Source organism: Haliaeetus leucocephalus, unplaced genomic scaffold (assembly GCF_000737465.1).
Source record: "Haliaeetus leucocephalus isolate CR32 unplaced genomic scaffold, Haliaeetus_leucocephalus-4.0 Scaffold944, whole genome shotgun sequence".
NCBI lineage: Eukaryota > Metazoa > Chordata > Aves > Accipitriformes > Accipitridae > Haliaeetus > Haliaeetus leucocephalus.
Window position 1 is genome coordinate 2,611,953 of NW_010973380.1, and position 144,179 is coordinate 2,756,131.

Consider the following 144,179-nt stretch of genomic DNA (forward strand, 5'->3'; position numbering starts at 1 on the left):
TCTGTTGTTACCTTTTACCCTAGAGTTTTGGTTTGCTCCATTTAAGTAGTCAGTAGAGACGTGAAAGCTATTCTCACCTTTAAATATGTTAATCAAAAGTAGTTTCACTGAAATCAAAGAATTTACATTATCATACTTGCAAGAGCAGAATTGGTTGCAGAAGTGCTGGTAAGAGAAGACACTTTTATTTCATGTTTGATTTCACTTGAAACTAATAGATTCCTTTCTTTTTTCTTTTTAAATGTTTCACAGGGCTATTGTGGCTTTAGTCTACAATGTGTTGAAGGCATTTATGGAAATGAACAGCACCATGTTTGATGAGCTGACAGCCACTTACAAGTCAGATCGTCAGCGGTAACTTTTTAAAGCTTTTTTTGTCAGCGTGTATAAGGCCTGCTGTTTAGTTTTTCCCTTACACTCAGGTGCAATTGTGTAGTCTCACACATAATAGATATAATGCCTTATTTTCCCCCCTGCAAGATGTAAGCTAGTATCATGTACAGGTTGTTCTTTACTCCTTATGAAATACAGTATCCATTGCATTGCTTGGGAATCTGCATTCCTCATGGAATTCCTTTTGATGCCATATTCCAAAAGACTTAAATGTATCAAGATATTTAATAATAAAAGAAAAACAAGGGTTTAAAGATAACACTTTGCTTACAGACTTCAAAAAAGTCTCACTGAAGTTTGGGAAGAGACGTGAGGGAAAACCCTAAGATTTGATTTTCTAAACTACTGTTCTTAGGTTAGATGTGGTCTTAAAGCAAAGAGGCATCTCTCAATCCTTTTATTTCTTATTCAGTAGCTGAGTGTTTTAGCATGCAGGATCCTTAGATACACCGTTCATACAATCATTCGTTCCACCCTAGTAAAATGCTTTTTGTCTTTTCTCCTATTTTCCTTAATCTTTGTTTTCCAATTATAGTGCAGCATCTTTTCTCAAAAGTTTCAGCTTATCCAAAGCATCAGGTGAAAAAAATGAGGAAACTTCAGGAACTCTGAACAGTTTGAAACTTCGTTTAAGTTATACCTTTTCTGTGACTCAGGGTTCCCCCCAAGCAAACCAAAGGGTACTGTATGACATCAGACCTTGTTAGGTTAGTATAGTCTCTAAAGGCTCCTGGGGACCATACTTTTTGAATTGTGTGACTGGAGCCACACTGTCCTTTTGTTCCACTTCACTGTTGTAAAAATACAAAGTTTTATACACAAAAAATCTGCAACTGAAAGGTTAGTTCATTAATACAGCATTTTACTTTTAAAGACTTAGATCTATAATTGAGCTAAGATTTTAGATGAATTCTGGGTAGGTGTTGATAAATAAGGCTCAATCTGCTAGGGCAGCTGAGACAACACTGCCTGGTTTTCTAGCAGGAAAGGCAGAGAATCTTAGGGCTGGTCATCTAATCCATTTACTAAGGGACCTCAAGTGACTTAAATCAATTTGCAATTGCACTTTGCCCCTTAAGATGAGGCACTCTGCTCTTAACAGGACCACACAGTGTAGTAGTATGTCCCGTGTCTGGATCATGTGTAAGGTTTATTGACTGAACTGCACAAATAATTTTTCTTAAACCTACTAGACGTTGTATCTCCTGTCAAGGCTGGTGCTAACCATTTCACCATTTTTATTTACTACTTATCATTTTAAAACATTTAAATACCTGAATGTATAAACTGGGATATTTACCTTAATGTTTACAGAAAATCTTTAGTATCTTAATAGAACCTCTTTTCAAAAGGGTAGCTTTGATATCACTTAAAGCTTGAGGAGAAATATGCTCAATATTAATGACTACGATAGGTCAAATAGGTAAGTTGGATGAGGTGATCATCCACTAACAGTCTTTTAGGTAGGCAGGCATATATTTCAAAATGATTAGAAGAGAAATACCTGGTAAGTAGCCTGAAAATATTAGGCTATTTCACTTATTCTTATATTTAATTTTAAATCTTTCAAGTGACAGTAAGGTCCTTTTTTTAAACCTGTTCTTCAAGGGTTTATGTGAAAGTTGTTTGTATTCTTTTGTATGTTTAAAATACTCTTGGGAAATTAAAATTTCAAATAAGTGAGCCAGATGTTGGTACTTTGACCAAATCAAGATGTGTAGGAATGTTTCTAATCTGCTGAAATATTTTTCAAGAATTCTCTATTGTGACTGGCAGGGAATCTGTATCTCTATAACTGTTAGATTTCCATCTCATCTGAACCTACAAGGTGATGTAATAGAAATTGAAAGCATTGTGTACTTTGCAGTATCAAGGAGATTTATTCAAAGTAAGCTATGGCAGAGGCAGGAAATTTAGAAAGCAAATAATGCAGGTAAAGTAAATGTTAGGTTAGCTTTTAATTTTATCAAATCAGCTGTTAAAGTCTGTTGTTAAAGCAAATGCTACATAGCTTTTGTAGGAATTTGGTAAGGAAAAAGAGTGAATCACTGAACAAAAGGCATGTCTTGTAGCTTGTACTTTCTCTTGGCTAGTACCTAAGCCATATTAAAGCCACCAGTCAATCTAAGTAAGAACAGTGATTCTAAAAGAATAAAGGAATGCTTGTTCTAGAAAGTGGCTGTTATTTATAAGATTAAAAAATACCTTGCTTAAATAAATAAACTTGAAAATAATTAAATGCAAGTTATTCCTGCAATGTTAATTTTTATCATCATTGTATATTTGTTCCATAATAAGTCCCCTGCATTTTTTTTCTGCTGCATTACAAATTAGTGTCTATGAACACTGTCGCTTTGTTCAGCTTATGTTTTATGTTCTTTTCATACTGCTTTGTTTAGTGATACTTATGTAGGTAAGGAAAAGCAAAAAAAAAAAGAAATTATTTTTAAAAATGAGATATATGTTAGGAAAATGGCAGTTGTGTTCAACAAAATTAGTCCTGGTAATTAATGTCAACTATATATATTTATTTAACATAAATATTCTACAGTCTTCTCTCCTGCTAACTCTTTGTTTTATTTCATCTGTCAGTGAGAAGAAGAAAGAGAAAGAGCGTGAAGAACTGTGGAAAAAACTGGAGGATTTGGAATTAAAGAGAGGTCTTAGACGTGATGGAATAATTCCAACTTAACAAAAAAACAAAACAGCATTATTAACCTGTGGAGTCACACATTTATGTAGTAGAAGATGGAGCAACAGTTTTCTGTATTGTGCAACTTTACAGTAGATTTCACATTTGTTTCATTATTACAACAGCACTGTATATACCTGTCTCTAAGTAAAGGAAAAAAATAAGGACTTTAATCCAAAGTTTGGACAGCAGATGGACTTCTCAGAACTTTGCAAACATAATCATTGTTTTAACCCTTCTTTAAAACCAGTCTTCAAAGATCTGTTGATGAAAATTGCGATGTCAAATTCCATTGTCAAGACCTGTTCCTTATTTATCGTTAGCAGAGAGTATAATACAACTTTCAAATGTGAACAATCTTAAAATTTAGCTTGTCTTTCTGCTAAACTGTTAAGTGTATTTATAGTAAAAGAGAAAAAAGACTGTCATTTCCTTATGAGTTTGTGTAACATCCTCCTTCTCTGGATAACTTTACTGTAATTTGACTTTTTTTCCTTTTGCACATCTTCATAAGTTGAATGTCCATTCAGATCAGGGCCATGAAAAACATAGGTCCTGAATAAAAGTTTTGTTTACTGGTGTGAGCATTTTTTTAGTACCAGGCTGTCTCTGGTGCTTCCTTAATTTGAACATTAGGAGTTAAAAAACAAGTAGGTGATAAACATAGTAGGAAAGGGAGCTGTGGATTCATGCACCTATTTATTGCAAATCCAAATTAGTGTCCGCAATCCTTTAAAAATGGGCAGTGGTAACACCCTGGACTTCAGTACCTAACCAGTATTAGTGATATGACATTGGACACACATACTGGAGTGGTTTTAGAAATACTAATTGCTAAATTATTACAGTATGTTTTTATTGGACCATTTTGAAAGAATAAAGACAAACGCTAAACAGTGCAAGCATAAAATTGCTCTCCAGTGGTCATGGATCTAATTGGAAATTGAGTTGAGATAGCAGTTTGGACTGTTTGGAGTTGTTGCCTTACTTTTTAATATGTATTTATAAAGTGTTCCAGCAAAAGAGGATGTAGCCTCTAAGAAACATACTATAGTGTTTTTGTGGTTCTAGTACTATTACTCATCACAGTACCAGCCCTATGGTCTTAGCTGGAAAGGATTCTGGATAATATACTTCTGCATTCTCATCTGGATGCTCATTCCTAACTACTGTATTTGTTACCAAAAGTGGTTCTACAAATGCTACTGAAAAAATTCTGGAAATCCTAATGTTCTGAGTATTAATAATAAAGTTTAAAATGCTTTTATATCAAAGGTGCATTGTGACCAAATTGTTTAAAACAAAAGAAAAAAAATATACAAAAACAAAGGAGAGGGCTGTATTATAAGTATACATTATTGGCTATCTGCTTTGTATTTGAAAGTGGAATCTTACATCTTTGGTAGGTAAAATGCTGATAAGACTTATGTACAGTATATATTTAGCTAATGCAGTTGCATTATTATATACCGAAAGGTATGTGTTTCAGGATTTTTCTCCAGGATGCTTTTGAACTGTTATAGACATATGACAACAGTGAATTGATAATCCTAAACCATCAATCCAGCAGTATTTACAGTATAAAACTGAATTGGTGTTCATGAGTCTTTGTGATAGTTGCAAACATGAATTTATGACCTGTTGCCATTGATAGAAATAACAGTATAAATACAAGCTTGTATATTTTTCTTCCTACCATTTAAATATGCAGTAGGATTTGAAGTTTTCTTGTTTTCAGGCATGGAAAAGAGGTAAAAAGGAATTCCCTCCTAGACTACTGACTGTTTCAGGATTATCAGGTCACAGTTTGTACTCCTGCATCTGCGCACACAAATGTTGTAAACTCAACGATTTTGTAAAAACTTGACACTGTTAATTCTGGAAAAAAAAGTGGAACTAGTCATATGCAACACCAAACACAACATGGTTTAGTGGGGTTAATATGAGCTTCTTTTAAGAACACTGACTGGGACGCAATGTAAATTAGGCAGTTACTGTCATAGTTGAAACATTTTATTTTAAAGTGCTGAAGCAAAGGTGCAAGCTGAAATACTGAAGATTAAATAAATTTATAACAAATCATGTCCCTTAGCCCATTGATTTTGACAGTCTTTTATTTCTGTTACCAAAAAAATACTTGCTAGTGTGATTTCTGTGTGAAATGATCATGCTTTACAAGAGGGTGGACTTAAACTCATGCTCAAAGACTATGTTCAATTGTGAAAAACTGAGATAGAATGGAGGAAAAAAGATTAATGTTTTCCACCTGGTGGAGTAAAACACAACAATGTGAAATTAGAAAAAGCACCTTGTCCTGTACTTAGAGTTTAGGTGAGTGTTGTTTGTTCATAACTATTTTTGGTTTTGACATGACATTCTGGTATTGATCATACAAAACTGATGAGAACCTGATGGGTTGCAATATTTTGTTACCTCTGATGTTACCTCTGATGTGGGGATAGTGGGGAGTATCTAAAGTTTATAGATGATTTATCACTTCCAAGAAGGAATGTTTCTTTAAGGTGAATGAGACGGTGTGATATTAGTCACTTGACTCTAAAAGGCTGATACGACACTAGGTTGCACTGTGCGATGTACGTGAAGAAGCACTTGCCACAATGATACGACCGTACCCCCGGGATCCACTGTTTGCCGCAATCCAAATGTGATGTCCTGCCACCCTGCAGATCTCCCATTGGTATCAATTGGAGTTGTAGGCAAAGAAGAAGGCAGCGTATGGGCCCAAGTGTGATCAGTGCGTCTATTTAATTATGCTTTCGTTTGCTTCTTGAGTTCCAGAAACTACCTTTATTTGTGTAAATGTTTTTATTAACTGCTCGTACAGCAGTTGTTGGGTGGCCGCTCGTGTCCTGTACCATATTGGTTTCAGGAGAAAGGATTGAATGGTCTCTGCTAAAAGGAAAGAGCTGCATTTTCAGTACTAGGGCATTGCATCAGGTCATGGGGATATAACAACTGTAAAAGTAAAGTTCCACTCACATACTTTAAATTGAGCACACATTGCTTTCTTCATCTTGCAAGTCTCCCTTACTGTTTTCCTTTCATTGCTTTTGAGTGTTTTTTGTCTCTCTTCCAAAGGTTGGAATGCTTTAAATAAAAGTATTCTAATGCCATTGGAGCATTCACTAGCAGGGTTACAGTAAATTTAATCTTGGTTTTGTTAGCATAAATAAAAGGATTTAATTTATTTTTTTATCTCCTATATATGGAAAAATCGAGGGTGTTAGAGCCAAGAATTGCTTGAGTAAGAAATGCAGCAGCTGTACTTACATTATATGTGTGTAAGTACAGCCTCAGGCTCTCTCACTCTATGGAAAGGAAAATATATTAGGAGCTTTAAAAAACTTCATTGTTTTGTGAGGAGGGGGAAAGACTAGGTTTTTCTCCCCCACAATAAAACTGAAATAATTTGCTTTTACTTCTGTCCTGGGGAACAAAGATGGCCTTTTCTCTTAATTGTGTAACAATATCATCCCAAAGCAGTTGCCCTAAAACAAGACAAAGGTGACAGTGCGCAAGATTGAAGAATGTTTTTATTTACACGTGGCTTTTTTATTTTGGCTCACCTGCTACCCTTAGCAGCTCTGTAGTGAGCCACGAATTAGTTTTTGTAGTTGATATGTGCAGCAGATTTTGTATAGCCCAGTTTTCCGTTTTGAAGTCTATGAAATAGTATCTTGAAACAGAATGGAACTAATTTTGATTGAAAACTTATCCAAGTGTTGCTTCCCATCCACAGAAGCATACACTTTTTATCATGACCTCTCTGAATACAAGTTTTTGTTATTTGGATCACTTACTGTAAATATGTTGTATTCATAACCTCATGCAATGATGAGGAGTTTTCAAATATAAATAGTACCGATACATTTCTTGTTGTTGTCCTATTTTTGATTGTAGTATAGCAAATGACCTGTCATGCTTTTTGTTTCAAGGTTAGCATTAGATTCATAGATCTTAATATTTTAGCATTTCATTGTTTAAGCAGGAGAGGGCAGCAAAAGTTCATTTTTCCCCATAGGAATGCTCTGGTCCATTACTGTTTTTAAACTTAGATGCATTTAACTATCTGTGGGTAGGGGGGAAAATGAAACGTTTTTTATATATATTAAAAGGTGCATATGAAAATATATAGACTGGTCCAACCAGACTGTGAAAATGTCTTCTACTTTACATCAAAATAATAATAAAAGAAAAATACCTTCCACCTCTGGATATAAAGTACAAGCAGTTCTTAAGCTCTTGGATTCAAATGTCATTCTTTGGAAATAGTTTACTTTCTTAAAAATGGTATCAAAGCAACTCAAACTCAATGGTGCTCCCAGCTATAAATGTGTAATCCTCCTCTTTTGCACATGCTCAAGAGGCTCTGTACTGTGGGTGCATCTAAATAAAGAAGCAATGAAGTGTTTTCCAGGTGCTTGCCTTTTTTTTCCACCTCGTCCCATCTAAACTTCATGTACCTTTTCAATAGTGAACTTCCCGCAATCAGATATCCATTTGCATCAATTAAATGTAAGGATACGTGTCTAAGAAAATAACACCCAAACAGTGAGGTGGCAATTTAAGTTTCTGCCAGAATTACTGTAGTAAACGCTTAGTTTTCATTAAGGTTTTTTTTTTTTTTTTAAAGGTCCTCTCATGATGATGAGCATCCTCGTACTGCACACAAGCACGCCTGTGAGGGAGGTAAAGAGCAGTGGATGCAGAAAACGGACGTTAGAGGCACACAGTGTTCTTTATAAACCCTTTGAGCCTTACACCTTGCAGCTGGTGAAGGAGCTTGTTCTTTTATAGCATCGTTCTACTGTTTCAGTCCTTGTACTACTCTGCCTTGCAGTTTGGAAGTGAGGGCAAGGCTTAAGAAGGTTACGTACGTGGGAAGCACCCTCTGGAGAGAGCCATGGATAGAGCCTGGTAAGGGGTAGTGCTGGTGAACGGCTTTAGCAGAAGCGCAGTAGATACGGATGCTGCAATAAAACTGGAGGCAAGATGTATCAAACATCTACTTCTGATGTTAAAGTGTCAGTTTCCTACGTGAATTATTCTAGTAGTCTAATTCTTAAAAATTCTTTCCATTTCGATTTTTTCCAAATGAAATTTTCAACACTTGGATCTTGCATGCCTCTGTTAGAAGAGCTCATTATCTCAAATCTCTCTAAATACTTGTAAGACAATATTCAGATCACTTAACAGCCTCATGTCCCTTTACTTTCTTATTGCAAGGCAAGTATGTTCCAAAGAAGTTAGAAAAAATGAGAACACGCAGGAAGTCAGCCTTCAGGGTAGGATTTGTCTTCAGTGCTTGCAAGTTAGAAAACAACCTTTAAAGGATTGGAATTAAAAACTGAAATTAGTTTCCTAGTTTTGGTAATGATAGTTGCTTTGCTAATTTTCAGTCTTTGTCTTTCCTTCTTGGGAATGTTTTGGTTTCTCATATAATAGCAGAGTGCCTAGTTTATCTCAAGTTTGGACCCCACATCACAAGTCCGTGACCTACAAAAGTAGGTTTGTGTGCAGGTAAAGGCCGTTCCCAAGTCTGTATTCAATTATTGCTTCAATGTGCAGTAAAGTAATAGCTTGGGTATTAAACTAGAAACTGATACAAGGTCTTGCATTATGAGTTCAGATCTCTCTATAGTTTTAGAGATTAATTGCTGAAGCCAAAGCAAATATCCTGAATTTGTTGATAAACACCTTGAAAGAAAGTGTACTAATCCACTGTGAGCAGTGACTGCAGGCTTTTCTGGAAGTCTCCATCACATGAAAAATTGTCATACTGAAACTTTCTTTTACTATTTTTCTGTTTGGTTCCACCCCTGCCGATTCATTTTGTGTATTCAGTACTTTCCCCTCCCTGAAATTACTGAAGGTGTGAGAAGTTAGGGATCTCTCAGGAAGGATGGAAAGCTTGCGATACATTTGAAGAAAAGCATATTTTGTATTGCTGGACAGTGGCTCATGCCTTTGATACACACTTGAAAAACGTCTGGGAACTTGTCTTGCGTTATCCCTGAATCTGGGAAGGCCTTCCAAAAAGAGAATGAGAGGGGTATTCTATACAGCTTCTGAATCTTGTCTCTGAAATTCTTACTTTGTCACTGCCTGGGACAAGTTTTTGCTTGTGTACAGAGCCTCTGTGCTTCACCGACAGAGCAAGCAGCAACCCAAGAGACAGTATTTGTAGAGCATCTGGTGGGTGCGGAGCGGTGCGCTGGGGGTGTGCGTGCCCACCTGCCAGCCAAAGCAGGAGGAAGCTCGAGCATAATTTCCCTGACAGCGAGGAAGGAAAGACATGGTGTTTGTGCAAAGGTGTGTGCAGACCTCCAGCAGCAAAAGGCAGAGGTTACCTGCAAACCTTTTTTGAATTGAGCAGGCTTGGGTCAATTTTGAATCTTCACCTTCCAGTGAAGCAGACGTCATGGTCTAGTTGTGTAAGCAAACTGGTCAAACAATCCAGCTCAATTTTCGGTATCTTTCAATATTAATTCTGCAAAATGTACTGAGTAGGACTACAGCATATGCTCATCTGTCGTCCCTAAGACTATGCGATGACTCCCATGCTTTTCTAGATATTACTTTGGCTACGTAGATAACGTGCATAAGTGGAAAATCGCTGTATACTTCACTATCTCAAACCAAGAGGGGCATCTGCATTATATAGTCTTCCATTTCAGGCATCTTGGAGGCAGCAGGCTAAAGTCTGCAGTTGACAGATGTCAGAGTAAACTGAAACTTGGCAAAACACACTCTTGATTTCTGGAGCAAGGAAATGTGGAATTCAGACCGTGGTAATTAGTTTATTAGTCCACAGACTATTTCACAAACACAAAGGGATATTATCGCTATTTGCTGTCCATGACGCTCGTCAAACAGTAAGAGTCATGGTTAGTGATTATGCACTGGATGTCAAACATCAATTCTGGCCAGACAAAAATTACTCTCAGGGATACAAAGGAAAGAGTATTTCCTACCGTAGTGCGGTGCCCCATCCACCCCCCCTTCTCACGCTGCTGAGTGATGCCAGCCTCATGCAACGAGGCTCTGCAAACACAAGCGTGAAGACTTGCAATGGACTGAATTTAAGCAAAATTTGTTGTTCTATTCAAAATTGTCATAAGGGGGACAGGATTGATGACGATGGACCAGTGGGTATTTTAGCCTTATCCATGCAAATGGCTTTCCGTGTGGTTAGCTAAAGAACTGGGGGTTTTTGAGAGGTCCTTTGGAGCCTTGTTCTCACCAGACCTCGCAATGTAACTCTACTTTAGCAGAAACTGCGTTGAAGCTTTTTTCAGATGCAATTCTGTTTCTATAATGACATTCAATCTGTTAAATCCCTCTAAAATTTCCAATGTGAATCATTAAAAGACCCCACTCCTGTTTCAAATCCCATTGCTATCTATTTGATTATTCAGAGTTTGTTGGTAAAGTACTTAGAAAATATTGAAATCTATGTATTTGCTCCAATATTTAAAAATGCTTCTGCAATAAATGCAACAGAACAGCTAAAGATATAGGAGATAAAGGCTTTGATTTGACACCCTAATGTAGGATCACCCAGGGAATAGTTTTTTTTCCTCCCCTTTTTCTTCCCCCAGCCGACCTATTTCTGTTTTCTCTTGCTGTAGAGCTCTTTCTGCTGATGGTAAATTCGAATATGTGCAATGCAGAAACTAATGAGAGAAAAAAGGAACTGCTTTCAAGAGCTGTGCTTCTGGAGAAAGTCCATGTATATCCCCCTTACAGCACAACCTTCAGCGCTCCTCCCTCAAGCCCTCCTCTATGCATGGAAATCAATGTCCAGTTATACTCCAAAGCTCCTAGAGATGTAATGCCTTAATTTAGGGGTCTCTCTGCTCAGTATCTGCAAAGTATTCTCACAGGCTGTGTTAAGCCCTTTTGATTCTTCTGCTAATAGTTTAGACAGGCCAAGCACATGCAAGAATTCTTGCTGGTTTGCAGTTGTTTGTCAGAATTTGGGAGACCAGAGGTGGCTGCTTGTCCCATGGCATTTTAGTCCATCAACTTTTTCTTCTTCTTTTTTCTTTGAATTTTCATCCTTTTTTTGTCACCATGTGAGTATTAGTAACTTTCTATGCAGTCCAAATGCACTTTAGTAACAAAAGATCAAACAGTTCCAGGAGCGGCAGGAGAACCGACGCCTGGCTTCCCGTGTCTCTCCTGCGCGGCTTCGTCGGTACGGCTCGCAGGAGCCAAGTCTGCGGCACTGACTCCTCTGACACATGGTTGAACTTAACTGGGACAGAAGCTGCGGAGGGGAGAGGAGAGAACAGCCAGCAGTCAGGTGCACGTGGCATGATAACGCAGAATTTATTTCTTTAGGAAACTGTACCGTAAAGGGATAGTAGGCTCCTTGTGTGGATTATGAGAAGTGCTATTCCAACAGCAGCCCTCTGGTTTATATCAAGTGCTTCAGACTTGACCAAACCTAGAAGGGGCCGTAGCATTCAAATGCAGAAGCACACTATCTTGCAGCAGGTATCAGGTATGTACAGAGTCTACCATTTAGTTTATGAATTCAGTGCCTAGGAAAAGAGATTAACTAAATTAGACTGTGAAGAACCCCCCCTGCCCTTTTTTTCCCCTCCCCTTTTAATCAAGCATAATTTATGTCCCTGCTAAATCCACCATCATTAAACTGCTTTGTCTTTTCCTATTCTAAATTACCAAACCAGTTTCAAATCATTGGCAATGAAACCTATGCAGTATATAACTTAGTGGAACAATAGCCAACCTATTATTGGGATTTGAAATCTAATAATTAAAAGTAAATGCTTGGATTAATTGTCTAGGAAAACAGAACCTATAAATAAGCCATTTAATGTCATACTGCTATTTTCTTTCAATCGGGCTTCAATCAGTCACTGATGCACGGTATTCTGTTTTGATTGCATCATTATTGCACCAGGGAGTGTTAGCATGAAATCCAGATCCTGCAGTAACAAATAACAACTCAATTTCCAATGCTTAAGCTGTCATTTCTGCATAAGCTTGATTTTGAGATGACTGTTTGACCGACCTTCATTCATTATGGTAAGAGAGTTGCAAGGCAGAACTGGGGTAATTGTTATATCTCAGTGCTTTATTGAACAGAACAGAAACAGAGAAATCAGATGAAACAGAAGTATTGCCCTTACGACAATCTTTTTCAGTAGCCAGGATGTGCAAAATATAGGTCAGGCTTAGAAGCAGTGATTTCAAGCTTGCAATGGAAATATTAGCAGTCAGTTAAAATCGTGTGAACTTACTTCCATACTGGCTTGTCTCCGTCTGTGCTGCCTGGCTTGGCAGTTGAAGTCCCCAAAACACAGCCTTGAAATGTATTTTCCTGCACTGTAACCTTGAATTGTTTTCCGCGTGTTCGCATTCTGTCGTTCCCATCCATTATCCTCATCAGTTTGTTCATGCTAATGCATTTTCCAAGTAACGTCTTACTGTCTGGAAACGTCTCTTTGCAGAGTTGGGGTGGTTATCTTTTTCCCTGCAAAAAGAGGACTGGGCAGGTGAGAGGAGGAGAAGGGTTTCTGGCATCCCCGTGCCAGTGGGATGGATGTGTGAGCGATGCAGGGAGGACGTACCTGCTCTGTGTGGGTATGGTTCCTCCTGCCCTGGGTCCAGGGGAGAGAGGGCCCTGGGGTAACCCTCACCCACTCCCGCAGGCTCCCTAGTCCTTAGGTTTTCCAGCCCACAGCACGCTTCCCGGAGTGCTGCGGTGACTGGACACCTCCTGATCCCTCCTTGCCCCAACCTGGCATGTACACCCTCTTGTTCAGTTTTCTTTTTCTTCCTCGTATCGGAGACCATCTTTCATTCATCTTTTCCACTCCCTCAAAAGGCAACCGTTACTCCGTATTGCCAAATCCACTGCAGCCCCAAACTAAATGCCTCTGACCTGGAGCTCATGTAGGTTCCAGTTGTTTTGTCCGAACCTGCTCCTGCCTTCCAGACCTCATAACCCCATTAGCTGCCCTTCTCTGGGATCCCCTGGCAGGTCAAGTCGGGCCTCTTACCTGGCTCTTCTAGAATACAGACATCCTCTCCTCTGCTAACGCGAGGATGTGAAAGACCTGGATGTAGCAAGTCAGTAATGACCCCAAATCAATCAGATGCTTAGAGAGGAGAACATGTAGAAAAAATGTGTTAATCTGGAAGAGAATTTGGCCCTGTGCAGTAGGGGATTCTGTTTTAATCTCAAAAAGAAAACCCCTGTTTTTCTATCCATGGCTAACTTTAAAAAAACCCCAACTTATTTTTACCTTGGGTGCACTTATACTTGCTTGGATGATGGAGCTCTTCCCTCTTCTGATTACAGAAAAATGATGAGATAGATGAAGTACAGCTCTTCTATAAACTACAGAACTTAATTCTCTTCCTGCTAGAGTCAGTGATGGAAGTCCTGTTGCTGTCACCAAAAGTAAAATAAATATCTGTGAGGAGATTGGACAAATCTGCTGTGTCCATATGGGAAACTGGTCAGTACTAAGAAGGGTGATGTGGACTCATTTCCTCTTCCTGCAGTAAATTTATCCTATTAATATCATCTACTATTGTGTGTATATTAGCTGGGTGACCTCTAGAAAGCTTTTATGGATATAAGCTTCAGAGAGAATGTGTGATCCTGGTTTGCTTCCTGCATGTCTTACAATGATGCACCCATCAGCTCCAGAGAAAAATTGAATAAATTTATACTGCGTTACTTGTGAACAGTACGTGAGATACAGTTAAACACTTAAGCACATACAATAAAACCCAACCCCTTGATGTTAAGTAGAGACAGTTTTTCTAAGGCTGTCTAGACACAATGTCTGCATACAAAAGAATTTGGTTATGAACAGGGTGGCATTGTTCAAAAGATGATATTCTGCTACTGGGGGAATGGAAAGGAATTTTTTTGCTTTCAAGAGCAGGGAACTATCCTTTCCTGGTGCAGTTGTCATTTCATGACCAGTGTTACTTAGATACTGTCTTTTCTCCTCTGAGACTCTCGTTATTATTACTTACCCAAAACATGCTGTCTTGAGAAAAAACTGCTTACCTAGTCTCTGATGTGAGAAAAAAATGGAAATAAAACAGTGTAATTTCACTTTCTTTGTCTGGAGAATACCAAATGCATACAGGAGAGGTATTTTGTAGAGGTTGCAGTGAATATCCATATGATGCTGAGAAGCAAGGTGCATACTGTCTGTTTTGGCACCCTGTAATGGAAGTGGACTGACATTTTGTAGACCATGGAAGAAGGTAGCTTGCGTGAAGTGCACTGCTCCGACCCACACCTGCAGAGGAGAAGGGGCACTGGGGAAAAATGTGGGTTTGGAATGATGTTTTGTAATTGGGAATGCTACAATGAGGTGAAAACAAAGAAAAAAAATTCCAACATTTATCTTCCTTCAGGGATGATCAGATGTCTGAGGAATTAGGGAAAAAAGTCATTTTTGAACATGTCAATTCTGTTTATGTCCAGGAAAATGCTTTACTCCTATTGTCCCAGTGTATCAGGATAGGGCTGTCATAGCCATGTCAGTTAAAGGCTGTGTCTGGATCTCTTGCTCTGCCTGCCTGTGCTGTTCTCGTGGTTGGACACTATAGTTTTGTCCCACAGGCTAGCAATTTCTTGGGTATGGATGAGCACATCGCTGATGCAAGGTTAGTGCATCTGACATCTCCCCAGCAGTAGCCCTAATGAAATGTCATGCCATATGATAGGAATTTGGAGGGAAGGGCACCCTGAGAAGTTACCTGTCCTTGTACGCAACTCCTTTAAGCTGGCCTCTGTGTGGGGTTTAGAGAGGTTGGGGTCCTTCTCTTCAGTGCTGAAGACAGGGTAACAGAAGGAGCAGGGAGCTGCATTTAGTGCCTCCAGTCATTTCCTACTTCCATGTGCCGAACAGGTTTGGCGAAGGAGAGATTCTGCATAAAACCATCTCGGGATGAAATGCCATGAGGCTTCCTTAGGCACCTATGAAGATTCAGTGCCCAATGGCTTCAGTGGTAAAAACACCTTGATGATGGTGATAACAAGACCAAATCCCAAAACAGCATTACTTGGACATTGGTTTGGAGTTCCCACATTCCTGTGACATGAAGAACCCTTCTCATTCCAGAGTTGCCCTTGGGTCAGGCAGGGAGATGCAGTAAGCAAAATCTTTGCTGCTCAGCCTAGAGTCACTGCCTGTCTCTTATGTACCAGAAGGAGGTTTGGGAAACCTGTGTCTCAAACAGAAACCCTGCATAGACACAGACCTGCACATGTAATCAAACAACCAAAATGGGGGAAAAGAACAGATTAGCCAGTTTTAACAATCTGTCAACACTGTGGCTCCTTGGATTAAAAAAAAAAAAAAAGAGGTGCTTTCTCAGTTGGAAAAATTGTGAAACTGTGATGTACAGAAGCTGTCATTGTCACCAAGACACATTGCTAGTTCCACCACAGTTCTCCATGCTGTGCAGAGAATATCACCCAAAGCAGGAAAGTTGGTAACTGTTGGACTGTGGCCCTCGGGGTTGTACTAGTACCTATGTCTTTTCAGCACCCTGGGGCCAAACTCTGTGGGGAGGGTTTTCTGAAAGGAGTATAGGCCAGCACAGTTTTCCTCTTTCAGTGTCAGTGTAGGTTTGGCCATTCCTATATCTTGGAAATTTAACCTATAGTCTGTGTTGCTCTTGGGTGATGTTAAAGGGCCATGGGTTTAGAAATTCAGTTCTGTACAAGTGGAGCCTGCAGGACACCTGATCCCTTCATACAGTCATCGCTGATGCTAATTAAAGAGGCAAACCTTAGCTTTAATTTTCTAGCCTTACGATTAAGGTCAAACCCAACATTTTATTATCTTTCCAGCTTAATCTGTGAGTGATTTGTAATGCATGTTCCTTATAAAGCAACATCTGTATGTTGTATTCTTTACATATTGAAGGGGTTCAGAGCCTTTTAGTATTTCAAGTTGAGTGTATCCCTGGGGTACAGTTTGGCACACTACTCTGAAAACATACCTTTTAGTTGTTTCACTGCTGAGTTTCAACTTAAATGGCTGATCAAGGATTTAAACAGCTGGATTTCACCATCTGTTTGCCACATGCCAGCTGCCGGCAAAGCAAGAAATTATTATACTGGGCCATGATTTACATATTTGACCTTTGAGCATACAAGGATATAGCAGGCATTGTGAGAATCAAATACAGTATGAAGCCCTGTGAAGTATGAAACTTGTCTTGTTAGACTGGTGGATCTTTATAAATTAATGTCTGGTTCGAAAGTTTCTTTAAATGACAAAAGCATTTTGTTTTTATCAGGATTTATCTGTCTAATCTAATTAAAGTAGACCTAGCTTACAAAGACTGCTGAACATAAAGCATGCTTGAAGAAAAGCAGAGAGAGGTGTGTAGCAATAGCACCATGAAATTGAATTTATGGTACTCTTTCAGTTAATCTGTATTGATTAATCTGTATGCAGAAGACTACAAGCTCTGACCTGAACTTTCAGCTCGAGTATGAAATTGTTACTACTGTGATATTAGAATTTGTAAAGAAGTTATAAATTATAATGAGTGATGTCTTCCCAGTGGCAGAGAGCTGTTCCCCTCTGGGGCAGAGCTGTGTTTTAGAAAGCCCTGTAGGTCTCAACATACTTCCATGGTCAGGGCATTTGTTCATCCTGTGCTGGAGTTGGCATTTCGCAGGTCACGGCATTTATGACAGCACGAATGATTTGCTGTGCAATAGTGTGCCTGCTGTTTGCTTGGTTTGTAGGAGTGGTTTTGAGATGGATTGTGACTAAGAGATGATATTCAGGATTGTTTTATGATAGTTGTAAAAAAGGGGGATCTATATGTGCTCTCAGCATGGCCTCCACGTTCTTTCACAAAGAACATGCTTGGCTCTCTCCAGCTGTCTTATAGCAGAGTTAAAACGGAGACCCCTGCAGAAAGGACACGGGCATGATTGCAGTGAGACAGTTACAGACTGATGTGTCCTTGGCAGTGCTGCTCATAGGTGAAAGGAAGAGGTTCGTCATCTCTCACTCTTCTTGTCTTCCTCCCCTGGTAATTCTAAAGTTGATGGCAAGTTGGTGACCCAAGATAGACAACAGCAAACTGGCAACCCTATGGTCACCTAAGCTGTCTCTGTAGGGTTGTAGAGTTTGTTTTTGTTTCTCAGAGACCCGCTGGAACCTATTTTTCCATCTGACCTTATGTCTCTGAAAGCCCAGCTGGTCCCGTGACATGGGATGACCCTGCACCCATAAGGAGCTTGTTAAAAGCAGTGGGACCAGGGTGATGAACTTAAACTGGAAATAGTCTGAGGACTTAAAGTGTTGACTGAGATCCACATTTCCCCAGAGGGTAAAAAGAGTTCAGGCTGGAAGATTTGGTTCTGTCTGCTGCTGAAACTTCTCGCCTGTTACTCTCTGGGTCTACGCTGTGCCAAGGTTTAGTTTGGCCAAGTGCCTCTCTGGGGTTTGGGACTCTCATCACATTCGTTTCCTGGCTGGATTTTGATTAGTTCAATAGTTCTGTGAGTTTATTCCAACAGGATTCACAGGAAGAGACGGTAGCTTTGTTTCAGGGGACTTCATTTCCAGCTTTGTCTAATTTGTAAACTTCGCTCATCACCAAGGCAATGTTGGAAACGGAGCATTAGCACTGATGGCGATGCATGTCGAAACGAGGTGTCTTTTTTCTAGTGCACTGGACATGAACAATAGGGAAATTAATGAATTAAGATAATGTATCTTTGAACTTCTGTAGTTTTGATTAAGAAGCTTCATCTTCAAATTCTGAGCCCAGAGGAGAGGATTAATGGAGCTATGTCATTGCCCACTAGTCTGTCATAAAAGCCTAAAATGTTCTTTCAAAAGACCATTAGAGGAAAGCTATGGAATGCAAAAGTGATTTGAGTTAAATTGGTTATTGTAAGTCACATATAGTTTACATAGCATCTATATTTACAGGAGAATCTTTTTCACATTGCAGTGAACTCAGAGCAGATCTCCAGGTCATTACCTGGTGTGCCATTAGAAAGCCCAGTTCTCACCCACATCAATGTTTAGCCAACTCCATTAGATTTGAATTCTTGAATTTCACTGGGCTGAATATGATCAGCATCATCACCATAAACAAACAATCTCACAGGCAAGAAAATGTGGCCATGGTTGAGGACGGTGTGAACGTATACACACTTTCAAAAGTGGCTATGAGAAGCACATTACTGATAGTGTGCAATATCCACTGTCAGTTATTTAGTACAGGTTTGATAAAGGCAAAAATAAAGGGCAAGAGTAAAGTGCTGCAGCTTTTAAAGCTTGTGTTCCAGATCCTTAAAAATATGGAGTGAAACACAGTGCTTTCATCTCGGAGTAAATGTCTAATGTTCTGTCTCTTACAGCATTTCTGTTCAGGTTGTCTAAAAAAAAGTATATTGTGTATCAGTCTAACAGTCTATTCACTTTAATTCTTTTTATTTCTGTCAACCTCCTTTGCTGTTTATAGCAAATATGACAGAATGGTAGTGCTTAGTATTTTTCAGGTATTATGAGTGTTGTGGATACATGTCCATGTTACTGCCCTCCCGAGCAAGAGCTTCAGTACTGTTGCATCCCCTACCAGACATCAGGGAACCCATGTGTTGGTTTTGATACACATGTCCACAGGAGCACAGATGTCATGTCTCAGTGATCATAGAGAAACCCATTTTTGTTAAAAACGGTTTAAGATCAGTTAATGTTCTCCCCCCCTGCATTGTAACAACATGTTAATGGTTGTTTATATCAACGGTTGCTTTGCCCGTTTGGGTAGCTTCCCTTGGCACTAGTTCTGCAGGTGCTGCTCAGGTTTCTTGGTTTGCAGTTTTCTTGGTTGAGTTTCTCCTGAGACAGGGTGAAGTGTTAAACAGAGAGGAATGCTAATTTTGGAAGCTGTCATATAGAAGGTGCCATTTATTTTCACACTCAACCAAGTATTGCCTTGCCTTGTAGATGTCAGAAGGGCTCAAAACTTGGCAGGAACCATGGAGTTACTTAAGGACTTCATGCCAAGTGAAAGTCTGCATTCTCTTGGAAAGTTTGCACATCTCTGTATTGAGGATGAATTTTGCGTTAATTAGACCCATTTAAATATTATTTCAGGGCATGCTAGTCAACCATGGCCAATTGTAAGTTTAGGTGGTGGCTGTTATTTTCACACCCTGGTTTTGCCCCTCTCCCCCTTTTTTTTGTGTCTTAAATTGACACTTTTTCCCCCAAATATTTTTTTCTCCAAGCTCTTATCATATAATGTATTTGGCATTGGCAAACCAAGGAAAGCAATCCACTTTCCCCCTAATTTGTGGTGTTTTGTTCCTTATTGCTAGGAGCTGTGCTTGATAAAGACACCTTTCCAAAGCAAAGATATGGTAGCCTTAAGAAAGGAGTCTCCTTAGTTTCCTAAGGACCATGACTAAGTTGTTCCACAGCCTGGGCTTGGGGTTGTACCTTTACTCTCCTCCTCATCCACTCCGGATACGTGGTTTTCTTTTTTCCTAACATCACTGTATATACGACTTCTAAATCTTCGGGGAACTCCCCAAGAATGTCCCTGTTCCAGGTAAATTCTTGCTGGCAGTCAGTTTTTGGGACATGTGTCTTAAGCCATTCTTAAGCTTTGCAACGTGCAACTTACTGACAATGTGGAGTATGACTCCTGAATCAATATTGGCACTACTTAGACTGGGAGAGGTATCAGGCAAACTGGTCTGCTGTATCACTTCTTTTATTTTAAATTGTGGTTATCCTTGCACCATTGGGTCAGGTTGTATTTTACTGAAAGCTGTCCTTTTCTTAACCATGGACATTCTTAACCTCCTATTTTCCTTTACATTTTTCTTTCTGAGTTTTTAACCCAAAACATTTTGCTCAGAATTTACATGTTGAGAAATTCATTTTTCTGAGGTACCACGTATATAATAAACACATAAAACAGGAATTTTAGTAAATGTATACAAACTATAATACAGACTGTGCATATTGTATAAAATCAGGTTATGATCAAGAGCCTGAACTGAACCTTCAATTCTGCTATGGATTTATCTTTATTGAAATTACTTTGGTTTGGGTGCAATACCTGTATGTTAGAGATTCTCACTACCAATTTTTAGAAGCTCCAGCACTTCTAGTGGCTGTAGGGCCTTCAGTACCTCTCTCCTGGATTGAATCTATCATAGCTACAGGCCTTTTTCAGCAGAATAGTTTTATCTCACCGGGTTTGATGTGCCTCAAGCAAACTGTGGATTAGTATTTTTTTCTTACTGTTAAGCCTCACCCTTGGACTTCATTTTCCAGGACTGGATGGAAAAGGAGGAGATGAATAGTGTTTGACAGTTCCTTTGCAACAGTAATGCTAGTAAGGCAGTGTCTGTGCTGGAGCAGCTATGATATTGCTGGAGTCAATGCAGTGCTATTTCACAGCAATTTACATCTCCGGGGCTAGATTTTGCATGTCTGTTCGTTGGGCTGTTCTGCCGTTCGCAATACAGGTACCCCCACAAACAGCAAGAAGTAATTATCTCTTCTGTAAGATGGGTCATTCCCCTAAGTGTGGCGTGATTTATTTCCACAGCAGGCTCGACAAATCCTCCTTTCTGACTTCATTCTTGCCCCAATGCTCGTTCAGCTGGTGCCAGTTTGTGTGGTGTTAAGCTCCAGAAGTGAAATGAGCAGAAAGTCTTTTAAAGCAGGAGGAGTGGCTTTGCCTGCCTGAGACCTTCAGCAAGGACTGGTGTCCCATTGTAAGTAGGGAGAGTCAACGTTTAACTAATTACCATCTGAGAATACATTTCCTGATTGCTGCATTGAGCTTTCTGTACTTACATTTGGCAGTATTTCTGTCAGAGTGTCTCCATGAGCTTTACTCGCTTCCTGTGATTTTAATTTACAGATCGGCCGTGCCCTCTCAAGGTTAAACCTACTTCTGTCTGTCCCTTTGCAAACCAATTCTTCACATTCTTTAGAAATTTAGCAAGTGACAGACAGTCCCACTCCAAGACAAATACACAGCAGCTGTGGGGACAGATTAAAGAATCTTAATGTACTTGTTTGTAATGCTGTTTTCAGGACACAAAGGTTATCTTTCTTTCAGAACTACCAGCAAAGAGAAAACAACCTATTGAAAAAAAGTCTAATGATAGCTTGTATAGGGAAAAGTGATTCTGGTGCTAATTTTTTCAGTGAGTTCATCAAATTACATCTAACATACATAGCTTCATCTCCAAACCTGGATTTACAACTCACTCTGTTCTAACCTGAATCCCAGCCTCTCTTGGATGCCTGCTCCTGTGAACTTGGCCAGCAAACCCATACCACCTTGTTTCCTCATCCATTTCTCCTTCTCTGTTACTTTTGATCGAACAGCCACCCTTCGCGACGTTGGTGAGAGCCACCTTTAACTCTTGCTTATTTCATCCACTTTGACTGACTACAGATTTTACTGCCTCTTTCTCTGTGTGATCTCTCTTGCGTGCAGTGCATTAAATATCTCCTGTCCAGCCACTGGCTTGGCTTGCCTGAATGGCTACCACTTTCTTCTTGGCCTGCCAGCTGCCTGCGTGGTTCTCTGCAGTACTCACTACGTGCAACTACTCAACATTGTTGCTTCTCTTGGTCTGTCTCATTAGATGGCCCATCTCAGCTCCTTTCCCATGACTGATCCAGTTCAAACTTCTAGTCCATTAACTCCCCGTTCCTTACTGTACCTCCTTGCCTACTTCTACAGTCTTCCTCCTCCAACCTCTGTTTGCACAGTAATGTTACCTCAGCTGCCCGAGGTCCTGTCCCCTCCACACCCCCATCCGTTGCTTTACTTGCAGGACATCTCAAGAAGAGTGTTTTTAATACCTCCACAAACGCTGTTTTTCAGTTCCTCCTCCAAACTCAACAATGTTGTTGTCCGCTAGAAGTGGGTGAACTGAGCTGACATGAAAAGGTTTTTAACATTTTATTCATCCCACCACAAAATTTTGTGAGAAGTTTTACTTCTGCTAGAAAGACCTAGAAATCTGGAGCACAGCCAGTAATGTTAGGTTGAAAAAAAAAAATTGATGTTTTCAGTCTGAAACCAGAAGTTTGGCACCTAATATGAAAACCAGTAATTTTTCATTGGAAAACCTGGTGGATTTTTTTTGTTAAAATAGTGCTTATAATTTTTTTTAACCTACTTCAAATGCTGCACAAAATACTGACACAATCATTGTCACTATTGCTTCACTTATGTATGAGCTCTCACCTTCCCCCCCACTATTTGTTTCTCTTTCTTTCTGAGTTGTGAATTAATCAGGATACAGACAGGTTGCTCATAGTACCTGGAATATCTTGAGACATATTGAAATATAAATAGTCCTTGTATACGGTTAATACTAGGAAAAATACATAAGGGCATGTTGGAAGTTGAGGCTCATCACTGAAGGACAGAAATGGAAATAAAAGTTCCCTGCATGGCTGAGAATTTGGGTGCTCATGTTAATTCATCTTTTTGGATAATTTTAATTTGGGAGTTTTATGTGGTGTTGAAGTGAACAGCACCTGGAATTGCTCTGTTTTCTGTGCATAGGAGAGGAGATAGGGAAAGACAGCATGAAGCCACATCCAGAAGGCAGTGAAGAGCCTATGCATGTCCAAGCTCTCTTGCAGCTATGGAGTCCCCCATGTCTTAGACTGAGAGCCCAGAGGTCTTTTGAACATGAGGCTGTTTTTCGGAAGGCCTCTTGGCGTGCATGGGCTGTATATTGGGAGCTCTGCCAACGACAGGTCAGTAAGGGGCCAGTTCAGGAGCAAAGCATCTTCCCTGCTGGCAGAACCTCCCAGGAATGCAACTGGGAATGGTGCTGTCCTGCCAAGAGCAACTGGAGCCACTGGGAGTCCAATATGGGCTCTCAGCATTTGCTGAGAAGTCCAAAGCCCCCTCAGGATTTGCTGGGAATTGGTTGGATTAAGCCCGCAAGTACTTTATAACCACTGACGTTACACATGCTGGAGGGCTGCAGCAGGCTCCTGTGGCAGCTCTAGGGCAAAGCCTATGAGATTCACCTGAGCTTGGCTGAGGAGCAGCCGAGACCATAAGTTACCAGTACTTAGAACCCTGTGTCGTGGTTTAACCCCAGCCAGCAACTAAGCACCACGCAGCCGCTCACTCACTCCCCCCCATCCAGTGGGATGGGGGAGAAAATCAGGAAAAGAAGTAAAACTCCTGGGTTGAGATAAGAACGATTTAATAGAACAGAAAAGAAGAGACTAATAATGATAACACTAATAAAATGACAACAGTAGTAATAAAAGGATTGAAATGTACAAATGATGCGCAGGGCAATTGCTCACCACCCGCCGACCGACCCCCAGCCAGTCCCCGAGCGGCGAATCCCTCCCCCCACTCCCCAGTTCCTAAACTAGATGGGACGTCACATGGTATGGAATACACTGTTGGCCAGTTTGGGTCAGGTGCCCTGGCTGGGCATGAGAAGCTGAAAAATCCTTGACTATAGTCTAAACACTACTGAGCAACAACTGAAAACATCAGTGTTATCAACATTCTCCACATACTGAACTCAAAACATAGCACTGTACCAGCTACTAGGAAGACAGTTAACTACATCCCAGCTGAAACCAGGACACCCTGACACCTTGAATGTCACGCTTGATGTCTGTGTTCTGCCCGTCCAGAATTCAGAGGAAAAGCCACACAAGCCTGCATGGATGAGTGGATGCACAATCCTCATGAGATGTACTCCCCTCGTCAATCTGTTTCTGTCTCCGTCTGTGTGTCTCAAAAACGGAACAGGCAGGTAAATGGTGGACTTATTCTTCTTTAGAAGTTTTATCTATATGTCACCTTTTATTTCAAATAAATGTAAAGGATCCAGGGAAAGAAAAAATATGCAGCTTTTAAATTTCTGATGTACACTGAAGCCAAGTGTACATGTAGGTGGTATATTTATTAATTAGCTTAAACACACCCCCCCCTCCCCCCAAAACCCCAATAAGCCAACAAAACTCTGGCTGGGAAAAAGCCAACACTCATGCTTTTCATGAGACATGATGCAAATCCTTCAGAAATCAGTGTCTGTCGCATGAATAGACAGGATTTTCAAAAGAGAAGATAAGTTAGGGTCTGCAATTTGTCTTTTGTTTTACTTTATGAGGTTATTCAGTACAAATGGAGACAAGAGAACAGAATCTTGGTTAGCTGAAGTCAGTGAATTCAAACTGAATTACACAAACCGAAAGTCCAGCACCTGTTTTTCTAATCCATAGAAGAAGAGGTATCTGTCAAAGCTGGTTGGTCTGCCATCTGGTATGTATTTCCTGTATCTGTCTCTAATCTTGGGCTGATTTTTGCTGGCACATTTCCAGAATCAAATGAAGGAAACTTAGGACCAATATTTTCACTTTTACCTGCTTTTTCTGCAAGTCAGGAACTTTTAAACTGTACCTTTTAAAAAAGCCTTTAAAGTTTTCTTTTCTAGCTTTATTTTTGATGAGCAAAAATTGCAGCAAAAAAGTTTTAGTTTTTTTTTTTTTTGTGGAAAGTTGCTGGTATTTTTAGATCAGGGGCAAGACTTTGTCTGTTCCTCCTGACCTCCCCGTGACCTGATCTGGCTTTGAATCTGCTGCTTTTCCCTATTGCTTTCAATGGGAGGAAAAGGTGTTCAGGACTTGTCTGGTGATCATGTCTATGGAGACAATTCCAATATCTCCATTCACTATTCCTTCTCCAACGTCCCACCTGATAGGTCTTCACTTGAAGCTGGAGTCTGCTTTACTGCTAGCAAGACTATGAATAATAGTGAGCGAGAATACTGGGAATGATCTTAAACATCCCCTCCTTCCCAACTTCAGGACAGTTTTCAATTTTTTTGTAAAAATTCTGTTCCTTTCTTCTTTTTTTTCCCCTTCCTCTTGCAAAAGTCTCTTTTTTGTTTGTTTGTTTTGAGTTTTTTGGTTTGGTTTGGTTTTCTGTTAAGTGAATTAATTTTCTGAAGCAGTTGTTTCCCATGTCATGACGGCAATATGGCAATAGCACTTAATGCCTGCTGCTTCTCTGTGTTTCAGGAGGTGTTTGCGAAGGCCTGGAGGCTGAGGTTGGAAGGAGGGACTCGTGTCACACCTGGAGACTCATGGCTCGAGAATGCCCCACACTTGGGTGCCTCCCTGTCTTGATGTGCAAAGCTTAGCCCTCTGACTGCAGGCTCTAGGGCAGAGTCTTTGTATGGTTGATAAAGCCCGTGTCCTGATAGGGACCTCCTGTGCTGCTGCATTAGAAGTACGGGATTAAGAGGAGTAACTTTGGGGAGGGAAAAGGTGAAAGGAGCAGAAAAGTTAGGATGATGGTCTGATTCAGCTGCGTTGGTGCAGACACCAGCACTTCCCGCAAGCTGAGGTAAAGCTCTGCTGCCACGTGTCATCTCTAAAGAGGGGACAGTGGCTCTTGGTTACGCAAAATGTCCCGAGGTGTCAGTGCAAGTCTTGCTTGTCTATGGACAAAAGGATCGCTGCCCTCTTTCCCTTCTTCCAATCACCGTTTCCTAATTTAGACAGAAAAGGCAAAGCCTTTTACGTGCCAGCTTGTGTACATGTGACCAGTGTAATTTACTGATCAGGGAAAGAGCCGGGCCACATAGTAGCAGGAAAAACAGCCAAGCAGTGGCTGCTCCAAGCTGAAATGGAAAGTGCAGCAAGTGCTCTGGGGGTTGCCAGGAGCTGTTAGCATGAATACGAGTCCTGCTGCTGCACCAAATGTAGGCTATTGACCTAGGAAGCAAAACAAGGACCCCGAGCCATGGGTTATTCACCCTGAAAAAGGGAGAGCACCTATGTAATATATCTCTTTTGGTCTTGAATGCTTCAATATCACATTTCCTCAATGTCCATTTGCTGGTTTCCATAGCTCATACTGCAGAAGGCCTGAATACAACCCACCAGAAGTATACATTTGCTACTTGTAAGGTAAATTAACAAACTTGCAGTAATCACTGTTTCATATTTGTTAAGAGATGCATTTTCTGGACATCAACAGATGCTGTTTTGGTTTGGTTTTTTTTGTTTTTCTTTAAAACACTGCACGATGGAGTTTATTTAAATCAAGGTTTCCTCTGTGTTTTCTGTTCTCAGGGTCCAGTTGTATTGCTGTGGCCACCTTTAACAGCATCACACCAAGGGGTCCGTAATCACTGACACTTGCCTTGCCTTTTCCAGATGTTCCTGGGTATTGGAGCAGTCAGCGCTGGGAATTCACTGTCCAGCTGAAATTTGTGTTTGTGTGCTGAAGGCAATGGATGTGATTTCCAAATTTCCTTTGCACAGTGGTGCTTACCTGTGTGATAGCTGCCTGGCTCATCAAGAGAAGATTTACTTTACACCTCCTCCCCCCATCCCTTGCCCTTACTTGTACAGAGCAATTGAGTAAAAAAAGGTCTTATGCAGTTGACAAAAACTGGGGTTTGTTTGCACAAATACTTGAGAAGTGTCCCTTCAGGGTGTTTATCCTGGGCTTGTTAATTAGGGGGGTAATGATGATTTCAGAGCCAGCCTCCAATCTCCTCACAAAGGTGTTGTAATTCCACTATGGAAAAGAAGATCCATTTTGCCCCAGTGCATGCTCATTATTTCACTCACCAAGATACTCCTTTTGTTTCGGGGCTGATGTTAAGAAACAATACCCTTTAAGCTAATCGCTCTTGGAAAGGAGAGGCTTGCTTTACAGTCAATGACTTTGATGCCTTGGGTAGTTCAAGTAAGGATCTGCCTCTGTCTTGCCTTGATTGACAAGACCCTTTCTATAAATTTGAGCAATTAAGCAACCCAGTAGCAGCTGCTAGGGAGATCTACTGAGCACAAAGCTGACAAAGATTGCTGTGCAGGTCTCCTGCTGCTCACTCTAACGTCTTGAAACACCATCTGCAATTTAAAACCGAAAAAGGAGATCTGACTCCAACAAGTTAGGTGAGTGTGCTTCTGTGTTTGCTCCATGTCATGGTTCCGGCTCGTGAATAAAGCAGCAGGTTTTGCTAAACTGGCAAAGAATAAATGTTCGATTTGTTCTAAAGTTTGTCTCTTTTGCTCTCAAATATCTGCTTTAAAAAATAAGGAATTTTAGCATTTTTTTACCCTGTTGAAGCTTATATATAAGCATACACTCATTTAATCACATGTAAGACTATAGTGTATGCATGGTGACATATATGAAGTAAACTTCATGTGCTGATCTAAAACTCTGATGTAGCAAATTGAAAACATTTGGTTTAACAGGAGCCTAGAAGCTCAAGCACCAGTCAGGCAAAAGGCAAGCCAAGCTCATTTCACTTAAGTCTATCCAGCTGAGGACACAGGCCAAGGCACCCAAATCTGTATGCCCCATGTAGGAGCCAACTTTCTCAAAATTAAGTGTAAAGTCTGGGGTTTCTAGGTGGACATTTTTAAATGCAATGCAAGTATATGAAGTATAAAATGGATCTTGTGGTTTAGAGCTACTTTCCAACTCTCTTTTTTTTGACAGAGAAAGTTTTTCCATAGAGGCTCTTCACTGAGACAGAAAGGCAGCAAGGATCAGAGGGACTTGGCTGATGCTGGGCTGCTCAGAAGGTGTGAGGAGTTCAAGCCTCCTCTGCTCACCTTGGCCACGTCCCCCCTTGCCTAACCAGCTCTGTTCACTGGCTTAGCAGCCGTGGTTGGGTCTGAGCTGGCTGGTAGGGCAGTGTGAGCCAGAGGAACAACCAGCCTCTCCGGCTGCAGCCGGTCCAGTGCTCGGGGTATTGGTAACGGCAATCCCAATAACAGTTTTGGGAGGTGCTGGGATAATAGCACAAATTCAGGGATGCTTGGCTCCTAACAGGCTAAAAGGGAAGTGGGGTAAATCCAGAATTAAGTGCCTGGGTCAAAATGCTGGGGTTATATGCAGACCTAACCTTGCTGAATATGTGGAGCTGCAGCTGTGCTGCCTTCCCCCCCCATGCAGCAAAGCAGGGAACCTGCCACCTCCCATAGATGTGCCCGACAGAGAGACAGAGTCCTTCCAGACTGACCCTGCCGGGGCCAGGACTGTCAGGGACTTCAGCCAGCAACGTGTGTGTGCACTGAGAGAACAACCCAAGGCCTATGTGGCATTGGCCTGGTGCAAGCTTAGGGCAACCCACATGGGATGGTAGGAAAGCACATGCTGCAAAATAAACTTGCAATAAGGAGATTTCAGTGGGTCTGAGGTACTGGCTGGTGGCTTTATCTATTCCAGGCAAACCGCACTGCTCTGCAGGGAAAATCTGCACGCTGCTGCTTTCTTTTTACTGAGACTTTCCAATTCTGGGAGCGGGTGACCCCTCATTTGTGCATCTCCCCGTCTTCTCTTGGGCTGAGTGAGGATGAGGAACAGTGTGTCTGAGGGGAGGAAGGGCTGTCCCAGCTCGACCCGAGCCTGTGCGCTTGCACTTCTTGCCTCCTGGACCGTGCTGGCTCTCCTAGCCCTCTGCTTCTCTCCCTTCTGCCTCAGCATGAAGCTCCACGGCGCGATCCTGGGCTCTCTGCTTCTCCTGCTGCTGGCCAGCTGTGTCTGCACGCTCAAGACCTCCGCCATCGACCTGCGGACCTTCGTCGGCTGTGCCGTGCGTGAGTTCACCTTCCTGGCCAAGAAACCCGGTTGCAGGGGGCTGCGGGTGACGACGGACGCGTGCTGGGGACGCTGCGAGACCTGGGAGGTGAGGCTGCGCCTGGGGCTGGCACCCACATCCCGGGGTGCTGCTTCCCCCCCGCCTCAAGAAAAGCCCTCGAAGGAAACCCACCAACCATTAAATAGCTTGCAGCTAGCTACTAAACAGGCAAGGGCTGGGACCAGCCCCACGACCCCCTCGCTACCGCTGCCAGCAGCGTTTGCTGTCGGTTGTTCCCTCCCTCCACCCGCTGCCTCAAAGGGGGATGCACATCATGTGCTGATATTAATGAAGCACTTATGTAATACTCATTATGCAATTTGAAAGCCTCTTACAGCCTGAACACTTAAGGAGAGGAGGCCTTTATTACTTTACTGGAGAAAATTCCTTTGAGATTAAGATGGAGCTCCCAATTGATGGGTAATATATTTTGTTCCAAAAAGCAAATCCCAAAGATGATTTCTGTTTCTAATTTGGTCCTGTTTTAAGTCACAGCCCTGTATAAATATGAAGTAGTTATGTTTTGGGGGTGTACAGGGGGAGAAAGAAAGAGCATAAGTACATCTACACACACTTCAGAGAACAAGTTTCTGGCTCTCTTTGCCTTTCTGCCACTGGAAGTCTCAAGGGGCCAATCCCAGTTTAATTTATTCAGGGAAGCCTCGAGTGACTCCAGGGGGATTTTGTCCAAATGAAAACAAGGGCTCTGTGTAAGTGACCAGAGGAGGAGCCAGGGGCTGTGTGCCAGCTCTGACTGCCCTCTTTCGCTGCTGGGTGGGATGAGGGGAATGGCCGCTGGTGGCCAGATTTACCCGTTGGGATAATGTTCCTTCGAGGGACCACTTGTCACCCAGTTCCCTCCACCCCCGAGCTCCTCTGACAGCACACACATTGCAGAATCTCTCACTGTACTGCAATACCACTGGGATGTAGTTAAGCTGAATGCATCTGTTTGTAGGCTCAACAGCTTCTAGAAAGCACCGTGATATACTTGGATGGGGGGGGGTTAGTAAGAGGGAGGGAGTCTGGATATCTTCTTGCTGAAACGTTGCATCTGTTCTTTTCCATGCCATCATTCTCGGTTCCCAGAGCAGGCTTTACACAGCACAGAGGGAAAGAAAGAAAGAAAGAATTAAAATGTCTCCTGGCTGTGTTACCTTACGCTGTTTCCTATCTGTGGAAGGGAGAGGATGACAGTGGGCTCCCATTCCTGATTGCACTGCCCCTTCTTGGAGTCTTTGGAAAATGGGTGTCCCTGTTGAGGAAAAGCTCCATTTTCAGAGAAAGCAATGCCACTGCGATACCACATGGGAGTGTGGGTTTCAGGGCCTTCAGGCTCCCATTGTCTCCTGATGGCTGAGGTCTCTGGCCAAGCTGTTTTTCCCATGAGGAACTGCAGAATTCTATACTGGCCGCTGTGTCGAGTGCATCTCCCATGGTGTGTATCCTTTGGGCTTTGTAGAACATGCAGCCTAACTGGGAAGACTGGTCTGGCTGAGAAAAAAACCCAGCCGTTTGGCACCTGGATGCACCTCTGCTCCTAGGCAGCTCGTGCACATGGAAGGGTTTCCAGCAGAATCCATTTTCTTTGATGGAAAATCAATCCTTTTGGAAGAAAGCAGCTGCTTTTGGCAAACATGTGTTTGGTCGAAACACTAGTGTTCTGCTGAAAACCAGCTTTTTGGATGGGCTTTTGTCTTCCGTCAAGCAGCTTTAATTGGAGCTTTATGCTTTAAACAAACAGAAACACGCACATACACCCACCCCCTTCCATGGCAGGGCTCCAAGAGGCAGGTGTTGAAGGATGTAACCTAAAAATTATTTCCATGGCCCCTTCCACCTGATCCAGTGGCTCCCCTATTTACACTAAATGCCCTTGTGGAAACTGGGACTCCAGATGTTTGTCTTGCTTCTTGCCTGAGGCCAGCATTTCTCTCCCCCTCCAGAAACCGGTGCTGGAACCGCCTTACATCGAGTCTTACCACCGTGTTTGCACCTACAATGAGACCAAGATGATGACGGTGAAGCTGCCCAAGTGTGCCCCTGACGTGGATCCCTTCTACACCTACCCGATGGCCATCCGCTGCGACTGCGACATCTGCTCCACTGCCACGACCGAATGCGAGACTGCCTGAGCTCTCCTTTCCCAGGTCAGCTGAGGAGGGGCCAAATTCTTCCCTGGCTTCACACCCCTGGTACCTCCAGCATTACAGAGGGTGTAAGTCAGTCCAGAATTTGATCTCATCCTGTATTGCTCCTAATCATTGACTTTTCCGGGCAGATGAGGCTTAATCCCCTCTCCTCATACTGTTCAAAGCATTAGTGCTGTAGAAAAGTAGTACACAGCCTTACAATAGTAAATCCTGTGGTAGAAAAAAATGATGCAGTTTCCCTTCCTTACAGGCTTTGCACACTGTGTGACCTTTCTTCATGCACAAAGTGCACATGGGCTCAACAAGTCACTGAGGGGTGGAAACAGGCCACAGAGGCATTACTGCCTCTGTAACAGTCTCTTTGTTCATGTCGGGTTTTAGTTCCTTCCCAGTAATGTAAATGCAATTGCCAACATTTCTGCCACCTCACCCCCACCATAGTTCTTACCCTGAGGTCTATCAGGAATAACAGTCAAAGAAAAGGCCTAAGGCCAGTGAAATGGAAATGGGTATCCAAATTGCTACCTTGAAATTAGGGTGAATGCATACTCAGCCCTGACTCAGCAAAGTACATAAGCTCATGATTAAGTGTTTTGCTTAATATCAGTGGACTTTTACAGTTAAGCACGTAGTTCAGCACGTAGTTCAGTGATTTGCTTAACTGGAGCTATTTTGTTGAAAAAAAAATCTTGCCTCACAAGAGACAGTTCCTTGAAAAAAAGAGAGAAACGCATTAAATCTGTAAAACCAAAAGTGCGTATCTTCCCATCTGCTTTTGTCCAGGGATAGGAGGGGAACTGACTTCACGTAGAAACAGCGAGACTCTGCAGAGCCCAAGGAGTCTCTCCTGACAATTTCCAGAGTTAGAGGGACGAGGCCAAAACACGAGGATCGTGGTTTGGTTTCAGCGAGCCCCTGGCTGAGGTGGTGGGAAAGAGGAGGCCACAAAGGGTGTTCCCACACTTCCCTGCACTGCTGGGCTCTGCGGAGACCTGCTCCTCCGAGGATGCGCACAGAGCTGGGGGGCAGCCAGCTGTGCTCGCAGGAAAGCTGTGGGGTGGCCAGTAATGTGGCCAACGTGGGTGAGACAAGCCCAGGACGGGGAAGAGAGCAGACATGCCAAAGGATGGTTCACACCTCCTCAGACTCATTATGTACAAACTAGGGGACATCTGGGAGCTGCTGCAACACCTCCCCGGTGACCACGGCCACAGAAGTGCCTTTGTCCTCTGATTCCCACCTGCAGGAGGACAGATCCACGTTCGTCCCTTATTTCTCCCCTGAACAAAATGGGAAATTATGTGAAAGTAGGAAGATTTGCCAAGTGGGAGAGGCTCACAGGAGCTTACAAAACAAAGACACCTTCTCGGATAGCCATTAGGAGAGAATTGCTGCCGAGAGTAATATCTGCACCTGCCTTCCCCCCAGTTAAGTGTCTTGTCTTCTGGATGCAGTCGCCTTCATTTCCTGGGATGCATGGTTGGAACTTCCCCAAGTGTCCTGCCCTCACTGAGACAGATTTAATTTAACTTGTAATTTATTAGTTGCTGTCATTTTTTTTTTTTTCCGTCTGTGGAATTGTAAAAGCTGCACTGTGGTTGAGTAGGAAGGAGGCGATTTTATCACTCTGCCTTCTGTAATTCTGAATAAAGACTGCTGTGTCAAACAGCAGCAGGAGCAGGTTTCTGCTGATGGAGAGTTTAACTGCCCTTTAAAAAGACCTTGTGTTTTGTTTCAGATTGCATCTCACAGTCCCTCTGATCTTGTTATTGTTCTAAGTGGTATCACAACTATTATGGGAAACCTGCAAATTATTTTGTGTCCTTAATAAACCTCAAAATTGTAGTATGAAAGCAATTTAAAGCAATGTGTCCCTCTTTATTGATGTGTAGAGATTTCCCAACGTAGAATATGTATAAGCTCCTACAAGCTCTTTGCCAGAGCTGTGAACACCTGCAAAACATCTCCTTGATGCTGATGTGAAGTCATTTCCTTCGCTGGATTTCTCTCACGGAATCCGGCTGTGCTATAGTCTCAGGGTTAGAAGTAGGGTTAGAAAGTGGCAAACTTCCTTCCTTTGCAGCCAACGGGAAATACGGGCTGTACCCGGATACGGTGAGACAGGAGAAACCTCAGCAAGTGTTCAGAAGAAAACACTGCAGGGTGTGAAAGAGGGTTTTGACTAATGCAGTAGCAGCCAGACTGGGGGGCGGAAAAGGAAGAGTGGGAAGGATGTATTGACTGAAACCAAGCTAACGCTTCTAGATGGTCTTTTAAGGAGGTGAGTAAAAGTGAATGGAGGTGCTGTGGATTTGCTGTGGGTGACAAAAGTACAGTCAGCAGCAGAGCCCACCAACCCATTTGACTGATGCACATCCCTCTTCGTCCAGCTCTGCTGGGATCCCACGAGTGGTCACACAACAGTGACTTTTGAGGAGCCAGCTTCATTCCTGCTGCTGGTAATTGCAAATCTGGGGCTTTTTTCCCAGAAGTTATTACACTACGTGGTCTTCGTTCTGTTAAATTCCCACCAATTTTGATACTTGTGACCAGATCTTTTGGCTTTCACATCCTTTATGCTGCAGCTCAGATGATATGACCTGCTCAGAATTTGCAGGCAGTCAATACAGCCCACAATTTTCAGAACATGAGAAGCCCCTTCCCAGGCCACCTTCATCACCTTGGGGGCATTTCAATGCTCTCTAAAGCTACAGATTTAAATCTCACCACCACACTTGTCCAAAGCAGTTAAACAGCCCTTCTGTCTTCAGTGCATAAGTTTGCAAGGACTGTTTGTCACAGATGCTGTCACATCTCACATATTATCTCTCCCATGAAAACCCCTACTGGTTTTTTGTAGCACATCAGCTGTCCCCTTTACCTGGACACCGACCACCAGCACCAGACAAAAATCCTCACAGACTGCAACGTGGACTTCTTAAAAGTGTCATTTGCCACTGCACATTTAATCTGGCATGACTTTCACTGCCAAAAAGCAAGGGAAAGAAATTTTGCTCTATGTGTATAAGGGGAACTTGATTTCCCTGGGAGAATTGTACTTGCAAAGCAGGGAGCAAGAGAGAAGCTCCTTTGCAAAACCTCGCTGTTGAACCATTCACAGTTCTGCAGCCCCAGCTTGAAATACCTGCTGCAGTGAAAGGCTTTCTGCAAGAAGGGAAATGGCTGCATCTGCCTGCTCAGGAAGGGGAATGTGCAGATACGGAGAAGACATGACCGTGCAACTTGGGGGCCGTACTTGGCTCTTGGCTCCATTACAAACATGCCAGGTGAGGAGAGGCAAATCAGCGGATTTCTTTGTGCCTCAGTTTCCCTTCTGGACTCTAGGAGTGATGATATAGCTTATTTTTCCCCCGCCGGTGTGTTTTGGAGCGTATAGGCTGTAAGGTCCCTTGTGATGAGTCGTATCTGTATCCTGCACAGCACTCAGCTTCTCAGGTTTGCTGTCGGGCTTGTAACCTGAACAGCAATAGCCACAGTCATGCAGTGCTTTGATTTTTCACAATACTTTCTTATTATATGAAGGTTACAAAAGCCCACTGGGTCTTGAAGTTCAGCTCCCCTCATTCCCGTGCTGCAGTTGGTGTGCCCAGCCAAACCGACCATGTCAGAAATCAGTATATTTTACCCCAGCTTCAAACCTGAGTTTCAGCAAGAGGGAGGGCAGGAAGCCTCCCCGGATGCGTGTTTCCTGCACTGACTGGATTTCTCTTTGGGGGACGGGACAGGCAGCTCCCTCCTGCTCTCATTGTACTCACATGAAAACATAGGAACCCCCGCCCTGGGTCGGAGCAAGGGGCTGTCTCGCCCGATATCCTGCTGCTGACAGTAGCCAGCAGTGGATCCTCAGGGAAATATGAAAGCATCACGGCTCTACAGAGGTATCTTTCCCTGGCTATATCCACCCAGCTTTAGTGGGCAGCAGTTTAGGAAGTTTCTGCTCTGGAGGATGCATTTGGCACCTTGTTATTATCCTCCACGCTGCTTGTTCCCAGACAGTCTGGCTGTGGAAAGTCTGGGGACTAATACCAGCTTCCTCCAGGGGCAGGTAAATGAAATATATTCCAGGCTGCATGCTGTGCCCTCTTGAATTGTCCTGGCTTCTCTGGGGATGTATCCGTTTAGAGCAGCCAGGGATTTGGGCTGCAGTGCCTTTTTGTTAGGAATAGACCTTGCCACCCTTTGTCTTTGCTCTGTGAGTGGGTGCCCCAGGCAAGAGCTGGTTAAGCCTGCTGAGGTTCACAAGCTGCAGGAGCATGATAAGAGCCTTTCTCTGGCAAAAGTTGCTTTGGCCCAATCAGTGTTAAGGATGTTGTTCAGGAATGGTGGGATTTATAGTCTTAATTTGAAGACCAGACTAGCTGGCCAATGGGATTGCTTCTGGTCTTCAAACCAGTGGTAATGAAAAGCTGGGTAACAAAGGCACTATCTTATTTTTTTCCCATTTCAGTTTTTACTTTTTTTAAAAAAAAGACTCACATCTCCACATTGAATCCCTGGAAGACTGGACCCAGTCATATTCTTGATTTCAGTCCAGCATTTAAGGGCTGTCTTTCCTCATGTAACTTCTTCAGCCCCTTCAGCATTTAATTTTCTCTCCTGACTTTCCCTGCCCTGTCTGCTGGGCTGAAGGTTACACAGCTCATCATCTTCTTTGCCATCAGTAAGGGTTTGTTGGAGGGTTTTGCTGTCCATGTGTTAGGTTTATCAGGGAGTAACAAACTCCCCTCAAAACTCTTAGTGCTCGGGCTAACGCTTTTCCTAGCTGCTTCACCAAGAGAGCTCCAGTGCCTGCAAGGCTGCTGCATGCTGCCTTCTCTCCAAAACACTTTGAATATTCACTTCAGGGAGGAAAAACCGTCCTCTTATGATGCTATGATATCACAGTGGAGACCACAGACAGTGGTGCCAAGAACACCTTATTAAAATAAAAAAAAAAAGAAAAGAAGTTCTATCTAAAAGAGCATTCAACCAACCACCTTAATATTGGTGGAAGATGGGAGACTAAATATCTCCAAGCCAGTCACTAAGGGATACCCTGGGACCGGAGTGAGCTGAAAGCTGAGTGCCAGCACGAAGCCAGACCTACAGGTCCCACATCTCCACCTTCCCATGTTTCCAAGCTGCAGAGAATTTGGTAAAGCAGCAGTTTCCCAAGAGGAACATGCCTGAGATGAGCAAATCTCTGTGGGAATCACCTCCTGTTTGACTTTCTGCAGGTGGCACTGGAAGGTGCAGGCAGTTCCAGGACCATCCAAAAGCAGCCCTATGTGTTAGTATGTGTTTTTCCTCCCTGTAATGTCCCACAATGTATATGGGATTAGCATCTAGGAAAAGAAACACAGCACCACACCTTCTCAAAATGATGCTATCAAAATACTTAGTAACACATTTATTTTGTTAAAATAAACTATGTACAATAGACGATATTAATGTGCAGTTACAATATACAATAATTACATGTTTAAAAGAGGATAAGCAAAAAAGTACAGAATCATGTGCTGTAAATAGGAAACTAATACTGCTTACATGATTTTTAAACTATGCAAAACATAATTGCTGGAAAACTGAATTTCCTTGGTTTGAAATTTTATTGCTTTGACATGAATTCTGAAGGTTAATCTTTGAAAAAAGATATACCACTCACAAGTAAGTCAGACATAATGTTTTAATACTTATCCTTTGGTTTTACCAGCCCCATGCTCCAGCGATATTGCACACAGCAACTTTTAAGAGAGAAAAATTCAGCTGCTCGCATCAAATAAAGTAAATGACTTTTTCTTAACTTGCTAAGAACTGACTGATGATGTGTTAGGTCCTGATCTGTGCTGAGGTCATTACATCTGCTTCACAAACTCAGTTAGAATAACTTGTTGCACTGCTACTTTGAAGTATTGCTGAAGCACTACGCAAAAAGAAAGGAAAGAAATTTTCTGGTCTTTGTGTTCTCAGAGGAGCAGAGAATCTCTTTGCAGTGAAATGCTTGTGTTTGACAAGTGCATCAACATCATAACAGGTTAAACTGGATTCAGTTGTCCTTGCACTAGAGGACAGTTCACGTCCATCTCCCTGCTCCTCTCCGCAGCCTTCTTTGAAGCCCTGCCAGTCTCAAGGTGCTGCTGAGCCCCAGGTATCCTGGTGTGACTCCAGGGAGGGACCTCCGAGCTCTTGCGCCATAACTTGCTGGGACAGCACGGACACCGTGCCATGCCTTGCTCTGTAGCGTTTCCCATCTGGCAACCTGGGCTCACCACCTTGGATCACTTCTGCTCATGGGGGAAGAAGACCTTGCCAGTGTCTTTCCCCTCTCACGCAGCTTTATGTTATTGCTTATTAATGAATTACTATTTACAAGTTTGGGGAAAGTTTCAGCTCATTTACTCCATACTGACAAGGCAGTTCAGTGCCTGCCAGTTCTGTAATGCAGTTAGAGCAGCTGCCTATTTTGGGGAAAAGTGTTGGGAGACACGATATGACAGTCATACTATGGATATAGCTTACACCCAAACTACTTTGACAGACATTAGACAAAAATTTCTACATGTTATCAGTACAAATAACTGCTCTGTTGGAAGATCTGGAAACTGTAGACTGGTGACAACTGTTTACTCGGAATTCATTAACCTCCAATCAAAGTCAAAATTCACCAGAGTTGGCAGGAGCGAGAGCTCAAACTGATCTTTGGCAAAGCCAAATGCAAAATTAAATCTGGCATCCTGAATTGGATGAGATGAAATTAAGTGACAGCAATGAGTGCAGTGTCAAACTCAGCAAAGATACCCATTTGTCTTGAATATTACACTGTTAATGTAATCATTTTCATCCTCAGCCTCAGTAGTGATTGAAACGAGGAGTTACAAATCCGTCTCCAAAGCTCAAGCTAAAGATCAGATCAGCAAAGTCTCCAGATGCCTAACTTCTTTCGGGAGTCCACAACCAGCAGCCAAAAGGTATAAAAGATTCTTGGACCTGGCTCAGCGTATCTGTGTGCTCAAAGCTTGGTCAGCCACAATAAAGGGCAGAAAAGGAGGAAACGTAAAGACTTTCAAATGCTTTCCACATTAGTCATGTGTGGACCCCATTGAAATTTTCCATTGTCTTCATGAGAATTGAAATGAAGCCAACATACAGCACCTTTGAAAATCCCACCCTAAAATTAAAGTTAGAAGCAGCAGCCAAACACTGCATTACGGTCTGCACATTCTGGAAGGGGGTGGGGAGCATGCTCAAAGCTATTTTTATTAACGTGTTTTCAAAGTTAAAGTTATTTTTCACCATTGACAGCAATTCATATGTTTTTTGCTTGTTGCTCTGTGGTATATGGGTTTGTGAGCTTATTTTCCTCTTACAATGAGGTTCTGACTCTTTTTGCTATTCTGGTGGGCTTCCTCGAACTGCCCAGGAAAAATAGATTGTTGTTTATATGTTTCTGAAAGTTTTAACTGAAACAAAGAAAAGAATATAAAGTTTTTTTTTTCATCCTAGTTATGGGCATCCCCTTAACATCTTAAAATTAAATTTAAGTTTTAGGATCAAACAGACTAATTGTGGCTCTGGGCCCTGATTTTGCAGCTCTCCCCCAAAGCAGAAGTGTAGATGCTATTCTATTGCATTCATTACTTCCAATCAGTGTTTTTGTCCCAATTTTTCAATGCAAAATTATTTCTATTCGTGTTTTGTTTTGATACGTGAAGACAGCTGAGATCACAAGCCACTACCGAAATCAGTGGGAGGCTTTTTCCTGCTTTCAGAGGGTCTTTATTCACTAAGAGGAAAATAAACATTTATAGTAGTGATTTGTCTTCATTTTTACACAGAGCTCAAATGTGTCTAGAAGTTATCTGACGTAGGTCACTCCATGCTCACCTCCTGTCGCAGCAGATGCTCCTCCAGTCCTATAGAGTTGTGAACCAAGAAAATGCTGTTATTTCCAGATTTTTTTTTTTTTTTATATAGGATAAAACACATTACAAATCCTTTTCAGGGAAAAGGAAAATACAGGGAGAAAGGCATGTACAGCCAGATTCCTGCATTCTACCAGTTTATTGAACAAATGGTTCCTGGGCCAACATGAGCATATGCTGATTGCTTTGCTGGAGAAGACAAATGTGCTTTTAAACAAGCCTGGCTTGAGACAGATTGATGCCATTGCAATTTATTTTTAATTCAGATGAAGTTTCAGTATGGTGAATCAAGAAGTATTTGCTGTGCCACTTGGGAAAAAAAGCTACAGAAAAGGTCACGGACTGTAAGCAAGCTATGTTAGCAAATGTGCATCTTTCATGTCTGAATTAGAGGGACATTTTTCTGAGGACATGGCAGCTTGCATGGTGAAAATACATCTGCTAGACACATATCATTTGTGTAATTAGCTACTGCATCACTTGCTGTGTATGAAGCTGGGTGTGATGAGGGGAGGCAGCAACAGAAATTGTTTGCAAGAACTTCTGCAACCTTTTCCAAGCTCCCGTAAAGGGTTCTCAAATTGGGTCTCTGGAGTCTTGGGACAATATCTTGGATGGGATCTTGACAGCTTGCTGTCAATGGGAAGTGAAGCCCATGCATCCTTGTCAACAGACAGTCACCGGTAGGGAAATGTTTGTTCCCTGTTGCTCTCTGTTTGCTACAGTGATTTTCCCACCCTTGGGGTGGGTTTTTAGCCACTTGCCTAGAGTTGCGTTGCAGCCATTGTTCCTGGGGGAGTCCTGCTTGGTTTGTGTAGCAGCATGCCCAAGGCTTGTCTCCTTTCCCAACTCATTTCTTGGTTCCTTAGAGATGGCAGATACCAAAGAGAGTGTGGTGCTGAGCATGACAGAATACCAGGTGATTTGTACAGTGTGTGGGGAATGGGAAATCACTGCTTTTTGGGGAACACAGGCCACTAGAGCACTAGAGCTGCTAGAAGAGGTTTTCTTCTACATTAACTACCAGGGCAGGTCACCAATGGCCATAAATCAGCCTCCCTTATTTACAGGAACGGTATCATTGGGATTGAATGAGACATGAAGAGGTTAGAGACAATTTCTTGTGAAGTAAGATGCTCTTCAGTATGAGGAAGACTGCAAAAATCTGGCCCCTTAATAAAAGAATTTGGAATAACTTTATTGCATACTAAGATGCAGCGCTATATTTAATTCTATGTTTATTTTGAACTGAAGCAGTGCTTTGAAAGAGAAAAAAGGTGAGAAAGATTAATGACAGCTGCTGAAATGATTGTTTTGATTGTCATGCTGGACTCGGAGTGAATTCTGCAGTTCCCACCAGCAAGAAGAAGATTTGCATCAGGACCAGCATGTGTGGAAATCGAGGGAAAGATTCACATCATGCTGAATTCAAGGCAATGCGAGGCAAGAGCTTGTAGTTGTTTGCTCTTCATAAGCTACATACTACTGTAACAGTAGATATTTACAGGGCAGAGAGAGAAGGTCTGGGAGCATTTGGTATGTAGGACAACCAGGGGGAGGTCATCTTGAGAACTTCTCCCCACCGCTCCTGGAGGATATATGTACCTGGGACTTCTTATACTCGGTTGAACAAATGCTCCTGGATGGACCCGTGTGGTGTTAGAGCCTTGTTTCTGCATTCTCCTCAACTTTTCTGAGCTCTCGGAGGCACAGGACAAACTGTGGGAGTCTTTGTGGGACCTCCTTCAGGTCCTGCTGGAAGTGGTGATATAGCACAGGATTGCCCCAGTTCCACTGGCCTGGTGTTTTAGCAGCACTCTGAAGGGCAGAGGCATCTGTGGGTTGTTTTAATGTGATAACAACTCTGTAATGTCTTGAGATATCTCTCTAATACCTAATATCTCTAATGTGTCCTTGCAGGAGTTTGCATGAAAACCCTTTGGGAACTCTGAAACTACAACTGCAGGTTAACAACTCCTCGTAGAACATTAAGGTTTCAGAAGAGGCCAAAGGAGATGGGTTTTACAGGATCTAGCAGATTTCTTGTAAGCTGTGAGAGCTTTTGAAATGATAGCAGAATATTAGCAAAAGCAGCTCTGTCAGGAAAGGTTTTGACGTCAGTTGCATTAAGAGGACATTGTCAAATAGGTTCCTGGGATGGTCTATAGCCTTTACGACTCTCCTAACCGCGTTCCTTTGAAGGTGAAATTGGGGTCTGATTTCTAGCTCATCTTACAGTGAGAAACCCCATCTCCTTTCACCCGGCAATCCTTTATTGATTTTCCTCTCTTGTTACTAATGGTCCTCGAAAATAACTCGAAGTTTGTATCTGTTGCCTTATGCCTGTGCTTGCGCTGTGTCTGGTGTTTTGATATTTCTGAAAATAAGCTTTGCTGCCTGTTCACACACCATCTGCTGGCTTTTAGAAAAGGTATTAGGTATGACTTGCCAGATAATCAATGACTCTCCTTACATCTGCCTACAATCCCTTTTTAAAGCCTATTGGCCTGTGCTATTCCTGCCTCCCCAAAATAATACTGTAACAGGGCAGATCCTTGAGTAAGTGCCACATTGCATGGATAAGTGTGTGTACATAACCTAACACAGGAATAATGTTTATGGGACCTGCATTAACCATGGCTATTTTTAAAACATTTATTTTTGTTGGAAGAGAAATTAAAAACAAATGGAGTGCAGAGGCCATTTCTCAGTGGATTGTGACCACCCTCCCTTGCAGCTCCCAGTTGTCAAATTTTGGACACAATCAGCTTGAAAAACTTGAAATTTTACTGCCTCACAAATGTGATGTCCTTGGTTTTGTAAGTGCAGATAAAACCCTGGTTAGTCTTAACATTTTTTGTATGCATATGAATAATTTTCTATCTGCTTTTGCTGCTATGCAATGATTTGTGCAAGGTGCTGCAGTTGAATACATTAGGACAGTAGCATTTTAGCTTCTACATCACCATATATTTTTTAGTTAATTTTCCTCAAACCACTGCATTTATGTTAATGCCACAACTTCCTATTTGATTTATGATTTTATATGCCTATCCTATGCCATCCCATTAGTATTAATAGACACCCCTGATACGTGGTGGCACACAAAAATATCATTTTATTATTTGTGGCTTTCTCTGAGGCATGCCGGGAATGCTATACTGCACTTTTCCAGTGTGCTCATTATTTTATGATAAGCTCAGCTGTCAGTCTGGTTTTCTATTTCCTGTGTATTTTGTGAAGCTCTAAGAATATCTGGCAGCTCCAACCTGAGTGTTTGCACTGCGCTTCAGCTAAAACAGACTTCACTTACTTTAACCAGAGACTTGTATATAGGCTAGCGCTCTACAGCAACCTACGTGAGCTAAAACTAAGTAATCATCCGATTTTATTTCCACTGAAGTAAATGGCAGCACAGTGAAGGTCTAATTTTCTCTGAAATCTGTTGAAAGCTTTTTGTTCGTTTGTTTCAGTGGCCTTCCAGTCATGTTGTAAGCCAACAAACATTACCTAAATATTTCTTTATTTAATCCGCTCCTAGTTTTCCTCGTACTCCCCTAATACTCTTTACACATTATAGTTCAGCTGATTGCCGGTGTCCCAGATGTGCGAATACTCACTGCTCGCCCGGGGACAGCAGCACAGCCTCTGCGGCACGACATGAACTCCTTCACCGGGCTTCAGCACTGTCCTCCCTCTGAGCTGTGCTTTATCGGCCAGTCCATGTGAAGCAAATGTCTGGGACATAATAAAACCAAATATAAAATATGAGCAAAGAATGCCAGCAGTGAAGAAATCTTCCTTTTGTCTGTCTTTGATTTAGCACAACTTCGTTTTCATCCATGCTTGTGTGCAGCGGGAAAGAGGTGGTGGGTGAAAGCCGGCTGGGTAACAGCAACAGGGCGTTCGCCTCGAATTTGATTGCTTTTATCAGAGAGAACTGTTGATTTCTACCTGGAAACTTTTTGGGATGTCAGAGCTGGTTTCTGTAGGCGTCCATGGTAAACTGAATTTATGCTAAAGGAGGAGCTCGGATCCATAAGCCTCCGTGACTGCAGGACTGGGCACTGCATCATGCTTGTTCCCTTCTCTGCCCAAGGGTGCAGTTCCTAGAGTCCTGCTGAAGTCCCTAATGGCTCTGAGTAACACCAGGCCTATAATTCACCACTAATCATGAGTTTTTCTGGTTGCATGTGTGTACTCAGCCATGCTGCTGTGCTTCTGAAGAGGAGCGGGCTGGCAGTCCCCTGGAGTGGGGTACGGGGGGGTGCAGGGCACGTGTCCCTGGGCTGCGAGGGTGCACTGCTGTTACTTGCTTATGCCTAGCACTTCTGGAAACACTGACTGCAGACACTGCTTTTGTGAGGAGTTACAGCAGAGGTCTTCAAATCTATATTTGCTGGCACTGTGATTTTCTGCTTGGGGAATGAAATCCGTTACAAGACAGTCTCGTGGCATTGCCAGGGTACCCGAAGGCAGATGCAAGTAACAAGACGCCCTTTGAGTTCACCTCTGAGCATCTGTGTTGCTGTGATATGCAAAAGTACAGGCTCCCTGGAGAGGCTTTAGTGAAAAGGCACGCTTTCTTCAACAGCAAGGAGAGCTAACAGGCAGCTTCCCTTCCCTTAAGGTCTGGAATTCCCATCTCTGTGCTGTCTGCTGTAGCCCATCATCTGCGACTCGTGTGAAAGTTCACTCCCCAGGACTGCAGCCACGCTGCAACTTAAAACAGCACTCACAGCAATGAAGATGGAAAAATGGGAGCAAAGAAAGTAGTGAATGGGAGGAGGGAGGCTACAATAAATCAACATGTTTCCAACTCCACTTTGGTGAGTGTTTTTACATGAGATACCCCATGAAAAAAATAATCTTAAGGCAATTGGACCACCTTAAAGCACTTGAAGTGAGTATGACCTTTGGCTTTTTGGTTTTTGCTATTTTTGGCTGCTGGGTGAGATGTAGAAATCCAGCTGATCTATAAGGTAAATTTTCAGTTGCCATGGCAATGTCTCTCTCTCTTCATGTTCTCAGTTTGGAAGGGAGATTTTTCCGTGCTGCTATTTCATGTCTAGGGCAATATTCTTTGGTGGCAGAATTTCTTTGTTTCAGTACATTAATGCTACAACTCTGTTCTTCCTTTCTCAGCTTATGGAAACATGGCTCAGCCTGAACATTCCCCTGTAAAAATACAGTTATTTGCATTTTTTTGTTGTAAGAACATTCCTTAAGTCTGGAGGTAAATGTTGATCCATTTTGATAGCATGGGTGCAGCAACATCCTGACGCTGTGAAGTTTCACCATTAAGTGAAAAACTGGAATCACTCCACCTTTGCTTCCACGTGGTCTGAACAAACTAAAGTATATCCTGAACTAGCGAGTCTTAGAAAAGAAAAGTAATTTAAAAGTATATCCTACCTATAGTATATATCTTACATGTTAGATTTCTACAGATCTCCATGTGCTTTCAGTCAGTTCAGATTCAATTCCTAAGTACTGCAAATTCCTAATTTTGATCAATTCTTGCTTAAGGCCACAAATGGAGTTTCACTTGTTTCTTTTACCACCTTTAGTTCTTTGTTTTTCCACACGGCACCTTCACCTTATTCCTAAGGTGAGGAGTCAAGCAGGAGCAGGCATCCTGGTTTCTGTTGGTTCAGTGCAGTCTGCAGTAGTAGGAACAGGCTGCCTACAGCTCTGGAGGGTTAGGAAAGCACATAGACATGAGTTGGCCTAGTGTGATACAGCTTGGAGGTTTCACAGAACGGAGGGCTCCTATATTTGGGTAAGAAGGACCCCTTTCTGGTCATGTTCCCCATTTCAGTTGCATGTGACCTTCATTGCCTTTCTAACCTGCTTGGTTTCATTGAACTCATCTCGTTTTTCTTTCCAAGTGACTTCACACAAGGGTGCAGCAGCTGTGGCACTTTGCACAACGCTTCTTCTTCTTCTTGGGGTGGAAAATGGTCAGGATTGCTTCATCGAAGACGGTCTTAAGGCCTTTCTGCGTGAGGGCTGAGCACTCCAGATAGCACTGTGCTCCGATCTGAAAGAGAAGAGAGAAAACGTGAGTACTCTCTGCTGGGAGAGACAGAGCGACCCTGTTCCAGCATCATTTTATGTGCATACGTGTCCTGCCACAGAGGGAAGCCCAGACCTTTAGAAAGGGGGTCAGGTCTTTGCTCTGCTTTGTATCTGGCTGCCTATGTTATTAAGGGGCAAGCCCAGGTGGTCATCCTGAGCGAGGGAGCAGGGATGGGCATCACCACCAGTACCTCACCGTGAGGGATTAATGGGGAGCAGGAATTCCCTGCACCACCCTCCAGAGAGGGAGGGGGGCTGCACCCATGTTTGAGTGCTGGACCAGGAGCTTGGGCTCCTGTCTGTGCAGCTGGGGAGGGTTTCAAAAAGACGCTGGGTTGTTAGCTGAACCCCTTCATATACTTGGCTCTTCTCCCCTGACCTGTCACTCTTGTGTCCTGCCTCCTGCAACACCAGGGAGCTGCTACCTGGGGGAACTGGGAAGCATCATCTTGAGATGGGAGTCTCCTCGGGGTGCTGATATGACACAAACACACAAAGTAGCCTAGGAAAGCAGCCTCAGCTTATTCAGTGACCTTGTTGCTTATTCAGTGTATTCTGCTAATGGATGCTTTCATTGGCTTTTGAGGGCCAGAGCCTGTAGCAACACCTGCAGCATGTGAAGTGGAAATGGCTGGGGTCTAGCTGCCTGCATTTCACAGCTTGGGGAGCGCTTTTATCCCCCCGCCTTCCTAGGAGAAAGGTGCAATAGCACAGAAACCTTGAGAGCTCCTTCTCTCCTGCTTGAAGTACAATGGCAAAGTGAGAATCAAGTTGTCTGTGCTTTTGTAAGGGGTAGGGATGAGTTTGGAAGGAGATGCTGTAGAGAAGGATTTGCTACACGCACCTTCTGGCAGAAGCCTGAACAAGAAACTCTTGGCTGAGGTAAAGTAGGCAGTAAAACCTGGTTTGCTGTCTGTTTGCCACCTGCTGCCCTCTGTACCTTGCGGCTTTGCTTAGAGCTTAATTGGGTATTGCAGAAGAACAGCAGGCTCAGGAGCCACAACCTGTGTCTGGGTCCAGCCTGTTTGAACAGAAGCTTTAATCTCTGGATGGGACCAACCGAAGCGCCCTGGAGGAGTTCACCCTGAATGAAACAAACCCAGTGGAAAGCTGTGATCAATCGATTTCCTCGAACCTCAGAAAAAGCTATTACCTCCTTTGCTAGCTTCACTCCGTGCTCGTAGGTGAGTGGTTTCTCCTTCATGTAAAGCAGCCGAGCCAAAGTTTTGGGATCATCCCGGAGATCAATCTAACAGAAAACACACAAACCCGGTGCTCAGTACCACCTTGTGTAATTCTTGAGATAGATATTCACAGCTTTACAAACCCACAGTCATGTCCTCACATAAGGGCATCTGTCCTCCCAGCCTCAGCTGATTCTTCAGAGATGAATTGCACATGTATTTTCCTTTTCTCTCCTTGTTTTTTCTTTCTGTTTAACATGAATCAGTCCTCACTGGTGGGTTATTGGGTCACAGCTCGGATAGCTGCGGTACAGTAAAGTACAATGGCTCTCACAACGGGTCTTGGAAGGTGTCAGTGGAAGCCTGAGCCACTTTGGAAGGGGAGGCTGCTGCAACCCTGCGCTGCATCACCCGTAAAACACCCCGACAGGCCAGACAGATGCAGCTCAGTCTGACTGACTTGAAACAAAATCCTTTATTTCCATGGAAAACATCAAAGTGAAGCATTCTGGCATTTCAAACTCATCCATTTTCAGCGTGTATGCTCCAAAGGGTAATACTTTTATTTTAAAATGAGTGTTTTAGATTATTCCAGTGTGGAAAACAAAGCCAGTGTTTGAATGATTGGACTTTCCTGTGGCATGAAGATTTTGGTTTTGACCAGAATTTGATCTGTTTTTCTAACTTGGCTTAGGTTACTGTCCAGTGTTCGGACATTTTCCAGACTCATATCCTTACTTCTCACAGTCTCTAGCCACTCTGTCTTGGAAACAAACCGATGTTTAAGGCATTTTTATTTGATTGATAGATTCATACATTTTAAGGCCAAAATACAGTGGTTTGATCGTTTAGTCTAACATCCACTATAACACAAGCAGGACGGTGAATCACTAATTGCAATGTTGATGTAAAGCATGGGGGAGGCTATTTCCTTCCCATGTCTCTAAGTCATTTGGTTAATTATTCCCATTTTTAAAATTTAGTTTGAAATTTAGCTTCTGCTTCTAACAGCAGACTTTGATGAATTTTTTCCCCCTCACTAAAGGCCTGTCAGAAACCTTTTCTCCCTATAGATATTTATGCCTCATCACCACATTAACATACATTTGAATAAAAAGATGGGATGAGTTTTGCCAGTCCTGACTAGCGTGATAGGACATCTGCATGTTGGTTTCCATTCCCAGTCCCTGAGCTTTCCTCTAACTTTCCAGAAAAGTCTGGCTGCATTTCACATAAGAAGTTCAATAGGAAACCTTTCCACAGAGCTCATCCTCCAGCCCCCCTTGAGGTGGAGTAGGAGCCCCCTCACACTGAAGACCCCCGCGATGGCTGGAGAAGCATTACCTGTGTTCCTATGAGGACGTAAGGCACGTTGGGCATGCAGACTTTGAGCTCGGGCACCCACTCCTCCTGGACGTTGTGGTACGAGGCGGGGTTCACCACTGAGAAGCAGATCAAGAACACGTCCGTGTTGGGGTAGGACAGGGGTCTCAGCTGGTTGTAGTCCTCCTGCCAGGGGGAAAACAGCAAGTGTGTTACGGGGTGGGGGATAACTGCAGATGGGGGCATCACGTTGGCTCTTGATGAACTACTCAACACTGTCCCTCCGTGCTCATGAACGGTTATAACCTCTGGGGAGCTGCTGAGGGGGAAATCACCCCCCGTGGGCCAGGGGTGCTGTTTTGTCAGCGTCTTTACCCAAAAGAGCTAACACATTTTGTTTGTGTGTGTATTATCTGTGGTGATGCTGGTGTAGAGGGTAATGCTAAACAGCGGCCATCGCTGGTGGTGTAATAAAAATTGATCTTGAGGCTGCGTGTACCAGCCTCAGCCCTCCAACAATGTGATACCATCCTGGGAAGTATTATTTGACTGTCACCATTAGCTAATATTTGCTGATGACACACATCTCTATGGGCTTTTCTGTTAATATTATGGGCTTTCTATTCCCTGGTAGGCATTATAGACATGACCATATACAATAAATAGGGTCTCCAGGCTATTTGGTGCCATCACAGTTATGTATGGTACGCAGCAATGTGTCAGTCAGCAGAAGACACTCATCTTGAAAGCACAAAGCAGATCAAATCCAGCCTGCAGTGGCTGGGTAAATCACTGGGGGTGATTTGGTGTTTCCACAGGCCCTGGATGGGGGAAGGAAAGATGTTTTTTCTATGGGCTAGTTGTGAAGAAGGTGAATTTTCAAACAGCTCAAAGCGCAGCTGTGTTATGTCATGAGCTGGCTGTGATAGTTGAGTTTCAAGGAATAATTTAGGTCTGTTTTCAGGCTTGAGATGTTGAGAGTGAGCAGAGGTTTTTTAAGCCACGTGAAAAGGATAGACTTGCTCTCCCTGATAGTGAGAGCATATGTAGCTGTGCCTGGTGGGTACTTTTCAATGAAACCTGTTAGAAAATTTCAGTGCAATGGAACAGATCCTTTTAGAGAGGATACACCTGTTCTAAAGGCTTTTTTGAGGGGTCCAGAGTTAAAAAAGGGGAAAGGAACACATATCTGGAGTGTAGGAAATAATAATACATGTTGCTGTCAAGTCTGACTGAGACGTAGGTCTTCAGTTTATAGTTTATGCATTCTGGGCAAGCCTCAAATGTCTGCAGTATGGTTGCTTTTGGTTATAACTGTATGAAAACTCAACTGGTGCAATTTTGCTTTGCAGCTACTGAAATAGTTAATAACTCAATGAAAAGGCGTGGTGGTGGTGGGGGGTTAAGATGTCCATGCACTGTTGCTTAGACTTGAGAACATTTATCTGAGGTAGGGAAAACCCACATTAGGGGCAGGAGCGATGCAAGTTGCTATCTGTCCTGCAGGAGAAACTGATGCAGGACTATATCACTGCGGGCCCAGATTAGATGGTGTCTTAATTCAGCCTTGCTTCTGTCTTGCTTTGGTTGGGTCAACAAAAGAGAGGGCTTAGTTATGAGTTGAGACTGGTAAATCTTCTTTCTGAAGTCTTTTGTTCACTGAGTATGCAGTGATAAGATGACACAGACTATTTCTGAATTGACACTAGTTTCTGAAAAATACTAATGGATTATGTAAAACCAGTCTGCTCCAACCTTTTCTAAACAAAAAAACTTAATTATTTATTCTGAAAGGAAGTATGAGGCCAAATTTAGCTCTGTCTCATTAAAAAGAAGTTTAAAGAAACATCCTAAACAACAAACAAAATGTTTGGTTTTGTCTAACTGAATGTTCATTGTCCCAAACCCACTTAACAGGAAGCGTAAATTCCCAGTTACCACCTCCAGCCCCACAGCCACAGTATTTGGGGTAAAGCCAGAGTATTTGTCAACTGACCTATGTCTTTCCAGTATCATAAAAAGTATCGAGCTGAAGGAGGATTTACAAGACTAAAGGAGGTGTTTGGACATGTCAGCCCCCAAGAAAGAGTGGATTCTCCACGGTTGGGGAATGACAGGAAAAAAACCTCAGAGGTTTTGTGGGAACTTCAGCGATACAGGCAATGAAGAGGCAAAGTTGGTGGGAGGAGATTTATATGAGGCTCTGGAGATGATGCCCAGCTCCCAGCAGATGAGTTAATAGAGGCAAAGTGGATGCCAAGATGATGGGAGCAATGGTGTTATAGAGACAGATGAATTTTATGTGGATGCTGTGGGATAGGAAGGCCTGACCTGATTATGGGACATTATTTTAACCCAGAAAAATCAAATCTGAGATTGTGTTTATGTCACAGTCAACATGGGCTGATACTAGGTGCTTGGCAAAGGCCTCTTCTGTGTTTTCGGTTTAATTGCTGCAAATCAGCCTCCTAAAACAGCCACGCGGTGGCAGCAAGCCCTCGAGGAATCGTCATTTAGGCTTTTTGGAAAGAGATTGGCTAAATATAACCACTTTCAATATTCTAGACATGCATATTTAGAGGGGCTGGAACTTACTGTACCATTAAAATTACAAACTAAAAGCCACGAGTGCTCTGCCTGGTGGTGACAGCTACAGGAGTGTGCATTTAATTTTGTTTTGCGTGTTCCTTCGGAGCCCCTAGAAAATCCTTTTTCAGGAGGAGCGTTCCAGATTTGTGTTAGCAGCACAGAGCATTATATAAATTGTAAGGAGGGACAGCCACACATCACGTAGCAGAGGTCTCGTCTCCCATCAGGGCACGTGGAAGCTTGCATGGACGTGTTAAAGCACAAGCACTAATGTCATGGGTAAGAGTTGGTCTGGGCTCCTGTACATGCCTGTGTCTATGGGCTGGCAAAAGCCTCCAAACCACATCAGACAAGGACCCTATCTCTGTTCGTACCTGCTCTCCAGAAGAAGGCTATAAAACCTTGCAATGGACCATTATGAGATCTTTTCTCATTCAGAGATGGTTGAAGTCAAGCAAATAAATAGTGTAAAAAAGGGACTGGACATTTACATGGGTATGGGGCATATCCAGAGGTGCTGCTAGTGACAGTGGCATTTGGGAAGGAACACGAGTCCCCACGGGCTTGGGCTGTAGGTGATCATTAATTTGTTTTCCTAGCTTGTGCTCGCATTTTGCTGCCTGTTGTTTAGGGAGCGCAAGGCTTCCCAGTTACACTGCCTGGCCACCGGTTTAGCATTGAAATGCCAGAGCCAGACCTGGCCTTGCTGAGTTACCTGCCTGTGATTTGCCAGGGCTGAGATACATTGACTGGTGTTACTCCCTCCCCGCTCTATTGCTGCCATTACCCTTGCAGTGTTCAGGCCCAGAAAATACAGCAAAACTTCCTTTTTTATGTTGCTGCCATGCTGACCTCACGTACGCTCCCTGCCATGTCAGCTTGTTAAAGCACTCCACACCTGAGTCCAGCCTGGGGAAAAAAAGACCACTGTTTTTTTTTTCCTCCTAGGACTGTTTGTGCCAGGGATGCAGAAAACCAGATACCCCAGATCTGGGGTCTCTGCCAGCTCTCCCTTCAGGCTGACAGAGGGTCCTGCTGCAGAAGTACATTTTCCAATTGTTATTTCATTAGCATATGTTTTATAGCATCGTAATGTCAAGTGCTATTTTTGGCTATGACTTCACACCGATGCCTTTGGAAAGCCACACAACACAAGGAGAAGGAGGGAGGAAACAACCCAGATGATCTGTCCTTATAGCTTGAGCATGTGGGAAGCATCATCATTTCAACCTCTATGGATATACAATCTAGTCATCAAGAAGTGATTCATGGTCTGAGTTTTGACTAGATGGCCACGTCCTCTGGACCAAGGGCTGAAAGGGAACTGAGCCTGATGAGTTAGAAATGGTGCTTGGAGGCAGGTGGTGCTCTGGCTAGTTTGAAGCAGGAGATGGCAAAATGACTGCAGAGGAGGGGACGGAGGGGTGAAGTTTGTAAAAGAGACAGATTAGTGTTTCTTCTGGCTCAGGAGGACAAATAAAAGGATGTCTTGCTGAGGAAATGGGTGGTAGGTGGAACTGTCAGCCCTACAAAACAAGTAGAAATATTAAGGCACTGGATAAAAATCTGAGAATGGAATGTAACTCCAGTCTCATTTGCAAAGGCTTGCAGTGCTGCCAGAGAGTGACAGACATGCTCCAAGCTCTGTGTTTGTGAGTGCAGAGTGGAAAATTGAACATGCATTGAAGCTGGGACAAGGACTTGGGTCGTATTTTGGTACTGGCTTTTGGAGCATCTGTTTGCACCAAGTGAATAGAAAGGATGGGTGGACTGTAAGTGACACCAAGCTAGCTGTGAAGTGACCACTGCTGCCTACAGACCTGTGATAGAAATAAAATAAAAAAAGTGAAACTCAAAGCATAAAAGCCCCAGTCCTGCTGAGTGCAGGTGTTTTTGGAAGTGACAGTCTGTCCTGATGCAGTTTTTGACCTCTCTGCATACTGCTGCAAAGTATATTCTAGTATAAGTGGCCTTCTGCAGACAGGAGGGTCTCCTTCTGCGTTGTTTATGCATTTCATAGCAGTCAGTCATGGCCAAAAAAGCACAGCCAGTAAGTGCTTCTGAAAGCAAAGCCCTGCATCCAGGGCTGCTGGGTCCCAGAGAGCAAAGCAGGCTCCCAAATCTGCTTTCCTCTCCTGCTGCCTCCAATGCCGGCTCTGACCAGAGGACCTGGGGGACGTGGGTTCCAACCTTCCCAGGCTGGGAGGGACCTGGGACCTTCTGCCTCCACTCTCAGCAGGTGATTTTCTGTAAGGTTTTTTTGTGCAGATTGCGTTCCTTTCTTTATTCTGCCAGTTGCTGGCATTTGGAGGTAGGAGAGGGAAATTTCACCATGAAAATGTGTTGCTCCCTGTACCCTCTTCTGCCCTTCTACTGGCAGAGTGAGGCAGTGAGAAATATTCTCCCTGCCTCTCCAGGGGGTGAAATCAGCCCACAGACCAGAATTCTTCTGCAAACTTTTTGTGCAAGCACACTGTATCAGACTGTGGACAGTGGAAACAGTAAAAGCATTATATGTGTGAGTAAGCATGGGGTACAGACTCTCCTGTAATGGACACCTGTGGTCTGGGAGAATGATGTTGGGAAGGATGCCAGTCTGGCTGGGTTACCATTTAAAAAGTCAATAGCTGGTGACTGATAGGCTGGTGATGTATTATATCAGTTTTCTGATCTTGGAAATGGGAATTCTTCCCTGTATATTCAATGCCACCATGTGGTAAATGTAAGAAAACACTGACTTTATATGAAATGTCATATTTGCAGTAGGAGATGGATATATGGGAGGCTGAACAGCCTAATCAGGCTTCAGTTTTTTGCTTAGACAAAATTCAGTCTTAGGGATGAGTGTATTTGTGTGTGTTTTATTGCTGAACCAAAATGAAAGCTCTATGTAGAAAACAAAAAGGAGAAAGTCAGCAGTTCAAGCATTACAACTCACAACTGATTGTTAATATTTGTAAAACCCCACAAACAGCACGAACAACAAAGCCCAGTATATGGTAGTAACAAACAAACCATGGGAAAGGAAAACATAAATGTTTTGCAGTAATTTACCTGCCCTGCAGTGTCATAAAGTCCCAGCAAGTGTTGTTGTCCTCCCACAGTCACAGTTACTGGAAAAGAGAAACAAGAGATGCTGCTTATGCACAAGCCAGTGGCCTCATTTTTATGTGTTTTAATCCTAAAATGCCAATAGACCTTTGTACTAGACACATTAGCACATCTTACACTGTGCATCCTGAACCAAGCACATCTATTCAACCCAAATCGAATGCAACCTAAAGTTGCCACAACAGCAAATCCTTTATGCCAAGCTCTTATGTCTTTACAGATGGCCAAGACTGATGAGCCGCACACACCGCTACTATCAGGGACCCAGAGACAGGAGGACATTTGCTTCTGTTTCTGCAGCCACCAGCTGACCCCCATGAGGTGGTAGGACTTGAAAGCACAGAATTCCTGTCTCCCCACCATGAACATTGGGGTAGGTTTGTCATGGATCACTGAGAGGGATTTTTTTATTATTTTATTTCTTCCAGGCTGTGAAATGATGAAGCGTTCAGCAGTGGTTGATGTTTGCTGGGTCTCAGTGGAGGTGTGCTGCCTCCTGGGCAACCTGTCCCGTCCTGCGTCACGCAATCACAAGTCAAGCGGCAGTGCTTAATGTGTGGGGCTCTGTGGTGGATGCTTCAGAGGACAGGGAGGAAGAGGAGCACTAGTATTTGCAGGGATGTCGAATAGATTCTGCTGCAAGTGAAGGAAAGCGTGGCTTAGTTTATTGATCACACTCAGCATGTTTACTCCTTTGGTAGAATTCACTTTGAACTTCATTTTGAGCCCATTAACACTGATGAAAATGTTTTCTCATTGCCTTTGGATGAACCCCATTATTAGCTGATCTCTGTAATCAGTTTTATTTTGTATAAAGGATGTGATCTGCGTTAATGGTATTTAGTTAACCAGTTAATCTGCTTAAATCATTACTACTCAACTGGAAAGAAAGGGGGGGGAATCCAGTTCCACCCATTAGTCAACAGGAAGACTTTAAACATTCATCAGGAAAGTTGCTCAAAATAATGGTATTCTCACAGCCCATAGACTATTACTTTTTTTAAACATGAGGGCAAATGGCTAGAATGAACATAGAGCTATGGCTGGGGCAGGAGTCTAAGACTGGTGCCCAGTGGCTGATCACAACTTGTAGTTAATGAGGGCTGGGAAAGATTAAGAATTACTTTTGGCAAAGAGAAGGCTTGAGACCATCACACAAGTGATTTTCTTTAAAGTGATAAGACTTTAAGACTCTTCTCTAGGAGAAAAGCACCTACCAGTTTATAGAAGTTAATAGCTCCTGCACTGGGGAACAATGTCCTATCTGAAATCACCTAGACTTGAAGTCTCTGTCACTGTGGCTGGACAGACTGATTATTCAGCAGCTTTACTTGCTTGCAAAGCAACATAGTAATTTTGCTAGCATATAAACAGAACAGAACTGACATCCTGAGAGTACAAAGGCTCAGCGAGGACCAGACTTGCTGATGAGAGCAGGATGGGCCGCGCTCACCTGCTGCTGGGGCTGCCTTCTGATGTGCAGGGGAAAGAGGAGACGGGAAGGGGGCCAAGAGCCCTCCTCCCACTCCTCAGTTCAGGAGGTAGCTCCTACACAGGGAACTTAAAAATGGGGCTTGATTTTGAGCATGGAAATCTGTGGGTGGAAGAGCCCAGGGAAGAGGTACCAGGGTGGGGAGATGGGTACCAACGCAGACAGGAGACAGTCCAGATGCCCCATCCCCTTCCTTCAACCTGGCTTGAATAAAAAAATTTGAACTAAACGTCCCCAGAGCCCTGGTTTTCAACTTTTTGTGGTGTAGGGAGTCTCAAAATGTCCCAGTAGAGGTGTGAACTGTATAAGTCTACTGACAATATGCTTGCTTTCTCAGCTCCCTTCTCAGAAGCAGTGGGGACCACAGGTGGTCCTGCAGAGCTTACTGGAGGCAGCCGGGAGGTGTGTGGTTTTTTTCCAGTTGCAACCTTGGCCAGCCTTCAATCTGCCCTTGTGCCAAGGAGTGCAGGAGCCAGACCTGTTCTGCTGATTTATTCTGCTTAAGGACCAGCTGTGGGAAGATGTACCCTTCAGCTGAAGGCAATTTTCCAGCTGCGGTGCATTAGCTGTGCAGCGCTCAGCTGGTCGAGGTGGCATTTAGGACTGCCTGTGGTGTTTTGGACTGCATGTGAACATCAGTCACACTGTCGGTCCTTAGTTGAACTTGTACGGAGCCTGCAGAACACCTCCAAAGCAGGAGGTTCATAGGACAGCTGTGTGGCCATGGGGTGCATGGAGATGCAGGCGATCTAATGTGTCTGATGAATACGAAGAGACATTTGCCATACGTCAGTGCTGACATAGTCATCCAGCTCTACCTCTTATGCTGGCTAACCCTGAGTACAGGCAAACTGAGCTGGCCCCTGCTTACAAAGGGGTCTTCAGTGTTTTAAAAACTCAAAAGTCACACTGAAATTTACTCTGTTTAGGCTTGGGCTGCTGTGAAGCTTTGCTGGCCCATCTCCTGGTGGCATCTGACTGACAGAGCTACGGTGGCAAAAAACCCTGGTGCAGATACAAATTGCTGCCTTGTTCCAGTAGTTAATATGGTTTGGAGACAAGCTGTTTGGCTAGAGGTCCAGTCTGTCTCCGGTGCACTACGCTTTGCCAGAAGGATATGCTGCAACAGTTCCTGAACTATTAGCTGTGCTCTGTGGCCCATGAAGTCACGGTGGATATTTTGCAACAGGTCTGTGGAGCCACACACTGAACAGTTATTTATAGTTTGTACAGTTCAGTTTGGCTTTTGGTGACCTCTGGGAAATTCTGAGGGGGAATAAAGAGGTTGGTGGTGTCCCACCATTACTCTTCACATACACAAGGGCTAAGAAATGCAAGGGCTTTTGGAAAAATACACTCTGAGCCTACCCAGCTTGCACATCACATTTTAATTCTCCTTATAGCACCCTGCCTCTTATGGGTCCTTCTGTGAATTTCTGCATGGTACCAGTCATATCTTTTTTCTTTTTCTCTCTTTCTTTTTCTCTTTTTACTTTTTTCTTTCACTTTCTCTTTTTCTTTTCCCATCAACCTTTCTATTTTCCTTCTTCTTGTCGATTGTTCTGATCCGTCTCATCATCAGAGGATATCCTTCCTGTCCACATCACCTCTCTAAGTTCACAGCTACCACCCCAGCAAAACTGTCTTGTTGGCTAAACTTCAGCAACAGACAAACTGCTGTCTTTGGATTCCTGGCTCTGAATGCAGTGGGGACCAAATGGCTCACACTGACAATTCAAATAATCACTGGCTCTTGAAACAGTGATGTCTAGATTAATGTCTTGGTGCTGAAATTTACACCACACTTCCATGCAGGCAAAACAGATGTCAAAATAGATGGCTTTTGCCTGTGAAAAGATCATGGTATTTTTATACTAAGAGTTTATCAGTCCACCTCTGTCAGGCAAAAGGCTGTTCAGCATGTCCACTACATAGGTTGTATTTATGAGCTGCGATTGCTTTGCTAGATTTGTAGGCCTTAGTTTTGGCTTTATCTTAGTTTATTTTTACTTACCCTGTTAACTATCTTTTCCTGTTCTCTCAGTGGCCAAGCCTATGGGAAGCCAACATGGAATTCCTTCCCAGTCATTGGGGTAATGCAGGCTCCTTTATGGGCTTGTGAACTCAGCTTTATGAGCAGTCTTGGAGTAACCAGATAAATATGAACTCTCCTTGCCATTTACCGGCTATATTGATATATTGATGAAGCACTGAAACGGCATGGCCTTTAACACCAAGTGCAGTGGGGACTGCAATAAAATGTGGCTGAATACTTGCACAGTCCTGGTTCTCATTTGGCTCCAGTCTGGGTTGCATCAGACGATGCGACATGCAGATGTTTTCCTCCTTTTACTGGCTGGTTTTCACCAAGTGCACGATGTGTAAAACACTGCTTTAAAAATGTTAGTTAGATCATAAATTAGCTGGGTATTGCTTACTAGAATTTGAGTAGCTATTTTGGGTCACCTCCAGGGCTTTGTCGCAGGTCTATGTGCCTGGGGGTTTTGCTAAAGAGCTTCAACACAGAGCTCTGAAACACGCTGTCCCACTTGAAGGCCACAGCAGAAAGGCAAGGTGCTAGATGGAGTTATTGTGTGGCTGGATCTGGTGCGTGGACCATGAAATGGTCTGAGCTGGGAGCTCTGTTTTTAAATAAGTGGTTAGTTTGTGTTCCCAGGGACAATATGAAAATTTTTGTTGATGTTCTTGTTGCCCGGGTTGCCCCAGATCCACCTGTCAATGGTCACTCTTTGCCAAACTCTTCCCCTGTTGTGTTTCATTTACTTGCAGCAAAGCCCTGGCAACTGTACCCATGGAAGAGCCCTTTAGCCTCACAACAGCAAAGTTCAGGGTCTGCACTGACAGAAAGGGGACATAAATTGTCTACTGCCCTCCCAGAATCTCTTATATTGGGTTAATAGTGCCAAGCAACACATAAATCTCTGGTATGACACCAAACTAGGATGAAATAGCTCAGACACACTTAGCTGTGGTACAGGAGAGTGGAGGTGCACAACACTGGGAGTTTTTCCATGCTTGCGAAGAAGTGCTTGCAGAACCAAATGACTGTGAAACCACTAGCCAGAATATACACAATAGCTTAGGCAATGTCTAATGTGATACCACATGGGAGAAGTCATCTATTCTAGTGCCTTCCCGCCAACAAATTAATGTTGAACTGCTTTGGAGAGAGGTGCCAGGAGTCTGACAGCAAGCAGAGATGGTAACACCTGCCTGGATGGAAAGGCTTTCTCATTTTGGGGGGCAAATTAGTCTGTGTCAAATCTCAAACTTTCACAAGGGCCATCTTCTGCCCTTGTGAGCAAGCTCTGACTATTAAGTCTGGGCATTTGTTTGTTCACTATGATTATATGTACCAGGTGCATGTTACTTAACACAGGCTAGTGGCCACCAGTACAAGAACAACTGCAATTCTGGTTGACCTGCTGGCGGTAGAAATGCCCAAGTCTGTTTCTTTCCCAGCTGGAAAAGAGCGTAAAATCAGAAGATGGACAAAAGAGCACGTTTTAGACTTTAGATGGAAGTTTTGGTTCTTGCTGCTCTAAGTGATGGGTAAACAGTTGACCACATTTTTCATTTCTAGATAGAAAGCTCTTTACATGCGTGCCTTATAGATTTGCTTTCACTTCTGAAGGTGCTTGTTCATACAGGCCTCACTCAAGAGGGAGCAGTACTATTTTAAACTCTTGGCTTCAGCTTGTGCCCAGTTTCACAATGCTACTTCAAACCAAACTTCTTTGCTCCTACATGTATTTGTCTGGTGAAGCTCTCCATGAAGCTGTAACTGGATCTGATCAATGTGTTAAATGCAGATCAGATACTAAGGAGGGAGAATAATAATGAGAAATAAACCGAGCAATATTTTTGTCTTTAAAATACATAGACACATGTGTTTTATATATAAAATACACAAATATATGTATTTTTTCCAGTTTATAGTTGAACAAAATTTTCAGTTGTAGAGCGAAATATTTTGCTTTGACTTGGGGCACCCTAATCATGCCCAGGACATTTGGAAAGGGGAAGGATTCAAATTCACAAAGGAACATAGACCTTATTGGCAAAATAATGGGTGAACCGCTCCATACTCAGTGTCAGGGACTGGAAACACAGTGTCACCTCAGAGGACAAGAGCAGCTCCTGGGGAGGTGAGAACTGAATCTCCTTCTCCTCAGTTCTCACAGTAAATGAAGAAGCTGATAAGCCTTCTTCCTTGTGAATATGCCCTAAATCTGCTGCAATGTGAACCGAACCTATAAAATCAGAACATTTACAGCAATGCCAGCACTATTCGTTCCCCGTTTCCTCCGTGTTCTTTACCAGAACTGTTGTCAAGCCATTCATAAAAAGAATAGAGTCCACCTGCAATTATGAGGGTTTTTTTGTGGTTTTTTTTTTTGTACTTTCCTCAGCATAGATTTGAGGTTTAAGTTGAACTAACTCCTCAGGAGGGGGCATCAGTCAATGATTTCCTCAGGAGGTTTTACTCCTTCTGATAATCATCTTTGCAAGGCATGACTCAAATCCGGACTGTCTCTTCAAGAGCAAATGCATTGTCTGTGGACCGCAGTAGATGCCAGGGTGTCTCAGGGACCTCAAGTTCCCTCCCCTGTCACCTTTCAGAGCGATTTCTGTGAAGTGAAGTTATCAATACACTGAATGTGGTGTGTTCTCCAGCAGCTGATATCCCTGGGGATACTGCCAATATGTTTGCTTGCTTGGTTAACATTTTCCTTCCTTCCTGAATGTAGTTTTGTGAAAGCTTTTGTAAGGAACTGGGAATCCCCCTCCTCTTCACGGATGTCTTCTGCTCTCTGGGCCTTACCCCAGGCAGGACAGGAGTGTTTTTGTAGGAGTTTGTTTGATGGAGAGTGATTTTAAAAATCTTGTTTATAAATTGTCACCTTTTAGTACCAGATAGCTCCTAAATAAGGGTCTCTATGGCTGAAATGTGAGGATCCCTGTTACGTTCCAACTAGGGACTGAAACTCAAACATGTCTCAAAGACATTTAGGTCTCTAATTCCCTTTGGTTCCCATAACAGTCAGGCATCCAAATAACTGAACTGAAACTACACATCCCAGGCTTTAAGAAATAGCAGCTTTGAATATTCTACAGGAAAACAAAGTAAATGTGGGCAGTGCGTTTTTGTAGCACCTTCAGAGTGCTTCAGGTGCATTTAATGAAACCTATTTTGGGTCATATTTGTGTTCAGAAATACCTTCCTTTGGCCAGCCTAGGTGAAGAAAATAGGGGTAGGGCTGCCAGGGATTAAACTCTCACATGGTGCTTTGATTTTGGTTGGGTCAGTGTATGGGCAACTTCATCTTAGCTGCTGTGGACCAATCTTCACGAGATGCTACACTGCTGCAGCTGAAGCTGGGAACGCTCAGGAAATCTGCAAATGAAAGCCCTGGGGACACTATAATCTGGCAGCCAGCAAAGGAAGCCAGTCAAAAAAAGAGTAAGAAAGACCTTAACGACATGTCTCCATCATTCAGGCCAGGAATGACAATCAGCTCAGCTGAGCTCTAATGACTGTTTGCCACTTTAGCTAGAAGGCTATCCGTGCAGCATTCTTCCTTGGCAATACTGCCTTTGATTTGACTGAATGTGATGCTACAACCCTGTGTGGCCAGCACACCCAGGGCAGAGAAGAGCTGGTGTGACAGGACCCTTGGCTCGCACAGGGTCTGCCAGCACCCCGTGACGCAAGCCTGGGCCGTTCTTCACTTCCACACGTGAGGGTCATCTCCAGGAAATTGAGTCATACATTGCTCACGGCATGTTCCCCCGTTTCCTCCTCCATGACAAACAAGATTTGATTACAGACAAATTGATTTTCTACGTCAGACTTATCCTGCAGCTTAACTATATTCTTTCTGAAAGGAAAATCAAAAGCATGCTATTTTGCCCTGTAATTGGCCTAAATACCGCACTTTAGATGTAAATTGTACTAAATGCCATTCTTTAATTGCTCCTGTAATCATCTACCACTAGCTTGTACAGGCCTCTGAGAACGAGCATTTTTCAAAAGAAGGGCTCTGAGTAAACCTCACCATTTTCTGTCACCTCATCAATGGATGAGATCTATGTTCTGCTAAGCAAATACTTTTGCCCATCTGATATTTACAATATCTGAAAAACATTTTCAGCCTGCTCCCTGCAGTGGGAACACAGAGAGGCCTCCGGGGCTGGGATTCAGCTGATTTCACTCAGTGTAGCTCTTGGCCTAATGAGGTGGTGAGGAACTCACTGCTTTGTCTTTAGGCCACAGACATTTAGTGATTTTAAAGCCAGATAGGATTCATAGCATCATTTATTCTGCTCTAAATAGCTTATCTAGTGTCTTCCTACAAGGCATATTTTCTTGTTCTTGCATCATTCTTGTAGCTCTTTTCCAAATTCTTTTTCAAGCAGTCTCTATGACTAAACAGTGTGGTCTAGCAATGGTTTCATTAAAGATCTAGCCAGAGGTAACATGACTTTTCTATTTCTACCTGTCATCCCTCAATAGCTGATCTAAAGCTCACATTGGTTGATTATTCTCGTTATTTAATGAGTCTTGCAGTACTTTATGCTTTTCTTAAGGCCAAAGTCAAGTCATCCTTGGCTTTTGTATTTGTAAGCCTTTTTATTACATTCTTTTTAACTCTGTGGTTGTATGGAAAATCTGAAGACTGTAACTCAAATGCCCACTGAAGGCATCTCACAAAAGGGGAGGCAAACAGTCACGCTCCTGCAACACTCTCATGGTATGGAAGTCAATGTTAAAGACATTTGGAAGTCTGGGACTGTACTTCAGAGAAGCAATATCTAAACACTTTTCAGTGTTTCCTTTCCAAACATCTCCCCACTGCCTCTAGGGATTGCTCTTCACCTTGGACTCCTATTTCTCACATGCAGCAAGAGGCACCTCCTCCCCTCTGTCTCATCCATACGGGTTTGAGGATTCCAGTGGAATTGGTGGGAAAATGCCCAACCCCGACTCATGTTGCAGCCGCGTTGGGGAAGCAGGCTGACACCAAGTGACAGCTCGATTGTCCCATTCTGCAACAGGAATAGATTCATCTAGACAGTGTCATCCTATGGGAAGATTCATGAGTTGTACTATATGGTTTTTTAGCATCTTGAGAAGAAAAAGGCTTCAACTCTTCACAGCTGGGTATTTGCTATGCATAGACAGCAAACAGAAAAGATGTACCAGTCTACCAATCATTTTTATTCAAGCAGCTGATATGAAACACTGTAAATCTTTCAAAATGCATTGAGAAGTCAAACTTCAGCGTTGGCCAGCTTACATGACAAAGAACACAAAAGCAGTGGAGGTCTATTAGGAAGATCAAGCAGAATGAATCTGGTCCAGAAATGGATGAAAGAGAATGGAAATTCCCAAAGCTTTCAGAACAAGCACAACACTAAAACATGAGCCAGCTTCTTCCCAGTCTGGTACATTACTTATTTATAGACAGCATGAATGAAGTTGATTTATCGGAATCATTGACCTCATTGTTTGTAAAATCAGCACTGGAGGATTTCCCCTGCATCCTAGTGAGTTATTACTGTGCTAATCAATCCTTGAACAAATTCAGCTTTGCTGATAGCAGAGTCCAAGGAACCTTGGGGTCTCTGTTTGCAAGAAAAGCTGTGCCCAGTTTCTCCAGTAATACAGTCCTGAGGGAGCTCTTGGGACCTCAACGTTGTGCAAAGCTGTTCTAGATGGAAAAGGCTAACATGATTATAGTGCTTGGGGAATTGAAGAACAATTGGCATTGTGTCTAAGAGAGTGTTTTGTTAGATTTCGTTCTTAAATAGAGGGCTGTGCACTGCAGCAGACTGGGAGGTGCTTCCTGAGTATTTCAGCTCACTGCACCATCAGCTGTCCCCATGGAAGGCAGTTCTGCTCCTGAGTTAGAAACTAATAATTACTGCCTAGGTAAATGCACTAAATTTGTAGGCAAGTAGACTCTGATGTGCATATTTCAATGATACTGTAATTGAGGGTTTTTTTACTGAAAGTAATAGCACTAAATACAACCAAATGCTAGACTGAGAAACAAATGTAGCAATATAAATAGATAGAAATTGAATATATTATTAAAAATACTAAGATTGTTCCTAAACAATGAAGAATACTAGATATCTTCTTAACCAGATGGAAGTGCCCTTCTTGAGACGACGTGATTGTCTGTGACACTGAGATGAATGAAAGAACAAAATTTCGGCTATGAATGTAGTGTAAGCCTATCCAAAAAGTGAAAGGCAGCATGTAGATTATTTTCTATATTTTTAGCTCTACTAAATATTTTTGAAGTTTCCATCACCATAGCACAGTGTCTAGGAATATCTGTTTTTCTGGAGCTGGGTTTATGATTCAAGTCAGTAGCAAAGGCAGAAGAGCTCTGAGATCATTAAAGAGTAACTGATAATTGGAGTAATCTTATTAGTATTTTAACCAGCTATTCTGACCTGACCTGCAAAGGACCAGAGACTATGGCATTTTCAGTTTATTTTAACACAGATAATGTCAGTCAAGACTCTTTAAATCAACTGTTTACTGAAACCTAATTGTGAAGGATGTATTTGGAGTCTCCTAACAGTGATGCTGAGATCATGGTAAGCAGAGCAAAGAGTGTGAATTTTACTCCAGGGAGAAAAAGTGGGAATAAAGGGAGCCCTTGACCACTTCCCTAGCTCCTCTCTTCTGTCCATGTAAGGCAACAAGTCATTCCTCTAACTCAACTGAGTGCTGGGGAAAAGACTATCTCCAAAGTTATGTCAAGCATCTGGTTATCAAGGGAACATGAGGCTTGGTAAATAGCATCAGAATAAATGGAAGATTAGTAGCAAAATGAGACAACTTTTGCTGAAATGTATCTAGGCAATACACAGGGTGTTTCCCAGAGCATAGGAGGACAAGACTCTCTGGTTGGGGGAAATCAAGGCAGCTCTCCACTACTCTTCTTGCACTCCTCAAGGATCAGAGCTAGGGGTTTTTTTTGCCTGGAAAGGAGAGGAAAGCATTCTGGAGAGGCAGTGCTGCCTAACAGCACTGGCTCTTTGCTGTAATAGTGTCTTCTTAAAAACTGTGGTGATCTGCCTTGGTCTGGGTTCGATGGCAGTGGGAGCGGATAATGCTGATGGAAGGGCACAAAATCTCTGCTCTGCAGTGGACGAGTTGTCCTCACTTTGGGCTGGATCTTCAGATGATGGAGTAGCTATATCACAGTGACCTATACTGGTAGAAGACCCTATGCTCTGAACTTGACAGACGTCCCGGGTTCTTGGTGAGAAAGACACTTCAGCAAAAGCATTTTAATCTTCAGTGGCTACAACTTTAGTGGATTTAATTCTCTGAGGACTTTGAGGCTGACAAATTGGGGAGCTTTCATGTCTCATGTTCCTCAAGAGTTCCTGGCTAGGGGTGGCCAAGGGCAGGTAGTCTACACTGGCCATGCTGGTTCTCAGTATCACCCGACATTAATCAGTGTTGGTAATTGTGGTAGAACAGCCAAGGAATGAGGGGTGTGGAACTAAGATGTACCTGTCCTGGATGCTGTGTCAGGGTGTGGGAGAGATGTTTCCCCTTCAGCGTCATTAGTACTACAGCTTGTGGCACACTACGGTACAGCCTGCTGCTGCCGGACGTCTTTGAGGGGAAAAATAGCTTCTCTGTTTACCACTGTCTTCAACAAAAAGTACAGATGCCAAAGCTACGAAGGAAGAAAAATTTATCTATGATATACACAGAAGGGGACAGGACTGTGGCTTCCATAAGAACCTGCTATTAGGGGAAATAGGATTGATGGGCAGGAATAGAAACCAAGAAGCAGGCACTAGCCTGGCTGCTGGCTGTGCTAAGAGCCTGAGCCTCCTGTTCCTTACATTCAGGTGCCAGGCAAAATGACCAAATGTGCCCCGAGCTAGCTGCTGTACCTAAGGCAAAGATGTGGCTAGTGATGGGCCAAGGTGTTTTGGGTGCTGCATTTGGGCACAGACCTGCAGGTTATGTGTGTGTCCCAGGCACTGCTATGTGCATTTAAGCAAGACACCTGCAGTCGGACCCGCTTTCCAGCTCAGAGAGCAGAGCGGTGCCTCAGCCATCGTTCCAGAGTTACAGTAACATAACCTAAAATAGCATCTGATCCTCTGAGCTGTGAACCGCTGGGGCAGGGGCACATTTGGCACACTGAACTGAATCTAGCCGTCTCCAGTGTAATGCATTGCATGGCATGCTAAGGTAAGTGCGAGAGTTCAGGAGCAATTAGGTTTGCCCAAACTCCAGCGCTTCTGTAGCTGACATTTTACATACCGCCAGTCCTGTTTAGGGGAGGGGAAAGATTAAATGACGTTTTGAGGCCCCTTCCAACACCAGCCTCTCTGATGCTTTGTCTCCATTTTGTTTAAGTTTGACCTTAATGCTGGCTTTTCCCGGGCATGTTTCCCCATGAGGCATTGCTTGAAAGGGCTTGCAAACAAAGTACCCGTTCCTGAACCCAAGGAAGACCACAACAGAAACTCTGCTTTGCATTTCCCAGAAACAGAATTGGGCCCGTTATACTTAGCATCAGGACCAAACTTCAGCTGCTATTTACCCTGCAGCTTGCAGAGATTAGCCAACCATTTGTGCAGCAGCTCTAAACCTGTATGACTGAGGAAGCAGAAATATTAAACACCATAAACAAAAATCTTGGAAGTATTTAAACCTTCTGATAAGAAAATCTGAAGTTAGGAGGTTTTTTTTTTCTTGGCTACCACAAAGGTTTTAAATGCTGTTAATGCTTTCTCTATGTCCTGCTGAGAAACCTTCCCCTTTCCTCTCCAGCGTGGCAGCCGCTGCAGACAATGAAGTGATTGTAATGTTGGAAAAGCAACAGATGCAGATGGATGAAATGCCTCGTCTTAACCCTCTGCATGTTTGCGTGTGCGCACGTGGAAGGGAGAGGTGAGTGCAAGCCTGAGCATAGGACACCCTTATCCTTTATTCAAGCATAATTGCATTCATGCGAGGCAGAGCGTGATCCAGCTCCCATGATCTAAGAAGGGTACTTCCTACCACCAAGGATGATTTGGTGGCCTTTTTGGCACAGACTGGGTCTTGCAGGAGAGCAAGAGGCTGCACGTTGGCTACAGCCCAGCCCTGGAGTACAGAAGAGGTGCTGAAGTGCCTGGTTGAGCTTAGGCCAGAGGATTTTTTCCTTTGGACAGAAAAAAAGAAATCCAAATTCCTGTATAGAGCTGAACAGGAATTTTCTGCTGGAAAATGTGATTTCTACAAAATCAGAAATTTCCATGGGAAGCTGTCGCTTTCAGTGGAAGAGTTCAGATATTTCCACTGGGAGAAATGAAGTGAAATGATGTGAAATAACTGACCCTGATCTGAACTGTTCCCTTTGTTGAAAAGACCTGAACCGGTTTATGCGAAGCTGTGTCCCTGCCGTAATGGTAGTGCGTGCTGTGAGCGGTGACTCCTGCGCCGGGAGGAGTGACCCCCGGGGGGAACCCAGCCACGCAGACCCAGGGCGCCACGGAGATGCCATCGGCATCGTGGCAGCCGGTGGCTTGCTGGGCGATGGGCAATGCAGCCTGGACCGGGAGCAAAACACAAGGACCCAGATCTGGGCTGTCAGCTCCCATGGAGTGCTTTTCACGATGGTGAAAAGGAGCTTTAATATAGAATCCAAAATTTTCAGGTTGTTGCAAATGTATTAAACCTAAGTCTGGCATGGATAGGTGTGATGGCCACATTGATTTCAAAGTTTTGAAACTGTTGAGTTTTTCCAGCAGATCCATTTATTTACTTTTTTATTTGCAGAAAGTTTGCTCTTATGAAAATTTTAGAATTTTTAACCTTTCATTCTCATGTACAATGAAAATTAATTCTGAAATATGTAGCTTTTCCAAGCGATAGGAATTTTTGATGGGTTTCTGCCCTAACTAAAGCTCTTTAAACTTCTAACTCTTAGGTTAAGATTAATTAATTTAACTTCTCTGTTAATCATTCCATGCTTGAATAGAATTTTTGAATCGAATCAAATGTTCTAATTCGGCTGAATTTCCAGGAGTGTCTTGCACTCCCTGTTAGCTATAACTCCATTTAGACTGTATTTACTCTTGAAAAAATGTACTAGGTTTCATTCACCTTTTCTTCCACCTTGTGAACATCAGAGGCAGCTCTGCTGAGCTCAGAGGAATTACTTTTGGTTGGGAGAAACATCAATCATACTGTCTTGCAGCAGCAAAAAAAGTGAACGAATTTTGAAACAAGCAGTGTATATTTTTATGTAAATTGATGTTAAAATGTTTTGATCTTAAAAAGCAGTGGTCACTAGTTGCAGAAGAGCAGAAATTTATGATGAAATGATTATTTTTATAACATTTCCTTTCTTCCCTTAAGTGAGAAGTGAACATAGTCAGCAAAACACAGGATAGCAGCAGCAATCTCAATTAAAAATTTAAAATATTAGCCAATATGAAACTGGGCATCTCTGTAAATTATTCTTTCATCTGGCAGAAATATTATTTATTTTCCACCTAGCTTTATTTAAGGCTGTATTTGCTTAATGATTGACTGAAATATGCAGGTCTTAAAAAAAGCATTCTGAGAGACTGTTTTAAACATTGTGCTTGGTAATTTTTTCTATTTCACACTGCTCTCCTGAGAGCTGAGTAGTTCATTCCCCCTTGTTTTCTGGAGCTTTAAGCTGTATTAGAAAATGTTGACACACTTCAGCTACAAGAAAATGCCACTGATGGGGATCACATATGACTTCAGAGGAAGGACACTTTGAAGAAAAATCACAGAATACTGCAAATCAAGGTGAAATGAATTGAGGTAGAAAATCTAAAGCTACTTCCCGCAAATTATTACCAAGTATGATGTGAATTGTGCCTTTGATTTGAGTTACTGGTTAGCACAGCGAACGGGTTTTAAGCGGCATATTTTACACGACCAGATACATGAAAAGCCTTGTTTTTAAGGAAGACATTGTTCTCGGTTTCTATTTTTACGACGGCAACACCTCGGATTATGACTCCATTGTATTAGGCCGGTGCAAACAGGCGGACAGAGGCCAGCCTGGCTCTGCAGAGCAAACACGCCAACAATGAAGGTGGAGAAAGAAAATTTCCTGTTTCGTGGCAAGGGAAACAAAGTGCATAGAGGGGACGCGGCATTTCGGGGCCACACCGGGCAGCCAGGGGCTGCTGGGGCACAAAACCCCGAGCCTTAGTCTGTGGCTTCATCTCAAAACAGAGGAGTCTTTGGGTTTGGCCATCGCTGCAGGCAGCAGATCCCCCTGGTGATGCTCAGAGCCTGGCCATCGTGTCCTGCTCATCCCTGTGGGACAGTCCCGCGTCCTTTGCTCTTGCAGGTGCACGGTGCAGCGGAGAGCAGGGCATGTTGCCCACCTGTGCCTTCAGAAAGCAAGAGTGCCTGCAGTATATTATTTGAGCTGATTTCCCTGACAACAAGATTAGAGTGGCTAAACATCGCTGCCGCTGGAAATTGATTTTGAACATGAGCAGGGCAAGCGCTCGCCTTGGCCGCAGCTGCCTGGCAGGGATTGTTTCTCTTTAGTGGCTGGGAAATTGCTGAGTTTTCAGGCATGCTGTAATTTTCCATTGATTTTTAATGAAACAGTGCTGATGCTTGTATAAAAAGGCACCTCGGGGTCTTGTGCTGACTTTGTCCCGAGCCGAACTCATGAGATGATAATTTTTTTTTCCTGGTTCCTGCCCTGCCAGAGTAACGTGCCTGACACATGCCCAGAAATTCATTCAGAAAGTACATCCACAAAGAAATCAGGCTGCCAGATTAAGTAAAACAGATATTAACTCAGACACCTCTAAGCTCAGCTGAAATGGACTCTTCCACATGGAGAAAAGCCGAGTCGTGGAAAACATTTTTTTCTTGTACATTTTTGGCAGTTTGAGCATTTTTGTGCATTCTCATAGTGACAAATTTAGAAAACACTGAGAAGCCCTCAACCCTCTGCTTTGGTGCCGCAAAAATGGAGTGAAAAAATGGCATGCAGCGTTTCAAACCAAGTCCAACCAAAGAACCAGTGGTTGTTTGAAGGGCAGCAGCAAACCAGGCTGGCTTGTGGCTGTGCACGTGCAAATCCACATGGTCGTTTCTCTACAGCAGCAGACGAGCACTGTATTACCTGATCCTAAATGTCCTCATGGTAAAAGCAGGTAAAAAAAAAAAGGCAGGTAAAAGCAAACCGTGAGATTCTTGGGTGGGTTTAGCCATTTTGCGCTGCACCTCTCGCTCACGCCGGTGGGTGTGAGCAGGCTCTGGGGCTGACCTCTGGATCAGCAGAGCTGCAAGTGAGGGAGCTCATGACCGCATGAGTTATAGAGGTGCCAGGGCTCTCCTCTACCAACCCTGGGCTTGACTTCTGTGGGCTTTGCTGCCGCCACAGATTGGCGTTATTAAGGATATCTCTTTGGCTGCTTTCAAACCCATCCATATAAGGAAAGAGACGTGCAAGGGAGAGGTCGATGCTGGTTTTAAACCCTCTCTGACACTGCCTTTTACGAGGCGAAGGGAGCACCCTGTACATCTGGGATGTGTCAATCTGTCTGCCCAGCTGCCTGCTAATGCTCTGATGCAATGGGGCACTCTGCTTTGCAATTAGTGACCGCATCATGTGCTCAATTACAGCTTGTGGCAAAACAAAGTGGAAGGAAAGAGGAAGCAAGCGTGGACCACAGAGCTCTGTCCAAAATCCCAAAGACATTGCGAAAAGAAAAAAAAAAAAGCATAATTTTTGTTTTAATTGCTGATATTTTTAGTGCTCTTAGCAAAGCACCTTTTCTCTTTCCCTTCTGTCTATGTTTTTCTGTTTTTGTTTCAACGCGATGTTTGTCGCAGGGAGATGGAGTAAAAGATTTTCACTCTACAAAACGCCAAAAGTAGAATAAATATAGCTGCTTTCACCTAGTGCACTTTGTCTGTCTGTGTGTCTTTTTCTCTGATCTCAGTGTTATCCAGAGCTCCTGCAATCAAAGTAGAAGCAGGACAAAACCAGTGCATAAAATGATGTCTACACGTTGGCTGTAGATTTTACGCAACCAGGCAGGGAGCAGATGCAAGGGAAGGGTTGTGCAATCTTGACCACATGGGAACTGGGAGCCAGAGGGTGAGGAAGGTGCTGCTTGGTGTATTTATTCCAGGCTCAGCATCGCAGCCCCTCCACTCCGTGTGCCACTGCCCCTCCAGCAGCTCCCACGGCAGCCCCGCACCTGGGCTCTCCATCAGCCAGAGCCCCTCTGCAAGTCAAGTAAACGAGCTCTGACCATACCTGAACTGACCCAGCACTGACTGCTGGATGATGAACACTTGACATAGCCCTTTCACAAGGCCACTGTGCAGTGTAGACCGGAGAGGACCCTCTCCTAGCGTAGCTTGCCAGCAGCAAGCTCTGTGTGCGCGCACGCAGCATTTGCTTTTGTGTGACGTGCTCCTTTGCCAAGTGACATTTCCCACAGATGCTGGCTGAGATCAGTCCACACCTGCACATGTGTGTGTAACTGAGGCTGCGATTAGCCCCTTTGTTTGAACAACTGTGGCTTCAGCCCTAAGCTCTTTTTTGTCCCTGCTCCCTACCCCCCCATGCTTACAACTCCAGTTTCTAACAATATGATCTCCTGCATACACCAAATCTGTGATGCAATAGATGCACCGCAACTACTGTCCTCTCCTACTGTACAAACCAAATTTGATGTTCATCTCTTTCCCCTCTGGTGTACAGCCACTTTGTCTGTTTGTTTTTGAAGCATTGATCATCACAGCCAAAAAGTAAGTGGTAATATCTGGGAGCTATACCTACATCATTAAATAACACTGAGAATACTCATGGAGAGCAGGGCTTTCTCTGGCTTGACACACATACTTACACATACTGAAAAATCATCAGAGTGACAGCGCTGAATTTCATTTTGCTATGGTTCTTAGAGGGATGCTAGAGCAAATGGGCAGCTCTTTCAAATTGAAATGCTTCCTGATCTTCCCGGAGAATGACCATTTGGAGACAGAGGTCTGGGAGCGACTTCCTGGGTTGTTTCATCCTTGGAGTCAACTTAGATTGGACATAGAGGTGGCCATGTAAAGTAATTGATTAAGTGACTGTTGAAATATGTAAGGATTAGGGATCCTTTGTAAATCAGAACCAGGATTTGGAGGAGGATGGAAAAGAGAAAGCACGGGTAGGATTGCAGCCTTCTCGCATTGCAGAATTTCCCCCTGCCATCTGGCGTAACGGCACCGCATGGCATCGCTTTAAAACCAGCACAAGAAGCATGAATCACAAGCAGCGGTGGAAATCCCTCTGCCCAAACCCAACGGAGGCAGCAACTATGTGGCAGAGGTATGTGACCCAGCAGTCTGGCAATGGGAGTGGGATGGATGGAGCTGTCTCGCTAGCTGAGATGCACAGCACTATTTTTGGCAATTTAACTGCATGGTCAGTGATGAGTCTGGTCTGATGCAAGCTGGCATGCTTCACTGCTGAGGCTCATATGGCAAACACTGCTGCTTGGTGTGTATTCTTGAATCATTTCCCTCTTCACTTGCCATAATTCTGTTTTTGTTAGCTGTTTTTAAACCTGTCTCTAGCCCACATCCAGTGAGATGTCTGCAAGGCAGTGCTGCCTGTACTGCCGGGAAGGAACAACACCTTGCCCTAGATATTGAAATATCGGTACACCTCCTGCCATCTTAAAGAGTTATGCAGCAGTTCAGCCTGGAGAGCAGGAGCCTGCTGCTACTCTGTGTGTCTGGACAGGCTGGTAACGTATTCTGGTCCTGGTTTCTGCACGATCTATTTTTAGGAAACTCCCACTGTGGTGTCTTTCCCCCTGCCTAATGTAAAAAGGTAACACACCTCTAATCTGGTTTTTAGAAGATCATCCAGCTCCACAGGTCAATGAAAAGTCAAAAGCATCATTTAATACTTGAACTTTGCTGCTGGCCCCTGACCGTGGCCGGTGCTTGCAGGGAATCCAAAGCAGCTGTGTGGAGAAGAGCTGCGATGTCTGCGCGAAAGGCAGCTGAGGGCCAGAGGCCAATTGTTTCTCTGAGTCGGTGGCATTTTTTTCTTCCAGGAATTTCGCTGCGTTGTGACTTAAAGGTCATCTTTCTCTTGGCCAGAGAAAGAGGCTGACCCTGATCCCACCACTGCGCTGGGGTCCTTGCTCAAAGGGACTGATCTTATGATGTGAGTACAGAGGAGGAGGGGGACGACACTTCCACCGGGTTTATTCCCAGTTCAAAACATTGCCAGGAAAGGCCTGATAAATCCCTTCTGAGGAGGTTTCTCCTCAAACGCTGGTGTGTCATTTCCCCCCATCAAATTCCCCACGGGGTCGTCATCAGCATTCATCTTCCTCTGGTGGTTCACGCCGTCCTGGCCTGCACCCCTCCCCGCTGGGGAGAGGCTTCCCGCATCTGAGTCAGCCTGGCGATGACCAGAGCAAGCAGATGGAGACAGAAACGGGCTCTGTTCGTGCATCGCATCCTCCCCGACATCCTCACCGACACGGAGCGAAGCTCTGCCCTGCTCCGCCACGCCACACTCTTCTACGTGCTGAACATTCACGCCACGGCAACCCAGCCTTTTTCAAACACCACTGCGCCGTGCTGGCTTGCAGCGCTGAGGCTTGTGTTTAGGGAACGGCGGGCTAACTTCCAGCACGGGGATCTGTAGGGCTCATATTACAGTGCTTAGGAAATACCCATAAAATATCAGCTCATTAGATACACTCGGTAATGGAGGTACATCAACAATGAGTCAGATTTGCTGTTTGTCATTGCAGCTCACAGTTGAAGCTCTCTGAATAACTGCGTGGCTTCCTCGGCTGCGTTGTGTACAATGGGGAGAGGAAAACAGGGAGGTGGTTAATGTACTTATGGCTCAGTCTAATGGGGTCTACTTCAAGCAACGTATCTTCTGAAGTGCCTCTGACCAACAAGTTGCACAGAGCGCCAAAACTAACGCAGTGAATGAATGCCGAAAAAATCTTTCCCTGTGTCTTATGCTGGCTTTTTATAACATGTTCTTTTAAAAGAATGGCCATTTCCTAAGAAATTTCCTTTTAAATGAAAGTCTATAAAAAGGAGTGTTGTATTTGAAAGGTAAAACTGGTTATTTTTCTCTAAAGATAGACAAAGGAGGAGTTTTAGGTGTTTCTTTGGAAAATACTGAATTGAATAAAATCATAGGGGAAAAAAAAAGAAGCCTGTTTTTAATCAGTTCTGTTGAGAGTTGCAGCTAGCGCAATTTCTTTTATCCACTCCGAAGGAAGGAAGAACATCTTTTGGTCCCAGATGGAAGACGTACGACATTTTCCTCCTCCTGTGACACAGGCTGCGGGTGCAGTCCAAAACCAGTTCATCGGCAAAATGCCTCTATGGGCATAAACGTTCATAGGAAGTTTATTACACAGGGGAACTTGCAAACAGCTGATGCTTATGCTGATAGGAGAGTTAAAAGGCAGCAAAACGTATCTGACAGGCACGTGCTTTCCTTGCACAAGGCTGTAGAGATGATAGCATTTATCCAAGTGGATAGGGTGCTTGTGTCTCTGGATTTATGTGGTTACGCTACAGTCTTTACAGCTGCATGACTGGCCATGTTGCACTGTCTGTAAAAAGATCTTTTGTCCCTTTAAATGTCACTTACTGTCAAATCGCAGCAAAGCTTAGAAGCCAGTGTTGACATTAACGCAAACAGATCTAAAATAATTTCTGGTAAGGTTCCACTGATAAACACTTTGGCCCTAATCTTACGGTTGGATGTGTGTGGGCAGATGCTTGTGTTCCTGCAGAGCCTCTCTGACTGCCAGGAGAGGACACGTGTTTTTAAGTCAGCTATTTGCCTTGAGTTTTTTGCTGGACAGGGTCTTAGTGAGGGGTTTCTAAAAGCAGACGAAAGACTGAAGAGCACAAAGCCACTGATTCGCACTGGGATCTGTACTTCATAAGTGGCTTGGGCTCTTTTGAAACTCTAACATTGCTTTATTATTTGAGAAATATTGCCTAAATCTTTCTAATTTTCCATTTTTTCCCCCCAAACATTTACACTCTTCCATCCCACTAAATCCTACATTGTTATCAATCATGGGCATCTGAATTTTGCCCTCAGATATTCATGTAAACACCTCATCTTCAACCAACTAGACACCAACCAGATGAAGGATTAGCCTTGCATGGAAATACACAGGGATCCATGGGATTTGCATAGGCCTGTTGCATATGCAGTGAATTTTGGAGGATGCAAAATTGAATAAATTGTCTAAAAATAAAATTATGCTTAACTGAATCTTGATTTTCACTCAAATTTTTTTTAATGGTAAACCAGGCATTAACATAACAGTTGAACACTTAGTTCCAGATATTAGGACCTGTGGTGTATGTGTGCACCCAAGTTTTTTCTTGACAGTAATGAGAACCGAGTGAGCACAGGTCCTGTAAGGTTTGTGACAGTGAATTTTAAGTGGGAACACACCACTTCTGTCTTTCTTAAAGACGCTGCTGCTAGAAAATGCCCTAGAACTTTGTCCTGCTAAGAAGGAGGCTGTTTGTCCATCTGTCAGTGATACAGGTAGGAACTGTGCTCTCATGCGACGCCTGTTCCTAAAAGATCTCTTCCCTTCCAGGCATTCCGAGGTCATGCTTCAACACAAGACTTGAAAATCTTAAATGTCAGCAAACAGTGGGACAATCTGTTAAGCACACTCCGTTAAGTAACTCATCTGTTAAGTAAATTGTCTTTTTGCCATTGCTGTGTAAGCTTAAAAACATAGAGTAATTCCATCAACTTTGCTACCAAATTTAGTGGTATCCAGCCTGCTCTTCTCCTATTGTAGTGACTTTTGCATATATGCTCAGAGCACCAGCCTATCATTCTGGTTATGTTTTCTGTTTTTTGGTGTTTCAGCATTTCTGAAGTATCTCTTGGGTTGAATCACAGTGAGTCAATGGAAAAGTCCTGTTGACCATACTGGAAGCAGCAACTGGCTTGTAAGACTCTCTTCCTAGCCTGAACTTGACACCGACTGTGATTCACAACACATGCAACTAGGAGGATAATAACAGCCCAGTAATGAGGGTTAACTGTCACCCTTAAAACTGAAATCAGTTTGCAAAGTGGGTAGGTGTGTACACCCCCTCTGTACTCCGTTACGCTCTGGTTTCAGAGATCCTTCTTTAGGATAGCAGTGATACTTTGCCCAGAAGGTTTAAGAGCTGCCACTTTGAATATGAAAAAAAATCATGAGCCTTGTCAGATGGTTTAAACCGGTGTTTGAGATCAGCCAAACCAGAAGAAAATGCTCATTTGGAGTTCAGTCCAATTAATAAATTATGGCAGCTTCACAGTTATTAGGTACCAGCCTGATATGGGCTGGTGCCCCTTCTGTGACTATCTAGAAATCACTTTTCAAGTAGCACATGGCTAGTATGATCCAACACCAAATGACAGCTGAAGTTTAGGGCACTGCTTTGAACTCTTGGATCACCAGGGCAAAGTTTGCCCTTGCTCTGAAGGCAAGCTCACGGGCTGCATGTAACGATGAATAAAGATGATTGCAGCTAATCTTGCTGGCTGGGATACTCTCCTGGCTTTAGCCCAGGCACAAGAGATGGTGCTCATCTCATATATATGGCTGAAGAAAGTAGGGGAAAGGAAAAAAAGATATGCTTCAGGAAGAAGCTTTCAGAAGTACTAAGTGCTGGAGAAAGTGACAACTCATTTTCACTTCAGAAAAGAGGTGAATCTGGACCGTACACTGTACACAGATGTGTGCGTACTGCATCTGGAATATAACGGGGGTTCCGTCTGCTGAGAGTAGCGAGGCTGAACTTTGCACGACATGAAAACCAACCAATGCCTCCACTGTATACAACATGCTCAGGAAAATGGCTCGGTTGTACCCAGCTTTCCATATTTAATAAAAAAGACTGCATTGTCCTTTCCAGGCACAGCCTGAATGCAGATTCATAAATATGGTTAATATGGCTGTCTTGCTTCCACAAGTTTTTTCTTACAGTCCCTACTCACTGAAATGTTAAGTCCTTAATTGAAATTCCACCTCCAGTGGAACAGCCTTCCATCAGCTGTCCCCGGGAAAACAGAGTGAACGATGACAGCAAAAGCATTGTGATGAGCTTTTCTATGCTCTCCTGGTGTTTTTTTTTAAATTTTCCATTATTTTGGCAAAGAGGTCAGTGCTGCTCTGGAAACTCAGTTGTGCTTTTGATTCTCAATTATCAAGCAAAACATAACATCATTTAAAACAACTACCAAAATCAGAAACCATCCTTGGATAGCTTGGGAAGGGCCTGCTTTAATAATATTTTTTTTTTTCAATGATTCTGTGACTCAAGCAGCAATGAGTTACCATACCCATCTGGCCATATATATTTATATATAAATTGTTTTTCACAGAAGAGAAGATTTGCACATAATTTTACAAGAACGGGTGGAAGCTGTCGTAGTTTACTTATCCTCCTCTTTCTGTCCTCCCTGTCTCTGTGAATTTAATTATTATCTTTTGTCCTTGATGTGAGGCTGCAAGATAACTTCAGGCATGTCCATGAGAAGGGGTAGGGTAGAAATCCCACTGACTGCATCTTTACCTGTCAACTCAGGGCAAGCCATTGGAAACAGGCAAATGGCAGATGGCAGGAAAAAGGCAGATGGCCGATATCGCCCAGATGTGTTGACAGGTAATTCAGGGTCTAATATTTTGTACACATATAACATCTTGTGAAGATATGAATGCCTGTTGCATTTCCTCCTAAATATGGCAAAACAGAATTTGCCACAGGATCTACTATGGATCCGATTATCCTTGTATTTTGTTAGTGTCCTTAGGGGACTCATCTACACCAATAATTAGTATTCTAAAATTCCTGTTTTTTTAATAGGCACATATTTACAGACACACACAGACACTCACACTCACATACACGTATAGAAAGACTTTCAGACAGACTTTGCAGATTTACAGCACTCTCTTCTTATGTTCACCAGCGTTGTTAACAACGCTTTGCCATGCTCCCTGCCGTTACTGGCCTTAGCCACCAAGATGCTTGCCATAAGCTGGCTTTGACCCCTTGTCTGACCATAAGACTCCCCCACCGGTTGAAGAGATCCACCTCCCCCAGGTTTGACTTCGGTGGAGTTGCTCCCGGTTTCTACAGTTTGAGGCAGGCGGTGATATTTTATAGTTCTGAAACTGACTGGGAGGAGGAGGAGAGAGGAAGAAAACACAAAAGCAGAGGGGGAGGAGGTAGGCAATACAGCAGACAATGTGGACTGTTTCCTAGCATCATTGAACGGCTGCTTTGAATGGCTGAGAAATGACACCAGAAATTTTACAAAGGCAGAATATGTGTTTCAATGTATAATTATATGGTTACAATGCAGTGATATGGATAATTATCACAATTTTAAAAAACCCTTTAATCCTCTAATCCTCCCTCTCTCTCTTTTTTGTTTTTGTATTAAAGCTATTTCATGGATCATAAAGTATTATCTACTACAGGATTTGGAAATTACTCATTTTGTTTTGTTGTGGGGTTTTTTTTTATTATTATTTTTCATTTTGCATCAATCTCTACAGGTTGTCACTGTATATTTGCTGAGAACAACTCACTGGCAAATAATACAGCTGAAGACCAAAATAGCTCTACACCAAATCCTGATGCACGTACCAAGCTGAATGCAACTGCAGTCCCGGGATAGGCAAATGCTGGCCCACATGACTAAGGCTGTCACGATCTGGCCCGGTGCACATCATCTCTTTCAATGAGCGACATTCTCTCATCTGGTCCATGTGGACATTTTGTGAAGCAAAGTCCTAAATTTCAAGCCTTGTAACTTGCACATATGTTCCTGCCACCCACCAGGGACTCGTAAGATTCCAGTTCGAACAGGCACTCTTGATTTTACTTGCCTTGTACTGGGAGATATATGAGCGTGCTTGTTTATGTGAGATTTGGGAGAACAAAGGCTAATTAAATCCCACCCTTCCAATAGGATATATATTTTTTCAACCCTGAAGCAAATTTTCTATGTCTGTGTGTTTTGGCTTTTAAACTCAATAACCTGCAGGCATCAACCACGTCAGCAAAGAAATGGAAAGCTCATTATTACACTATTAGAAGGTTTAAAACTTAAAACCAGAGGCTGTAACAACAGCAAATGGGATATCAAAGACATGCCCTTCTACTTGAGCCTTTCACTGAATTCAGGCTGGAGGGATGCTGTGAAGGTTGTTTTACTGTGCCTCTACACTCTCCAACCATCACAGTATGTTGAGGATATAATGGCTTTTTTTGGATATTATTGTAGATTCTTATTCAACCAGATAAACAGAACAAAAGCAGATAATATGACTTTTGGAGGTAAAGATGTGCTGTTGGGCCATGTGAAAGAGCATTCACTGCCTGCCCAGTCTTGTTCTGAACAGTGTATCTGCAACGACTGTGCCACATGAATTTCACAAGATAGTTTATTCAGTTTTTCAGCTGGGCCACAGATTACAGTATGCATTTTACGAAAAAACTGTATTCTAAGTTTGGGGCCGTTGGAGGTCATTTAGGCTATCCTGTATGTATGAACTCCTTAAAAAAAAAAGTTCTTTTCTGCCCTGAGCTTCCCATTCTCTGTTCCTCACTGCTCCCTCTGGACTGTTACCTTGCTGCACTGTATTATTTTTTCCACGCAGTCCCCAGCCTTGATATTTGCAATGCTGGAAGCTTTTTCCTACAGACCTTATTTTCTAAACCTTCTATTATTTTTGTGACCTTCTGGGGTACTTCCCATTTCAAGAGCACTCTTTGGAAGACTGATTCAATACAGAGCAAAATAATTCCAACCTGGTCTTACAGGACATGTGTTTCCACCCTGATACCCTGTCTTTTTAATCCTGCAGTATCCTTTCCCATGCTCACGCAGGTGCTGTGTGCAGCCCCGTTTGCACCCACGTGAGCGTGATGCTTTGCAGAGGTGTGTAGGTTGCAGAGTCAGACGGGGAACGCTGTTTCTGGACTAGCGAGGATGCTGCCACCAAAAGAAAAATACCTCTGTCTGCCATCCAACTGTTTCTACATAAGCAAGAGTTTTAAGGCTTTATGGGCATGTATATCCTCTGAGGGAAGTCTCCTGTATCGTGCACTGTTCTTTTCCTAAGAGGAAAAAAAATCTGCTTGGAGCAGATCCTTTGGGGGATTCAAAGTTCCCTCGAGGAATGCGGCCCGGAGCCAAAAGCGTCAGGTGCAGCTGATCCCAGTAAAGCCTGGGGCTTACGAGGGGCTGAGTCGGTCGAGGAAGGTGGAAGGATTTCTGGCCAGAAGCCAAGCCAAGGCAGGCTGGAGGCTTCCCGCACTGTCCTATCTACACTGATTTCTTTGATGTGTAACAGTCCCCGAGGTGCGTGGAGGGTGGTGGGGGGGCTTCGGTGGTTAGACACAAACCGCAGGTATAAGGTCTGAATTGCAGAAGGGAAACTTTTTCAGCTGCTGGGCCTGCATGTATGGGAACCTCCGACATTTTACATGATTTCTGTGTGCTCCAGACAAGTATACTGATGCTGTCCTTTAAAAGGCAAACCCTAGAAAGCCCGGCTGGCCAGCGTGGCTCACAAAGCCCTGCCACATGGCCTTTGCTTGTCACAAGTAAAACACATGGTCGGTGCTTAGGATACTTCTAGAGTAAACATCAGCAAAAGTCCATGCACCTTTGATTTTGAGACATGGCAGTGGTATTTAAAAGTGGTTTGGTCCTAGTGAGAGAAGCTGTTGGTCAAGGTACTGCTTCCCAGGGTTTGTCTCTAACCCTGTTGAAGTTTTTTAGGAATTGCTGTGTGGCCTCTTGAAGTTTCCAGTTTAGGTCTGATGAGGCCAGTGATGCTAGCTGGTGTCTGAGCCTACGCAGAGGGTACAATGCTGGATTGTTACAAATTAAACTCGCTGGTACCAAACACCATAGGGATTTTGCATCATCTGTTAAGTACCAGGAATTAATTTGCTTTTCACTTCCACCCCACCACCGAAAGAAACGTATATCTAAAACTCCAGCCCACAGTAGTCTTGGTAGGCAAACCCTGTATAGTTTGTGCAAAACCAAAGGAGGAGGACGGTCGTTTCCACTCCCTGTAGGCTGACAAACAAAAAGGTTTGGATTGCTTTAATGGGCCCTGATGAAACACAAGAACAGCATCATTTCATCCGTGCCTGAGTGCTTCAGCACAGACACAACATTGAATTGATGGCAAAAGTGTGTGGCAGCAATTACTGCCATGAGAGTTGCTCTGGAAAGACACACAAAAAATTCATTTAAATCCCTCATTCACCACTGTAAGTTAATTTGGACATGCTATATTCCCAGCACAGTTATAAATTTAAAAATAAGCACAGCCAGGGCTGTAGCTGAAGAGGGACTGGATGGTGCAACTGATCAAAATGTGCTCCAGAATATACTGGAGTATGGTTTACAAAAAGATGCCTTTTAAATCTTATGCCTTCAATCTATTTCTTTCTGGAACAAAATATGGTACTTCCAGCCTACAATGTGAAGTGAGTCATAGTATTGCCATTCTGCTCCCAGCACAATTGGAGCATACCTATGGTATGAAGTGGAAGAAATATTTGGCCAAGAAGAAAGCTCCAGAATTTTTTTATGTACTGTCAAGACATGCTTAATAAACGGAGAGTATTATTTTCATATTGCGTAATTCAGACTTTCCTCATTCTGGGGTTGTTTCAGCAAAACACGCAAGTGTGTGCTTATCTTCAATTAGTGTTTAAGCCCAGATGTCTGTTAACATACTTATGGGAAGGACTTTTCAAATGGCTGGTCTTCCTGACATACGTGGAGGCAAACATATGCTTACACCTGCATGGGGGCTGACTGAAATCTTGCAGGTAGCTCTGGAGGGTGGGTGTTAGTGGCAGAAAGCACACGAGCTTGCAGTGGTCTGCGGTCCTTCCTCCTGTATTTCTGCTGTTCCCCTCAGGACAGATTTCAGTGGTCTCCAGCATCGCTTGTGTGGCCACGGACTCAGCCAGGCTGTGAGAAACAGCCTGAAGAGGAGTAAATGGAAAGCCTGGCTGCCCAGCTGGAAAGGCTTTGGGGCAGAGGATGAAATCCCCATGCCGGCCATGACAACAGTCATGTTTGCTTTCAGCAGACCGGATTTCAATCCATGTGTGTGAACAGATGCCGAAACAAAGAAAGAAGCAATCACGATGTATATGGCTGGCTGGGAAGTGTTTTGGCAAAGAAAGCAAGGCTTAAACCTTGAACTCTTCCAGGTGAAAAATAAAGGCAGGAGCAACTCGTGTGTACACGGGATGGCAGGCGGGGCTGCTTGTGGGTAAAGCTTTGGTCCATCACACAGATGATTTGGCCTTGATTCCTGCTCTGCAGCTGTGTGACCCTCCCAATGCCAGTGTTTCCCTCCAAATAAAATGTGAATATTGACACAAACCTGCTTTTATATAAAACCTGTGAGCTGTCACGTATTACTGTGCGTATACTAGAGACTGTTTATGGGTTGAACTTAATGTTTACTTGATATACCCTACTCCTTGATATTAAATACTGTTACTATTAACTGCAGGTGATGCCTGCTGCCCAGAGGGCTTTAATGATCAAGATCATCTAAAATAACAGTGGTTCATTTTATTTTTAAGCATTCAATAGTGTGCAATGAATTGTTTAACATTATGCAGTGTATGCATTATTATGCTGTGCTCATATATGAAGTGTGGTTTTTGACCAAACAGCCCAGAAATCTCTCTTGCTCTTGGTAATGAGAGCTCACAGAATCGGAGAGCTGATGAACATTTGAACCCTCCGGAGTGTGAAATAATAATGGCCAGCTGGTGCCATTTCAGTGGGGAAAGCAGTGAGCAAATGGCAAAGATATGAGAATTAAATCTGGTTTATACCACACTACTGAGGACCACTAAGAAACTGGTTTGGATTGGTTTTAAGGAGATTTCAGAACAAAGAGGTTTCTCAAAATCTCTGTCCTTTCAGAACAGGAGTATTCGGACTTTGAATTTGGGAGCAGATTCTGGAAAATGGATGGATCGACCACTGCTGAGACCCTCTGGAGAAATTAAGATGAGAAAACCATCAGGAAATGTATGCCTATATATCTCTTCAAACTCCTTTCCTTCAGTTAAAATGTTAAATTGTTACTGCTATGTTCATTAGGCACCTTGGGGTGTCTGAGCAGACTCCCTGTTGTTTAACAAGGAGATTGATGAAGTCAGACACTTTGCAGGATATACCTGGTGAATGATGGATTGGTATCCAGAAAGCCAGTGCTAAAGTAATCTGGGGGCTGGTTATGGAAAAAATATATGTCTTCTTGTAATCACAGGAAAACGCTGGGGACAAGTTAATTTGATCCTATGTATCATTTCATCTTCATAAACTTACTATTTCCTTTGTAAATCTTTAACAAGGTGAAACAATATTTTCAAGAATAGTCTCAGGGCCGTATCCTTTTGAACAGTTCTTCAGCCTCTGTTGCCATGTACGCCTATGTTCACTCACTTCAAAAAAGCTCTTTCTTTACCTGAGGCTATGTGGATGATGGCAAACTGCAAAGTTTTTTCTAGCAAATTTGCGTTGCTTCATAAACATTTTTCTCTGGACTTTTTCCCACCCTTGTTCCTTCAGACATATTGATCTCTGTAGGCTTACTTCCTCCTAGTTTAAGATCTGTTTTCTTTTAAGCCAGCTACATGTCTGGGAAATATACACTCTGGTGTTCCAAGAGGGCAGAGGGAGATATTTCTAGAAATAGCAAGATGACAAACAAATAGAGAGAAATTCTAGTCTTGGCTACCTTACTATAAACTCAGCCCATAGATCTTTTTTTTTCACAACTGAGGTTTCCCATCTGTCAATGGGTGGATATAAATCCTAGTGGACATTGAAGAGACATCTGGAGTGTATCTATTGCACTCCCAGTGTCAGTGATCATCACCCAGTTACCATATATTTTGGCTGAGCTAAGGAAATTTGTGGTCTTCCCTCCAAATGGGTGACTGCAAAAATTGTGATATGTCTGACATCCTCTTCTACAGCTACTAAGAGTCTCTGATACCAAGACTCCTGCTTAGCTCTTGTGTTTCCATAGCCAAAGGTTTAATGAGCATCTAAATGAGCCATTTTATAAACTAATGGGGTGGGTGCTGAGGGATGGGCTTGCTACCACGCTGCAGAGAAGACCCTGATGTCTGTGACAGGACTATTGGCCATGGAGGAACTGGGGAACTTCAGCAGCTCAGGAAGCTGAACGAGGGGATTTGAACCTCTTGGGAATCAAAATGACGGGAGGGGATTTTCCAAGGAACCCCAAATTCCTATTTTCAAACTGAATTTGAATGGGGTCCCCACCTCTACAAGGTGGCTGCAAAAACTCTGACCTAAGTTTTCTTAAGAGAGAGAGATTTTCCACCCTCTCACATATGGCCACAGCCCAAGGTGCCCAGACAAGAGAAGAGTCTTCTGTCCAGCTACATTTTTTCTACCCCAGGAATGACTCTATTGTACAGCGTGAATGCTAGGATCCAGGTTCCTTCTGGGCTTTGCACATTTTTGGAGTTGGTTTTTATCTTGCCTGATCTGCCCTGACTTTCTGGTTCCCGTTACTGTTCTCTCCTATTGCTGCTGGTGAACTCTGGCCCTTACTGGGATTTTGGTGGACATGCTTTTTATAGGAGGTATATGGGAGGTTTTCCAATACTGGAGTGCCAGGAGAAAAGCAGGGGCAGTGCTTTTTTGCTCTTCCATCCCATTCTACCTCTTTTGTCTCCCGCTCCCTCTGCTCTGGGCTGTTTCACTGGCAGCTGTCCTCGCGCTTGCGGTTGCTCTTTGCCCATTATTTCATGTTGAGACATGGAGCAGCCAGGCCCCTGCCTCATGCTGAGATGGCATATGTATTCCTCTGCTGATCAATGCCTTTTTCTTCTGTACCTACTATTAAAAACATGGAGAGAAATAAAGCTCATTTACTAGCCCCTGTAATTAACAGGGGTTGTATCTGTGAAATGGAGAGTGGCATTAGGACTGTTGCCTTTGCTTAGCAAAAGGTATCCGTGTAAATGATTTGGAGGAAAATTCCTGAAAGTGGAAACTATAGGCACTTCTCTAACTGTTTATATAAATTAATGCAGCAAATAAAGTAATTTGGGGAAAAAAATCCCCAAATATATGGCTTCTTTGTAATCTAGTAAGTCTTTTTTTGACAAAAATAAATCACGCAGTAATTAATAGATGAGCATTTCCTTGCATCTCCTGCAAATATATAAGGTGAAAATTGATATTTCCTTCTTGAGAAATTATCTGTTGTGTGTTGTAAATACCTTCATTCTGACTCCCTGGGAGCTTAGCAGTTTGCATAGAAATGCATTACAGAAATTATCTGCTTCTTTCACATATTTTATTCACCTGTTCCTTGGCCTTTTATTATAAGCCATGCATTCCTTCACTTCAAGGGTTTCCTGACTTAGATTTGCTTGACCCCAGCTCTGTGAGTCTTCCAAAACCAGATGAACCTAGCAGTTTGTATGAGCATAGCTAACCTTCAAAAGGATTGCCTAGAAAGCTATTATTTCCTCCATTTTCAATATCAAAATGTATTTACCACCATTTCCTCATACTGAAGATCATCAGACTAAAAGCTATGTATTATGGCAGTAGGCATAAATATTTACAATAGAGACTATATCTAATTTAGTTACCCACACCCACTACACTCACTGGGAAATGAAACCACTCTCTTTCAGGCTACGCTTTCAGCTCTTCTAAGGAAGAAAATCCATTAGGCCCCGTCGGTAGTGCCTTCTCATTACCTCTGATGGCTCTGTTTTTATTCTTGCCTGACAGCTCACAGCAGGACCACATTAAAAAAGGCTGCCCATATAGGAAATCTGAAATTCAGTGGTCCTTGGACACCCCAAATGAACTTCCTTCGGTCAGATGTAATCCATACTAAGACAGGATTTTGAGCCCTCTGTTGAGAAGTTCCTGGGAAAGACAGACCGTTTTAGCTTCTGGCTTATGGAATGAATCCTTTCTATCAAATAGCAGCATCTTGGTTTCTTAGTGTGACAGATAATAGAAATGCAGCTATATGGGTGGGATCCTGAAAGTGACCCAACAGTAAATGATGTCAGAAGCTGGAATATAGGTTGCATTTCAAGTTCAAACTAATTGCACACAACCTAATTGCCCTAACCACGATGGTGTTCCTCCTAACTTAATAAGGCATGAACTCCCAGTCAGGTCCTTTACTGTATATTTCCTCCATAATCTACAAGCAGCATCACTAGAATGTGGCCACAGACACTGCCCTCCACATCCACTGGGCATCACGGCTGAAGTCCTCGTCCCAGTGTCACTGACTTTGGGGACCACTCACAAGATTGTGTCTGGCGGAGGGAAGATGTACTTTGAAAACCTTTGAGAGCGCTTGGGCTAACTTCCTCCTTCTGGAAATCAAACCTATGTGGGCTTATTAATTAGAAATGTAGATTTATTAGACAGTAATGTGATGACAAAAGTCATCAAAGGAGAAGAGGAGAAAAAAAACACTCTGCAGGTAGGTTGTACAAAAGTGATTAAAGACACAATGAGCAACACTCAGTTCAAAGACTGCTTTCTCCTCTCCTAAGGACTTGCCTGGTTCTGCCATTAGGTTTGCCAAAGCTTGTAAGGATTACCAACCTCTCCCTGCAACCACTGCAGCTCTTCGTATTGAGAAAGCCTAAAACCACACCTGAGCTCATGCTATTTGAGGCATTTTCCTTGGAAATTTTTGTCTTTGTTGCACAAACATTTCTTTTAGAGGAAGTGGGAGTAAGTCTGCCTTTGAATAATAATGATTACAATAACTGTAAAATGGATAATAACAGTAACCAACTAGAACTGGCCAGGGGGATGATAATTCAGCTTTGTGACAACTTCTGAGGTTTTACAATTTATTTTCATTTTACAATGGAATGAAAACAAAACCTTCAGATATTTTGTTTTCAATTTAGGTCTTTCTTGCTGCACTGTCAGAAATAACCAGAGGGCCCTGGACCTCAAGAATTTGTCCTTCCAAGTATTTAAAAAATGCTTCAACTTTCATGAGTCAGCATTTTCTCTTGGTGGGATAGTTCATCAGAAATGCTCTGGCCAGAACTTTTGCTAACCCCAAAAGTTCAAAATCATGAGTCATATCCCCCAAAACATTGTTGTTACAAATCACTTGTTTGGGGTTTATGGATTGCTTCTGGAGTGTCTTCTCCTAAACATACCTTTCGCCTCCATCCTCTGAGGAGTACGTTTGTTTCCCACCCTCCTCAAATTCTTCTCTCCTATTTTCTTCTGCTTTTTTTGATTCTCATGCAGCTGCTTGGCTTTTTTTGACCTTCCTTAGCTTGCGCACAAGAAGCAACACTGAGATCATGCTTTTATGGTATGCTGTGGCAGGGGTTTGCCAGGAAAGAGATGGCTGCTGGATGATCTCTGCAATGGATAGTGGTCACTGCAGGGTGGTCCCACTACCGTCCTGCAAAGCCCTGTCTGGCTGCTTGTTGGTTTTCCCTCATCTTGGATGGCATTTTCCATCGGGCAGAGCTGACATCTGTCAGAAGGCAAGAACATCTGCTCTCATGCCCTGGCCGGCTGCAGTCCTCACCAGCTCGGCAGCGCTTGAGGAAATCAGAGGAGACACACGGTAATAATTATCACTCGGTGCTTGTGGGGCAGCTGCTATGTGTGCAATGTCTGTGGTTTGGTTTTGGACCCAGCTGGCTCAGAGATGGGTCTGCAGGACCCATATCTAGTTCTGGCCAGCTCCATGTCCCATGCTGCACCCAGGCATGCTTTGGAGAGACAAACCGTCTTTCTTTTTCTCTAACATTTCAGGTGGGAAGACCCTATTCTTTGAGGAAAAAAAAGCAATGTGGAAAATAAATACTGAGAAAAGGAAATGCGGCTATTCATTCTGAAAGGTGGAGGCAACTGCAGAAAGGGGATCAAGACCTGGAAGGACTTAATGTGATGGAAGGTACAAGGTGCTCTCTAGTCAAGTGGTCTTTGTATGAATTGTCTCAGGCACCTCACCATGACATGCTGTGAATGCACTCAGCCAGGGACATGGTTCCCTTGTGTCCTCAGGATTTTCCACCCTGTTGGGCATAGCCTCAAATAATGTTTTCCTTGCAAAATTGTTACAAGACTTGTTTTTAATCTCTCACGTTCATGCATTTAAATAGGGAACAGGGGGAAAGAAACCCAGTTGGGGGCACCATATGGAGACAACACAAGTTATTCCCGTTCCACCATTTTCTTGGCATAGATTTCCTCTGTCAAGCATTAATTCAGATTGGGGACCTCATTCTGCATTCCCACTCCCCGTTGCTTCTTTCTTCCTTGGAAGCATCAGGAGAGACTTATGGTATTGCTACAAGCAGCTTTTTACAGGAAAAGAAATAAATTGGGTAATATGAATGAATTATTTCACCATTTCAGCAGTTTCCCAGGAGGGAGACTAGAGGGAGAAAATGCACTTAACACTCTAAAATATTAAAATAACAAGAACCACAGCAACCTCACCCCTGTGGACTTGAACCAAACTGAATGGTTTAGGTAAATCCCAGCTGATCTCCAAGTGGCACACTCCATCAGAGAATATTACTATGCATGGCAAGGGAAATTCTCCATATTAATGATATCATGAACTGGCTCAGCTAATTTGGAGTTCTTCCGTAAGGCCTAGTTTCTGGCAGATTAGCTGAATATTTTTTGGAATATGAACTCCTCTTTTAATGTTGAGTTTGATCCTGTTTTCATGGATGGTATTCCTGGAAAATTACTTTCTTAAAGCTGTATTTCACATATATTTTTTAATGGGAGATGTTACTCCCTTGTATTCCTGGAACAGGCTTAGGTATTCTGAGCAGTAACTAGAAGGCAATGAGATGAAGGGAATTGTACTTGATTTTTGAGATTTACTGGTTGCATACACAGAACAAAGCAAAGCAGCACTGTTCAGTTAAAGGGTCTTTCTAAGAGCTTAAATAAGAGCGTACTAATGCCCTCCTGGCTTTTGTTCATACTTTTGCTGAAAATTTTAATGACAAGTTTTCAGAGAGCAAAAATGGCATTAAACTAGAAAGAAATTGCAAGCAATTCTGTAGTATCCTTTGTGTTTTCATATAGCTGAAAAGGTCTATGTGTAGTTATAACGAAACAAAAATAAACGTGCAAAATACCTCTCCAGAGGTATTTTGTAATCTATATGTAGATAGACCCTGAGCCCTCAGTGAAGTTTGTGTGCCTTTATGGAGCCATTTGGGAATGGGCTCATACAACCCAACCTTTCAATAGCAGCACTCTCGTCCAAGCTTGAATGGACAACATGAAGTCCTGGGCATTACTTCCACAAGCCATTGCTTGATATATATGTAGCATAAAATAGATGGTCTCAGGAGACATCTTCAGTGTGAAACTCACTGAGATTCCCTGGTGGAAACGCCTCACCTTTTAAATGAAAAATCAGGTCTCTGCACTTCTGCTGCTCATGGACAGGATCTCAAGCAACTGGGCCCCCCAAATTAGAAAAAGTCTTTGACCCTACGCCTAGTTATTGGAGGAAAACCCAGTGAGGTAAGCTAACCACTTCTGAAATGGAGCTGGGGAGATTGCTCAGAAACGGAGAGTGTCTGAGACGGGGAGGGTCTGGCCTTCGAGGACAGAGCTGCTCACAGCAGCTGGACAGCTGCCCGCTCTGGAGCTGGAGCATGAGACAGTTTGTGAACTTAAAACACATTTTCCAACCTTATGAGATTTTCCTTATGGTCTGTTCTCAGCAAAGCAGCATTATTATTGTAAATAGATGCTCTTTTTGTCCCATCTCCCAGGGGATGAAAACTGTTATGTTTGAACATGTATGTTTTCCCACTCATTGCTGAAGCTGTTCTTTTCCTTAAAGTCTGCAGAAAGCTGAGCATTAGCAGATACTGTTAATATCATTACTTCAAAGTTATAGCTAGATGTCTGTGCCAGAAAGTCTTTAATAAGAGACGTGGCCTCCATCCCCTCAGAATTGCAGGGGTTGGAAAGTAGTTTTAGTGAGTCATCTCAGGCGTCCTCCTGCACTGTGGCAGGACCTTTTTGTCCAGCCCCTCTGCACGGTCCTCTTTAACTCTTTCAGATGCCGAAGTGCTGGCTCCTGTGCTCATCACTGGGACTGCTGTTTCCATGATACACTTGCATACTGTCCTGAACCAGGAGTGAGGATCCTGGTACAGCGCCGTGCTGCTTTTCCCCTCCTGCTCCCAAGCCATCACCCTCCTGACTGTGCCCCCTGTGCCACTGTGCTTGGGAATATTTTTACAGCTGTCCACCTCCCTCCTTTGGGAGGATTTTTTAAAATTTTTTTCCCAGTGCTTCTCCTGTCAGTGAATGGTTTTTCCAGCCTTCTCTTCCCCTGAGGCCGGTTGGGGCATTTCATATTTATGGATACATTGCTGTGCCAGTCCCTGAGGCAGAAAGGCAACCCTGGGGCAACCCCACTGCTGGATTTGCTGGTGCACTGGACCCACGCTAAGTCTGGGGAACTGTGCTAGCTGAAATACCAAGCTTTCATGGTCTTTCACACCTTCCTCTTCCTTGGGATCCCAAATACACCACTTTTGCTATGGGGACTATCTGGGGACACCACTTACCAGCAAGTGCCACAGGGTGCAGATGGCACTGCATCCCCCAGGACCCTTCCAAGCCATCTTGCCTACTCTCATATGATGACTTTCCATGCCCACAGTGATATCTGTTTAAGAAGAGGGTTTTGCTCTTGGTCATAAATCTATGAATATGTATGCTACATAACAAATACTAAGGAAAAGCTGTCACTGCATAATGGGATCTGCATCTGTTTCAGCGAAAGGTGGCACCAACCACACGGTTGGATTGTATCATTGGATCCTCCCTCATGCTATGCTCACCTGGCTGTGTCCTCACTGCTGAGACATGATGGACGGTGCTTAGGAGTGCAGTGAGGTGTAATGATTAATTCTCAGATCTGGGAGACCTTTCCTGTCCACCTGGGTACATGAGAAAGTTGTTGGCTGATGAACGGCACTTGAGCATTTTCACACATGTAGAAGTTGCATGTAAGGTCTAGTCCCTGCATTCAGCCAAGGCTGCTGGTAGCATGGCTTGTCTTGGGTAAGAGACTTCTGAGTTTGAATGCAAATAATGCTTGATAATGAATAAGGTAAATCAACTTCTTTTCTTTTTAGCTTTTAATTATTAGATGTTATTTTAAAATGCATTTTCCCTGATCTTATTTGGGGAAAAAAGAGATATGGATGCCAGTTCATAAATCCAGTCTAGAATTCATTCATTCAGTGCCTCTTGGGATAAAACTTGGGGTGACAATTCATAAAGCTTTTATTCTTCAGTAACTTATTCCCTGACTTAGCAAGAAGACCCATCACTTGGGATACAAGAACAATATATCTGACAGGAGACTGGTGAGTGATCACTCTTAAAAGCAGGCTAGAAATATAATAACTTGGATTTTTTTCATTGCAAAGATAAATAATAATTTGACAGGAGATGTCATTACTGTTTAATGACTTTGTCTGAACAGAACAATTGAAGGAAATATGTTTGCTCTTCCTCATCCCTTGCCATTTCCATGATGTCATTAGGTCTGGCCATAACAACTGGAAAGTTAGAACATAGGAAAGGCACTGCCTGCAGGGCAAAAAATACACAGTGATGCACAGTAGCAACGATGTGTATCACTAGGATAGACATCAAGGTATCAAGGTTTATCAAGAGAACAGAAAATGAGAAGGAAGTTTCAGTGGAGGTATTTTGCATTGACTTAATCAGTAACTAAGCCATTGTAACGGTGACTTAGTAAAAACACTGTCACATCCCGCAGAAATGAAGAAGTTTGTACATGTCTAGGAATTTTGGCTGCTTGGACTTCTTTGCTAAGTTGTTTTTATTTCCTACATGTGGAGCATCTGCTATTGAAAAGCATCTGCCTGGCTGTCAACACGTACCTGGTCTGGCACCACTGTAAGTGGTTTCGTCCCCTGGGGTGGATGGCTGGCCACATATACTGAGTCAATTATTGATTTTAAGATAATTGATATGATTGTTAGTTCAAACTGTAGAGATTGTCCTTCAAGAGCCAGAGGCCACAGTTTCAGTTTTGGTTTCCTCAGCTGATGTCACCTCCTGCAATGTTACGCTGATTAGAAGGGGAGGGAAAGACTAAGACTGGCTGTCTTGGAGTAGTGGAGAAGAAAAGGGTCATTTTGTCATCGCTTCCACTGTTAACTCCTTTTGTGCTCCGGAGGAAGCCCTCCATGTCTCTCTGCCACAGTCCATTGCTGCATAAGCAACATTTCAAAATCTGTTTGCCCATCCATATATCAGAAGAATCATTCCAAAAAGTCCCTTTCTACAGCACTGAGTACATGAGTGCTGGATTGGGCCAAACTCACAGCTGAAGGAGTCAAGTCTTCATCTCTGATGTAGCAGTGAGCAGATTTAATATAATTTGCCATTCATCAGACCAAATTTATGTCTTTTCCTGGCCTCTAACAGAAGGCTCACATTTTATTATCTCTTGCAGAAATCTTTTTCATTAGTTTATGATAGCACTCAATCTCCCTGATATCTGGTCCAACCTCCCTTTTTGCAAACCTTGTTAAAATTTTGTCCTCAGTAACTTCTGTACAGTGATGTTCCTTGGGCTAATCACATACCATGCAAAGAAATATTTTTTTTTAAGCCACTTGACTTTCTCATCTTTCTAACCCATTCCCTCAGGACTGTGGCTGACCTTAAAAAAACCCCATCATTCTACATCCGAATCACCAATACACATCCAAATGGTCCAACTCCTGACGAGGACATCCACTGACTGCCAATACTGGATGAAGAAATCAGTTCTCTGCAGCTTCTGGGCTGTCAGTTGAGTGCTGGGTGATCAGCAAGATGCTGGCGGGTATAGGAGGGATTAGTGCAGAGTTCTTTTGTGTCTCTTTGTAGCATAAAGCTTTTGTCAGTGTAAAATCAAACCAGGAACGGCAACAGTACAAAGAGAAGCTATATAACGGAGCCAGAGGCAAAGATTGGAAGCAGCTCAGGTGCTGCAGGCTCCTCCCCAGCCACAGCTGCTTTTCAGTAGCACCAGGGGACAACAGGGTCTTTGTCACTGCAGTGCTCCGAGCACTGCTGCAGAAGAGATCTGCCCTGAGTAAATAGGATCACAAAGCATGCACACACCTCTGTCTCCACGGGCTTCGAGTGGGTTGTGCACCCACGGGACAATAGAGGGATGTGTGTGAGGAAGCGAGATATGAGCGATAGTTATCTCAAGTCTTCACATACTGTAAAACATCTTCAGAAGGAAAAAGTCTTAAAATGCTTGGGAGCGTATATGCTGTCTGCTTCATCCGAATGTGGAAAAACCATGGTGATTCAGGCAAAAAGCAGCTTTTCGGCATAAAGACTGTCTAGGCTTCCTGGACGTGAAAAAGCCTGAGGATCACTAGATCTTCTCCGGCTTATGTGACAGAGGGCACAGAATGAAACCTTCTGTGGGGAGCCTAAGAAGTAGTGGTTCTGTAAAATTTATCTTCAAAAAAGCCAGCCATGAAAACCTTTGAATTGCACTGGTGGGTTTCTGTTGTGTTATACCCTGAATGTTTTATTGAGATCCCTGGTTTATTCTGGATGATACCAGGAAGATTAGCAGAGAAGTTCTTTTAGGTCCCAAGAGGCAAAATGAACATATCTGTTCTGTGGCTGCTAGTCTAAAGAGCCAGATCTTAAAAGAGTCAATGCTTTCTTGTCTCAAGGATAAAGTTCAAATCTGTACGATCAAAATTGGATGAACATTAAAAGGAAAAAAAACCCACTGCAAACATCCATGCAAATAAACATCACAGCTCTCTTTCAGTGCTATTTATAGCTCTTTCAGTTTAATGACCCCAAACATCACATGAAGGGTTTGTCTAATGTGCTACCAAGACTGTTTATAGGAGACAACTGTCTCAAGAATGTGGTAGTGTGAACACTCCCACGGCAGCACCCATGCAGAAATTGCAAATCTCCTTGGGTAGTCTTTTCCTGTTTAATAAAGTTTAAATGGGCGAAAAAACCTGATGGTATGGGGTTTAAGTCATTGCTTACACGCCATGGCAAGAAGAAACCAGTCGAAAGCAGTGTGCATTGGCACTCATTTAAAAATAACTAGCACATCAAAAGTGTGGACAGATGTGCCCTTGTGCCTGTGGCTGGAGAAATTTGGGATGTTACGGCTCACGTCTGGTTTCTGCCATATCTTGGCTGGTGGTTCCTCCCCCACGGGGAGACGCTACAAGGCAAAGCTGCTCCGTGCATGGCCCATCGACAGTGTCAGGGTGGTCCCAGTCTCCCTTGGGTGCTCCTGCCTGCCCCAGGACTGAGTGACCAGCCATGGGCAGCCCGATGATCAGCGACAGCCCACTTCCAACCACTCTCTTTCATGGGAGGACATGAGGAACAGGGATTTGAATCGGTGCTGTGGCATACGGGCAGGATATAATAGATTTATGGATTTGCACAGGTACAAGCTGACTGCTCTTGGCAAGAGCAGTAGTACTGCTCCTATTCTAATAAAAATGCCAGAACAGAAGACTCTCCTTTCCCGCACGGCCGGCAGCGTTGGGATCACCGCTCTGCAAGACTGCTGAGCACTCCAGCCCACTTCAGTGCAAAGGCAGACAGATTAGATTGAATCATCACTAAAGAACAAAAATGTGTCTCCTAACAGTAATTAACGGCTGTCGTCTTCTATATTGCTTTTAATTTACAGAGCTTCAGTCATGGCTGAACTATTCTGTATGCTATTCATTAGCTGATCACATGCCACTGCTAATTTTTTTCAAATGGATTCACTATTTATAAATGTTCACCAGTTTGTGCCGACATATGACGGGAGGGAGGGACACATTTACGCCATCTACTTTATGTCTTTAGTGCAGATGCTTTGCAGTTCTGCTTTGGAGGGATTGAACTCTCTCATTTATCAAAGATGCAACTTTGGCTCCTAAAGCTATTTGTATGACATTCATCTATGTGCTATGCCTAAACTAGACAGTTTAAGACTCACCATCCTCTTCTCCTTAGACTTCAACCATCTAATGAGTCTTTTCACCTTTGTCTGCACAGTGGGCCAAGTTAGTAGCATGGCATTGAGGTACTGCTGCTCAATCACTGAGGTTTTTTTTACATTAAAAAAAAAAATCACTTTTAGAATAGAATAGAACAGAATAGAACAGAACAGGATAGGATAGTTCCAGTTGGAAGGGACCTACAGTGATCATTTAGTCCAACTGCCTGAGTACTTCAGGGCTGACCAAAAGTTAAAGCATATTATTAAGGGCATTGTCCAAATACCTCTTAAACACTGACAGGCTTGGGGCATTGACCACCTCTCTAGGAAGCCTGGATATAAGTTTTAGGGTGAATAAATTTCATGTGAAAAATTGCTGGTTTTTTAGGGTTCATGAATACCAAATGGGATGCTTAGTGGCTGCCTAAGTAACAAATAACACACATCTCCCTTCTGTGTTTCATAGAGCAAGCCAGTTAATTCTGGTACTATTAAACCAACTCTGCTAGTGGCTGAATTGAATTTTTTTGTTGGTATAACCTCAGCCCTAATTAAACATTTATAACCTCACATAGCTAGATACAATACAAGTCACCCTGACTGAGAGACCTTTGCTCATGGAAAATCAGCATTTGATGTTCAAAAGACAGAATGGAACCAGCATATTAAAGCATCTACTCACTATCCAAACAGTCCCTATTGTTACAGTTATTGCCAGTAATATCCTGTTTGTCACTGGGATAGCACTTTGGTTCGCCTGCTGTAGAAATAGCCATTTACCTCGTGGCTAAAGCCTTTCAGTGTGGGACTTGGAAATTCACCAAAGGTAAGGAAACCTACTCAGAGCTCTGGCCTCCAGCAAAACCTCTTCAAAATGCCTTGAGAAATTACCAGACTCATAAAATTCCACACATCCAACAAAAGAAACCATTTTTGTATCCAAGTAACAAATTTGCCTTCCCCATCTCCCTGGCATTGCCTCTGACCCTAGTCTACATCCATCACATCCCAACCCTGGCAACAGGCCCTGAACAAATTCATTTTTGTGGACTGTGGGTGAAATTTGTGGCAGAATTTTACTAGTGCAGAGCTAATAACTGGTTTGGACTTTTGTACAGTGCAGCTCCATACACGGTGAAACACCAACAGCCTTTTGTCCCAGGCATCGCCGTATCTGAGTTGTAAACGCCGTGTAAGTTATCTGCAGAAAGCCTGTTCCTTCCTTGGGCGAAATCCATCTACTGCCTTTGATTTTCTTAGAGGCAGGTTGGGCCCAAATTTCATAAAGCGGTTTCAAGCCCCTTCATGTGAAAGGCACTGAATAAGTACGGTACAGATCTAATAGCATTGGAGCTGAGCCCTTTGAAACGTTGGTTGCTTCCTCTGGGCCACCCTTGTCTGTATGTTCACCTGCTTCACCCGTGCCGTGAAAACATGCCTGGGGAAGGAACTGAAAAGATGCAATGCAGCAGGGCAAGTAAACGCAGCTGGTGCTGTGGGGCCGTGAACGGTTAACGCCTTGGCCACGGCAATGGTGCATCTGGAGCTTTTCCCAACGCTGGGCTGGAGAGTATCACTGTCTCTCCCGAGTCGCTGGAGTTGCGGCAGTGAGAAACTGCTCTGAGATCACCACCCCCTTTTTCCATTAGAAAGGAGGAAATTGGTAAATGCCCTGGGACTCACAACTGCTGGTAATAACGCCTGGGTGAAAAACCTTCAATGGAAAGTGCAGCTTTGCAAAAATCTGCAGCAATTAATTGCTTTTGAGCATTTCCAGCACAGAACTGAATCAAATGGTTTCAGCTTGTTTGGGAAAGTTGAAACAGTTGGTTTTGGCAGGGGCAAGGGCAGGGGCAGGCAAACCAGTTCCCTGGGGTAAATTCAAATGTGATTTTTCCAGAGCCTCAACCACTCTGCAGGATCTGCCCATGTGTGAAGCCTCCCTGTGTGCCATGGTGCCTGTGGTATGGCCATGCCCACGGCACCGCTATGCCCACGGTACTGCCCTGCCACCTCTCCTCTTGACCGCGGGCTGCCACGCAGATAGCTGTGGAAGGGGCTGCTGCAATAGGATACCCTAAAGGCTGTAAGCTCAGGGGTAAGGTTGCCCCCGGCGAGCTCTTTTCTCTCTCAATACCCACAGTATTTTAAATAGGTTATGTTATACTTTATGCCATGTAATATTTTTATGTTTTATGAGTGGGATTTTTTCCAGCACTCTGCTCCAGAAGTCATTTCCACTGCTCAATTCTCTGTGCAGTTTTGTAGTGAAATTGGTTTAATAAATGATGGGATTTCTCAAAAGACTGAAATTCTGTTTTTGATCAATGCTGGTTTTGACCACTGCTGCTGGACAGGGTTTGGTCTCAGAATAGCATGTTAATATACAGAGTTATTTTTTCCCTTATCTTTCTGAACTTTCTCATTGAAAACATTTTTAGTTTATATTTATGTACTGTAATAGTTAAGAAGGCAAATAAGACTAGCTGGAGATATTTTAGCAGTCTAAATTTTCAAACCCTGAAAACACAGCTTGATTTAAAAGTGCATGCATACTGCTTTTACCTGGCACCCTAAGGAAATAAAGATTACGCAGCGACACTCTTCATCTTCCTGTCCCCCTCTCAGCCCTCCTCTCCCTCAGTAACTTTTGAACCCACCAGCAATTTCTACCGCTTCTGACAGAGAGGAAACAAAATCAAAGCACGTCCCTGCGAGTCACCCGTGGCTGGCTAGGGAAGAGAAACTCGGAGTGGTGCCCCCACCGGGTGCCAGCCTGCCCGGCTGGCATCAGCGCCTATGTGTGTGCACACATGTGTGCACCCACACTCACACCAAAACCACCCAGCCTGCAGGAAAATGCATACGTGGTCTGGTATCGGCTATTGTATGAGTTTTTCCATATGCAGAGGTATTAGCAGGGCATGGGAGACAGTGAAGGACAGGGGCGTATTGCTGGGAAGCAAAGCTGTAAGGGACAAGCAGAGCTCAGCTTATCATGGGAAAGTGGGTGCTGTTGCAATATAAGACATAAATCCATGCAGCCAGGCTTCCTTAGGGTTTTTGGCTCATGGAAGTACTTATTTCCACCACGCAATATTCTTATATCTTGTCTGGGTAAAGGTTTTTTTCTAAAATGGTCATTTCATCTATCTGGTGGGAAGGGTAGAGGAAAGAGAGCGTTGCTTGCATTAGAAGTGACACTGCCCACTCTTGTGGAGGAAAAGGTCTTCACATTTCCATGGATCAGATTCTGCAATTACACAGCTTTCTTGTTTGGCCAGTTCATCTGCTAAACCTGACATGAAGCCAGAATGAAAACAGAGATTTTCCCATTACAGAATACCAAATCTATGATAAGCCACGCCATGAAAATTCAGTTTTTAAGGAGGTGGGGAGAGAATGAGGGAAACTCCAACTGCTGCTGCAAGATAAGCAATGAGCTTTGCAGTGCTTCTAGAATCCGTTTTTCAGGGATCTCATAAACAACAACAACCGTAAGCCAAAGGAGCAGCAAGAGAAGAAAAACAGCAGAATTTGGGATAGGAAAATTTAAACAGAAGTTTGATCAACAGTTTTAGCCTATCAGACCATCTGCGTGATAACTTTGGGCACAGCTGGGTAAAATAAGTAACTGCTACAGAAAGAGGCCTGTGAATATGGCACTTAATCTGTGGGTCTGTTTTGCACAGCAATGCAGCGAACATCATCGATGGTCTTGATTATGCTCATATTTTTTTCTTATACTACAAATTCCCTCATTATAAAGTACTCAAACCAGTCACCACTTCTGCTTTCCCTACCATCAAGTTATAGTATTAAAATGTATTTATAGATGGAGTAACAAATGTCTCTGAAAGGAGCATTACATTCTGACAGCACTGAAAGAGACTATGCTGGTTTTCTCAAAGATTACTCTTTAAATAGGATATAAATATTGTAATTTATGCATCATTTGCCGTGAGGTACAAGATCACCAATAGCATATATTTTTATGTATATATATATAGTCTTCATCATAACTGCAGCCTGTGAAGTTCAGAACATCAGAATTTCAAAAACAAAGCAAAAATACAAATTGATGGAGGCTGAATTATATTTGTTGTCCCCAAAATCCTGTGGATTTAATTGCATCCCTAATGCTGCTTATTTGCCAAAACCAAAATAAAAATGAGAAGCAGGCAAATAAGTTCTCTGAATAAATCCTGCATTGCCCCAATTGTATGAGCTGCCACCTAAGCTGCCTGGCTACCATCCAGGCCCAAATCACACTCCCGGACAAGAAGTAACCCATGCGTCCCCTTTGAACCGTCCTCTCCTCTCCTTGAGCTTCCTTTACCTCCCTCCTGGCTCTCGTGGAGCTCTCAATTAAATTTCTTTTAAAGCACTTTCTTACCTGCATAGTGGTCAAAAACAGTGGGGACATACTCCTCTGGGAAGGCATCATTGGCATAACTCATCAGCAAACAGGTTTTCCCAACTGCACCATCCCCAACCACCACGCATTTTAACATCTTCTTCGTGTTATTGCTGCTCCCGTCAGTGCAGTTGTCATCTTCTTCCTTGCAGTTCATTCTTGCTGCTGCCGCTGCTGCCGCTGCTCTTGCTGCTCCCAGGACTTCCAAGTGCACATGAAGGAAAAATGAAGTGCGATTGTATTGACTTTTCCTGAGTTTGGGGGGGGGGGGGCAGCAAATCTCAAACTCAGGAAATCATACTAATGTTTCCAGGCTGTCACAGCCGCTTCTAACAATTACCAGATCAGTCAAGAGAATCATCGAGGTGAATAAATTAAATATATAGAGAAGAATATCATAAAAAAGCAATCTGTCCTTTCTCGTTCGTCCGAGTCAGGAAATCTTCATCCTGCCCCGGAGTTCTCAGTGTTTATTGCGACTTAAAAAATATCAGCAGCCTGCAGCTTTGATTCGTGTCTCCCTTCCTCCAGCCTGGCCACAGGAATCAGGGATTCCTGTTAAATCCACTCCATTTTCCATTTCATTTCTAACATGGAGGAGAGCCTGGAGGTTTTTAATGGAGTTTTTCCTTTCTTTCTCCAGCTTGCTGTGTGTCAGGAAATCATGGGTTTCCTGCTGAATTCCATATTAGGATCAGTGGGCTTGTGAAGGGCTGCAAACAATGGGAGCTCTGTGTGTATTTGTACTTTGGAGGAACTCTGCCAGGACATGGAGAAAGAAAAACACTAGAGGTCTCTCTGCAGAACGAAGTTTTTAGGCGTCCTGCTCCATCCTGCGCTCCAGCTGCTCTCGGGGCTGCCGGCACCCAGAGGGGCGAGTTGGATTTCGGCGAGGCTGGGAAAGATGCGAGCGTTGGACCGACGTGGCCAGGCAGGGTACGGGGAGGCTGCGAGCTGTGCCCCTGTCTCAGGGTTGTCTCTTGTTCCCAGGAGTGATCTCCTCCGATCTCGGGATAGGTGTTTTCTTCCATTTCGGAGGGGAAAGGGGGGGAGGTGGAAAGGCAGACGGGAGCTGTAGTGGGTAGGTAGAGTTTAATGTCAACTGTCTGTGGCTATAGCTCTTTAAACTTTGTTAGACAGAATAAATAATTGATTTTTCAATTCAGGCACTCGGTTTCTCTTGCACTTCCCCTCATCCACCCAGAAAAAGAAAAAGAGGGAGTTTTTCCCCTCTTAGTGTAAATATGTAAACACAGACAGAGAGAAAGAAGTGGAATTAAGAGTTACAGGAATTAAAAAATTAAAAAAAAAAAATAAAAACACTGCATAGCAGTCTGTGGAAAAACAGCTTTGAAATATATGATTCCTGCCTCCTCGTCTGTTTTGTTCCAGTGTTTCACGTGCCTCCTAAGTCTTCTCTCCATTTAAATATATAACAGCCTATATGCACACGAAGGGCCAAACTCCCTGCTCCTTCCACAGGAAAGATTTTGCAATTTCCAGCAGAAACAAGCCAGACATTAACATTAACCCCAATACAACAGCCCAGCACATCCTGCTCGCTGCATTTCCCTTCCACAAGACTCAAAGGCTTTGAAAAGGGGAAACAACCCCCAGCCGGGACTCCACAGGGAAGCACACCGGTGCTAATGCCTCCCCCACCTTGCTCATGCCTGGTTAGAAAGAAATGCCCAAAAGCACACACAGACTTAGAGCAACACACACCTGGGAGTGTGAAGACCAACACAACCTTAGAGAGAAACTGTCTTAGCCCCAAACTGCATGAGTAAAGAGAAACACAACCTTAATGATGAACGTCCTTAGCCCCAAGTTGCAGTGTCTTTCAATTTTTGCAGTGAAGAGGCTCAGGAGAGTCTTGGTCATTCAGTAATTTGTGCACCATGCCGCATGTTCTCCATCTTCTCCATGTCCTCCTCCTGGTTGACAACAGGGATCTTAAGTAGGCAGTGTTTGTTAGGCCCAGTATCACACCCACCGTCACAGGGCATCACTAAAGGGTTTCCCACAGGTAGGAGTTCAGGTGGCATCGTCTTAGCTTCAAAACTACAGCCCCAGGCTGAGGTTTCTCTAAGAAAACTGGTGAGCTCTGGGCACCTAAAGACCTGTTCTCCAAGCATTTACTCTGCTGATCACTTCCACCATCAGCAGCACAGCTGGGTCATCCTGAGGGGCATCAAGTGTTACAGGGATTTATTCTTTAAGCTTTCTAGTTGCAATCGAGGTCAAACTCCAAGCCTGTGCCTCTATTTAGCTATTATGTAGCTGAGTAGGTACTAGCACACTGATACCCTCTCTGCCTTTGCTTACCAATCTAGTGACCTTGTTGGGTAAATTCGCCAAATATATGAGTAAGTGCATGCTGTTGCAAGGTAACTGAAGAGCCTGAGGAAGCAAAGAATTCCAATAATTCATGGTTCAATTCTCCATTACTTCTATCAGACAAAAGCAACAGCTATCTTGTTTCCCATTTTACACAGGCATAATCCATCTCCAAGCTTTTTCAACATCCAACATACAGTAGTTAAGGCAAGCTTTAATGCTACTTAGCCCAGATTTAGGCCTACAACAAAATCTCCATGGCTTATTCCTTCATGCGCAGCAGGACTGTATCGCTTCGACCATAACACTGGGCAGGCTCAGCAGGACTGTGCCCACCTCCATTTTTTGGCAAGAGGTTAAACAATGAAATTCCCTTGCTGTTTCTCTGGAGGCTTTAACATACTTTATTTTCCTCTCCACCTTTCTTTAAAGGGTCTTTGAAAATTACTTAAAGGGGATAGCTTCTGTGATACTCAAAATATCAAGGGGCTGAACTGGAGGGTCTTTGCAAACCTTACCAATTCTAAGCTCTGATGTATGGGAAGCTTTGTAGGGAACCAGTTTTCATTAAGATGCATTAATAAAAGAACTTACATCCCTTAGCATGCATAATGGAAGTGCAGCCACGCTGTTAGAGCCTATCTAATGGCTTGTGTGGAAGAGGCCAACAGGATGAGTTTATCTTGAAGGTGAGGAAGGCTGACATCTTGCCTGTACAACTCAAATTCAGTGCTACAGTTTTGCTTTACCTATATAGATCACACATACAGCTTTAGAGGAGTTATGATAAAGTTATAACACCTGTATCTGGACTAAAAACATATGTTTTCTTTAAGTTCATTACTTAACCTGGGTTGTCATCATTCAGATCAGCTGGACCAAAATATCTTAAGAGCTGGTTTAATTGCAACAAAGTATAATCACACTGTTTTACACTTTTCTCTCATGAGGTTGAGACATTATCCCCTCTGCTACTCTGCAGTTGTATCTTTTACTTGCAAAATTGGCCCGGAATCTGCTGTGTGAATTAACAGTCAGTCCTGTCGTCTAGCAGTCTAGTAACGTTTGAGGCAATCCTGTTACATTTTACAAAAGATTTCTTAACCTGCAAATTGCAAGTGACAATGCTTGAAGTTAAGCTGACCCTTCTGCGGTTGCTGTGCAAGTTTCAGCTCCCCTAAGACTACTTAGGGGACTTCTGCAGAACAGAGCTGCCTGTGAGCCCCAGCATGGAAGTCACAGGGTTATTGGTAATTATTAGCAAAGCTCAGAAGGTCTGGTGATGTAATCTGGATCCAGGGCTTTTTTGCTCTTTTACTAATCAGGTTAGAAATGGTCAGATTTGCTCATAAGATCTCAGTAAGAGCAGGCTGGTTCCAAGCCACAAAGTTTGGAAAGACGTGGCTGAAGCAAAAAAGTGAACCCAACTAGTCTGATTACTTGGAAAGCTTTTTAAAATATGTGTGGCTCTTGGGTATCCAACACAGTTTGTTTCCTACTTGTTTTACAGGCTTCTTGCCAAGGCCACCATGGCAAGAAGGGAGGCTAAAATAGATAATAGATATGGGCAGGTGCTATTAGCACTGTGGAATGAAGATGTCACCTGAGGCACTTTCTAGCGAAGTTCCTCAAGCAAAGAGTTCTGCTCTAGATGAAGTGCCTCTGACCTTTTGTTAATTAACAAATTAACTGGCAGCAGTTCTATTCCTGGGACTGCTGAGTAAGTCCAACTTCCACATGTCTGTGTGGAAACATCAGCTTCATCTTCATCAGCACATATCTGACAGAGCAGTCCCTAGAGTCACTTCCTTGGGGATTAGCAAGTTCAAGGGTGGTGCAAGAAATTTTGGTGAGAAGATCTGTAGGAGATGAAGGACTTGCAAATTTGTTAATTAGCTCTGCAATGAACAATATGATTGCCAATTAACTCTACTCAATATTTCTCTGCAGGCTTGCAGAAGGGAAAAAAGGATATGATGCTCTATCGTGCTCTCCCTGCTCTCTTCCTCTGGCCAACCCTGCCTCTCCCACGTTTCTCCAGTGCCTCCTGCAATGCAGTCATCTTCCTTTGTGCAATCTTATGAGCTTAAAAATTGACAGTTAGGGGAATTTTCTCCATTAACTGGTTTCCTCACCAGACCTGACCACCTTGATTTTATAGGGGCCTTATTTTTCCCTAGGTCTTGTCCTCCTGAACCCTCCCCTTCATCATCCCCTCTTCGTGTAAACCCAGCAGATCTGTCTCTACATTCTCACCCACAAGAGGCAGCTCCGTGGCGTGGGGTATTTTTGAAAGTGACTGCACTACCGTGAAGTTTTTCTCCCCACATCTCGCTGCTAGAAATAGCCATGTCCAGCCACCCTCCTTCCACCTACCAGTGTTGATGTGGGAATGAAGTTTCTGGCACTACTACTGAACTGTAAATTGACTTCAGGCAAATCTTCTCACATTTTTTCTTATCCTTTGTCTAATCTGTTTAGATTGTCAGAGTTTCTTAGGGCAGGAATTGTGTTGGTATTAGACTGAGCATACCAGAACCATATTAAGCTTAACTATCACTGTGCTGTTAAAAACAAGGTTTCCCTGGCCATCAGATTCAGGACCTTTCCTGGACTACGTTGTGGTAATAGCCAGACTCCTGCAGCTAAAAGAATTTGGGACTTTAAGACATCCCCACAGTCACCATATTCTCAGGGGAGGACATCCCTTAGTCCTAGATAAAGCAGCCTTGGGGTGGCTGCTCTTTGTTCTTGGGTTGCCTGTATGGCCCTCCACATTGTGGTAAGAATAATTGAAATAGGGGCACTTTGTCCTTATTCCCTCTATCCTCTCTTCCCCTTCCTTGCTGGCAGCCCCATTCATCAGCCTCCCACCCCAGTGAAGTGGTCGCTGAGACCTCAAGTGGATTTGATATATTGAAAAGCAGAAGCAGCAAATGAAGGAGGAAAAATAACAGTTTAGCAGTGACCACAGGAGGGGTGGAAGTGCTCTGTGTGAAGCCTTTTTAGAGGCAGCTTGCTGAAGGGCAGGTGCTGAGGTTCAACTTTGAGGCTTGTTGAGTGAGAGCAAACCTCTCCACAGCCATTACACACCATCAGTCACGCTGCTACCGTCACCACCACGATGGTGGTCCATGCCATCAGCAGGGGATTCCCTGTTTCATGCTGCTGCCATGGATATAATTAGTGTCATTGGGTTTCCCTTTGGAAAGATGAGCTTATGAAACAAATGACTTCTGGGAGATGAGGTCAAGCGAAGGATGATTCATGTCCTGTCCATCAGAGTACCCTCTTGCTTCCCAGAGGCAGCTGCTATGTAATGAGAAATGCACATGGTGTATTTGTGTGTTCGTGAATGGGGGGGCTGTTTTCAACTAGGAGAGATGGTGCTCAGCTTGTTACCTCACAGTTCATTCTGCATCACTGACTGTAGATAGTGCTGTGTTACTTACCCATCCATACAGCTGGTGGTACTTGTCCAGGGTCTGTATTTCCAGCTGTTCTGTTCATAGGCATTTGTATTTAGACTTTGAAGATGAGTTTTCCCTGGAGGGGATGCCTGCCTCTGGATGGTGGACTATGTGCATCTGGTACATAGTCTGGTGCATCCCTATGTTTGCATCAGGGTTCTCTTGTTTCCTCCCAGAAAACTACTGGCTGTTTCCTCTGCCTTCTCTCCTTTCTCATTTTGCTCTTGCATGGCTGTCTCATTATAATTCCCCCTCCCTTCACCCTCACCCTCTGCCTCTCCGTCTCTCAGGAATAGAGCTGATGTCTGATGAAGGATGTTTACCTCTCTCCCTATGACAGTGGAAAGAAGTGGACTTAGGTAAGCATTCAGCCTGGGATTAGCATAGCAGGAAAAAATACCACTTTAGGCAATTTCTTCCTTTCCACCTATGATGTTTTCCATAGAAGTTTTTTTTCTAAATTACATTTATTTTAGGTTGAGAAATACAGCAGGAGGTTAAACAAGGAGGAACCTTACCTATGCCTCCTCTGCATCGTGGAATGGCATTTGCCTCTGGAGATGGTGGACTGCTGAGAACGTAAAGGGGCTGCAATCAGGAAATCAAGCTGCACTGGGGGTACCAAAATTGTGACCAATTAGCACAGTGCGTGCATGCACTCAGTGAAGTCATTAAAGGGACAAATCTATTTTGTTCACCTCTAAGTAATGCTTGGGACATAATATGCAATTTCTTTAAAAGCAGAGAAACTTCCCCAAGTCAGATGTGACCGAATGTAACGTCTCCAATGGGGGGAAAAAGTTCGTGTCTAAAAACATGCCAGTTGGAATCTGTAGATTTTCAGCTTCCCCCTTTTCAGGCCAAATTGCCAAGCTGGCTTTATCGTTGAAATGAACACACGGCTGATTCATAAAACATTCATGCAGAGTTTTTGCTCTCTTGGAAAGAAGGGAGCGGGCTGCTTCCAGGGAGGGAATGTGCTTTTGTGCTACATGTGATCTTTCTGCCTCCGCTCAAAAATAAGCAGAAGGCTGGTGCTGCCTCCGCATTCCAGGAGCAGGCAAATGGGAGGAGGACCAAGGTGGAAGGCAAAGGCTTGTCATGCTTTTTCTGCTGTGTCTCCTTGCTGAGCCTATTGTCAGCAAAGCCTGTAGCAAAGGCACTGCAATGAGACGTAGGAGCACCGTTTCCAAACCTGCTGCTCAGACTTGCACAAGTGGAGTGGATGGCTTATAAGCTATGCCCTTATCTCATGTGTAAAATAGGAATGAGGAATGCTTCCTTTTTTCTGTCTATTTATTCTGCTAACCTTCAGGGCAGGGACTGGCTCCTGCATTGTGTGAGGGGTGTGGTGGGTCCATGACAAAGCTAAACCAACTTGCTGACTGTCACCAAGAAAATATTTGGCCTAACCCCATATGTAGAGAGGTTGTTAAAGGAGAAAATGTGTAGGAAACTCTTCTCTTTTTTTTTTCCCCTTCATGTTGGTTTTCTGCTGGCTGAACTCCCCCATCTCGCTATGGGGACAGCTTGGCTTTCCACCAGTGACAGTTATGGAAGGAGTGCTGGCACCAGGCTACTTTGCTCCTTTTCTAGCAATTGGAGTTTTATTTGCATTGCCAAATCATCCTCTTGCTTTAAAGGTGTCTGGGTGTGGTGGTAAAACAAGTGAGGAATGTGGGCACCCTACCTAGAATGCTGAAATGTATGCCCCAAATTGCATGAGGTCTAAGGTTAGAGCATTAAGTCAATGCGTTAGGACCTACAAGTACCTGAACATGCAATAGAAGAGGGAGGGAGAGGTGGGAAAATAGTCAAAGCCTTAATTTTCAGTGTCTGCTGGCTACTCGCAGGTGATTTTTGCAGCCACAGCAATGCAAGGGATGTCTTGTCAGCTCACCACTTGGGGGAAAGAGGGGTCAGAGCGTGTGTGTGAACTGGCTGATAACTCAGCTCAGTGGCTAGTAATCTCTCTGCCCTAATGAGCTGCATGCCAAGATTTTCTTGTGGCCAGAAGACATCAGACACATATCGAGTACCTTTGGCTATGGGAGAGGGCTAGATGAGAGCTCCGGGGAGCGGCTGCTGTGATTCTCCAGACCTCCCTGCAGAGGGGACAATCAGATGCCATCACCTTCAGCAGGTCCTGGTGCCTCAGCCTCTCTCCACGGTGGAGGCTCATGTTAGTGACCCGACGGCACTAGCACAGCCCTGCATCCCTCCTCAGCTGCTTGCGAAGGATTCACAAATCGCACCTAGTTCCAGGGCCACAGCCTGGGCTCTCTGAGCTGGTGCCATGGAAATGTATTCCTGTGCTCTCTGAAGCAAATACCCCAATGCTTTCCAAGAGGTCTATGCAGGCTTTGCAGTGCTCAGTAGGGCTTTTGCTGCAGGTAACACAGCTGTTAATGTACCTGTGCTAACATATTTGGTTTGTGTGTGGCACAAGCTGCAGTCACAGCTTTGCAGACATGACCTGGTAGGCGTTCCTGGCTCTCAGGCTGATCCAGAAACTCTTTCACCCATCTGTGCTTCCTCTTTCTCATCGCTGTCTGGCTCATTCCTCCTCTGAGAGGGCACTCATATCTCTCATTAGGAAGCTCTGCTTATTTAGCGGTGGCCATTTGTGAAATTTAGGCATAGTGTATCATTGGGGAACTGACTGTTAAATACTGCAGTATGCTGCTCTGCTCTGCACTGTGCTGCAATTAAGTGATGCAGCCCCATGAAGCCTTTAAGGGTCAGGCCTCCATTTCCCTGCTCCCCCTTCTCCCACAGTGGCACGTTTATGTGAAATGAGCCTGGCTGCACATTTGCCACTGTCTGAGAGCTGCCTGGGTTTGTTTCCAGTGTCTGCCATTAAATGGCAGGACTCCCTGTGGGTTGTTTTCCTTAGTTCAGAAGCACTTGAGACTATGCTGTCTTCATGAAAGTGTATTTCGCAATGGTGATATCTTAAGAGATTCAGTGGGCAAAGCTGACTCCTAAGAATTTCCAGTTTTGTTCGACTTCATTGGAGTCAAATGCAATGCATCAAAGAGGTTGTGGAGTCTCCATCTGTGGAGGTATTCAGAAGTTGTTTAGACATAGTCCTGGACAACTGGGTCTAGAGTGCCCTGCTTGAGCAGGAGAGTTGGACCAGATGACTTCCAGAGGTCCCTGCCAACCTCAGCTGCTCTGTGATTCTGTGGTCAGCTGCACCATGCAGCTTGACCTCTTCCTCTGTCTCAATGTACAACGACATGCCATGCATATTTATTTTGTATGCCTCTTCCCACATGTACCTCTGAGGACCAGCACTGCAGCTTATTTCAAGCATTTGTACAGAACCCTCTAGTCACAAAGGAAATCATGACTTTTCTATCATTATCCATCATCATTATCATTTCATCATTATCTATTCATCTATCATGAGTATCATTGTTCCTGTCAAAACAAATATGATGTAGACTACAACTACGGTGAATAATATGGGGAACAGTTCCCAGTGAACTATTATTGACTGAGCTTGACTCCAACATAATTTCTTTGCTGTCTTCAGGACATATTTGGTAATAGTCAGATACAGATTGCTGTTGGTTACAGCAAATGTCTAGAAGGCGATCAGGTGGATCTGTTTTCTTTCTTGTCTCTCTGATTTGCACCCTGCAGGCATCAGACCTGATTATTTGCCTTGCGTTGGGATGAACTCTACATTTTCTGATATGCACAGAAGCACGTAACTTCTCCTCCTCACCTGTGGAAGTGGCTTTTGGGCAGAAGCCTCTGTGTCCTCTCTCCAGAGGGGAGAGTACAGTACAGTATGGAGATGAACAGATGTCTCAAAACAAGTGGGTTTAACATATGAAGCAAAACATTAGAAGAACTAACTTGAAAACAGCAAGCAGCTGATAAGCATCTGTAATTTAAGCTTCAGACTTCTTTGATGGACTTTGCTCATCAGTGACAGGAGCAGAACAGCCCCAATTTACGTGCTGTAACTAATGCAGGCGATCTGGAGACACAGGCTGATCTCAGTAGGCATCACCCAGTAGGACTTTTTCTTGGAAAAGCTTTTCCCAAAGCCCTGGGCCCGCTGTGCTCATCTGAGCCCTGTGACCATATGTCGCACTGGCTTTTGTCAGGGGACCCAGCTGTGAAGCTTTCCTTTTGTCACAGACTGACTTCTTCTTTTTCCACTCAGGCATCCAAGCAGCATGAGAGCACACTGCTGCAGGAACCACTCTGCAATCATACCCTCCAGAGCAATTAATCTTTAATGCCTTGGCCACAGAGCTTGCGATGACGGTGAAGCACAGCCAGGCTCCCACATTCAGTCCTGAGCCCACCAGCCTTTGTCACCATCATCAGCTGAGCTGAAAGCCCCATGCGGTAGGTGCAGTTTAGGCAGTCAATAGCAAAGAAACCTGATGGCTTCCAAAAGCATTTCAGTCCTTCCTGTCCTCTCTGCAGGTTTATCAGCCATGTCTCAGCCCTATCCGAAAAGGGAAAGTTCTGGGGTCCTGGAAGACTTTATGTCTTTCCCTCTGTCATGGGTGAGAGCCCTCTCCCTTGGTGGCAGAAGAACATCAGGAATAAGATGCTTCATTTCAGCCTGTTACCATTACACTGTTTGAAATGCTCCAGTGATTTTTAATCCTTCCTGTAGATCATCTTCAGAGCTTCATCCACTTTCAAAATGGCCATTGAGACCAATTTTGCTGTGTTAGTTACTGGATAAATAGTAGAAATAATAATCCTCAGTTAAAGTCATTCACTAAACATCCGAATAATGGCATGGTGCTTATATACATTTCTCCTCTTTCTTAAGTGTCTTATGCACTGTTAATTTTTTTACCAGATTGGAAATACAGCTCAGATTGCCACCACAGATTTCAATACCTCTTTCAATTTAATCTAGACCATCTTGGGCCATATTTTGATTACTGGTGAAAAAAAAAAAAAGGAAAGGGAAAAAAAAAAAAAGAGAAAACTTACTTTATAGGTTTTCCCAGAAAAGGAGCTGCCAAGCTCCTCAGAAAATCTGTCCCCATGAGATTTCCCAACTTTTTTGACCAGGTTCAGTTATCAGTCCTTTTCCAAATTTGCACTGAGGTAAGGTGGATTGGAAAACAGTCCACTGGGAAATTATACAAGAGTGGATTCATGTGACAGATCTTTCTGCGACTTGTCATGCCGTGAATAGCAGAGCAACAGCCTTTCACCACTCAACCATGTCACTGCCTGCCTCGCTTTTGATGGAACTGTGGTGAGTGCGTGCTTGTGGAAACAAGGAAAAAGTTAACTAGTGCTTTTTGTCTCAGTAAAAGGTCTGGTTTGTGTTCTCATTCAATGTTTGCATAATATCTTAATTTAATTGCCCTCCTGTTGCGGCCCCTGCTCCAACTGCTCTGTGCTGGCATGCAGGATTTGCATTCAGCAATGCTTTGAAGACCGCGGTGGAAACACGCTCCTGTTACATTAAGCATTGTACGAAGGTACAGGGAAACTCAGCAGCCCCAGCCTCAGGGCATTTGCAGTCTAAAGGTGCAAATGACAGTAGGGGAGCCAGAAGGGAAAGGGTTGCCCAGCTGACATGCGAGGTAGCGGTGTTGCTAGAAATAGCACCCCATGCCCTTGACTCATAAATCAGTGGTTATCTCCTGCTAACTTAAATGCCTTCGAGTCACGTGCTATGCCTACAGCAGGTTGCTCCAAATGCAAGACCAGGGCCGGACTAGCTGTTTATAGGATTTTCCTGCTGTGGGATCTGTCACTGTGTAGTATTTGTGGAGGACTGAGCGTAAGGAGCTAAAACTGTCCTCCAGGTGCCACTTAGCTGCAGGGCTCACAACCAGTGGGCTCGAGCTGGGACGCCTCCGAGTCTCTCCAGAACAGCAGAGATGTTTCCTTGGAAATGTCACTTGCAAAAGTACATTCCCTCTCCTGACCCAGCTGTATCAGAGACTGTATAGACATAAGCAATGAAAATCGGATGACACAGGGGCCTTTCCTTAGTTCAGCTCTTTCATCTTCCTGTTGCTGCCTGTCCCTGTTGAGATCATCCCTGTTGGCTGGGCTTGAATTTGGGTTTGAAGTTGCTGCCTCACACGGCTCACGCCAGCTGCAGCTGTTCTGCCCCAAGGGACAAAGTCCAAGTCTGGACACTTCCCTACGACGACTGAATTTCCTTGGCTGGCAAGTCCCTTGGCTCCCAGCTGACACAAATCAGTTTGGGAACCAACAGGTTGGCAAATTCTGGGTTTTGAGAAGAGTGGATTCAACATGGGCTTGAAACCCAGGAGGATATGACAGTATGAGATCTTCTCAGGTGCACAACTACATCCTACGTCTTGTCCTGCCTTCCAGAGCGTAGAAACCACATTCACATCCAAGCAGGATGGATCTGATCGGGCAAGCAACTTCACATAACCACGAGGTTACCTCTCGCAATAGGCAGCTGCTCACAGCTGTTGTTTCCCACTGTGGATACATGCAGCTTTGTTTTTGTGATGCAGGGGGAAAACTTGGGCTTTCAAACCCTAACAAGCTATTTGCTTCGCCTTCTTTGTCTCTTCACACGGCTGACCTCCGCGTCCAGCCGCGAAGGCATTCTCTGGTTTAAGAGTACCGTTGAGCAGAGTGCCAGCAGGTGATATCCCAGCCTCTCCTGCCACTCTGTAATTAGCAGCCCCAAACATGGAGTGGTGTTTGACCCTTTGACATTTTTTTCTAAGGCTTTTATTAATTTGACACTAGTTTTCATAGCAACTCACCAGGGAGCTGTAACAAACATTCATCTGTACCTGCCAGAAAATGGTGGGTTTATCTGCTCAAAAGGTTATACCAAGCGTCAGAGGCCAACTGCGGTTTGAATCCTGGGGAACGCTCCTACTGTTCGATGGAAAAAATATGGAGAATTAAAGTGGGAAAATTACGATTTAAAACCAGGATTTGTGTCACCTTGAGCTACTGAGCTCTGTTATCGTGGTCTTTCAGAACTCCTACTCTCTGGGGAGCAAGCAGGTAGGAGACTTTTAACGCCCCTAATGTCAGTGTTCCTGAGAGAACACTGCCTTGTCACCTGTAAATGAACTTAAAATGAAGGGTTGTTTCATTCGGTAGCTGATGGAGAATTTTTTCATCTCCCGAAGTGACCTTTTCCATTGTTTCCATGAAAAACTGTTCTCAGTGCTCATGTGATCCCTTTGCTCCCATTCTGCCCACTTCTGGTATAAGCACACTGTTGCATAGCAATGCTTGGACACCTCAAATTGTCCTTTTTTTTGGCCAGACCCTGTGGTGATGGCCACAGTATGTGCAAATTTGGGTATTGTTTTTTTTTTTTTGTGGACTTACACTTTTGGTTTCATGTGGTGTTTTGTCCTAGGGTCCTTTACCCTAATGCAATTTGTTGGCAGTGTTCACCCAGCGTATGCTCTGTCTGGACAGGGGGATATCCTTTTACCCTTTCCTTGACAAACTTGAAATGTTCTGTTGGAAGATACTTCTTCATTCACATTCACTTTACCCCGAATTCCAGTCATGATCTCATTACTATAATCAAGGACTCTGTCCTTCCTATATTGATTCTTCACTCTTCAGTAATTTACAGCCTCTTCTGTCTTTTCTCTTGTTGTTGCCCAGTTTGCAAACACATCCCTCATCTGTTTCCCCTTCAGTGTGGAAGGGGGTGTTATTCAACACAAAAGTATCATTCAGTGTTATCTAGTGGCTCAGCGTTGTACAGTATGATGCTCTGTCCAACAGCAGATATCGCATAACCAACTTGTTTCAAACATCCCTTGCGAGGCTCATTTCTCTCACCCACCTGCTGAAGGTGGCTTTAAGGTATCCATCGTACTACCCGCATTTTCACCTGTTCTTGGCTCATACCTTGGTTCTTCTGCCTAGGAATTTCTCCTCTAGCATAAATGAAAGCCTCTAATTCTTTTAGCCTCAGGCCACTGCTCCATGATGTTTACTCTGAGTCTTGAGTAAAACCTTGATGGGTTCTGAAAAGCTTTGGATGCACTGGACAGTTAGGTGACACACCATGTCATTGGTCACTATGTGTTTAAAAAGCAATGTAGTTGTTAATGCTGCATTCCTCCTATGCAGATTTAATGGTGGTGGACCCAAATCTGTACAGCCAATATTTTTACTGCTGTTGAACAGATAAATCTTCCATTTAAATTCTCTTGAAAACTCATTAGTTTCTGTGTCAGATCCACTTAAGATCTCAGTGAAGCTTCCATAAAACAGCTTGCAGTTGAGACAGGAGGTCATTTCTCTCTCACACCCTATGGGGACAGCATATACGATTATGTGTGCCTGTTAACTGCATGTGGTCTTACAGTGGTCTTCAGCTCGCTAACACCTGCTGCTAATTCTGGCGAGTAGGTAAATAGGCCCATGCCGCTATTCTTCCCTGGTTGCTTCCATTTGCAGCGAGATGTAATCTGAGGGGCTGCACCTTGCACACGTTTGCAAAGCAAAATCATTCCTAGGTGTAGGCAAGTTTGGGATGAAGGAAAGGACAAAGAACATCCAGACATCATAAAGCAGCAGTATGTGTCCAAAACATACCACGCTGCAGTTTCACAGCTGCCAGCAGAGAGGGGTAGCCAGGCATGTAGACAACAGCTGCACTGCCAAGGAACAAAATTACAGAGCCAGATGTTCCTCTTGGAAGTACATTACACTGAACTTGGCGGATGAGTGTGGTAGCTGCCAAGTACATCTCTTATTTGGTCATAGGTAATGATCCCTCTATCAGGGAATGTGGAGGAAAACGACCACACAGCATATCCTCACCAAAATATTATAGTTGAAACATTAACTTCTCCGGGACCAAAAAGATTTGGGAGCTCCATGGCAACCTTCACATCTTGTTTGAAGGATGATGTTGTTTACTACCAGGCATGAAGTGAGAAACTTACAGTAACTGAAGCCAAGTGCTTTCAAGGTATTTGTTAGTGAAAGGTGACTAAAAGGCTGATATAATTTTTATAGCAACCACAGTTGCTTGTGGGTGCTGTTGTATTTCTCAGCTAAGACTGCAAGTGAGAAGGAGAACTTCTGGTCCTGTCTCTAAAGTAAATACCAGGAGTCTGGCTTTCTGAGGACATGTTTATGCTACAGCCATGTCCGCAACACAGAGTGGTAAAGAGAGATCCAATCTAGCTTTAAACTAGCCAGCTGGGTGCGAGCAGGAACTAGGCACTTTCCTCAGCTCACTGCTTGTGTATCTATCTTCATCGGAAAATTTTGAAGCCTGATGTTGCCTGTATTGCTGTCTAGAGCTAATGTTGCTAGGGTCCACGGTACTCTGCAATGGCAGCATGTAGACATATAGGCCCAGATTCATGCCAACTAGTGGGATGCAATTCATAAAAGTGCCTGACTTGAGGGTTTGGCTGTGGTGTTGCCAATGGAGAATGACTGATACCTCCTTAGGGAGATCCACTCTTCCAAAGACCCCAGACACCCCTGTAAGTACTTACCTAGCGGGGGCTTAGATGACTGAATATTTGGAAATAGGTAATATTAACATCTCTGAGATAACTGGAGAGATAATTCATGTCTTGTGTCTCTTCAGTCACCTTTCTTAAACTTTCTGAATTTGATCCTTCTCTCCTGGGCCTCTCAAGTTGCAAACCCAATTCTTTGTTTAAGTATCTTCTATTTAATAACCAAAGAAACTAACTATAGCCCAAATCCCTCTGCCAAATAAATCTCTCAGTAAGGAACTTACCCCTAAAAATTACTTTGGCCTAACATTTCCCCTGCGTAATATTAAACTCACTCCTGCACCATCAACAAATTTAAGATCTGATATCTCAGGGATTGCAACAGAGCTCAGAAAAGCTACAGATCATAAATGAAACTTGCAGATCACACTGAAGGATTTCTTTGTCTCTGGTCACATCTAGTTCATGGCCCTCACCATTCATCTGCAGCTCAGGGAGGGAAAAGATCAGGTTAAAAACTGTGGGTTTGGAGCAAGAACGCACTGCACTGCTTACGCATTTTCCAGGGAATTAGGGACAGTAAGTTTCTCTCCCCACCTAGTGGTCATTAAAAGACTTTATTAATAGAGCAGTAGCCTAAACCAGAGCGCTTGACAACCCTCCATGAATGATGCATTGTGCATTTTTGCATGCCAGCACAGGGAGGAGATGGTTGATCCCTTTGTTGTAGATTATCTAACTGAGATGAAAGCAGAGAGGCTTTCTGGAGGATTCCCTTTGTTTCCAATACGCTCTTTATCAAAATATGACCAGGGTAAAGAAATGAACTGATGGTAGGAAATTACTGTTAACAAACGATGGGGCAGTGGCTGCTAATTTTTCTTTCCTCTGTAATCCTCCTTTTATGGGTTTTGCAGTGAGTGAGAGCAAGTTTGAAATGTGACAGGAACAGAAACATCTTTATTGCTTGACAGCTTGTTTGGCCTGGCTGTGGTTAATTCTTTCTGCAAACAACGTGACATTGGGCGAGGGAAAAAGAACGTGAAATTAAAATGAATATGGATGTTAAGCAAAGCTGATACTGACTTGTCTAAATTTGAATAAGGGAGCTAGGAGAGTAAGTAGGAAAGCAAACAGAGTTGTTTGAATTCTTCCCATTCCAGTGCCCTAAGGTGTTATCAGTAACATGGGAAAAATATATATATGAAGCAAAAATGTGGTCGTAATATTAACACAAGGCATTCCACTACCTTCCCTGAGACTACTCATACAAACACAGCCTGCAGGACTGTTAAATGGGGAGTGGTCCTTTTTGGGAAAGCAGTGCTTTTTTTTTCGTTACTCTCCTTTTAGAGTGGGTCATGAAACACAGCAAAGAAAGCAGCCCCAATGGTACCTGGCACTGACTCTGGGTTGCCCACAGATGGCTCCCTGCCTCAGTGCTAGGTGATGTCTCGTCACGTTTTCCAGCACTTCATTGTAGTTTTATTATTCTGTAACTGTGAAATAAGGGTAATGATATTTTTCTTTCTGTGCATAAAACTTGGAAAATAAAAGCTGAAAAGTGTAATTAAAGACTGCAACTGCATCAAAAGTACTGGCTGAGGCTTATTATTTGCAGGACAGGTCACGGAGGGGAAAGCCGGTGCCCGAGTCCTGCTGTCCTGCACGTGGAGGCAGGTCCGGGGCAGGGGTCGTAGTTCATGCTGCTGTTGTTTCCCCAGCAGATGAACTTCCCAGAGGACCCTTATAGAAAATCCCTGGAGCTTAAGGCTGCACTGAGCTTTTTGTCCCTTACCTCTGAATGCAGACCCAGGTGACCCGTGGGGACACTGGGTGGAGGAGGGACTCGGAGGCTGCTTGCTCACGACGCGGCTCCACCATCTCACCCAAGATACCCATTTCAGCCCTCGCTGATGAGCCTTCCCCTCCTGCACACTAATAAAGCCTTTTTAACAGACATTTGAACTGCTCTGAGCTCTAGCAGGTTAGGACAAGCTTCCCTGGAGAGGAGACAGACATTTCCCCTCTTAGAAAAGGGGTCCCCATTGCCGTGGGCTGCCTCATCTATCTGACTGAGTTTGGTTTTAATAAGTCCCTAAAATAGTAAGGGAACCTGAAAGCCCCGTGGCACCATGGGAAAGGATCAAATTCTCCTGTGGCTCAGGTGAGGAGGAGAAAAAACTCTGGCAGAGGGTTTCCAAGTGTGACACCACCTTTCTGAAAGTTATGGTGGGATGAGCTTGGGATGGAAGAAGTGCAAGTCAAATTTCTTCCTTATCTCAAACCTAGTTATTATTTTCTCCACTTGACTCTACAGAGACCTTTCATGCTGTGCCTTATAGTGGTATAATAAAGCAGATGGAGAGAAATGTGTGTCTTCCCTCTAGCTCTCTTATCAATACCTCTGTTCAACAGTAAATAACAGGAAAACAGAGCTCGCTTGTCAATGTTACCAGCTGCCGTTGCTTTCTTTAAACATACAGTCATATATTTATTGCTGACTTTTCTGAAATAAATAACAGCATGGGACAGGGCTGTGGACACATTGTCTTACCTAAATAAGATCTTAGTGACAGCCAATGTTGGATATGTTGTAGGTTTTTTTATTTTATTTTCAGTAGTTGTTTCCTTTTCAGGAGGTGCCAGAGAAGCTAGTTAAAGGCAGAGTAGGTCACCAATTAGTCTCTAATTAGATTAGGTTGACAGCTAACCCTAATTTACACCTTGACATATAGAAGGTATATTTATAGGGGCATTGAGGATGCATCACTTGTCTGGCATAGGTCCATAAGCACAGAGGGGAATGCATCCCCTTCCCCACCAGTATCATGTTTCCTGCCCCCTGCCCAGTCACAGCTGGTTTTGGTTTGTCTGTGGCCTCTGCCTGACCAGTCATCCCATTCACGTCCTGCCCCCCTTGGTGGGTATGACCTTCTTCATTGAGGCCACTTGCATCTTCCTGAAGTTTTACTTTCCATCATTAAAACAATTAATGGAAATATTGAGTACAATTGAGCAGGATGGACCACTTCAGAAGCCTGATGGCAACATGTGCTGTCAGTCTGAGCACGACTTGTTGGGACACATTTTTGCAAACAGGTGCTCCTGGAAACCATGTTTTCCTAGTTTCTCATGACTGAAATCAAGACATCCAACATCTACCACCTCCCCCTTTCCCAGTCATCCTGTCAAAGAGGGAAATGAGTTTGGGTTTAGTACAATGTGTTCTTGACGCATCCACTCTGGCTTTTTTTAATCACTTTATTGTTCTCCTGGTGTTTATAAACGGATTGTTTAATAATTCGCACTAGTCTCTTTCCAGGCTGACAGTTTTATGGTTCCCCAGATTCTCATTTTCCACCTTTAAGAGGGAGAGGTACTCTGTTTACCCTCCTGGTATGCAACGCAAGTGCTTTCATGTGAAGAAGCAGCAAAATGATATTGCATTATGACAACTATTCTGAGTCATCCTGAGGATTTAACAGAAACAACGGCAGTGACAGGACCTGAATGTTCATAGAATAATGAACATAGAGCCATAATAAAGCAGCAGGGAAAGGCTGTGCAGGTAGAGTTGTCCCACCTTTGTAGAGGGTACACGGCAGCAGCGATGGTTCGGTCGGGGGGGGGCTGCAGAGGGAAAAGCAGCTGTCAGACAAGAATTGCACACACTACAGTATCACTGGTATCCAAACATTTGGGTATTTGGCTCCTGGTATTTTGATATTTTGGAAGTGCAATGTTGACTTGGTGCACAGCTGTCCATCTCCTAGTGTGGAAGAGCCAAATTTTTCTTTTCCAGCATGCACTGATGGCCTGAAAGGACTGAAAGGCCAATGTACGACATGTAGCCTCAGTCATATCCACATTAACCCCTGGTGTTCAAAAAGGGAAAGAACCCTGTAGTTTAATAAAAAATGAATTAACTTCCCAAACAGCTTATTTTTAAAAAAGTTTCTTTTTCTCTGACATTGCTTTATTGACCTATTTTGGTGGATTAGGTATGGGGACATGATGCTTCTGTAAACTTTCTCAATAAGCTGTGTTAGGTACAAACATCCCTTAAGAAAACTGTTCTGTTCTTGCTGCTGCTAACTATATTCTTTTTATTATTCAGAAGATAAGAACACAAGGCAAAAGAACAGAGAATCCAGAAGACACCTATACCATTAATAACTTTCTAATTTTCCCTTTGCCTGTCTTTGCATTTAAGAAAGAAAATATTTAAATTCAAGTGTACCATTGCTAGTTTGGATCTCTGTTTACGGTGTCTGTTTCTCACAGCTTAGAAAACGAAAGTTCGGGGAAATCCCATCATTCTGGTGATAATGAATTTCAGTTTCTAACACCTTTGATGTGTAGCATCACATGAAATATTTGTTCATTTAACACTGAGCAGGAGTTGTGATGGTATTGCGGTTGTTCTTGAGTTTCTTTCTTTACAACATTGGATTGTGGCTCAACCTTAGGCCCTTGCTATGAAATGTAGGTCCTGTGCATGGGCATACGAGTCGATACACTAAAGGAAACAAAGGGATGACTGAATTCTGGAAGGCGAAGGCATATTTAAGTGTTTGCAGGATCAACCCCCTAATTTGACATTACCCTTTTAGAGTAAAAACAATAGCATTGCTAACTACAGCACACATTGCAGTGTGTTGGGTTACTGCCTACACAGTGAAGCAAGCCATTGAAAAGACATTGCTATTTCTAATTACCAGTTTTATCTGTATAGAGACAACAACCACAGAAGGAATCTTCTATCTCATAGCAGAACCTGAATGCCCTTTTTCTTACATACTGCAGCAAACAGAAAGCAGCTACCTGCTTTCATACTAATTCTTTGAAGAATATAGCATTATTTGCTATTCCATGTTGGGTTGCAGCAGAGTTTTGCATGACAGACAGACTACTTTTTTGGCATAGCGCCTGGAGAGGCTGCGCATGGTGTGTGTCTGTCATGTCCTTATTGATGCTTGTAAATCTGCCCTCCTGTGTCACGCATGGAAGAGTATTTGGGGCCAGGTTCCCACCTGGTTTAAAGTGGTCTGGTGAGCTGAGGTCGTGCTGAGGTTGGTGGATGTGGGGTGGTTTGCATGAGTTGAAGACGTGTCTCTCTCCTCACCCATCTGCCTCCCAAGCACTGAGCATTTCCACTGCGATGGCTAACTCCCGTGCCCTCTCCCCTCAGCCATCCTCCCTGCGTCCATCTCCTCCCCAGCCTCTGGCACCTCTTGCTCCGTGTCCCCCGGCACTACCTGCACCCCACCAGTCCACTTTGGGTGGCCTCCGCTTTGCACTTAACGAGGTATAAGCAGACATCAACCACTCCATGCAGAGCTCCTCTCCTGAGAGCTGCCAGCAGGAGCATTTCAGAGCTTGTTGGGCCAGCTCACCTGCGTACGTTGTTGGAGGTGTTGAACCAACAATAAAGAGTGTAAACCTATGCTGAGGGATGATCGAGGTTGCCAAATCAAATCCCTCTTTTAATTCTGCCATCACCTTCTTTCTTTCCCTTTCCTCAGTGCTTTTCCACACTACAGACAAAAGCATTTTAAAGTAATTATTTTTTCTCAATACTAAAGCAGTTGCATCATGTTCCCAAGTCAAATATCCTGTTTATTTAAAACAGATCTCTTCTTCATTCCTTCAGTATTTTGTCAGCAGAAATTAAGTCAGCAGAAAAAATGTGATGGACACAAAGCCCAGTTGCCAAATATTTCCATTACAGAGAGCTCTCAGTCAAGTGTCTGCAGACATAATGAAGAGGAGCCACAGCCAAGTTCATAAAGTATTGGAGACAATATAAGGGAGGCTCATAGGAGAGACTGAAGCTCAGTTGTGTAGGTATGCCCCTTTTCTCCCTTAAAAAGTACTTAAAAGTGGAAAATTTGACCATAGGGTCACTAGAAGTATTGAGAAATGGAAGTCCTTTGGAAAAACCTATCAGTATAGTGGTGCACAATAAATGGTTGGAGGTCAGCTGCAAAATATACACACCTTGGTTCCTGGGGAAGTGAAATATGGGTATACCCAGAAAAATTAATCCTCTCCTTTAAGTGGGAGCTGTGTTACTGCTTCAGTACTCTTATGTCCTCTTGTTCCCTGGTAATGGAGAAATGGTGTAGGTCCCTGTGGTTAGGAAGGACTGTGATCATAGCAAGATTTATTTCAGCTTTTAACAAACCATAGCTGTGAAGACATCTTGCAGGATATACACAGTCATTTTTTTTTTCTTTCTTTCTTTCTTCTGTGGCTGATAAAATGGCCCTGACTGAGGAAATAATGTCTTGCATCCTAAGAGTATATCTAAATAAAAGTGAGGTAAAAGTGGGCAATAACAGCAATGTTGCCATGGTGGCACCGGTATGACTGGGAATTTAGGAATACCCTGGAGGTGTTGAACAGCCTTTGGTGTAGAGACTCCTCTGTTTTGGTACCTGACCTCACTGATTTAGTGGTGCAACACTTCTGAAAGGACTCAGGAAAGCATCTGTCCCTGATAATATAAAACATCAAATAAATAACAGAAATCAGCCGTGGAGTGTTACTTGAAGATGATGAATTGACACTGACCACCCAAAAAGAGCAGAGACTGAGCAAACTATGCTTTATGAAAGAAGGTGTTGAAAAAGCTGGAATACGTGTAATCTTTCCTACACTGGAGAGAATCTCTGCCCAGATCCTAAGTCACTGAAAGGGATGGGAAGAAAAGGTACTTTTTTTTTCTCTTGGTTAATTGGTTGGTTTGCCCTATCCCATAGAGTTATTTTTTTAAATAAAGCTTAGTTAAAGGATGTCAGTAGTTGGGCAGTCAGGCCATCCATAACCCAGGCTGGCAGGTTGCTGGCCCTCTGAAGCTGGCTCAGGAAGGTAGGTATGGTATACAACTGACAACCTACCGAAGAAACTGAAGGGTCATTTCTCTTTGGCTTCACGGAGGCATAGAAATGCACAGCCCCATAATAACCTACAAAGGACATGAAAGCTGAAGCCTTCTCCTTTGCCAGGGAGTGGAAATCCATTAGATACTTCCTGAAGGCAGGCAGCCACCAGTTTGCTGCCACTAAGGTTTTGCTTCATTTTTGCTCCCTTGGAAAGAGTTGGTATCACTCTGAAGACCAAGAGGGAGTTCTGGATAGGAAAAAAATTAAAAAGGAAATTCTAGGATGTATTTTAATGTTAAAGGGTGGTGTCTGAGCCAGAATGTGTTTAAAAAGGGGAAATGGGAAATGTATCTAAGAAAATAAATGAGTATTGACTGAAGATTTGAGGGGGAGGACTAAACTGACCAAGGGTGTCATTTCACTGGCTTCTTTTGTATTGCTTCTGGGATGAATTTGGCTCAAACTCTATAAATGTCAAAACCAGGTCAAAATATAATTATCTATGTTACTCGTACAGAGCCTTGCTCATGGTGGTTGCTGTTCACAGCTAAGGGTCCTGAGTGGTTTAGTAATACAACTAATGAAGACTAATAATGCAGGTAAATTGTTTTGCATCTGATGTAGAGGACTATTTTTAAAACTGTAATGATGTAACTGGGAAATCTGTGCTCATTTTAAAGTTCCAGATGGTTTTAGAGTTAAGTCTGATTCCCCCCCCCCCCCCAAAATACATCCAACGCAGTGTCTTCAAAACATCTGTATTTAAATTGTGTTTGCCTTGTCACTTATGATGAGCAAGGTATGTAGTTTACTCTACTCTTCCAGGAAATGTGATTTACAGTTTTATACCCTGCACCAGGAATAGCAAAATAAGAGACCGAATTAAAGTCAGGAGGAGGCAAGTTTGGGTGCTGTGCAGGGACGGGGTCCAGATTTGGTTAATTACTTTACACTGAAGGGAATGACCACTTTAGCAGTGAAATCATTGCCTTACATGTTATTTGGCAAGTCTCCTAATAACCAGTTCGTACAAATGAACTGAACTCTTGACACTGCCTGTCCACCAATGACTGTATAGTGGGATTTTTCCCTCTCAGTCCCTGTTTTCTACATGCACATCATGTTCTTGGCTGGTGCGTGGGGTCTTGGTAAGATTCAGGCTGAACTTCCTTTCAGCTTACCGAGTTTGGATAGATAGTTCCCCTGGGAAGCGGGGGGCAGGCGAGCAGAAAAGATGAGACTGCAGAGCAACACACCCTCATCTTTCTTCCTTCAGGCTTTTTACAGGGATTTGATATGGGGATAGGGAACACTCCCACATTGCCTTTCAAGAATGTGTTTTTTCAGAACTTTTCATATACAGGTTCCTATAGTTTTTCTGTGAAAGTGCATTTAAATGCTCTGATGTTAGTCTTATTCTCTTTCCACCATTTGTGACCCCTTCAAAATTAATCTGCAGGCTCTGGGCAGCAAACTGGAAGCCACCAGGCAGCGTATATCCCATACCACATTGCTTGAAGCAGGCAACATAGTGTCTGCAAGCTTGGCACGTCCTTCCCACCTCCGAGCACCTTGCAGTGCTACAGCAAATAAACCTACTATTGCCTACATATAGATTCTGCTCTTGGAATCTCGTTGGGTAGGAAAAGTGTGGGCAGAGCAGCGTTTTGTTTAGGTTGGGGTTTTTTGAGTGTGTGCATGTGAGGTCTTTATGGAAAGCTCTTCTCCGGCAGCCAACAGCATGTGTGTGTGATACATCCAGGAAAGGACTTGCAACAGATTTCCTGATGCTCTTGTTCGTGGACCCCAAACACCCTAGGCACTGAAAGAAGGGTTCGGTGGGAACTCTGCTTTGCAAAATTCCTGGATGTCTCTTTGCCTTCCTGATGTTAACTTACAGGAAATCTCATCGTGGCCTTTTGTAGTATTAGGAAGTTGTGTTGATTAATACAAGTTACCTGTGCATTACTTTTAGTTTAATTTCCATCCTCAGCTGAAAAATGGAACAAATTATTGCAAGGAGACTAGTAAACTCGTGTAGCGTAGCAGAACTGCAGCCAGCAGGTCACAGAGCTTTTAAAGCCAAAGTCATGATGATCAGAAGGTAAACCCTCAGGTGGAACAATTTCCTGATGGTGTATTGTACCAGGCCTTTGAGCAATCCATGTAAAGAGTGTCGAAAGTCCACTAAAAAGGGTTATTTGATCCTGGACAAGAGGAACCTCAGTGGGCAGGCACCAGGGACCAGCTGGGTACACAGGGGTGTAACATGGCTCGTGCCCCTTTCTAGTGTGTCTGATTTTGTTCATGAACAATGACTACTGAACATCTTAATCTTTACTTAATTCTGGTTATTGTTAAATGATTTCTTCTCTGTCGCTTCTCCAGGGAAATGTTAAATTATTCTTTTTTTGCCCATCTGTCTACTGGTGTTTATCTCTCCCTGGAAGAAATCCAAGTTTAGTAATTAAGGCACTAGGAACAGTCAGAGGTTTGATCAGCAGATAAAACATAATTATAACAGATCTGTGAGTCTCTCTGCAGTAAATATTTTAACACCTTGGGCCAAATCCTCCATTAACATAAACAGAGTTATTGGAGATCACACTGTCTTACATCAACTGGGGAACTGTGCAAAACTGCACAGACAGCTCCGTTGTGGTTGTGTGGGAAAAATAAAAAAAAAAATTACCTTAAGAAGATGATGAGGTGCAATACTCTGTGCCCAACAGGCAATTTGGATGAAATGTTGGGTTTCTTCACATCCTGTGACATATGCTTGCTTATATTTTTCCCATGGCTGTTTTCGAATATCCTGAAATAGAATTATGTCTGTGCGGGTAAAATTTTCAAAACTAATCTCTTCTGTCGCAGTGGTGAGTACACTCTGTCTTATAGTTGGATTACATATTTTAATTAGGCAAGCAATGTAACTCATTCCCTAATTCAGGTGCTTAGGTGAGGGTTAGTAGTAGAAACATTTCACAGACAAAAATCACAAGAAGATAATTTTGGAGAACAGCACCAAATTGGCTGAAAATTCCCCAAATTCCACCATTTCTGGGTGTCTTGTTTACTCTCCTGCTGAAGTAAGTCTGGAGCAGGTTTCCATGCCATAGCTAGTGGCAGTCACTATTTCTGGCCTCCTTGACCTTGGAAAATGGGACGTTGGCCACATTCCCCAAGGTCTTAGTCAGCTGTGAGCCCTGGGGGAGCCTGAGGTCAAGTATTATCCACTGAACCTGCAGAGTACCAGATATTGTCCTGCCAACTCCTCACCCCTCCGGGGTGGATCGAAGGCTGTAGAGGGACAAGTGGGAAAGCCGCCTGCCGTAGACATGGAAAGAGAAGGACTTTTGGGTGGAACAACACTCCCGCACGTGATGGAAAAGTTTCCAAGGAGACTATATGGATGAACCATAACACAGTTTGAGAAGCTGTCCCCACCCCGGGCTGTGTTGAAAGTGGTTTCAGCTAGTCAGGACTTACTTCCTAAAGGATTTAAAGATTTTACTGCTGAACAAATACAGGGAGCTGGTGGGGAGGATGAACCACACTGCCGTCCCCAGGAGTGGAGCTCCCCTCCGTGCTGTGTGCTAACCGCTGCTGCCAGGTAGAGAGGCTGAAATGTTTCCACCAGTGAGATCGCTGACGGAAGGGAGCTGAGCAATCAGCTTTCTGCCTTGTCACAGATGGCCTTTATGGGGCTCAGGGTCATGCTCAGAAGTCATGCTGGGATCTTACAGAAAAATGAGTGTTTAACCCATTGGGGAACCTATTTGCTTCAGTCGTGCTTCAAGCAGTCATTTGCAGAAATGGCCTGATGAATATTTCGGAGGTGTTCTCCATCTGATGGCATCTCACTCTGCAGGGGTTGTTCAAAAACCAAAAGGCATCAAAAGCAATACAAAAGAGAACAAAGATGAAAATAAAAAAAGAAGTGAATTTTAAGGCCCTGGAAGCCCGATGGCAATTCCTGCCAAAATCATGTGGCACAGGTCCTGCAGGAGGGCTTGTGCAGCAAAGGCAGCAGCAGTTAGTTGGGAACAGACAGCTTATAGCATAATAAAAGAAACTAATTCCTCAATGTGTCTTGCTTCAAAAGCAGAACCAATAACCTAATGTCTTCCAAACAATGACAGCTCGACTAACACAACAGAGGTTTTAAAGAAAGCATTGAATAAGAATGTAACATTATTACCATATGAAGAAAAGTAGCCTCATTGAAATGTTGGGTACTGGCTTGATCTTTTAACAAACAGAGGTTCCAGGGAGCTGAGGGTAAAAGTTGAGTCTATAACTCTTCCTGTATTAAAATATAATATAATATAATATAATATAATATAATCCAATATAATATGAAAAGGCTTACTTCTGTTCTCCAAAACCAGGGTCCAAGGCTCAGCTGGCCCTTCTGGGTGGCCTCTTTCCTTATGTGGAATTGGTATGAAAACTCTTACCTCAAGTTTATGTCTGCACTGTGTGTGTGATCAAAGAGTAAACCTCAACGATCTTTAAAGTCATCGGAAAGCTGCATGTCTATAAAAGAAGTATTTCATTATGATTCAGAGACGGCGAAACCATTGTTTCCCTTCAAGGTTTGCCAATTCATTTCAAACAAGATGTAAAGGATGCATCTGTGCAAAGGCTTGGAGTTATACAGCTGCAAAGGGGGGAAATCAGTTGTTTATCCCTTCAGAAGTCTTGCATTTGCAAAAGTAAACAATACACAGATTGGAAAGGATGTATCCCATACCATACAGTGACGTCTGTCTACGTCTAGCTGTGAGCGCTCATACAGGAAAAGCTGCGGTTGGTTCTGACCATAAGCTTTTGGAAGCAATAATGAGAAAAGCTTGTGGCAGCACCAGCACATCTATAAAACATAGTGATGTTCCTGTAGAAATATGCTACTGTGGTTAAATACAGACCAAGAGAAAATATACCCCATACAGATTTCTCGATCAGATGGTTTCTGGCAGGGGAAAACAATTAGGAGGTATTTTCAGACGTAAATTAACTTTGGGCTGAGCAGCATTTGTAAGGTAAGAAACGTAGAGCCCAGCCGTGCCAGATGCTCAGCCTTGGCCATTTCATCGCATTTCAGTGGTACAGTAGCTGTCAGCTCAGCAGTTGTGGGTTACCTGGGTTTTGGGGATCCACATAAAATTTGTTCATTTTGGGAGAATGTGTTTCGCAAACAGTGAAGAAAGATCAAGAAACATGAAGTGACATTATATATCTGACAACTTTCATTTCTATGGGATATTTTTGTCCTCTGAGACAGAGCTTGGTAGTGCTGATTGAAATGGGATGCTTTTTTTTGTTGAAACTAAAAAAAGAATAAACTGTCTGCAATTAGAATTTTCAGGGTTGTTTTTTTCTTTTCTTTCATTTTTCCCATTAATCTCAAGGACTCTTATTGGAAATTGCCAGTGGGAGCTATAGAAAAGGGTCTTGTTATTTACAATTTGTTATTTATATATGTAAGAGTTAACTCTTTGAGAAATGCTTATTGTTTGGCACAGTTTGTTTTGGTTTTGTTTCCCTGGAAGCCAAATGCATCAATAATGAGATTTATTATACTTTTTTTTTTTTCCTTAGAATCAATCCTGATGGCAGCTGCTGCCCTCAGATTAGCTATTACAAACAAACAAAACTTTTGGTTCAGATATTTGGCTCAGCGTTCAAAAAGCAGCTAGACAAACTCATGGAAGAAGAACCTGCCTGTAGATATTAAACGCAGAGGAAACACCTCTGGCTTAGGAAGCTCCTGAACTGCAAAATATCACAGTTTTGTACAGTAACCCGGGACTATATCTTCATAAGCCTGCTATGCTCTTGTATTCCTTCCCATACATCTGTTCTCAGCCAGTGCTGGAAACATGACAATGGGTCTTTCATCTGAGGTACTATCTCAGTCTTTTGTCCTCATGTTTTTATTCCATGTCATAAAAACACAACAGCTTCGCTGCTTCTAACACATTTCTCAGCAGCAACACACCTGATTTTTGGAGCTACTTTGGCTCCACATTGCGACAGAAAATAAACCAGCTTGTTGATATGGTAATCTGCATGCCAAAGGTTACATGTGAAACACAAAAAGAATAGGGTGTATTGAAACAGAAAGGTGGTGCAGTCAGGTACACCCCCCACGTAACTCTGGAAACTGTCACATTTTGAAAGTAACCATTAAAAATTAAAAAGACATGTCATAAAACCTCATGAAAATCCCTTTAAAAGCTTAATACTGGTTCACATATTTTATTAAATAACAACCAGAGCAGTAAACCATTTGCGGTTGGTTCTGGTCATACGAGCTCATTTGTGGCTTGACTTTCTCTTGATGAAATTCCTTGCAAAAGCTGCTCTCAAAGGCAGAAAAAACAATGGGTTAGTTTCATATATCTGATTTAATCAGATTGCTCAAGTTATCATTTTTCACTGCTGCCAGGGAATCAGAAACATCCCTGTATCCTTCTCTTCAGTCTCAGGTGTCATTCTGGCATGCAGTGTTTGGACCTGGTGAGCGGTCCAGTGGAAAGTTTAAAGAAATGGTTCAGACTGCTACAGCACTTGTGTGGGGTCATCTGGCTATATAAGTCTTGGAAAACTTCATATTAGAAATACTCAGTGGACCCCTAAGAGGTTGTGACCACAGGCTGAGGAAACATGTCAATGCTTCTCCAGCTCCTTCGTACCCTCACTATCAGGACAAACATCTGCTCCACTGGTAGTGCTTCAATGGGTGTTCAGTTTGGCTAAAGAAGTACCCAGCTGCTTATTAGGGAAGAAAAGACCTCTCTGCAGATGGCTAAATAATCCAGTTTAAACTGTACTAAGAGGCTCTTACCCTTACCTGATTCTATTTGGACTAGCTCTGTTCACATCGATGGAACTGGAGTGGTGTATTTGCATGTTGTCTTGTGTTAGCCTGCCTGGAAAAAATCCCAGCTGTCTAAATAAACCTATACATCATTCTCTTTTGGTTTTTTTTCCTAAATTTTATCGTCAAAGTTTTAAGTTTGATAGGTGAAAAACCATTGAATAGAAACACCTTTCAAAAAAGGAAACTACAACTTAAAAAGACATATTGCCTTAACAAACGTCTTAAGTTAGTTAGAACCGAACAGCTGCTTGAGAAATCCCAGAAGGACATAAAATAAGGTGACGCCTATTTTTCACCAGCACCCTCCAAGCAAGTTTACCACTTTTTCTATTATTTGTTCAGGTCTTCTGGGTTCTTTTATAGAGATCCACTCAGCAGGAAGCAGTACTCAGCCTCTGCCTCTGCCTCTGATGGCCTAGGCAGAATTGCGTGCTGTCTTGACACGCTGGTCCCTCAGAGCCTGGGAAAGCAGTGAGAAATGTGAGATGTCCTGCAGGAATGTGGAAAACATCATGTGTCTTGGAGCTTGGTGAACTTCCGGCAAAATCTACTTATGCTCCAGATTCATATTAATTCCTCAAAATCTGCCATTTGAGATGCTCTGAGCTAAGAAAACTGGAGGAAATTGAAAATCAGCATAGACTGGTGCCACCCTTGCACGCAGGGTCTGAGTTATTTGGGGCCTCCTAGCTGAAGAGAACAGCTTTAGATATCCCCGTGAACCTAGTGAAAATCTCTCCACAATGCAAAGCAGCTGTGAAAAGCTAACAACAGTAAGTAAGCTGTGTTAACAAGGGAATAGGGAGTAATACAGAAAGTCTAGGGGCTTGACAAGTAAATCAAAGCTGGGCAGCGGTTTAAGAAACCTCAGAAGGATATAAACCAGAGCTGCTCAAGTGATTTCTACCAAAAGCTGCTGGATGGATGTAAATGCTGGAAGCAGTTGGGTCATTTCACCTCCAAAGGGATGGCAGGTTACCCGTGAGTGCTGGGGAGCGGGGGGGAGGTTGATTTGCAGCACCAAAGGGAAACAAGGGGTGATGCTCGGGTCCTGTGTATGAAGCGGAGCTCCTGTATGCAGAACGAGGAAGGGGATGGGGAGGGATTAGATCACGGGGGGAGATTTATGGGGCTGAAATGGGGTTGGGAAAAATGAAGGGGAGGTGTAGGGATGTCTTCTTAGAGAGGAGGTAAGGGAAACAGGATGAAAAGAGGTTTCTGGAGGCAGGGGGGGAGCAAGCAGAGGCAGATGTGAAGACAGGCTGGTGGAGGAGACAGCCTAGAGTGCGATTTGGAGATTGAGGAAGCAGAAAATACATTTTGCAGCCGGTCCTTCTTCAACTGCAAATAACATAGGTAGACGTTGCTCACATCTTGGTAGCTGGGGAAGGAGAATAAGGGAGCATTGCATTTGAAACCCTAGCACAGCCTGCCAGCCACAAAGAAGTATTTTCAGGACTATGGGAGGGGAAAAGAGGAGGGATGGCAGGTGAAGGTGCAAAGTGGGTGGCAGAGAACCAGACTGTGAAGCTGCTGTGACAAACTCCGTATTAACAACTGGGGCCCACCTCAGATATGGGGTGTTGCAGTGTGGTTATTCGCTGTTATCTCCAAGGGATATTATACAGGGTCTGGGTTTCTGGGTTTATTGCCATGAACAGGGCTTCAGAACAAAAGGGTGACTTGGATCTGCAGGATTTGAGAAATAATTTAGTAAGTGGAGTAAAGGAAAATATAGAGGAAGATTTGAATAAAAAGAATTGGAGCTAATACTTTCTACATTGAGTCTCTATTTGGACTGCACAGGGTGGGATTAGTAAATCTTATTCATTAGAAGCAGAGGTGTAGGTAGAAGCAACAATTAGTAGGTGGAATTCAGCCTCCTAAGCAAAGGCAATGGAGTAACTGGAGACACATCTGCTTGTGCTGCAGTTAAACTTGGTCTAGTCTCTTTTAAGGGTGTTTCTCACTGATGCGGCTCCTTGCTGATCTGTCTGATTATGCCAGCTCATAGTCATCACAGTGTATTTACATTTCTAAAACACAAGACACTTTGCCTAAAATCTGCTTATAATTGGTGATGGGTAAAGATCATCTTCAGATCCTGATCGCTATTACTCATTATATACAACATGAAAGACAGGAATGTGTTTCTTCCTTTGGCAAAACTTCATATCCTTGGGTAAGTTTGGTGGTTCATTCAACTGCAGTGCTGTTTTCTGAATCTGTTGTGTTTATCCATTCTGAATCCATTCCACCACTGGAAGATGCAGGTGGAGGATTTAAGTCCAAGAAGAAGAGATTAAGAGGCAAGACGTCACGTGTTTGGGTCATGAAAAGGAGGAAAACAGGAGAGTGGAATGAGTAGGAGCATGAGGTGGAGGGAGAAAGAAAAGGCTGCAAGAAGAGGGAAAGGCAAATATACCCTGTGTTAGCCAGGAGGATGTGGGAGCTGTTGGAGCTTGGCAGAGGGAGAACCGGTCTCAGGTGAGGGCCAGGACCCAGCACTGAGCCTGAAATGCAGGGCTCAGGGAAGCAGCAGAGCCCATGATGTTAACCATCATGTGCATTCACTGTCTTCTGCTCAGTTCATTGGGACTGGGCTTGGGTGTCAACTGGAAGGCAGCTGAAATCACGGAAACACTTAAGTGTTAGGAATTGATGTAACCAGGAGGAAAGAATGGTTTAGAAGAGGCAGACAGTCTTGTTTTACGGCATAGATCATTCTGATTATATTACGTTTTCTGGTTTTGTTGGCAAAAATCTGCCAGCAGGAGACAACAAATGGCTTTTAACTTATTATTTTCTCTAAGGAAAGCATTATTTTTTAAAGATCTCTCCATTAAATCTGCATATACTTGGAGCCTGAAAAAACCAATCTGACTAGAGGGGAAAGAAATATAACAACTGAAAATCTATTTGCTAAGTCCTGCAATGGAGAATACATATTTTAATGTGAAACAGTGATGACAAGGGAAGCTTTAGACAGCTTCAAAGCAAAAGCACCCAGGCAGTCAGTCCTGCAGGACTTCAAAACCTTTCATTGAGACAAAGCTTTTTGTACATCAGAGCTTGAAATTCAAATCAAGCAGAGAGCGAGCCAAGCCAACTTTAAGCATTCTGCATTTCACTCGAGGTCCTTAAAGGCTGCAAGAGTTTCTTCATTGTTTGCTTGCATTACGTGCCATTTGCAGTGCTCCTTTGCAGGTGCTTCTTTGCTTTTTTTCTTCCAGTTTCGTTGAGCGGTTACATAGATTTGTAGCATATCACATGTGTTTTTTAAAGCTTTTTTTCAGTTGGATTATCCTTCCCTCCCTCCAGCCTCAAAGGCAGATTTACAGGAATCTTTTAGAGATATGACACTGCATTATTTTAAAAGCTTTGCTCTTCTTATCTTCATGGTCTTAGAGGTCACAAAGGACAACATATGATGATAAACATCAGGTTCCCCAGCATGGAATAAAGTCAGACTGGATTACACAAAACACTGTAACAGATAAATCCAGATACTGTTCTCAGTGTCTCCCCTCTCTCTTATCACTGATGAGATTTCTTGAATTTATTTTAAAATTACAGGAGGGGGGAGAGCCAGAAAGAGCAAAAAGTTCCCCAAACTTCTATCAAAGAACCTGAAATAAAATTTTAATTCTATGCAAATAATGCTGGTTCAAGAGTGGCTCAGTAGAGATATTTTTATGTCAAAACCAGCAAAGGAATATCATTGGCTAATTAACGATAGCATTTATATTTCATTAATGAATGTCCAAAAAATCATCTAATGTAGGATGCTTTCAAATTAAGGGCAGAGAGGAAACTACATTTGCTTTTGCTGAAGGAACAACTGGATATTGCAAAATTGTTTCAGTCATGAGGCTTTGCTGGATTTGATTCAAAGAAATGCCGAAAGCTTGGTTCTACGTTGGCCGTGTTTTATACAATAATTTCAGTCATGACATCTTTCTCCGTGCACTTTTGCCATTAAGGAACCTGTATGTTTTTATCACTCACGCTTCTGGCACAGCTCAGCTATGCCAGAGGTGGGGAATTGGGAGACTTTGGGTATGAAACTTGGCTTTGGCCAAACCCAGCAGAGGATGGAGGTGACTGGAGGGTGGGTACTTGCTCACAGACATTGGTTCCCAGGGTGCAGCATCAAAGCCTGCACCAGCCACCCCTCTGATCTAGGTAGGATGAGATCCAGGTGATTGAATGAGCAGCAACTCCCCCTCCTCCTGGTCCAGTTGAGTAAACAATAAAATTGGACAAATAGGGCTTGGTTTTGCCAGTGCTGCAGCAGCTGCACCTTCCATTGCAGAATGGCTGGTGCTGGAGCCGACGGAGGTCCTGAGGGGGTTTATGCCCAGGGAGGGTGGTGTCCCCGTGTCACGGTGGTGGTGGCTGCTGTGGGCACACGGACAGGCACAGCTCCAGGGAACTTTCACAATCAGGAAGAGTTTTGGTGCCTCTGGTCTCAGGTGATGCTTGGTAGTCTGCAGGGCACCAAGGGGTTGGGTAGCACTTGGGGGGCTCATGGGCTCTCATCCTGGGTGCCCAGCGGTCTCAGCACCACAGGGACCTGCTGCGGATGGGTGCCACTTACAGCCTGGCAGGAGGTGAACCGGGTGGCTTGAGAAAAGCTGTACCCAGCACGGGTGAGGAGTAGCTCTGCCAGCCAGGTGTGGAGGGTTAAGGCAAGCAGCAAAAAATAGCTCTGCTATCGTTTAAGCAGGACAAGCCAAAAGTACTGGGTTTGGCTGTGCATGGTGTGGCTGAGGGAGATGAGGTCTGTTTGGGTATGCGGTTGCTTTCCATTTTTTCGGAAAGGATAAAGGGAGTGCCCAAGACCCCACCACGTTTGCTGAGCAATAGGCATCTGCTGGGCTACCAGCAGTCACAAAATGCCTCCTGGCATTCCCCTGCATTTCAATGTTCTGTCATTTCATAAAGAGTTTATTTTGTCCCTGTTGGTCCTAATCCTGATATCACTGGCATGCTTTTAACCTGAAGACAGAGGTGAGGCTATCCCCCAATGAGAGGCAGCTGCTCCGGGAGCCAAGGTAAGGGAGTGAAATGGGATTTATGCCTCCTGCTCCTGGCTGTGCTGTGGTTTCACAGCATGACACTGAAAGTCACTTAGGCTCTGGACAGTTTAGCCATCTGTATGGTGGAGGCCAGGCATGTCCGCAGGAGGCTGGCATTTGCTGGTACCCAGCTCTGGGCTTCCTTGCTGATGAACACAGAGTCTGTAGCATCACAGATTCAAATAACGGGAGATGGCAGAGCACTCCTCACAAATGTAACTATTTTAATGGCAGCATTTGCCGCAAAATCTGAGAGCGTGGTAATTCCTGCTGTGTGTCTCCAATTCTGATGCTATTTCCAGGCCAAGACAAGGGAATGGTCTTTGTGTTTTGCTCTGCTGCCCAGGTCTGAAGTCTTTATTACTTCCCTACTGTGTGGTGTCTTTCTGAGGGAGGGATGCTCAGCCAGCTGCGGAGGACTGGTCAGCACTCTCCACTGGGGATGTGGCTGGGAGGGACAGGTAATGTTCAGCTTTGGGCATCCTTGCTGAAAGGCAAAAGCACAAAGATGGGTGCGAGCAAACTCCTGTCACTTGCAGAAGTGATTCTCACCTCTGAACTTCTTGGCTTTGTTACTGCTCTGAGACCACAGGTAGCAGGAGTCTTTCCGTGTCTTCTGCTGGCCAGAGCTGGGCGAAGCACTTCACTGAACAGAAAGAGTGCTGTGGGCCAAAGAATGTTCTGGTGAAAAAGCTTCGCATCATTTTGGGTATTTTTGTTTACTTGTTCCTGGAGCTTTTTTTAATAAAGGGCAATTCCAAATTTAGGATAAAATGACTACAGAAAACTTACCCAGCTGAAGATGCTGTTAGTTTTCAGTTGGAGTGTCTCCTCAGAAACTACTGAAATGTGTTATGGAAAAGCTAAAAACCCCAAGTAGCTTTTGTTTTAAACACCTGACCCACAATTAGCATTTTGACTTATTCCATCAGGTAACGCAGAGGCCCTAGGCTATATGACTGCTGATTGCCATGTGCAGTGTTTGAGCCTGCAGGACAGGTTATTAGAGAGCACTCCTGTGATTAGGACTAGCTTTGTACACACAGAAGCATCATGTGTACCGGGATGTGGCTCCTTGCCTGTAGAGGAGGTGAGAAATGCATCCAGATGAATCCAGAGCATAATCTCTGTGCCTGTATAAAATCTTAAACGTTCTGTACAATGCTTTTGTTAGGTGTAACAGATGCAGGAATCCCTATGTGCATAGGCTAGGTTTTTAGCTATATATAACCAACAGGGGGCATTAGGTTTATGCTTATTAAATGTGTATTTCTACTCCTAGCAGAGAAAAATCTCAAAGTTGTTTGACTGAAAACAGCAGGATGGGAATCCTGTATCCTACAAAAGATACAGGATTCTGTTTTTTCCAGAAGATTTAATAACTGTATAAATCTGTTCTGTTTTCTTTAGGTCTAGTTTGTGTCTATTTCAAGATGAAGATAAGTGAGATTGATGTAATTAAGAACCAGATGATTTTTGTATCATCTGTAGTTCAAAAAGCACTTGAAAAATATGAGTGTTTCTGCTGCAAATTGGTTTGTGTTGATGATTTCTAGTCTTCTAACCAGAAATTAAAGTAACACTGCAATTATATCTTTCTGATGGAAATTAGGTTCAACAGTACACAGTCAACTGCTGCTCTTCATTATGGAGCAAACCTTGCCCTGAGTTATTTGATTACTGAATGCAAAGGACTTTAGTGAGGAGCTACAGTGCAAGCAGAAATTGTTGTCTTCAAAAATGAAAGTAATATTTATTACAGAAATAATTATTATGGCTACAACCACTCATACTCCTGTACATGGGACTATTCATATACACATTCTGAGGAAGATGTGGGTTTTTTATATTTATAGCACTGACATGGAAGCAAATTTTACTCTTAACACATGAGGTTGGAAAACTGTAGCCTGGTCTGAGCTCCTGTCACATCCAAGCAGCTGGATAACTGTTTTAGGTGAAGTGATTTCTACAATCTACAGTTAATTTGAGCTGCATTTGGAAATATGGAAATAAGTTAAGGAAGTAGATGTTAAATGACTAGGTGGTACAGCTGAGGAGAACTGCTTTCATAAAGCAATGTCAAAACAAATTATTGGCTAAAATGTACCGATGCTCTAAGTTTCAAGAAGTTGATTTAATTATCTGCCTTATGTTGAAATGGGTTTTACATAACCTAATAACTTTAATTTCTTCCAGAGTAAAGTAACAGTTATGATTTTGAAATAAAGTAAACAAATTAGCAGCCTCTAGCAGTTGTAGAGCTTTTGCCTGCAAGCGCATCTGGGATGCTGTGAGCAATTCTTGGTCCCCCACAGTCACAGAAGAGAAATTCTAATTGGATCAGTGGCACACAGTATCTCCCTTCCCCCGAGCCCTCTTCATACCCCTGCCATAAAAAACAGGCAAGAGGACTCTTATTCGTTTTTATCTAGCAAGAAGATGAAGGGGCTACAACTGCAAACAGCCAGACCTGTAGCAGGGTGCTGCAGACATATGAGAGTTCATAAAGTAAAGCACAACATTTGCCCGAGAAAAATGGATATAAGTTTGCAAACCTGCCGGTGATAAGGGAAGGTACAGTTTTTGGCACGTCTTTTTAGGTGCTGCCTGAAGCAAGGAGGGTTGGATGCTTCCCAAACATTTGTCCTAATGGTAAGTGCATTCAGTCAGTGTCTTCCCCTGGGTGCCTAACCCCAAACCGCTCTGTTGGAAGTGGGAAATGCCCAGTGGCGGCATTTCTCAAATGCCTGGGTTGCTCTGATGTACTGGACCCACTGGTCTTCAGAGCAGGGGCTGTACTGCTCTCCCACTGCTCTCTGCTGTGGCGGGACTTGGGTCCATTTGGCTTCCCTGGGTTACGGAGCATTTCTCAGCCTCGTTGGCTGGAGGAAATCACAAGGAGGATCCAAGTGCTTGCGTGTCCAATTTGCTGCTGCCCAGTGTTTCTGACCTCCACCTCTTGCCCAGTTTGTATGTTGGATCTTAACAGACAGCTCTGCATTATTAAACAGGTTGGGGGAGACATCCCAGAGCGTGGGCTCGCAGACAGTTCCTTTAAGTGCCGTATCTGCATGAGAAGGACAGCCCAGACTCCCTTCAATGCACTCTAAGAAGCAGCTTAGTTTTAATTGCTTCTATCAGATTGTAGGTTTGCCTGTATGACTAAATGAAACTCTTAAAGATGTCAAAGTTTAAGTTACTAAAAGGTAATTGCTACAATAGCTTCCTCTTGGAACCTGCTCCAATTTCCGCATATATCTGACTATCTTCTTAATGTTAACAGTGATGTTTTCCAACTAAGGTCCAAATGCTTAGAGGTGAATTCCATTCAAGTCTTCAACACAGGAGCAGCTTGTAATTTAAAAAAGGAAGGTCATTAGCAGGGCAGAGGGTTGGATCAGATTAATCAATAGAAAGAACACTCAGATATTCATCTCTTTGCTCATCTCTCCTCCCACTCCCCGACATTTGTTTTTTGGATGTATGTGCTGAAAAACTTACCAGCCATGGAATAAGTTTTCTTTTTGCTTTTCCAAGATACCTTTCCTGTAGTTTGCATTGCTCATCTCCTGCAGCCTGGTACTTGCATCAGTGAGTGGATGGTGCTAGAGTACAGCTGGTCTGTAAAATTTCAAAGCCTGAAAGCTTGCTGTGGGTGTACGCTAGTGCATTTTAAAGCTCTTGGTCAGGATTTCCAAAGCATGGATCATGGGGAGCTAATATACGGGTCTGATGTGAGCCCAGGGGCCAAGTATCAAAATTAAATCCCACTTTGATGTTTGCGGACCTCTTTCAAAAATGGCCTTGGGTTACTCTGGCCCAAGCCCAGGAGCGGTTCCCTGTGCTTACATGTATGTGTTGGTCTCGATGTCTCATTCTGTGCCAGACTCAGAAGCAGTTGTGCTATCTGTGGTGCAGGTCTTTTGTCGCTCTTGTGCACTTTTCTAGAGCAGCAAGAAGGTCTTGAGGAAAGGTTAGAGCATGATAGCAGCTGCAGCTGCAGTTTCAGCCCCTGAGTGGTGACAGCTTTGGTCTGCTGAGTGCTGGGATGTGTGTCCTGGTCCAGGAGGGACCCTGTAGTTGCTCCAGCTCCAGTGACTTGACTCTGAGGGACACCACATCTTAAGACTTCTTCCACAGTCCAAAGGCGCTGCAGGCAGGACAAGGTCTGTAGGCTTCAGATTGGGCACCCACTATAGAAAGAAAAATGTGTTTTATCTTACATTGCTTGTCTGGCATGTTTGTAGTCTTATGGGAAGCAACCAGGTTATCTAGAAAGATATTTTTGACAGTTGTTTGGTCAATGCCCTGGCAGATCCTTCCTTCTTGTAAAGCGGAGTTTAGTGTCCTTCAGTACTTAATTCGGTCTGAACTGCATTTTAAACAGCATCTCATCTGTTGGACCTGCTTGTGTTAGTGAAGAGTTGTGCTATTCTGTGTATCCAATAGAACAGCAAATTAGGGAAACCTTTTCCATCCTAATCAATTAGTCATGTAAGATGTAACCACTTTCCAAATAAGTGCTGGAGTAGCAGCCGTGTTACTTGTTATGAAAGGTTTGTGTGTCAGCAGATTCTGCATCTATGTTATGTTTTCTGCAAAGCCAGCAGCAAATCCTAATAAAACTTAATGCAAGAAAACATTGCCAGCGTGGTGATAGGTTGAGATTAACTGCACTAAAAAGAGGCAATTCTATGCTAAGTTTTTTAACTTTTCTGAAGAGTCACTATTATAAACATACCAATTTAAGGACTTCTTTCTGCTTCTGTGAAAATCAATATGAAAACTTGCACAGAATTAAACTAAAGAAGAAAAACTGGACAGCCAGCTACCACTCATCCTAAGCCTGGACAGCTAAGCTGTGCATAGGCCACGTTAGCACTGAGCTCAGTGGAAAGCTGCACTGGTGCAAAAATATTTAGCTGAATTAGATGTTTACTGTGGAATCTATGTGGTTATCCTGCAGAACTTTTGCCTCAGTAGTTATGAAAAGGGACTCATAATGATTTTTTTTTCTCCCATTGCAGTTAGACATACCTTGAAGGATAATGTGTATGGAAGGGGCAACCATGAGCTGCCTTCCAGAATGGCATGAATGATCAGTTCCTCTGTCGTGTGATGCATCCATAGGTAACTGGCTTTGCTGTACTATATATTGAAATTAAGGTTTCCATGTCAAACCCATCTCTGTGAAGAGAAAGAGTATGCGAGCAAGGGTTGGTGCAGACATGCATCTGGTGTCATCCTTCTCTCTACCCGAAAAGGAGTTTGGGGCAGGTGAATGAAACATCAGGCTGGCAATAAGAGGATCTAAGTCTGATTGTGGGCTCTACCCTCATTTTTTTGCTAGCCCAAATGTTCTGTCTTAGTTTGCTATCTATAGAGCAATATTTTTTTGCCTGTCTTTAGCTCAAACTGAACCATGTAGGTATATGTACATATAGGTATAGTGTCTTCATTGCCAAAACTTTCTGGCTTTCCAGTAATACGAGTTTTAACAAGTTATGTTTAAACTCAACATTTAACCCCCTGCTGAGTTCTAATGACAATTTCTAAAAAAAAAATATCACAGCTGAGCTGAGCCCTGGTATAAGTAATTTCATTCTCAAAGACAGTTTTTATAAACAAGTGCATATAAATAGGTTTAAAATTGAAAAAACCCTTGTTCTTAACTACATCACTGTTGTTATAACATTTTACCCAAAACATATAAAATGCTTAACTTAGACTACCTACATTAGAAGCAAACATTGTGTTTAAAGCATTTTTCTGTGGGTTTTTTTGTGGTTTTTTTTTAAGTTCATAATTTTCAGGACAATTTACTGTCATCCACTTATGTCGATGCTTCAGCTGCCAAAAAGTCTTGAGATTTTTCTAGTGTACTTGATGCACAATCCTCAGGCTCTCAGAGGCATTCCTATAACAGTTCTGTAGAAGGCTTTTTCTGTAGCTCCCGCTCATTACAGAAGAGGCTCCAGAACCCAACGCGGTTCTCACACAGAGAAAGGTCCAGAGGAGTTGTCAGATGTGGGAATAACTTGTAACACCTCTGGGAAGGAAAATGAAGTGATGGTCTGTCTCAGACTGTCCTACCTGCCACAGCTTTTGCCACGAGCACCACTGATGGCAAGTTGGTCTGTCCTCCCTCCTGCCAGTGCAGCTTTCCTGGCTGCTTTCCACACGTTCATGCTACCAAGTGTGGAAGGAAAAAAAGATTCAACCAAAAAAAAAAAAAAAAGATCAGACCTAGAGCCCCAGCTCCTGGAGTCATAGGATTAGAGACTCTCAGCTTTTACTTCTTTAACAAAGAAAAGTTTCTTTCCTTGAGAGTCCCCCCAAAAGCCTGGAAACATGGTCAGATCATACCCTATGAAGCAATCCACGTCTTTGAGTCTGCAGGAAGCCTGAAGAACAGACCTGATGCAGAAAATGGCTCCATCTTCTAGCAGGGTGCTTGCTTTCCTCCTGTCCCTCATGCGTGACCATGGCTGGAGAAGAAGAGTGGGGGGTATTTGCAGCTCTTCATTTCATACTACCCCGGCTCCCCACTGGTGGGATTGGGACCTGTAGGGTGCAGGGGGGAATATTATGCTGTTTGGGGCCTCTGTTAGACTTAATCCAAACTATTATCCACTGCTGCCTGAAAAAATAGCCCTTTCTTCTGTTAGGATACCACTTATTTCTGAGTTCCCTGCCCTTATGGTGTCAAGGATTTATTGCTGGCTCAAGTAGTCGGAAGACGCCCGCAGGCACTGCATCCTGGAATTAAAAGCAGGTTTTTGTGTATTGTAAACTGGGCCTAGGAAGGACCTGTGAGCCCGTGCAGCCTTTGCCTCTGTTATGGATTTCCTCAGAGCATGCCTGCAAGGATTTTTTTGGCCTATAAAGACTTTAGGATTAGTCAAAAAGGCCAAGAGAAACAGAAGATGCTTCCGTGAGGTGCTTTTGGCTGGGCACCACTTTAAATGCAAAACACTTCTTCTAAGATATAACCATGGATTGTTTCCTTTTCTGTGATGATTCAGCTATTGGCAAAAATAACCCAAAGAGTATGATTTTGAAGCACGGGAATACTCTGTAATCCCATCTTCACATGATTGTTATTTCAGGCATTACCTGTTTGTGGGTAGAAATATTTTCCCCTTAAAAAAAAAAAAAAAAGGCAAGACGAGAAGAACATCAGTCTGTTTTTCTTGGCTTTCTGTAATTAATCCGGTGATTTATCTCTGTAAAGTCTGACAATAAATTATTGGTTCCTATCAGCTTATTTCTCAGGAAGAAACCCTGGAAGGGGATGTTGCCGCAGGCTCATTAGAGCTGCGTGTGATTAACCTCAGTGCTGACATTTGCTGTCCTTATGCTGGTATAACATTTCCTCCCCTTATTCCACATACCTTTTTGACCTACTGAACACCAACCATTTACACCACTGACTTCTGTGACTGTGCCCCATTCATCCTTGTCCCAAACCTTGCTTCTCAGGCATCTGTAAGCTGCCGTACTCTGGTACTGGTCTTACTGGGTTTTTTGGTTACCTCAGAGGACTCTTTCCTCCTCTCCTTTCCAAGCAGGAGTTTGAGGTTCCCACCTTTTCTCTCTTGAAAGTCTCAAAGACATGAAAACTTTCACTTCTATCGCTGTATGTTTCTTACCCATAAATGTGCCGCAGCATCTGTAATGATTTCCTTGCAGGGTTAGATATATGAACGCTGTACCCTTGAAAAGAAGGAATTTCCTTTCTTTCCAGGGAGAAAGTCCACTGGAGTCTTGGTTTGGACCTTGCAGCACCTGCCTGGTGCTGTGATAATGGACTTTGAAAGTTCTGATGCTGTAAAATTCGAGCTGTTATTTTAGGTCATTTCAGAAGCTTTAATGGCTCCCCGTGACTGCACATCTGGACTGATGATAACTGAAGCACAGACTTTGCAGGTGAAGGAATATGGGGAAAGAAGAGTTAATAGAATGATAATATTTTAAAGGCTTTTTTCCCAAGTGTCAGATTCAGGCTTAAGAAAAGCCCGTGGAAAAGTAAAGTTGGGGTTTCTAAGCACAGCAAAGTGAGGCAATGCCTATATGATGATTGGGTTGCTTCTGCCCTTATGTCTAGTCATTGCAACAGTCTTCAGTTACATTCCCCACAATATTTCATATACGTGTGTGTATATACATCTCCTCCACTGGCTTCCAACTTCTGTGCGGCTTTGGCCTGTAATACCTTTGGCGTGCTCATTAGAGAAAATGAAATGTCTGAAGCAAAAAGGTAAGATCTATAAAAAGTCTTAGGTTAAAAGCAAACAAGACCTGGAATTGTTAAATCTGTTACAGGGTTCTTCCATGAAGCTGTGCAAGTCAGTTGAACCTAGTGTCTCTCAGAGCCCATTATTCCTATTTTTCTCATAAGCTCATGGGAAACGCACAGTTTGTGATCTGGAGAAACGCTTTGCTCTCGCAACCATAATTGAAGTCACCGGACACTGAACATGTAATCTTCTGCTAAAATGGGACTCCTCTGCTATAGGATCCTGGCTGTCTCAAGCTGGGCACTATGAATTACCAGACAATTTTGACCTTAATCTCACTGGGCCCCAGTTTCCTGTCTGATCCCTGTAGGACAAGGTAAAATGCCGAAGACGTTCATTGATGCCTACAAAGCACCAGCAGATTAGTGATGAGCACCACAAAGAAATTAATCATGCCATACTTGAGCAGAGGTTGGCTGGTGTCCCAGGAATAGGGCACAGGGCCATGTTGAATGAGAAGTATAACGGGGAAAGACTTAGCCATTACCCGTTCACTGAGCACCACCCTGAGTGTATCCTAGGCGCACAATACGCAGGAAGCCTTAATTTTTCCTAATTCCTGTGTGCTCAACTCAGCTATCCAGCCCTCTCAATGCTGTAGTCTCACATGAGTTCTGCACCCCTTTGCTTTGGACTGCCAAAGGGATCCATAACTTCCAGGTCTAGTTGTCCAGACTTGCGCAACACAACAGAGAATGAATTCTCATCGGTGCCAAATCAGATACCAGCAAGTACTTTGGCTCTGAGGTTTCACTGATATTTTCCATCAATTTTTATACCAATAGCAACAACTTTGGTCAAGTCTTTATTGATTTCCTTTCTGTCAAACTGCTTTTTCGAATTTCTAATGGGAGAGGAAGCAAATGACAAAAAAATAGGAAAGAAACTGTAATTTATCCCCCCCCCCCTTTTTTTTTCCCCTAAGTATTCTTTCTTGATATTATCAGCTGTTGGTATGAGCAGAGGTATTTCCTCCTTTCTGAAGGCTACTGTCCAAACCAAATGAAGAAATGCTGCCACTTGTATAAGCAGATCTGATGGCATCCCCTCAGTAACTTTTGAACTCAGATTTCACTTGCATGGTGTAAGGGACAGTGGGCTCACAGATGCTTGCTTCCTGCAGATTTCTGACCAGTCCCACACACACTTCTTGGGTGGTGTTTTGGAGCCAGTAAAAGAGAATTGACCTTACAGTCCTCCCTGCTGAGGAGAAGAAAGTTGCAGTACAAGCTCACCTGTTGTCCCACTCCAGTTTGTGACACAGGTGTACTTTAACCATGGAGAAAGATTTACTAAGGACCTCATGCCTTATGGATACCAGAAAAGTCTCTTTTATCACATTCTTCTGTGCAGATCCTCTGGGCTTTAAGGAGCAAACTCTACCTGCTTTTCCTGCAGTTAGAATGCTTCAAACATCTCCCTCTGGCACCTGTTTCCCACTTGAGCCCTTGTTTCAGCAATATACCGGGAAGTCATGAAACACAAATCCATTGGAAATCAAACATTGTTAGTTTTGGAGTTCATAGCCCAATTTGTAAAAATTGTGCTTTTTATAACCAAAGCTTGTGGTCATTTTGATTATGATTTTTAGAATGGGAAGTCTTCTGTGTGCACCTGTGTTAGAAAACAGCCAAGGGTATCCCATCACTCAGTTCTGCTCACAATATTTTTAGACCTATGTGGGTGGGTCTCATTGAGTGCCCAAGATGGTCCCAGGGAACCTGACTCACCTTATTACATCCAAACGCTGAAAGCAAAGGCGATGTGAATCAGTTCAGCAGCTCGCGTGTTTTAGTGACTCGGGCCATTGGGGTGGACCAGTGCCTGACCTGTTTATGCTGGCCTGTGCCTCCCTCCTCTTCTAGGAGCCCCCTGAGTCCCCAGTGACAATTTTTCAATTCATAAATTTATGGAAGATACATTTAAAGCTCTATGCTGTGGATAAGAACCAGTTCAGAAATGTTTAATAGTCCCTGAAGTAAAATAACCCTCTCCTGTAGGTTTGGATTCAAAGGGGCAGCTCCTCACTGGATGCAGCTGAATTTTATAGCGTGCACTGTCTCCACTTGCTGTAGGAGTTGATATTTGCCCGCTGCTCAGTGGATGTGGGGTGTCATGCCTTTTGTAGAAATACCAGTAAAGAGGTAAATCACCCTGAGCAGGTGTTTCAAATTTCAGAAGAAAAGAAATGGTGAAGCAGAAGAGGAAGGAATTGTGATTACTCTTTTACCCTGGCACAGCAATGTGCTCATTCCCTTTTAGCCTTTTTTCCTTTTAGGAAAGAAAGCCAGTTTCTTTGCTTAAAGAACTAAAGTTTGAAAGCTGGGAAGAAAGAAGAACTAGGAATCCTCTGATCTCCCATCAGGAATCTCGTTATGTTTAGCTTAGACTTTTTTTTTAATGTTTTAACAACTAACTATTTCCCTAAAATTCAAACTGTGTTGACTTACCTGTTCTGGGATAAAAAAATAAATGCATTTTGAATGACAGTGAATTTTCTGCCACATTTAAGAGCAGCTGGTTGAGACTGGAGTATTTTTCATTTGGAAAGAAACTGCTTAGCTGCCTTTTTCCTACTTACACTGACCTCAAACCTTTCTGACAGCTTCCTCCATGGTGGATGCTGTTTCCAAGCACAATTTGAAGATCCCCCCCAAAGAAGACAAGAGTCTCTTTGCAGTTCCCAGTTTGCTTTCTTTATCAGACTCTTCTTTTCAAGGTTATCTTTAGCCTCATCCAGCATTTCAGGAAAAAAAGAGGTGTCCTCTGGAGTTTTTCGCTACCTTGATGTAGAGGCAAGCATCCCACCACATGTCCTGCCCTATCAGACATCTGTGATATTTAAAGATATGTTTTTGGAGCTTGTCCCTCTCCATAACCTATTGTTTAATTAGCACCACTGGAAATATAGCAGCAAAACTTAATAGTGGGAGCTGAAGTTGGGGAGATGGAGTAGGGAGGATAGAGTGGCTCTTGGGCATGACTGCCACACCACAATGGAGAAGTTTAGTAGAAAGCGTAAACAAGAAGGGGTTTGATGTGTTAATCAAAAGATTGGGGGGATGAGGTAAGTAGGCAAATCTAGGTTTCAAAATAAGGATGGGAAATGAGTAGAAGAATTCAAATTGGGTTCAAATTGGGTGAAATGGAGGGAATTGGGGAACAGAGGTCCTGGCAATACTGTCCAGACAGATCAGTCACACAGTGTTTGCCTGTGCACAGAGGTTTTTATATGGCTACTGCTCACTGGAAAGAAATGAAGGTGTGTTGCCGTCCACCTGCCAATTACCAGGAGCCAAATTTCCCTGTATCTGGGGCAGAGCTCAGCAGGAGCATCTTTTAAACCACACCACTCTAAGCAAAGTCCTGAAGATTTCAGAACTGGGGGTGGTGGGGGTGAACCAATAAGTGTTTGACAAATAGGGTCCGGTTCACCTCTCAAGCTAGGTTTATATCAGCATTCA

The 144,179-nt window shown here is 43.4% G+C and overlaps 3 protein-coding genes across 5 annotated transcripts in view; 2 read left to right on the forward strand and 1 right to left on the reverse strand.

The window, feature by feature from the left end:
• PPP2R5E (protein phosphatase 2, regulatory subunit B', epsilon isoform) overlaps positions 1-4,359 on the forward strand; it is a 71,019-nt gene extending 66,660 nt beyond the window's left edge. For 2 of the 3 annotated variants that reach the window (XM_010584148.1, XM_010584150.1), the window contains 2 exons: positions 253-354; positions 2,986-4,359. In XM_010584148.1, the coding sequence (XP_010582450.1) occupies positions 253-354; positions 2,986-3,085 (202 nt within the window). In that variant the 3' untranslated portion in view covers positions 3,086-4,359. The remainder of the gene's footprint in view (positions 1-252; positions 355-2,985) is intronic. The other variant, XM_010584149.1, reaches the window with a different exon arrangement.
• A 24,269-nt stretch (positions 4,360-28,628) lies between these two features.
• Positions 28,629-30,919, forward strand: GPHB5 (glycoprotein hormone beta 5). Its single transcript, XM_010584151.1, has 2 exons — positions 28,629-28,832; positions 30,731-30,919. Exons 1-2 carry the CDS (start codon positions 28,629-28,631, stop codon positions 30,917-30,919), a joined length of 393 nt encoding a protein of 130 aa, XP_010582453.1.
• Positions 30,920-44,441: 13,522 nt separating this feature from the next.
• Positions 44,442-98,925, reverse strand: RHOJ (ras homolog family member J). The gene is made up of 5 exons (XM_010584152.1): positions 98,270-98,925; positions 53,091-53,149; positions 47,469-47,633; positions 46,094-46,189; positions 44,442-44,902 (listed from the first exon to the last, which is right to left on the reverse strand). The coding sequence occupies exons 1-5, from the start codon at positions 98,445-98,447 to the stop codon at positions 44,756-44,758; spliced, it is 645 nt and encodes a 214-aa protein (XP_010582454.1). The 5' UTR covers positions 98,448-98,925; the 3' UTR covers positions 44,442-44,755.
• Positions 98,926-144,179: the final 45,254 nt, after the last annotated feature.

What these genes read in the sequence shown, in the direction of transcription:
- GPHB5 (XM_010584151.1), top strand. Translation starts at nt 28,629, where the DNA reads ATGAAGCTCCACGGCGCGATCCTGGGCTCTCTGCTTCTCCTGCTGCTG. An exon ending in GACGCTGCGAGACCTGGGAG is followed by an intron (nt 28,833 to 30,730) that starts GTGAGGCTGCGC and finishes CTCCCCCTCCAG; the next exon opens with AAACCGGTGCTGGAACCGCC.
- RHOJ (XM_010584152.1), bottom strand. Translation starts at nt 98,447, where the DNA reads ATGAACTGCAAGGAAGAAGATGACAACTGCACTGACGGGAGCAGCAAT. An exon ending in TGTTTTTGACCACTATGCAG is followed by an intron (nt 53,150 to 98,269) that starts GTAAGAAAGTGC and finishes TCTCTTTTCCAG; the next exon opens with TAACTGTGACTGTGGGAGGA. An exon ending in ACGTCCTCATAGGAACACAG is followed by an intron (nt 46,190 to 47,468) that starts GTAATGCTTCTC and finishes GTTTTCTGTTAG; the next exon opens with ATTGATCTCCGGGATGATCC.